Below are 139,656 nucleotides of genomic sequence, written 5' to 3'. Positions count from 1 at the left end.
CAGCCCTTCGGCAGCACGAGGAGGTGATTTCCACCGGTGAGAGAAGCTCCAGAGCCAAGTCTGAGCATCCTTTTGTTAACTTGGCAGAGGGGAAAGACACAATAGAAGAGAGCCCTACAGTTTGCAGCCATCTGTGATACCAAAAACAGCAATGAACTTGGAAAGTGCTGTTGGAACACAAGTTAGCACTCCCAGCAAGCCAATGTCTTCAAACATTCATGCCTTTCACATCCAAATTAATGCCTGGCTGGTTCTGGATGAAGAATGAGCTTTCAAGGATTTGGAGATGCTGAAGGGACAAATATAATCAGCTACCTAAAGTGACCTGGGTCCAGTTCTGGGCTGCTCACTTCAAGGGTGACAGGGAACTACTTGGAGAGAGTCCAGGGGAGGCTCCAAAGCTGCTGAGGGGGCTGCAGCAGCTGTGAGGAGTAAAGGCTGAGAGCTCTGGGGCTGTTGAGCCTGCAGAAGAGCAGCCCCAGAGGGCATCTGAGCAATGCTCAGCAAGAGCTAAAGGAGTTTTGGGGGACAAGAGGCTGGAGGCAGACTTTTGTCAGTGGTTCCTATGGACAGGACAATGGGCACAAACTGGCAGCCAGGAGGTTCCACCTGAGCAGGAGGAGAAAGTTGTTTGGTGTGAAGGTGCTGGAGGCCTGGAGCAGGCTGCCCAGAGAGGTTGTGGAGTCTCCTTATCTGAAGAGATCTCAACCCTGGGCATTATGATGTTGTGCAAACTGGTGTGGGTGCTCTGCTTTAGCAGGGGAGTTGGACTGGATGAGCTTTAGAGGTCTCTTCCAACTCCACCATGCTGAGGTGGTGCGAGTTCTCTCCCTACTAGGTGACCATCCATCTTGCCCACCGGTGCCAGCTCCCCTAGCAGAACACAACTCCCCCTGTCAGAGCCCTGTGGCTAAGCCAACCCAATTAGAAATGTAAGATGCTAAATGACTTCATGCTGTTATTTTTAGGCTGGTGACAGGCACAACCAGCCCTCAGTGTCTTAGACCACTTCATCTTCACACGGAGAAGCAGCTCTCCCAGCCTGCTGGGGCCCATCCATCACCCAAGCCCTCACTTTGCTTATGAAGCCAGCATCAAGTTCCCCAGCAGACAATTAAACCAATATTTTAAATTAAAATTTGCATTAGGAATATTCATGGGGCTGCTGGTAGTGACAGCTCTCCATGTAATTGCTTCCCCCCTCCCTCTCCTTGAATATGTTTGCTGTCCTGGTGATGAATCTCCCATCTACCTTCTGCTGGGGAGGGGGGGTAAAAAATATACATCTCTATCTATGTTACACAGGCTTCTCAGCAGGTGAGCACCAGGGGTCACATCCATCAGCTGCAGACCTCTGTTTTACTTTTAATTACAACACTTCACCGGGGAACATAGCTCCAAATCACCAAGCTAAGGAGAAAGGAGCTTTTAATTTGCGGAGCAGCCCTTAAACTCCCTGCTGCGGTGGCATTCAGCTGCTGGCACGCTCAGCATGGGGCAGGACTGATGGTGTGCCTGTGCTGGGGCAGAGCTGATGGTGCCAGCAGTAAGGGAGAGCTGACAGTGCCTGTGCTGGGGCAGAGCTGATGGTGCCAGCAGTAAGGGAGAGCTGACAGTGCCTGTGCTGGGGCAGAGCTGATGGTGCCAGCAGTAAGGGAGAGCTGACAGTGCCTGTGCTGGGGCAGAGCTGATGGTGCCAGCAGTAAGGGAGAGCTGACAGTGCCTGTGCTGGGGCAGAGCTGATGGTGCCAGCAGTAAGGCAGAGCTGACAGTGCCTGTGCTGGGGCAGAGCTGATGGTGCCAGCAGTAAGGCAGAGCTGACAGTGCCTGTGCTGGGGCAGAGCTGATGGTGCCAGCAGTAAGGGAGAGCTGACAGTGCCTGTGCTGGGGCAGAGCTGATGGTGCCAGCAGTAAGGCAGAGCTGACAGTGCCTGTGCTGGGGCAGAGCTGATGGTGCCAGCAGTAAGGGAGAGCTGACAGTGCCTGTGCTGGGGCAGAGCTGATGGTGCCAGCAGTAAGGGAGAGCTGACAGTGCCTGTGCTGGGGCAGAGCTGATGGTGCCAGCAGTAAGGGAGAGCTGACAGTGCCTGTGCTGGGGCAGAGCTGATGGTGCCAGCAGTAAGGCAGAGCTGACAGTGCCTGTGCTGGGGCAGAGCTGATGGTGCCAGCAGTAAGGGAGAGCTGACAGTGCCTGTGCTGGGGCAGAGCTGATGGTGCCAGCAGTAAGGCAGAGCTGACAGTGCCTGTGCTGGGGCAGAGCTGATGGTGCCAGCAGTAAGGGAGAGCTGACAGTGCCTGTGCTGGGGCAGAGCTGATGGTGCCAGCAGTAAGGGAGAGCTGACAGTGCCTGTGCTGGGGCAGAGCTGATGGTGCCAGCAGTAAGGCAGAGCTGACAGTGCCTGTGCTGGGGCAGAGCTGATGGTGCCAGCAGTAAGGGAGAGCTGACAGTGCCTGTGCTGGGGCAGAGCTGATGGTGCCAGCAGTAAGGGAGAGCTGACAGTGCCTGTGCTGGGGCAGAGCTGATGGTGCCAGCAGTAAGGCAGAGCTGACAGTGCCTGTGCTGGGGCAGAGCTGATGGTGCCAGCAGTAAGGGAGAGCTGACAGTGCCTGTGCTGGGGCAGAGCTGATGGTGCCAGCAGTAAGGCAGAGCTGACAGTGCCTGTGCTGGGGCAGAGCTGATGGTGCCAGCAGTAAGGGAGAGCTGACAGTGCCTGTGCTGGGGCAGAGCTGATGGTGCCAGCAGTAAGGGAGAGCTGACAGTGCCTGTGCTGGGGCAGAGCTGATGGTGCCAGCAGTAAGGGAGAGCTGACAGTGCCTGTGCTGGGGCAGAGCTGATGGTACCAGCAGTAAGGGAGAGCTGACAGTGCCCACACTAGGGCACCATCTAGGGCAGAGCTGATGGCACTGGCAGTAAGGCAGAGCTAACAGTGCCCATACTAGGGCAAAGCTGATGGCACTGGCAGTAAGGCAGAGCTAACAGTGCCCATACTAGGGCAAAGCTGATGGCATTGGCAGTAAGGCAGAGCTAACAGTGCCCACACTAGGGCAAAGCTGATACTAGTAGTGAGGTAGAGCTGACAGTGCCCACACTAGATCAGAGTTGGTGGTACTAGTAGTGAGGGAGAGCTGACAGTGCCCACACTAGATCAGAGCTGATGGTACTGGCAGTAAGGGAGAGCTGATGGTGCCTCCCTTACAGCCACCAGGAAAAGAGAAGTTTGCCCTGGATCACCAGAACTTTAAAAATGAGTCTTCACTTCTGGCCACTTCCTTCCTGGAATGCTGCAATTGCAGAGTCATAGAACTGTTCCACTTGGAAAAGCCCTCTAAGATGATCCAGTTCAGCCATCAACCCAACTCCTCCACATTCACTAAGTCACCTCCCCAGGTGCCCTGTCCACAATGTTGCTTGAACACCTCCAGGGATGGTAACTCCATCACCTCCCTGGGCAACCAATTCCAATGCCTATTTCACAGAATTGTCACAGTTGGAAGAGTCTTCAATGATCATCCAGTTCCAACCCCCCTGATATGGGCAGGGACACTTTCCACTAGACCAGGTTGCTCAGAGTCACATCCAGCCTGGCCTTAAGAACTTCCAGGAATGAGGCTACCACCACTCCTTTGAGTATCCTGTTTAACCCAAGTCTCCCCTGAGAAGCATTTTTGGTTAGCAGCAACACTTTGGAGTGGGGAATTTCAGATCAATCATTTGGCCTGGGACATAAGTTTTGGCTAAAACCAAAAAGCTTTACCCACTTTGGGTCTTTATCTTCATGTACAAACAGATCCCAGCTACATGAGGTCACCAGGACGAGGGAGGTCACAGGCACAGATCCCAGCTATGGGAGGTGACCAGGACAAGGGAGGTCACAGGCATGAAGCCTAAAAGCACCAGTACTTCAGCCAGCTTTTCCCTCTGCTCCTTTGTGAGTGGGCATTTTCCATGAAGATGCTGAATGGATCATTCTGCTGCACACATCTGAGATCAGTAACCACCCCCAGAGCACTGCTGTTCCATGGAAAAGACCCCAACAGCTGCTGCTGGTCTCAGCAAGTTGCCTTTTGAATTTCTCATAGAAATAGCTCTTAAAGGTCTTCTCCAATCAAACCAATCCTGGGATTATACAATTCCTAGACTTCCCCAGTGGGAAGGACCTTGATAATCATCCAGTTCCAAACCCCCTGCCATGGGCAGGGACACCTTCCACTAGTCTAGGTTGCTCAAGGCCTCATCCAACCTGGCCTTGAACACCTCCAGGGTGGAGGCACCCACAGCCTCCTCTGGCTTTCTTATCAATAATCACAGGAACCCTACAGAGCTCTGAGCAGCTCTTTTCAAGCTGTGAGTTTTGCTCAGTTTTATCCTAGTGCTCAAGCTGGGAATTCATTTGCATGCTACATGCAGTTTGGATCCCCCTCACCAAGGCCTTTTTGTCCCTGTTTTGGAATATTATTTCCATGTATTAAGGAGCAGTTGAACAATGTTTGCCTAAGTTGGTTTCTTAAGAAAAAACAAATCCAGTGGAAAACAGCTTCACTTGACTTGGGTTTCCTGCTAGTGCTTTAAAAACAGCTTAGTTGGAGCTGTTTAAAGTATTTTGCATGCTCTTGACTAAGTGAGTAGTTCTTAAAGCAAACTTTTGTCAAAGACCATCTCTACAGCTTCTGCATCTCTTCTAGAGACAATTGCAGGTTGAGGGTCATTTTTGGTAGGGCTCTGTGGTAAAAGATGCTAGGAAAAAATTCTTCACCATGAGGGTGCTGAGACACTGGCACAGGTTGCCCAGGGAGGTGTTAGAAGCCTCATCCCTGGAGATCTTTAAGGCCAGGCTGGATGTGGCTCTGGGCAACCTGATCTAGTGTGAGGGGTCCCTGCTCATGGCAGGGGGGGTGGAACTGGATGATCCTTGAGGTCCCTTCCACCCCTAACAGTTCTGTGACTCTATGATTCTAAATAGTCTTGATTATGTTACAAGGTACCTGGAATTTAGGTGGATCTTAACAATTATTTTCCTTGAGCAAAAGCCTGTTGCACAAAGGTAATTTGGGGCCAGCAGTGCTTGTAGAGGGGCAGCTTCTGGTTTGTAAAGAAATAAAAGGGGCAGAGTGATGCCATTTCCAGCCTGGGGGAGAATCTGCCCTGCTGTTCTCTCATCATTCTGAGTTGAGGCCATTCTTGCTGGGTCTCACGGCACTGACTGAAGTGCAGAAGATCTTGGTGTTGCTGGCCCCTACCTGTCTGCATCTGAACAGCAATGTTTGACTTGCCAGAGGTGATGCAGGGGTTTGCTTCATATGGGAAACAGGTGTTGATGTTATTGTGCAGTCATAAAACCACAAAGTTGTTTTGGTTGGAAGAGACCCCTAAGATCATCAAGCCCATCCATTAACCCAACACTACCATGCCCACCACCAAACCATGACCCTCAGCACCATATCTACATGATTTTGAAGCACCCCCATGGATGGGGACTCCACCAGTGCCCTGGTGGAGTCCCCATTCAGGGAAGAAGCTGTTCCTCACATCCAACCTAAAGCTCCCCTAGGGCAACTTAAAGCCATCTCCTCTTGCCTTACCATTAATCCCTTGGGAAAACAGAGCAACATCCACCTGTCTCCAGCCTCCTTTCAGGAAGTTGCAAAGAGCAATAAGATCTGCCCTCAGCCTCCTTTTCTCCAGGCTGAACATCCCCCAAGTTTCTCAGCTGCTCCTTATAAAAGCTGCTCATCAGATTATCACTCACAGCTGTGCAGGGAGAAAGAATAACAGGATGTAAAGGTTATCACAGAAGGCTCTAAGCCCATCTAAGCCCCTGAGCTGCAAGGTAGATCATTTCACTAAGATGATGTCAAACAGAGGAAAATTAAAGGAAAACAAGCACAGAAAGATTATTTTTCCTCCTGGAGACAGCACATGGACAGTACATCGAGTGTCAGGGTTGGGCAGGCCACCAGCTGAGTGCCAGAAGCTCTCCAGAAAGCCCTCTGCCTTCCCAAAGGGGAAAAGGGAGAGAGACAGAGGGACTGGGAAAGAAGCTAACCCAGCTGGGATGGAAAGAACAATGCCATGGGATAGAGGCACAGACCAACATGGAACCCAACCCCTGAGGGCAAGGACGGCACCACTGATGCTGGGGGCAGGCACTGGGCAAGTCCCAGACAGCACTCAGCAGCAGGTGGGAACTGCATTCAGGAGCTGGGTTGAGGAATAGAGGGATGGGGCTGCAAGGCAGAAGAGACAGAGTCTTTCTGGGACAGCAGCCAGGGAAGAAGAGGCTTGAGCCTGGGGATGCCTCAGCTTGCTGCTGAAGATGCCATCCAGGGGCTGCAATCCCTTGCTGGGCAGTTGAGGCTCAACTGTGCTGGCTGCTCCTCCCCACAGGCACCCCCTCTGCCTTCCTGCCCCACAATGTGGGGCAGAGCTGTGGCAGTGCCCTTGATTTGCAGAGGAGCAAGTGTCAGGCAGAGTCTTTGTGCCCTCCAGCCCTTGGCAGGAGCTGTGCTCATCAGCTTCTCCCTGCTAGCAGCAGCCCCTGGCTGTGCAAAGCTGCCCTAAGCTTCAGCAAATGCCTGAGTGAGCAGAGCCTGAGCTGGGAAGCCAAATCTAGATGGGCAATTAATACAGAAACAGTCCCAAAGAAGTCCACCATCTATTTACTTGCACACAAAGGACAAGGAATGCTGTCCCCTGTCCCTGCAGATAAAAAGCAAAGAGAAAGATAAAGAGAGAAAAACAAACATCAGAAAGGTTTCCATTTTACTTTCCATTTCCTCTTTTCCTCAAATCATTTCCAAGCAATTTAGTAGATAGGAAGAAACCTCTAAAACCACAATTCCTAGAATTATCATTTTACATTTGTTTTTTAAAGTCAGAGTTTTCCACGTGGTGGTTGACACCATTTCTGCTTTAACACACATACACACCCCCCTGCCCCAAAATCTGATGCTGTGCTAGCAAGGACTTCAAAAGAGACTTCGAACCTACTTCATTATTATTCAAAATCCACAAAGCCAAGCACCAAATGTTGTGAAACTGAAATTAAAGCTGGAGAACGGCTCTAAAGAGCTCTAAACGCTGGTGCTTTACTTGCCTTAGGGGTTTGGAGCCTTCAGGCTTTGTGTTTGTAAGGAATCCTCTCCAAACACAGAAGGCTAAAAGGAATTGTATTTGTTTGGGTTTTTTTTTTCATTCAAATTCTGAAGCAAGAAAAATTCTGCACTATATTGAGCTAGAAAACAAAGAATCAGAGGATGTTAGGGCTTGGAAGGGTTCTCTGGACATCATCAAGTCCAACCCCACTGTCAAGATAGGTTCACCTAAAGGAGGTCACACAGGAACATAGCCAGGTGGGTTTGGAATGTCTGTGGAGATGGAGACTCCATCATCCCTGTGGGCAGCCTGCTCCAGGGCTCTGCCACCCTAAATTCAAGATCTTCCTCCTCATGTTCAGATGGAACTTCTGATGTTCAAGTTTGTGCCCTCTACCCCTTGTCCTGTCACTGGGCACCACTGAACAAAGCCTGGTCCCATCCTCCTGACAGCCACTCTTGTACTGATCAGCATTGATGAGATTCCCCCTCAGGCTGCTCTCCAGACTAAACAGTCTCAATGCTTTCAGCCTTACCCCATCGGAGATGTTCCAGTCCCCTCAACATCTCTGTAGCCCTTTGCTGTGCTCTCTCCAGCAAGTCTCTGATCTTCTTAATATCAAAGTTTGCCCTTCAAACACCAAATTCTTCTTAGTATTGATGCATCAACACAACCTCAGCTGGTGCTGCCAGCAGAGCTGATGCAAAAAGCTTTGTCAAGCTACAAAGGTTGATTTCAGCCAACCTTCCCTCTTCAGGTTTTGCTCTTCCAGGGCTTTTGGATGGCACAAAGCTACACAACAAACCTGCCTTTGGGATTCATTTGGAGACAACCTGGTAGCTTAAGGAATAGGAGCTGAGGGATGGAGCACCTTTCCTACAGAAACAGAGTTACGGTTGTTCAATCTGGAGAAGAGAAGGCTCCCAGGAGACCTTACTGTGGTCTGACAGTACCTGAAGTGGGCTACAAAAAAGCTGCTGAAGGACTTGCTAGGGTGTTTGGGTAGTGATAGGACCGGGGGGAACGGAGCAAAACTCTCAATGGGTAGATTCAGATTGGTTGTTAGGAAGAAGTTCACCTCAAAGGGGGTGAGATACTGGAACAGGTGGTGGAAGCCTCATCCCTGGAAGTTTTTAAGGCCAGGCTGGATGTGGCTCTGGGCAACCTGATCTAGTGTGAGGTGTCCCTGCCCAGGGCAGGAGGAGTGGGACTGGATGGTGCTTGAAGGCCTTTCCAGCCCTGACAATTCTATGAATAAGAACTGAGGTCACAGTTTTGCCTACAATGCTCCCAAACTCGCTCACTTGCCCTGAATAGAGCTTTATTTTTATTACTAAAGGATGTTCTAACTGAAAGTGACACCAAGGGAAAAAAAAAACATAGGATAAATGGAGAATTTTGCATCTGGCTTTAAAATATCTTAGAAGTCCTTCAACCAGACCTTTGCTGGGCTCTACCGAGGCTGACAAGATGGAGATTTATGCAAGAATTTATCCAGAACAACGTAAGAGCCTCTGGGAACATAATAAAGGAGAAAAAACTAATCATCCATCTTAGAATCACAGAGTTGTTTTGGATAGAAGACACTTTTAACATCCCCTCCAAGCATTAACCCAAGCACTGCCAGCTCACCACTAAACCACAGCTCTCAGCATCACAGCTATGTAGCTTTGAAAGCCCTCCAGGGATGGGGACTGAGCAGCTTGGTCCAGGCCTTGACAATCCTTTTGAGGAAGAAACTCTTCCTCATGTCCAACCTAAACCTCCACTGAGGCAAACTGAGATCACTTCCACTCATTTTATCACTTGCTCCTTGGGAGAAGAGATCAAATCCCCGCTTGGCTCCAGCCTCCTTTCAAGGAGTTGCAGACAGCAATGAGGTTTGTTCTCAGCCTCCTCTTCTCCAGGCTGAACACCCCCAGCTCCCTCAGCTGCTCCTCCCCAGCCCTGTTCTCCAGACCCTTCCCCAGCTTTGTTGCCCTTCTCTAGACCCATCCAGCCCCTCAATGTCTTACTTACAGAAGAAGGAAAACTGCCACAAACCAAACAACTCATAAATCCTAGAAGCTGCTCCACCTAAACATCTCCTCCAGCAGCTACCTACAGCCCAGGCAATGCTCCCAGAGATCTGCTTCTCCACATCTTCAGACTGGGTCCCAAGGACACAAATCCCACTGTTTCACATGAGGCTGAGAAACTGAAGGAGGATGCTTTACCCAGCAGCTCACATGTGGTAACCTCTCTGCAGCTGAGATGATGAAGGGTCTGAAGAAGAAATCTTGGGAGGAGCTGGGTTTGTTTAGTCTGGTGAAGAGGAGACTGAGGGGAGACCTTATATAGTGGTGAGGAGGTTGGTCTCTTCTCCCAAGTACCAAGTGATAGGACAAGAGAAAAAGTAACAGAATCACAAGGAGCCAGGGGCTGGAAGGGATCTCAAAAACTTATCCAGTCCAACCCCCCTGCCAGAGCAGGATCACCCAGAGCAGATAGTACAGGAACACATCCAGGCAGCTCTTGAATATCTCCAGAGAGGGAGACTCCATAACCGCCCTGGGCAGCCCATTCCAGGGTTCTGTCACTCTCACAGGGAAAAAAAATCCTCCTCACATTTCCATGGAACTTCCTATGCCTCAGCTTCCACCATTGCCCCTTGTGCTGGCATTGGGCATCACCCAGTAGAGCCTGGCTCCAGCCTCCTGGCACTCACCCTGCACACATTGATCACCATGGATGAGGGCAGCCCTCAGGCTCCTCCTCTCCAAGCAGCACAGCCCCAGCTGCCTCAGGCTCTCCTCCTAAGGAAGATCTTCCACTGCTTTCAACATCTTTCTGGCTCTGATCTGGAGACCCAAGCAGTTCCCCAAGGTCCTTCTTGAACTGAGGGATCCAGATCTGGGCACAATATTCCAGATGTGGCCTCAGCAGGGCAAAGTAGAGGGGCAGGAGAACCTCTCTCCTGATCCACTCAGCACAGCCCTTCTTATCCACCCCTGAATGGCCTCAAGCTGCAACAGGAGAGGTTTAGGTTGGACATTACTGGAAGAGTAGTCAGAAATTGGAACAGGCTACTCAGAGAGGTAGTGGAGTCACCATCCATGGAGGCAAAGAAATGTGTGGCCATAGCATTTGGGGACATGATGGTGCTGGGTTGAACTCAATGACCTCAGAGGGCTTTTCCATCTGGAACATTTCTAAGAGTCTATGAACTGGAAGCAGGAGGAGCTCACCCTCCCACTACCTCCTCAAGCACTAACTGCTGTCCAGACCTTCTCAGTGAAATGCATGAAGAGTTTTGGAGGAAAGGTCATTGCTCTGCAGCCATTACTCAGCCACACTTAATTGTGCTGTAAGAAGTAGGTTAAGTAAATCATATCCCTCCAAGAGCCTTCACAGTGACTTTGCTCTCACAGCTGTGCTCTCTGCCTTCCTAGAGAGCCCAGGTATGCCATTTGTCAGCAGAGAAAGGCCCATTTGGCAATTAGCTTAAGTGATGCAATTTTCTTCCAAGGATAACAGCACTGACTTGCACCATCTGATGTGTGGTGACCTTTGCAGCTGCATCCTGGAGAGAGGGATGGGAAAGACAAGGAAAGTAGCAGCCCTACAGCTGGTGACAGAGGCACATCCATTGTGACCTGCTCCTCTTGGCAACAGGGCAGTGATGGGAACAGCCCACCAAGAACATCCTTGGCTGCCCTTGAGCGTTGTAGGGGTTGTGATGACCTGTTAATCTCCATATCCCTTGGGCTTTCATTCCAGATATTTTTATCCTTCTGTTTTCATAAGAGTCATTTCTTTCCTGTTTGAATTCTGAAAGCCTGCAATATCTTCAATTATGCAAGATGGGCTGCTGGCAGAGCTGGCTACAGCACACCAGGTCAGCTAGGGAACCAGAAAAGGCTGCCAGGCCTTCAGCTCTTTGTGAAGAGTTGAGGGACTTGGGACTGCTCAGCTTGGAGAGGAGGCAGCTGAGGGCAGACTCCTGGCTTTCTCCAGCCCCCTGAAAGGAGGTTGGTCTCTCCTCCCAAGGAACAAGTGATGGGACAGTGCCAGCTTGCATCATAGAAGGCAAATCACATCCTGGACTGCATCCAAAGCAATACTGCCAGCAGCTCCAGACAGGTGATTCTGCCTCTTCACTCTGATCTGGGGAGACTTCACCTGGAGTTCTGTGCCCCACTCTGGCACCCTCAACACAAGAAGGACATGGACCTGATGGAGCAGGTTCAGAGGAGGCCATGAAAATGATCAGGGGCTTGGAGCAGCTCTGCTGCAAGAATAGGCTGAGGGAGCTGGAGGTGTGCAGCCTGGAGAAGAGAAGGCTCCAGGGAGACCTCAGAGCAGCCTGCCAGTGCCTGAAGGGCCTACAAGGTGGCTGCAGAGAGACTGTTTGCAAAGGGCTGCAGGGACAGGATCTTCAAACTAGAGCAGAGAAGATAGAGATTGGATGTGAGGAACAAGTTCTGCACCATGAGGGTGCCAGAACATTGGAACAGGTTGCCCAGAGAGGTGGTTGAGGGCCCATTCTTGGAGATATTCAAAGTGAGGCTGAACAGGGCTGCAGGCAACCTTATCTAATGGAGGATGTCCCTGCTGGCTGCAGGGCAGGGTTGGATGCCCTTTGGAGGTCCCTCCCAACCCAGACCATTCTATGACAAGACGAAATGGCCTCAGGTTGCACCAGAACAAGTTTAGGTTGGACATTAGAAGACACTTCTTCACTAAGAGGGCTCTCAAAGACTGGCACAGGCTGCCCAGGGGGGTGGTTGAATCCCCATCCTCGGAAAGCTTTTAAAGTCAGAAAAATGTGTTGCTGAGGGACACGGTTTAGCACCAGCTTTGGCAGAGCTGGAGAGCAGTGAGGCTTGGTGAACTGAAAGGTCTTTTCCAAGCAAAATGCTTCATTGTGCAGCACCAGCATCTGGCTGGCACTCAGTCATAGGGTGTTAGGGGATGGAAGAGACTCAAAGAGAACATCGAGTCCAACCCCCCCTGCCAGAGCAGGACAATGCTATCTAACACAGATCACAGAGGAACACATCCAGACAGGCCTTGAAAGGCTCCAGAGAAGGAGACTCCACAACCTCTCTGGGGAGCCTGTTCCAGTGCTCTGGGACCCTTCCAGGAAAGAAGTTCCCCCTTGTGTTGAGGCAGAGCCTCTTTTGCTGCAACTTACACCCATTGCTCCTTGTCCTATCCCAGGGAGCAGGGAGCAGAGCCTGTCCCCCACTCCTGGCAGCCTTCAGATACTGATAAACATTTATCAAATCCCATCTAAGTCTTCTCTTCTCCAGACTAAGCAGCCCCAGGTCCCTCAGCCTCTCCTCATCAGCCATGCCCCTCCACACTCCCCTAGTCATCCTCGTAGCATGTACAGCACAGGCATGGTTGCTTGTTACAAGCCAATCTACCAAGGGAACAGAACATTCAGAAGGCTCTAAACATAGGAGCTGGTGGTGTGCTTTGTCCTCAGGAGTAGCCTGTCTCTAGCCCAGCCCAAATCCAGCTCATTAGGCCATGTGCTGAGGTGTGCCCAGCACCCCTGGCACCGGCCACCTTGGCAAGCAGCTCACCTCATCACCAGCCCTTGCTGCTGAAAGAGTTCCAAACCTCATGTTTCTGGGACTGTGCCCAGTGCTCAGCTGCCTCCGGTGCTGCAGAAGGGGATGGGAGGCTCTGGGCCAAGAGGCAGGAGGAATGCAGGAGATGTTAATATGCCCTAATTTGTTTCCTGCTTAGCAAGAGTCAGCAAGATGCACCCAACGAACACCCCAGTGTTTGGACTCATGAATGTGGCTCAAGGTGGAACTCGTGATGGGGGGGGAGGGAGGAAGTAACTTCAGAAGGATTCGCCTCATTTCTGAGTGGTCTCAGAGGGAGCAAAATTGCAAGAAGGAAGAGACAACATCTTAAAAAGGGGTCCTGGAGCCCAGCCCATGGGGAGGAACAACTCCCTGCAGCAGGACAAGTGAGGGGTGATCTGCTGGAGAGCAGATCCATGGAGAAGGACCTGGGAGTGCTGGGGAACAAGGTCACCACAAGCCATCAATGTACCCCAAGAGCTAATAACAACAAAGATCATTTGGGGTGTATGAAGAGTGTGGCCAGCAGGTCAAGGGGGGTTCTCTCCACCATCTACTTTGCCCTAGAGAGACTACAGACAGAGTTGTGGATCCAGTCCTGGTCTTCCCAATTCAAGAGAGACAGGGAACTGCTTGGATAGAGTCCAGTGGAGAAGGTTACAAAGCTGCTGAGGGGCCTGGAGCAGCTCTGTGAGGAGTAAAGGCTGAGAGCCTGCAGAAGAGCAGCCCCAGAGGGCATCTGAGCAGTGCTCAGCAAGAGAGAAAGGAGCTGTAGCGGGGCAAGCAGCTGGAGTCAGGCTCTGGTCAGTGGTGCCTAGAGAGGAGACAAGGAGCAATAGGCACAAACTGGAACCCAGGAGGTACCATCTGAGCAGGAGAAACTTGTTTGGTGTGAGGGTGCTGGAGGCCGGGAGCAGGCTGCCCAGGGAGGTTGTGGAGTCTCCTTGTCTGGAGAGATTCCAAAGCCCCTGGGCATTATGATGCTGGAAAGCTGCTGTGGGTGCCCCTGTGTTAGCAGCAGGGTTGGACTGGATGATTTCCAGAGGTCCCTAAGTCCAGGTCTCTTCCAACCCCGACTATGCTGGGATTGTGGGATTCTACCATTGTATGAATCTGCTTATGGGACAGGAATGCCTACAAAACAGGTGGTCTTCTTAAGAGGGATTAAAACAAAGAATGTCTCCACCACCTTGTAAGTTGATTTACCTGTTCCTTGGGAGCTTCTCAAACCAGTCTTTTTGGGGTAAAGATCACTGACATTTTCTGGAATCAAAAGCTTCTGTCCTGAGCAGTTGACAGCAGACACAGCTTTCAAGAGGCACACAGTCCTTGCCATTTGCTTTTGAACAAGGAGAAGTTGATTGTGTGCCCCTGAGAATGGATATTGGCTACTTTTCCAGCAGGAGAGCTGGAGCTTGGAAGGGGAGGGACACAGGAGAGGCCTCCAAAGGGTATCCAAAGATTATTAAAAGCAAATATCAGGCTTCACAGCACCAGACCATATCACATCTCACTCCAAAGGTGCTGTGAGAGGGTTTGCAAACAGTGTGCATTTATCTTCAATTAAACTGCCTGCAGGTCACCCCTGAGACCCTTCTGTAAGGTGCAGAAAATTTATTTCCAGTGCAGGAAATGAAAAATATTTTGCCCTGAAACTGCAGAGAACACAAAATCTCCTCTTTCACCTTCCCAATAGATTGGTGGTTTACCATCTTGTGCAAGAGAGCAGCTTTGTGGGCAGAGCTAAAATCCCTTCTTCCACCAGCTGATGCTCCAGGAAACACCAGCCAAGCTCCTGGGCTCAGGAGACACCTTCAGAGCTGAGGCAGCAAAGAGCAGACAGCAACACAGCACAAAAGATGAGAGATACTCCTGATGCACAAGCCAAGACAGCCATGGTCTGGAGCAGTCATTGGGAGATGCTATTAATAAGGACATGAAGGACACCACAATGCTGTCACCACCTGAGATCCTCAGCAAGGAGGCTCTGGTGTGACCAAACTCAGCCACCTGTCACAACCAGGAACTTTCCAGCCCCAGCCTTGATGAGGCTGAAAGATTTGTTAGAATGACAGATGTTGATTCATACATCTCACCCTATCATAGCACCAGATTTCTGACTTCTCCCATGGTTCAGAGACAGCAGTGTCATGGATCTTGCTCTCTAACAGCACCAAACAGCCATCACAACACCTCCAAGGACCAAAACACTACATAGCTCCTGGACAAAGAGGTGGGAGCTTTTTACTCCTTCCCTTGCTGAACTTCTGGTCTTTTCCAAATGGGATCACAGCCCACTCCTGGGGGGGTCTTACTGCATTAGGGACTGTGGTGAGACCCTTCTTGGCCCTTTCAAAAACTAAACCCCTGGTCCTTGTGGAGTGTCCTTCTCTGGAGCTATTTGAAACCCACCTGGACATGTTCCTGTGTGATCTGGTATAGGTGAACCTGCTCTAGCAGGAGGGTTGGACCAGATGAGCTTTTGAGTTCCCTTCCAGCCCTTGACATTATGTGATTTCAGATATCACAACCCATCCTTGGTTGGCCTTACTTCATCAGGGACTGGGGTAAAACTTGCCTTGGTCCCACCTATGCCCAGGAGGCCCTGGCAGCACCCATTTGTGAGCAGAGCAGATGGAGAGCATGGAGCAGAGTAGCATTCCCAGCATCAGCACATGAACAGGGCTGTTTTTCAGGAAGACGTTACCACCTGGGCTGCATCAAGGTCCGCATTTCCTCTTACAAAACCCTGAGTAGCCATCAAATGTGGATGTAGCAACAAAACCAAGGCCAGGTCAGGCCCATCCTACTGACATCTACTCAAGGACACAGACTTGCTTTAGGTCATAGTCATAACATCCAGCACAGGAACTGAAAGCAGCTTTACACCAGCAACCAGGTTGCAACCTACTTGCTCAGAGTGCCCCAGCCCCTCCAGCATCTCTGCAGTCTTCACTGGACTCCCTCCAGTAAGTTCCCTGCCTGTCTTGAACTGGAGAGCCCAGAATTGAGAACCATATCCCAGATGTGGCCTCACTAGGGCAGAATAGAGGGAGAAGAAAATGTCCCTCAACCTGTTGGCCATACTCTTAGAATCTCAGAATCAAGTGGGTTGGAAGAGATCTCCAAGATCATCCAGCCCAACCTAGCACCCAGCCCTGTCCAGTCAACCAGACCATGGCACTAAGTGCCTCAGCCAGGCTTTGCTTCAACACCTCCAGGGATGGTGACTCCACCACCTCCCTGGGCAGCCCATTCCAATGCCAATCACTCTCTCTGCAAACAACTTCCTCCTAACATCCAGCCTAGACCTCCCCTGGCACAACTTGAGACTGTGTCCCCTTGTTCTGTTGCTGCTTGCCTGGCAGAAGAGACCAACCCCACCTGGCTACAGCCTCCCTTCAGGTAGTTGTAGACAGCAATGAGGTCTGCCCTGAGCCTCCTCTTCTGCAGGATGCACACCCCCAGCTCCCTCAGCCTCTCCTCACAGGGTTTGTGCTCCAGGCTCCTCACCAGCTTTGTTGCACTTCTCTGGACACATTCCAGCACCTCAACATCTCTCTTGAATTGAGGAGCCCAGAACTGGACACAGCACTCAAGGTGTGACCTGACCAGTGCTGAGTACAGAAGAATAAACTCCTTTGTTCTACTGGCCACACTGTTCCTGATCCAGGATGCAATTGGCTCTCCTGGGCACACTGCTGGCTCATCTTCAGCCTGCTCTCTACCAGTACCCCCAGTTCCCTCTCTGCCTGGCTGCTCTCCAGCCACTCTGTCCCCAGCCTGCCATGCTGCTTGGGGTTGTTGTGGCCAAAGTGCAGAACCCTGCACTTGGCCTTGTTAAATCTCATCCCATTGGCCTCTGCCCACCCATCCAGCCTGGCAAGGTCTCTCTTACCCTCCAACAGCTCCACACCTGCTCCAAGCTTGGTGCCATCTGCAAACTTACTGCTGCTGGACTCAATCCCCTGGTCTAGATCATCAGTAAATATTGAACAGGACTGGGCCCAGCACTGATCCTTGGGGGGACACTGCTAGTGACAGCTGCCAGCTTGATGTGGCACCATTCACCTACACTCTCTGGGCCCAGCCCTCCAGCCAGTTCATGACCCATATCAGAGTGAATCCATCCAAGCCACCCTTCTTCATGCACCCCAGGGCACCATTGCCCTTCTTGGGCCTAAGGACACATTGCTGGCTTACTGTGAACTTGTTGGCCCCCAAACACTCCCAGGTCCTTCCTGCTTCCCAGTAGGACACCCCTGACTTGTCTGGGTGAAGAAGTTTTTCCTCCTCAGGTGCAGAACCCTACACCTTCCCTTGTTGAACTTCATGAGGTTCTTCTCTCCCAAATCTCCAGGTCTACCTGAAGGTAGCACAGCCTGATGGGTACCAGCCACTCCTCCCAGCTCTGTATCATCAGCAAAATGGCTGAGGCTCTGCCCTGTCCCTTCATCCAAGTCACTGATAAAGATGTGGAAAGCTCAGCAAACTCTCTTGCTGGAGGGAGCACTGGGTTTGTGCTGCTGCAAGTGGTCCTGGCGCTCCAAAGTGATTTTAGAAGGCTTTTTGGGTAATTCCATCAAGAAAGTGCCAACCCTGCTGCCACCCCTCTGGAAGGCAAAGGGGCTCAGGAGCACTTGCCTACAAATGCCTTTGCTTTTAAGTAGCTTAACCATTTTCAGCTATGTCAGTTGAAATTGGGCATGGTGTAGGTTGATTGCCCCAGTCTTCACATCCAGCTGGCTCACACAGAACATCAGACAATATTCTCAGGCCTGGGCAAGGATTTTATCCTGTTCTCCTGGTTTTATTGTCCTAGTTTCATAGAATCATAGAGTGATAGGGGTTGGAAAGGACCTCCAGAGATGGAGGCCAACACCCGTGCTAAAGCAGGATCACTTAGGACAGGTCACATAGGAATGCACCCAGATGGGTCTTGAAAGTCTCCACAACCTCTCTGGGCAGCCTGCTCCAAGGTTCTAGCACTCTCACACTACAGGGGGTTTTCCTCATGCTAAGGTGCAATTTTCTGGGTTCCAGTTTCTATCTTCTGTCCCTTGTCCTACTACAGGACACCACTGAGAAGGAATTGTGCCTTTCTCCTTGACATCCACCCTTTAGACACTTATACACATTAAGATCTCCTCTCAGTTTTCTCCAGGCTTAACAGCCCCAGGGATCCCAGCCTTTCTTCCTCACAAAGATGCTCCAGGTCCACTCAGCATCTTTGCAGCTTCCACTGGACTCTCTTCAATAGTTCCCTGTCTCTATTGTACTGGGGAGCCCAGAACTGGACCCAGGACTGCAGCTTTGTCCTTGCTATTACAAAGTAGAAGGGGAGGAGAACCTCCTTTGACCTGCTGGCCACACTCTTCTTCATGCACCCCATGAGATCATTTGCCTTCTTGGCCACAAGGGCACAGTTTCTTGTCAGGAGGTTGAGGAGCACCGCTGATGTTGAAATGCCCCTCAGTTATGCTTTGCATTGGTCCATTGGTCCTGTCAAACACCTCCACTTTATAGGTGTTTGAAACACTGATAATCTAAATAGTTCCACTTAACCACTTCTGAAAACAACTTTGAATCTCACTAGGAATTGCTTTGGCCACACAATGGTCATAAAGACCACTTTGATCCCATGTGTGCCCTACTCCTTTGAGAACATCCTATCACAACTCCTTTTGGGTGCTTAAGTGAAAAAATTTCATTTGACTCCCTGTAGAATTTATTTTACACCATAAAAATGTTCCCCCAACAGGAAAAAATTCTATCCTCAGCATAACTTTGTCTTATAGGTTCTTATTCATAGAATAGTTTTGGTTGGAAAAGGCCTTTAAGATCATCAAGTCCAGTCTCTAACTCTACTCAACCTGATGCTAAACTAGATGGAGTCACCATCCTTGGAGGGTGCTCAAAGATGTGACACTTTGGGACACGGTTTAATGGCTGTGTGGGTCAATGCTTGGACTCAATGATCTTGGAGGTCTTTCCCAACTGAAGCAATTCCATAATTCAGGCTGGGAAAGCCCTTTAAGATCACAGAATTATTTGGGTTGGAAAAGCCCTCTAAGGTCACCCAGTTCAACTGTCAATCCAACACCACCATGGCCACTAACCCACAACCAATTGCCATGGCCACAGGTTTTTTGAGTACCTCCAGGGATGGAGACTCCACCACCTCCTTAGGCAGCCTGTTCTAATCCTTGACCACTCTTGCAGCAAACACATTGTTCCTAATGTCCAACCTAAGCCTCCCTGGCACAATTTCAAGCCATTTCCTCTCCTTCTAACAACTGATACTAGGGAGAAGAGACCAATCCCACCTCATTCCACAGAGTCGTAGAGAGCAACAGAGCCTCCCCTCAGCCAAAGTGTCCAAGGAGATGACACAAATTGCAAGAGGAAGAACCTTCAGGATCCTTAAAGAACCCAAGTCAGAGTTTTTTAGAGGGCAGAGACTGAAAGCAAACAAAGGTCTCTCTTAGAATCTTTAAGATGTATCATAAAAGCAGGTGAAGAAAGGATTTGACACGATGCAAGAGTGCTGCACTGGCAACACTGAGTGCATCCCAGCATCTTACCACTAAGATTAATTATTTGTGTATTTATTTTACCTCTAAGAGTACCCACAGAGCCCACTCAACCTGCTGGAAAGCGGCAAAACTTGAAACAGACAACAAAGGGAACTCAACTACATTCAGCTTAGGGTAAATTAGATATTCCTAAGGCTTTTTTGTTTGTTTGATTCTACTCCCCTTCCCCCCACCCCCAATTTAGCAAATCAGTTTACATTGTCTGACAAGTCACCCTGGAAAAACCATAAAAGCTCAGATTAATTTTAGCTTTGCACAAATGATAATTCAATATTTGCTTATTTCCATCCACCCACGCTGGAACTAAGAGCCATATCATCTCTGCCATGTCAGATACATCAATACCAACATCTTCAGCCTCCTCCTCCTTCTCTCCCACTGATTTAAGGGGAGTAGGGAGGAACTGCCTGGGCAGAGATGTTGTGGAGAGTTTCTCTAGAGTCTGGTTGGGTTCCTGGGCAACCTGATTTAGGTGACCCTGCTCTAGCAGGGGAGATTGGATGATGTCCAGAGGTCCTTTCCCATCCTTACCCACTTTTGAATCTGTGAATCCTCACCTGCTGCTTCAGAAACCTCTGTGCAACGTCTGAGCTACCATTCACAGTTAGCTCTAACTCCTAGGAGCATCCTCCTCTCCAGAGTTAATAGCACCCAGGCTGATTTTTGCACCCTGCAGGGGCATTTCCAGACGTAGCCTCCTGATGGATGGCTTCCTGAAGCTGCCATCCGACATGTCAGCAGCTCTGTTTGTCAGCAGGAGGAAAGGAAGAAGCCTCATGGCTTATTTCTGCCTTGCGTGGTGCCCAATGAGGCACAGTTTAGCATCAGGTGTAGAGATAAGACACCGTGCAAGCTACTCTCGAGGGGAGTGCTGCTGAGGGAAGGCAAGACAGACATCATTCTTGAGCAAGCTTTGATGCTAAATACATCCAAACAGCCCCTCCAAACTCAATCTCTGCCTGGTACAACTACTATGTTAGGAAAGCCAAGATAAAAACACCCACAAAAAGGCAGTCTAAGATTAACTGCTTCATGCCTGTGACCATCACCAGAGCCAGGATTGGTCCCTGGAGCATTTCCTGGATGACTTCATAGGAATCCTGCAGCGCACCCGACAAAAGCCCTAGGGTTTTGCATGTTGACAAACAGCTGAACTCCGAGCAACGGGAGCCCTACTCGATCCTGCTTCCTATTCAAAGGCTTGGATTCGGGAGAAGTTGAAATTCCTGCCAAATCCCAGAGCTGAAAAGCTCCCCCGGTGGGGTCACCCCACGAGCCGCAGCCACAAGACGTACGGGGGGTTGTGGCTGCGTGTTAGTTTATTCCACACACCTCCACCCTCCCTGCGAATTGCAAAGCAAACAGAAAAAGGGCAGCTAAAAGCTTGAGAAATTCAGGCACGGCAGCACCACCACTGCTCAGCAGAACCCTCCTCATCTTCAGGCACCTTTAGCCGACAGCGGCGATCCCTTCCCCAGCCTACATCACAACACAGCCTCCAAATTCCTGCTTCCCTGATAAACTTGTAGCAGCTGAGGTATCACATAAAATAAACCCCACATCAGCTCACCTGTTTCCTCCAGCTATCTCCTCCAGCCTCCTCTCTAGAGGGGAAAAAAAACCCACCCAGAAGTGTTGTTGGATTTAAGATTCCTTGAGGGAATCTAGCTGGCGACTAAAACAAACAGCATCCAGGTCCCAGTAGGCATTCACCACCTCCCCCACCGCTTCAGCATCTCCTCTTTTAATTAGTTCTAAGCAAGCTGATAGACCCACAAAAGCTGCACTGGCTGAAGCAGTCAACTATTTACCTAGAAAATAAGCTACCTTACCAGCAGCATGGTGAAGTTTGGGAGTCACCTGCAGGGAAACCAGGCAGCAATCCGACTACTCCTGACAGGAGCAGAAGCTCAAGCTGGCTTTATAGAGAAGAGCAGGCGAGAGCTGCGCTGCAAAGCTTTGAGTTGAGCTCACTCTATAGGCATCAGGAAAAAAAACCTCAAAGGGGAGAGGGGAAAAAAAAAGAAACAGCCAGAGAAGGGAGAGAGCGAGCAGCCCACAGACAACGAGATGAGAAACTTCTGGCAAGTCTCCAGCTCAGGAATGAATTTGCTGTCATTCAAGAGACGTATAGGGATGGAAATGAAGGGAAACTTGGATTTACAGGCGGCGGCAGCGGCGGCGGCAGCGTGGAGCAGAGCGCTGCTGGAATCGTGCTGCAAAGGATGGGCAGGGTGCTGCTGGGCTCGGGCAGGGAGGATGCTGGACCAAAAATGAAAGAGCTAAGATAATAGTTGTACACACACATGCATGTAGATGTGTGTGGTGGTTGGATTTGGTGATCCACAGAATGCTTGGGATTGGAAGGCACCTTGAAAGATCGTCTGGTTTCAAGCCCCACTGCCACGGGCAGGGACAGCTTCTGCCAAAGCAGATCTTTGAGGTCTTTTCAAATTGAAACGATTCTTAAGCAGTGAGAACACAGCTCGGGTACCCAGTCCAGTTCTGGGCTTCCCACTTCGAGGGGGGCAGGAATATAGCAGAGATTGTCCCCCAAAGGCTATGAGGATCATTATTGGACTGGAGCATTTCTCATAAGGAAGACAGACCTGGGACTGTTGAGCCTGGAGAAGACAAGACTGAAAGGGGATCTTATTAATGTTAATAAATATCTGAAGGGTGAGTGCCAGGAAGAAGGTGCCAGGCTCTGTTCTATAGTGTCTTGTGATAGCACAAGGGGCAGTGGGCACAAACTGGACCTCAAGAGGGACTTTTCAGGATGTCAGGTAGTGAAAGGACCGGGAGGAATGGAACAAAGCTAGAAATGGGTAGATTCAGACTGGATATTAGGAAGTTCTTCACCACGAGGGTGGCAAGACCCTGGAACAGGTTGCCCAGGGAGGTGGTGGAAGCCTCATCCCTGGAGGTGCTTAGGGACAGGCTGGATGAGGCTCTAGACAGCCTGATCTAGTGTGATGTGTCCCTGCCCATGGCAGGAGGGTTGGGACTAAATGATCCTCGTGGTCCCTTCCAACCCTGACTGATCACTCTATGTGATTCTATGAGAGGCTTGTTTGGTATGAGGGAGTTGGAATCCTGGAGCAGGCTGCCCAGAGAGGTGGGAGTCTCTTTCTCTTTCAAGACCCATCTGGATGTACTGCTGTGTGACCTGCATTGGCTTTGAATGCCTCCAGGGAGAGGACATCCACAGCCTCCCAGGGCAAGCTGTTCCAGTGGCTCCCCAGCCTTGCAGCTCGGTGTGCAAAACTAATGTCAACTGAGGAAAAAATTGTCAGTAAACCAAGTTCTTGGCATGAAAAGGGAGAAGAGGCTTCAGGCAGGGTGGGTTAAACAGCATCACTGCATTCAGCTGCTTTCATTCCCTGCCCTGATAAAATACTCATTTAAAAGCTGGCTGCAAGTTCAGGCAGTGTTTTGGTAAAAAGAGCTCCCAAATAATTACAGCTCTCCAAATTGGAAGTGAGGTTCCTGTAGCTTTGGGTTGCTTTTAATTTATCTGACAGAAAATAAGAAAATAAGGAGTAAAGCTAAGCTAAATAACTGGAGGGATTCATTACTGCTTCTTTACTCCCTATTAATAAATCAGGCCTCTGTGGGAAGAAAATCAAACACTAACAAACAAACAGGAATTCATTAATGGCACAGGAGGTGATGCTGAGGAAGGCAGAAGAGCTCCACGACACAGAGCAAAATGTTTGCTGCCTATTTGAGGATAGAAAGGAGCAGAAATGTCCTTGGTGTCAGCAATGTGGCAACATTTGCTTCATCTCCAGCTTGCAGTTCCAGCCCCTCATGCCATAGAAACACAGAATCATCTAAGCTTGCTAAAGGCCTTCAAGATCATCAAGTTCAACCATCAACCCTACTCTACCAAGTCCAGATTCCCAAGCAGCACACAGCTGTTAAATACATCCAGCAGCCAAGAGGCACCAGCTGTGCCCACAGCAAGTTCAACAAGGCACTGGGTGGCTGCTGGGGCTGGAAGGGGCCTTGAAAGCTTATCCAGTACAACTCCTCTGCAGAGCAAGATCACTTAGAGCAGATCACACAGGAACTCATCTAGGCAGGTCTTGATTATTACCAGAGAGGGAGACTCCACAACCCCCCTGGGCAGCCTGTTCCAGTCTTCTGTCACTCTCACAGTGAAGAACTCCCTCCTCATATTTCCATGGAACTTCCTATGCCTCAACTTCCACCCATCCTTGTTCTGTCATTGAAGCCCAGGCTGGACCAAGCACCCCAGGGCTGAGAGCATGGCTGGCCTTGGGCATGATCAGTAACATCCATGTGCCTGCCAGGTCAGCACAAAGGTGTTTGTAGTGGAATCATCTCCTCTGGAGAGATCCCAACCTCCCCTGGCCACTGTGATGCTGGGCAAGCTGCTGTGAGTGCCCTGCTTCAGCACAGGGGGTTGGACTGGATGATCTCCAGAGGACCTTTCCAGTCCCCCCATGCTGAGATTCTGTGGAATCTCAGACCAGATATCCATAATCCTTTCAAAGATGAAGACTGAGAGGAAAACAGCACTGTGGGGAAAACCTCACAGGTTTAGTGCAGGAGTCCCTCAGTTTTAAAGCATCCCCCAAAACAACAGCTCCACACCTTGGGAACAGATGGGTTAAAAAGCTGTCTCAGTAGAGACAACTCTGGATTTCACTAACTCATTACTCCCTTGTACCCCAAGCCTGGTCATGACATCCCAGATTCAGCCAAGCAAAACCAGCATCATCCCATGACGAATACAAATGACTACATGGGAAGTGCCCCCTCCTCAGGGACATTTATGACAAGTTCTAGAATCTCAGCATGGTGAGGGCTGGAAGACACCTCCAGAGATCACCCAGTCCAACCCCTCTGCTAAAGCAGGGCACCCACAGCAGCACAATGCCATGGGAGATTGGAAGCTCTCCACAGAAGGAGACTCCACAACCTCTCTGGGCAGCCTGCTCCAGGCCTCCAGCACCCTCACAACAAACAGCTTTCTCCTCCTGCTCAGATGGAACCTCCTGGCTGTCAGTTTGTGCTCACTGCCCCTTGTGCTGTCCCCGGGCACTGCTGACAAGAGCCTGGCTCCAGCCTCTTGCCCCCCACAGCTCCTTTAGCTCTTGCTGAGCATTGCTCAGATGCTCTGAGGCTGCTCTTCTGCAGGCTCTCAGCCTTTGCTTCTCACAGAGCTGCTCCAGGCCCTTCAGCAGCTTTGCAGCCTCCACTGGACTCTCTCCAGTAGTTCTGTCTCTCTTGAACTGGGGAGCCTAGAACTAGACTCAGGACTCGCTAGGGCAGAGTAGAGGAACAAGGGAAACCACCCTCAGCCTGTTGGCTACATTTCTTCTTCATGCTCCTCGAGAAGCTATTTGTCTTCTTGGCCCCAAGAAGAGGTTGCTGGCTCATGTGGATCTGGTTTTCCTCCAGCACTCTCAGCTCTGTGGAGCTGCTCTCCAGCAGGCCCTCTCTCACCTGTACTGGTGCAGGAGAGGCTGTTCCTCCCGAGGCACAGGACCCTACCCTTACCCTCATAGCTGCAGTTAGCAAAGCCCTTTCTGCTGGACATTTTGGCACAGAAGAAAGAGGCACTTTTCTGGCTGGGAAAAAGCTGAGGCTGTCAGAACCTGTTGCAGTAATAGGTGCCAAAGGGCTAGGCAGAGCAAAGAGCTTGAGCAGAAGAGCCAGTGTGTGAATATCAGCTGCAGGGGGGATTTTCCCAGCTGGATTCTGTCTGAATTCCATATTGCACTGAGAGGCTGCAATGTAGAACGTGCTCAGCAGGGCTTTTTTTGTTTCATTTGTCCTCTGTCTGCCTGTGACTGAAGAGAGAGGCAATGAAAGCTGCCGAGCTGATGAAGCATGTTCTGCTCAGAGTCATTTGAAGCGGGGGGAGTTGGTGGGTGTCAGTTTGCTGGCTGACAGCTGGCTCTGCACAGCACTTCTAGCCACTGAGACCCACTGAACACCCAGCACAGCTGGAGCTCCCAGCTCCAAAACTCCTTCATTTAGCTTGGCATGGAATCAGAGAAGTATTTAGGTGGGAAGAGATTCCCAAGATCCGTGAGCCTGTACCCAGGTCACCACTAAACCACATCACTCAGCACCACATTTCCATGGTTCTGATATCCCTGTTAGGGATGGGGATTCCACCACTGCCCTGGATTGCTTGGGTCAGAGCCTGAAAATTCTTTTTGGGAAGAAGTTGTTCCTCATGTCCAACCCAAACCTCTCCTGGTTCAACCTGAGGCCATATGCTTATCCCATTGTGTGTTACTCAGGACAACAATAGTTCTCATAGTAAAGCTAGAGCTCAAAACACCTTGGCCTGAAACAGGTTTTTGATCTCTGCTACACAACCTCTATGTGCACCCAAGGTTTGCCTCTCAGATCACTGCATTCCTGCCTCTGGACACAAAGGTCCCTTCAGTTTGTAACAGCAGACTATTAACGGAGAAATTCTTCTCTCCCTTCTGTGAGCAGCCCTGCAGAGAACATCATCATTGGTATCAGTTTGTATCAAATGTAAGAGTCACAGAATCCCCATCTGTGAGGGATGGTGGAGGTTGGAAGGAACCTCTGGACACCATCCAGTCCAACCTCCCTCTGTACACCATCTAGTTTGACCTCCCCTGCTAAAGCAGGGCATCAACAGCAGCTTGCCCAGAAGCACAATGCCCAGGTGGGATTGGAAGTGCTCCACAGGAGAGGAGTCCACAACCTCTCTGGGCAGCCTGCTCCAAGCCTCCAGCACCCTCACACCAAACAACTTTCTCCTCTTGCTCAGATGGAACCTCCTGAGTTCCAGTTTGTGCCCATTGCCCCTTGTGCTGTCCCTGGGCACCAGTGACAAGAACCTGGTCCCAGCCTCTTGCCCCCCACAGGTCCTGTATCTCTTCCCAAGCATTGCTCAGCTGCCCTCTAGGGCTGCTCTTCTGCAGGCTCTCAGCCTTTGCTCCTCACAGAGCTGCTCCAGGCCCCTTCAGCAGCTTTGCAGCCTCCCCTGGACTCTCTCCAGTAGTTCCCTATGCCTTAAACTGCAGAGTCCAGAGCATTTCGGGTAGCTTCTTCCTTCAGACACAGGACCTGAACTGGGTGCACTAGCATCCATCCACCTGAGGCTGAGGGACTGTTGGGTCTTCTCTGTCCCTGTGGCGGGCTCTTATGACTTCAACATCTTCCTGGCATACCCTGCACGTCCCATGGCCACCAAGCTGTTGTTTTCCTCCAAGAGAGGGATCCCAAAGCAGGCTTTGAACCAACATAATACAGTTACACAAGACCTAGGGTGACGACAACTGCTAATCTTAGACAAGATTATGGAGAAAAAGAAACATGGATTTTCTTCTTCTTAAAGAAAGGAAGCCCTGGGTGCCTTGGAATAATTAAGAAGCTGAATTACTCTATCTGTGAGATAATAATGTGCCATTAGAAAAAGATCCAATTTTTATTATCCAATTTTGATCAGAAATTAAAATGAACTGCAGTTTAATGGAACTCCAAGTCAGATAATTATAGCTCAGGCAAGGAGTAGCTATTTGCTGTGAACATGCCAGCTCCAGCAGATGCAGAGCCAAGTGCCTGCCCTCCCCATGCCCTACCTGCATTGCTCAGGGACTTTTCATAGAATGGCTCAGATTAGAAGGGACCTCAGTGATCATCTGCTCTAACCTCCCCACTATGCCCAGAGACACCTCTCAACTAAACTCAGCCGCTCAAGGTCTCATCCAGTGTGGTATTGAATATCTCCAGGCAGGAGGCATCCACAGCCTCCCTGGGCAGTCCATTCCAGAGTCACACTGAAGAACTTCTTCCTCATCTCCAGTCTAATCCTCCTCGGTCTCAGTTTCAAACCATTCCCCCTTGTCCTATCTCTAGACATCCTCAGCAAAAGTCCCTCTGCAGCCTTCCTGCAGGATGCCCTCAGCTATTGTCAGGCAGCTCTACGGTCCTCCTGGAGTGTTCTCCAGGCTGCACACCCCCAGCTCCCTCAGCCTGTCCTTTCAGCAGAGCTGCTCCAACCTTTGGAACATCTCTGTGGGCTCCTCTGGCCTCTTTCCAGCAGCTCTGTGTCCTCCTTGTACTGGGAACACCAGAGCTGCAGGCAGGATTGGAGATGAGGTATCAGCAGAGCAGAGCCAAAGGGCAGAATCCCCTCTTGCCCTGCTGCCCACACTCCTCTGGCTGCAGCCCAGCACACAGCTGCCTGCTGGGCTGCAGAAAGGACTGTTGGCTCCTGGGGAGCTGCTCAGCAACCAACACCTCCAAGTCTCTTTTGCACCCTCATAGGCAAGGTTACTACCTCCTTTCCATCTACAGCAAAGCCTAGCTTTTAACAACACCTTGAATTTCAGAGAACTGTTTTGGTTGGAAAAGAGCTCTAAGACCATTGAGTCCAATCACCAACCCAAGACCACCATGGCCATTAAACCACCTCGTAATCAACTGCCAATTAATAACTCAAAGTTTCTGCACAAGAGGTCTGGTTCCCCACTGCAAAGATGGTGATTTTTGTAACCCTCAGTCTCTTTAATGGAGAAACAAGCAGAATTACTGAGAACTTTTGCTTCACCCTGCAGCTTCCACAGGGGTAAGGCATTGACCAGATGCTGCAGATGTTGCTTTGTAAGAATTAAGCTTGCCACAGTGTACCCTGAGCAAAGAAAGAGAAAATCCAACTCACATATTACATCTTTAAGCCTTTTATCAGGAGCCACAGCAAGGCACCACGGAACTCCTCAGCAGGCTCCGTGATTGCCTCTCACCATGCCACACAAAAGCTACCCAAGCATCTGCTCTCAGGCAGAACCCCTCATTTTTGAGCCCAAAATGAAGCTGGGAAGATTGACAGCTCATGCATTGGGGAGCACATTCCTTGGTTCACTCCCAAAAGGAGAAAAACCAACCCTTGGTGCTTCTCCACACCTCCAAGCCCCAAGTGATGTTAGGAACAGGTTCTTTACTATGAGGGAGCACTGGAACAGGTTGCCCAGGGAGGTGGTTTGGGCCTCATCCCTGGAAATATTCAAGCTGAGGCTGGATAGGGCTTTGAGCAACTTGATCTAGTGTAGGATGCCCCTGCTGGCTGCAGGGGAGTTGGACTTGATGTCCAACCCAGACATTCTATGATTCTCTGAAGATTCCACAAAGTCATTTGGTCTCATAGATGGCATTGTGGGTTGGAAGAGACCTCAAAGGTCACCTTGGCCAACCTCCCTGCAGTTAGCAGGGATGACACCAACTAGATCAGGTCTCCTGGGCTTCAGCCCCTGTTTCTCATCTCTCCATACATGAAAGCCCTCTTTGCTCTCCCTAGGACCCATGGTTGTCCTTCCCCTCAACTCCCAAGAGCCAATGGCTCAGCAGCATGACTACAGTGGATGCTGTTGGGCCAGCAGAAGAAAAGCAAGAGCTGGTTCCTACTCAATGCCTAGTAGAGCAGGAAGGACACAGAGCTTTAGCTGTGAAACTGATAGGCTCCATAATTAAGCTCATCTGCTTAATTCCTCTTTGCTTCTTTAAGTGAGGGCTCTCTGCCCAGCTACCAGACTGGAAGACAACCAGGCAACCAAAACCTAGAGGACCTGCATTCAGCACCCACAGCTGCCCATAAGCCCCCTGGTTCAGCCTTAAACCCAGGAATTGCATCAGAGCCAATAGGAGCATTTTTCTCACCCAACCAGCCAGAGAGGAGCTGCACAATGTGGTCTGCAGAGCTAGCACTAAAATCCATACCCAGGTGGTAGTCATCACCCATGGGGGTGTTCAAAAAAAACATAGAGTCATGGCACTGTGGGACATGGTTTAGTGGCCATGGCAGTGTTGAGCTGATGGTAGGACTTGATCTTGGAGGGCTTTTCCAACCCAACCAGTTCTTTGCTTCTCTGGACAGAGGCACCATGCAATGAAGGACAGTATGGTTTGAGCAGCTTTTTCTGGAGCACTTCCCATTTCCTGAGGTTAATACATTTCTGCCATGCTCTAAGAGTCATGGTGCTTGGTCCCCACAGCCCAAGCAAGGCTGGAGAAGGGTGGTCTAGCTCCTCAGCATTCCCAGCTCCTGAGGAACAGCTCACATCCTTTACCTCAACGCGAGGAGAAACTTCTTTAGAGTGAGTGTGACAGCCCTGGAGCAGGCTGCCCAGAGAGGTTGTGGAGTCTCCTCTGGAGACTTTCAAAACCCACCTGGATGCATTCCTGTGCAAACTACCCTGGGTGATTCTGCCTTAGCAGGGAGGTTGGACTTGATCTCTGGAGCTCCCTTCCAACCTCTAAAGTTGTGTAATTCTCTTGGTCATTTAACTCCTGAGCCACAGCTGGGGCAATTGCAAAGGGACAGGCCAAGAGGGGATGGTTTGAACTAAAAGAGGGAGATTCAGGCTGGAGAGAAGGGAGAAATGTTTTACCATGAGGGTGGTGAGACCCTGGCCCAGATTGCCCAGAGAGGTAGATGATGTCCCATCCCTGGAACCACTCCAGGTCAATTTGTGTGGGGATCTGAGCAACCTGTCCTAGCTGCAGCTGTCCCTGCTGACTGCAGGGGGGTTGCACTAGAAGACCTTTAAAAGTTCCTTCCAGCCTGAACCAGTCTCGGATTCTAAGCACCCCCTCAACCAAGCACTCTGAAATCTCCCTGCTGATTTGGATTGCTTCCAATACTTGAAAAACAGCCCCAAGCCAGCAGCTTCACAGCAACTATCTTTGCTTGGACAATGTACCTACAGGGTTCAGCTCCAGGGCACTTTGCTCTCTGAATGCAATGCAAAACCCACCCTTGGCCAGGCTAGGCATCCCCAGCGAGGCCAGAAGCAAGGCAGGAGGATGAGGCAGCCTTTAAAGTCCCCTCCAACTCAAATTGGCATTACATGATTCTGTCTGGTGCCCATCAAAGAAAGATTTCTAAGGTCTGTCCTTGACATCACAGAATTGGTTTGGTTAGAAAAGCCCTCTAAGATTATCAAGTTCAACCATCAACCCAACACCACTGTGGCTGTTAAATCACATCCACATGTTTAGACTGGACATTAGGAAGAATCTTCTCCCAGCAGGAGTGGTCAGGCACTGGAATGAGCTGCTTAGGGAGGTGGTGGAGTCACCCAGCCTGGATGTACTTAAAAGTTGTTTGGATGTGGTGCTTGGGGGTATGGTTTAAGGTGCACCTTGTACAGTAGGGTTGGGCTTGGTGATCCTCAGAGACTTAGCTAACCTGAATGTTTCTGTGATTGTCTCTTGAACACCTTCAAGGGTGGTGACTCCACTACCTCTCTGGGCAGCCTGCTCCCATTCCTGACCACTCTTGCAGCCATGAATTGTTTCCTAATCTCCAGCCTAAGCCTCTCCTGGTGCAGCTTGAGGCCATTTCATCTTGCTCTATCACCTGATAGACAGGAGAAGAGATGGACCATGCCACAGGACAGTTGTCCTGTATGCTGTGTGAATCCAACCTCAAAGTACCACGAGCCTACATATTGAGTTGTTGGGAAGTTTTTGACCAGTGCTGGCCCCAGGAAGCAGGTTTTTCCATGGCAATCTGGTCTTGAAAGCCTTCATGAAACATGCTCATGGTACACCAAATATCTGCTATCCCATAAATAGCAAATTAATCATTGATGGCAATCAGCTGTGGCTTGAGATTTTAAGCTCTACACTCCCTGACTGCCAATGGAGGAGGAGAGCAAAGCTGTCTCTCTCTGCTTAAATCTCCTTCCTCTGGGGAGCTAATTAGTGTGGAAAGACTTGCTGGAAATTCAGCCATCCCTTCATACTGCATCCAGCTGGGATTTCACCTCTTCCATCCTACAGTCAAACAAAAGCTCCTGGACAGCTCTAGCAGCCTTCACCCAGTTTCCAGGAGATGAAAATTAACAGGTTTAAAGAATGCAATTACTGAAGTAATTCAAATGTTGTACTAAACAGAGGTTGTCTCAACTCACCAGCATTCAGCTGCCTCCAGGAATGTTTACCCAAGAGAAAAATGAGTTCTGGATGCACCTTGCTGTGGTGTTAACACATGGAAGGACATCTACCAGCCTCTGACTCCTTTTACAACAGCCAGGTTCCATTTGAGCCTGGGAAATGCATTTTCCTTGCCCCCATGCAGAAGTTGGTGCCACCTCACATTGTGCCAAGTGAAGGGGAAGGAGGGAGCTAAGTGGCAGAGGCCAAAGCAGCACCCATTTCTGATAGAGTCAAGGGTCAGGGTTGGGCAGGCCACCAGCTGAGTACCAGAGGCTCTCCAGGAAGCCCTCTGCCTTCCCAAAGGGAAGAGAAAGGGAAGAAGAGAGAAAGAGACTGGATGGGTGGGAAAGAAACTAACTCAGCTGAGATGGAAAGAAGAACAATACCATGGGATAGAGGCACAGACCAACATGGAACCCAACCCCTGAGGGAAAGGGTGGCACCACTAATGCTGAAAGCAGGCACTGGGCAAGTCCCAGACTGTGCTCAGCAGCGGATGGGAACCACATTCAGGAGCTGGATTGAGGAACAGAGGGATGGGGCTGGAAAGCAGAAGGGGCAGTGTCTTTCTGGGACAGCAGCCAGGGAAGAAGAGGCTTGAGCCTGGGGATGCCTCAGATTGCTGCTGAAGATGCCATCCAGGGGCTGCAATCCCTTGCTGAGCAGTTGAGGCTCACCTGTGCTGGCTGCTCCTCCCCACAGGTGCCCCCTCTGCCTTCCTGCCTCCCAAGGTGGGGCAGAGCTGTGGTAGTGCCCTTGGTGTGCAGAGGAGCAAGTGTCAGGCAGAGCCTTTGTGCCCCAGGCCCAGCTCCTCCAGGGCTCAGCTTTCAGAGCTCTGACTTAAATCCAGATTTCCTTGTCTAGATGAGAACAGAGCTCACCTATTTTATGCAAGAGACAGAAGCATTTCTGCATTTCAATAAGACTACAATTAAAATGAATATAAAACTTGAAAATAAAACTATTCCACACAAACATCTGGCAAATACTGGATTGAAGCATGAGAGCACTGGGAAATAGAATCATAGAAAGATTTTGGTAGGAAATAATTTTTAAGATCAAGTCCAACCACCAATCCAACACATTCATGCCCATTAAATCATCTGATGACAACATTCACATCGTTTGAACACCCCCAGTCCAACATTCTCCACTCTACCAAGGCTGCTGCTAAACCCTGTCCCTCAGCACCACAGCTCTGAGTCTTAAACACCTTCAGAGTTGGGGATTCAACCTGATACTTGGGCAGCCTCTGCCTGTGTTTGAGTGCCATCTCAGTGACGAATTTTCTTCTAATAGCCAACCTAAACCTCTCCTGTAGCAACCTGAGGCCATTCCCTCTTGTTCCGTCACTTGTTTCTTGGGAGAAGAGACCAACCCCTACCTGGCTTCAGCCTCCTGTCAGGGAGCTGTAAGCAAGCCAGAAGGTCTCCCCTCAGCCTCCTGTCCCCAGAAGAGACTGTGTGTCATAGAATCAACCAGGTTGGAAGAGACCTCCAACATCATCCAGTCCAACCTAGCACCCAGCTCTATCCAGTCAACCAGACCATGGCACTAAGTGCCTCAGCCAGGCTTTGCTTCAACACCTCCAGGGATGGTGACTCCACCACCTCCCTGGGCAGCTCATTCCAATGCCAATCACTGTCTCTGGCACAACGTCCTCCTAACATCCAGACTGTGCTTCCCCCAGCACAACTTGAGACTGTGTCCCCTTCTTCTGTCCTGTCTACATCAGGAGTGCTGCCTTCTGAGTGTGTGAAACTCTCCCTTTCAGTCCCACCTGGTAGATGGCTAAATCCCAGTGTTCAAAAACCCAATTGAAAAGGTTCCATTTGGAACTGTTGGCTTTTTTTTTATCATTTCTCAAAAGGCAGAGAGCTGGAGCAGGCTGGGCAAGATCAGAGGAGCTTTGGCCACCATCTGCAGCTCCCCATGTTGAGAGCTCAGACTGATTGATGTGTGTGGAAAGATTTACAACGCCAGGGGAAGGAGAAGTGATTAAAAGCCAGATCCGCAGCGCTTCAGGACCTTAATGAGTTGTTGGGGGAAAATTAATTTCCATGTTTAATATATACAGAGACTAGGAGGGACTCTCAGAATTTAATTAATCACAGCATTAAAATAAAACAGGAAAAAAAAACTTATTGGATATAACTGTAGGTAAATACTGCTTAATTATTCTTCTAATACCACAGCTAATTTAGGAGTTGTTTCCCCCCGATGCTCTTCCTGCTTCAGCCTGCTGTGGATTGATTTGTCCAACCATAGGCTCAACTAGACCAAAAAACCGCATCATTGTTTGAAACTGTGGCACATTTTCAGCAGCTCTGGTTTAAAACCAACACATTTGTTGGTTTTACAGCAAATCACAAGCCCAGAGCAGAGCTGCCTCTTGCAAAGCCCAGCCTGGCCAGGAAGAGCAGCAGAAACACATAGATTTACATCACTTTCTATTTCATCTCAGTGCTGCCATTCTCATGGAATGCCAGCGTGGTGAGGGCTGGAAGGGACCTCTGGAGATCATCCAGTCCAGCCCCCCTGCTAAAGCAGGGCATCAACAGCAGCTTGCCCAGCAGCACAATGTCCAGGTGGGATTGGAAGTGCTCCACAGGAGAGGACTCTGCAACCTCTCTGGGCAGCCTGCTCCAGGCTCCAGCACTCTCACAACAAACAGCTTTCTCCTCCTGCTCAGATGGAACCTCCTGGCTGCCAGTTTGTGCCCATTGCCCCTTGTCCTGTCCCTGGGCATCACTGACAAGAGCCTGGCCCCAGCCTCTTGCCCCCCACAGCTCCTTTAGCTCTTGCTGAGCATTTCTCAGATGGCCTCTGGGGCTGTTCTTCTCCAGGCTCACCAGCCCCAGGGTTCTCAGCCTTTGCTCCTCACAGAGCTGCTCCAATCCCTCAGTAGCTTTGCAGCCTCCCCTGGACTCTCCTCAGGAGTTCCCTGTCTCTCTAGAACTGGGGAGCCCAGAACTGGACTCAGAACTCCAACTGTGGCCTCACTAGGGCAGAGCAGAGAGCAAGAACCTCCCTCAACCTGTTGTGTTGGCCACACTTCTGGCAAACAGTCAATAAGAGGTTCTTTTTGTGACCTCCAACTCAGGCCAGCCCTCAGGGTGGAAGTGAAAGGGAAATGCTCTTCCACCAGCTGGGAGCTGCGTATCTGCTGCCTTGCACTATCTGATGGTTGTGCTCCAGTTAATTATGGATTTTAATTAGTCATTAGTGGTGCCCAGGGGAACAAGATAAATAGTCTCTTCTGATTAATAAAATTCCAAAGAGTGCATCAGTCCAAAAGTCAAAACCATGGATTGTCACTAATTGTGCCTCAACCCAGCTGGTGTAGCTGGAAGCCATCAACAAAGAACCTCCTCTAAAAGGCAAGACATGGAGCTCCACTGCTAGCATGGTATTGAAGACATGAAAGAACCCCCAAAAACAAGGAGAGAAGGAGACTTCTCTGGCTTCCCCAGAGCAGACACCATGGGAGGGAGCTTCTGTCCTGCAAGCAGGACTCATTGAGATTCCTAGAGCAGTTTGGGGTGGAAGGGACCTGAAAGATCACCCAGTTCCAATCTCCCTGCTATGGGCAGGGACATCTCCCACTAGCCCAGGTTGCTCAAGGCTTCATCAGACCTGGCCTTGAACATCTCCAGGGAAGGGACATCCACAACCTCCCTGAGCAACCTGTTCCAGTGTCTCATCACCCTCACTGGAAAGATTTTTTTCCTGATCTCCAGTCTCAATCTGCTCTCCTCAAGCTTCCATCCATTCCCCCTCATCCTATCACTACAAGTCCCTGCCCAGCATTCCTGTAGCCTCCTTCAGGTACTGGAAGCCTGCTCTAAGGTTGCCCCAGAGCCTTCTCTTCTCCAGGCTGAACAATCCCAGCTCTCTCAGCCTGTCCCCATAAGGGACCATCCACTCCAGCCCTCTGATCAAAGATCTCAACAAGCAGGTACCAGCTCAGCAAGCAGATTGTCCTGATGGTAACCAACAAGTAAACCATAAAGGCTTTAAAGCATGGAAGTGGTCACAGAAATCCAGTGGGCAGGAAAGGCAAGGCCAGCAAAGTCTCTCTTTGTAGCAAGATACTGCTGCATTTTCTTTTCTCTAGTATATGGATGTCAGCATCTGCCAAAGCAAATTTGCCATGGTTCACCAGAGCTCCATGGCCAATACTACCAGTTCATATATGAGCATGGTTACACCAGGAACACAACCAGTTGGAATGGGAAACAAAATCAATCAGTATTTTTCCTCTGAAATATGAAAACCATGGAATTGTTTTGCTTGGAAGAGACCTTTAAGATCATCAAGCTCAACCATTAACCCAGCAGTGTCAGGTTACCATTAAATCATGGCCCTCAGCACTGCAGCTTTGAAACCTCTCCAGGCACAGGGACTTCACCACTGCTCTGGGTAGTGTGGGAGAGGCCTTGACAATCCTTTTGGGGCAGAAATTGCTCTTCATGGCTCATGACAACCTGAATTTTTGGCAACCAGAATTCAGAAGAATTCATCAAATCTATCTCTGGGCAAGGAATGGCAGACAAAGAATTCACTGAAGTTCTGCTGGCTGCCCAAGAGGCCTTTTTCAGAGACTGCTGAGATGACACCAACGTCCAAGGGGACCTGAGATGGCCAATCCATGTGAAATGTGGCATTTCTGTTAGAAATAAAATTCACCTCAACAGAAATGCACCATTTGTACTCATGGTTTGCAAGTGATGAAGGACTCGGGTGCTGCTTCCCACAGCTGAGGTAGTGTAGGTCAAGGACAGAACCAGAAATGGGACCTTTGGGTTCTTACTGTGGTCATTGTACTGAACTCACAGAACATGAAGCTACAAGTTGCAGTCCTCAGCACAGCACAGACAGGGACCTTTTGGAGCAGGGCCAGGAGGCCACAGCAATGCTGGCAGGGCTGGAAGCCCTCTGTGGTGAGGCCAGGCTGAAAGAATTGGGCTTGGTCAGCCTGGAGAAGAAAAGGCTCAAGGGAGACCTTCTGGTGGCCTTGTAGTGCCTAAAGGAGCCAAGCAGAAAGCTGGGCACAGACTTTTGAGCAGAGCTTGTTGGAACAGGACAAGTGGAGATAAACTGAACAGGAAGAGGGAGATTCAGGATGGGGAGAAGGAAGAAATCATAGAATCAACCAGGTTGGAAGAGACCTCCAACATCATCCACTCCAACCTAGCACCCAGCCCTAGCCAGTCATCTAGACCATGGCACTAAGTGCCTCAGCCAGGCTTTGCTTCAACACCTCCAGGGGTGGTGACTCCACCACCTCCCTGGGCAGCCCATTCCAATGCCAATCACTCTCTCTGGCAACAACTTCCTCCTAACATCCAGCCTAGACCTCCCCTGGCACAACCTGAGACTGTGTCCCTTTGTTCTGTTGCTGGTTGCCCGGCAGAAGAGCCCAACCCCACCTGGCTACAGCCTCCCTTCAGGTAGTTGTAGACAGCAATGAGGTCTGCCCTGAGCCTCCTCTTCTGCAGGATGCACACCCCCAGCTCCCTCAGCCTCTCCTCACAGGGCTGTGCTCCAGGCCCCTCACCAGCTTCATTGCCCTTCTCTGGACACATTCCAGCACCTCAACATCTCTCTTGAATTGAGGAGCCCAGAACTGGACACAGCACTCAAGGTGTGGCCTGACCAGTGCTGAGTACAGGGGCAGAATAACCTCCCTTGTGCTGCTGGCCACACTGTTCCTGATGCAGGCCAGGATGCCATTGGCTCTGTTGGCCACCTGGGCACACTGCTGGCTCATATTCAGTCTACTATCTATCAGTACCCTCAGGTCCCCTTCCTCCTGGCTGCTTTCCAGCCACCCAGTCCCCAGCCTGTAGCACTGCTTGGGGTTGTCATAAGCTGCAACATTAAACCAATTTTTGCTTTCTTTCAAAGCCTTCACCCTGAATAAAACCAGCATCTTATTTGCCTTGAATTCCTTGAGGTTTGGAAATTAACTTGGTTGAAAGAAACTCTCCCCCCCCCACCTTTTTTTTTAAGCAAGCCTCCTTTGATAAAGGACACCCAAGCACTATATAAATATAAATGATCCCATTTCAAAAGCCTGCCTTTCAGCTCAAAGCCATGCCAAGACAACTGGGTAATTCCCCAAGGTGAGGCTGGGAATAGAATGCCCTGGTTGATAGATAATAGCTGTCTGCTGTCTGAAGAGTAAAAGAGGCACTGATGGCATTTTAGCATGCAGGAAGACTAACGTGGCTATTAAAAGGGGGAGGGTGAAAAAAGTGAACTCTGAGTCTCTCATCTGGGACTCATTTAAATGTGATTTTGCTAAATTAGCTGCTGGAAGGAGCCAATGGAGGTAGGCTTAGTCTTTCTTTGGTAACAGCAGTTCTTATTAAAGGACTCGGGTGGATAAGGAGGCGTTAAGAGGTAAACAGGTTTTTAATCCAACATAGCCTAAAAGAAGCACCAGAATCACAGATCTTTAAAGGTTGGAAGGGAACTCCAGAGATCATCCAGTCCAACCCCCCCTGCCAAGGCAGGATCCACTAGGGTAGTCCACACAGGAATATATCCAGGTAGGTTTGAAAGTCTCCAGAGGAGGAGACTCCACAACCTCTTTGGGCAGCCTGCTCCAGGGCTCTGGCACCCTCACTCTAAAGAAGTTTCTCCTCGTGTTGAGCTGAAATCTCCTCTGCTCCAGTTTGTATCCATTGCTCCTTGGCTTACTGCTGTGCACCACCAAAAGGAGACTGGCCCCCTCCACTTGACACCCACCCCTCAGATATTTGTAGACATTGCTCAGATCCCCTCTCAGCCTCTGCCCACCCAGACTAAGCAGCTCCAGGGCTCTCATTCTTCACAGCACAGATGTTCCAGTCCCTTCATCACCCTCACAGCCTCCATTGGACTATCAAGAGACTCCTGTCTCTTGAACTTGGGAGCCCCAGACTGGACACAGTATCCCAGGTGTGGTCTCACCAGAGCAGAGGGGAAGAATAACCTCTCTAGTCCTGCTGGCCACACTTTCCTTGCTGCCCTCCAAGATACCATTGGCTCTCTTGGCCACGAGGGCACACTGCTGCCCAGGCAGAACTTGCTGCCCACCAGCACTCCAAGGGCTTTCTCCAGAGAGCTGCTTTTCATCAGGGCAGCCCCAACCTGTACTGGTGTCTGCTGTTATTCCTCCCCAGCTGCAGGACCTTGCACTTCTACTTATTGAACTTCATGATGATCTGCTAAAGCAGGGCACACACACCACCTTGCCTTCCCCCAGTTCTGTGTCATCAGTGAACCTGCTGAGGGTGCACTCAGCATCTCACATTGCTGTCTGGTAAACTGAGGTTTCATGCAACTCAGATAATTCCAAAAGCATCATCACCATATTTAAGCCTTGAAAGGAAAGAGACTGAGGGCTCTTAGGGTGTGACACTTCAAAAGAGGTTTTAAAAAGGCAAGAACAGATGGAAAATGGGATAGAAAGCAATGAACAGGCTCCTGGGGAGGTGGATGAAAGCCTACCTCTGGAGGGGTTTAAAAGAGGCAGAGATGTGGTGCAGAGGGACACAAGTTAGTAACAGACTTGGTAGAGGCAGAAAATGGTTGGACTGGATGATCTTGGGAGGTCCTTTCTAGACCAAAATGATGTTGTGGTTCTATGATTTGACCTCTGTACTGGGTACTGGTGAGGCCATACCTCAACTCCTGGGTTTAGTTTTGGCCTCCTCATTACGAGAATGATTTTGAGGGGCTGGAGTGAATCCAGAGAAGAGCAAAGAAGCTGGGGAAAGGTCAAGAGAACAGGGCTGGTGAAGAGCAGCTGAGGGAACTGGGACTGCTCAGCATGGGGAAAAGGAGGCTGAGAGGAGACCTCCTGGTTGTCTGCAGTTCCCTGAAAGGAGCTTGGAGCCAGGTAGGGGTTGGTCTTTTCTCGCTAGTAACAAAAGACAGGACAAGAGGAAAGAGGTTTAGGTTGGAGATAAGGAACAAATTCCTTCCTCTCAAGAATTCTCAAGGCCTGGAACAGACTGCATTGATTAAGTCTTTAACCATGTAGAGACAAAGGCTGTGTAGACATGGTGTTGAAGGACATGGTTTAGTGGTGACCTGGCAATGTTGGGATAATGCTTGGATTTCAGCTTAAGCATCCAGGGTTGGGTTGGACAGAGCTCTAAGCAGTTTGATCTAGTTGGAGAACCTGGTCACTGCAGCAGGCCTGGACTCCAAGCCAAAGCATTCTATGATCCCATGACAAAGCACATGGAAGGACACAGGACATCCCCTTCTGTTAGGGCACAGAAAGTATCGACTCTAAATCCTGTGGTCTCATGATGTTGTCATCCATATTCAAGCTCTTTCACATGGTTGCTGAACCAGGGCTCTAAACCAAAGCTTCCAGTTCCTCACTGCTTTGCCTTTCAACTACACTGGTAATATATTGGAGTTCACTCTTCAGAGAGCATTTCCTCTGCTGCTACTAAAACACTGCCCTCATTGCCTTCTGAAATGTAAAGATGGCAACAATTGGAGACAAGCAAGATTTTGTTTTCAAAGCAATGGGCAGCAACTCATTCTAATCAGAAAAGATTACCTTTTCAACAGAATTAGCCAGTGACAGGTCAATAAAATCCCCTAGGCCAGGTGGCTTCTTAATTGAGTTTTCAAAGACATTGGGTAATTAAGTAGAGGAATCACCCTCAGATAGGCTCAAGCTCTTTGGAAGGAGGTTGCATAAAACCAGACGATGCAAGAAGGTGCATCCTGAGCTGTGGCAACCTGAGCAATTGACAATGCCAGCTTCTGTAGGTTCTTTCATGCCCATCATCCCTGCAAGGAGTTCTAACAACATCCAAGGCTGAAATCAATACCTGAATCCATACAGCTCAGCTGGATTAACGTGAGAGGCAGCTTGCACATCACCACACAGCCAGCTTCTCCTCCAGGCTATCAGTTACTGCTTGCTATGTGCTGGGTTGGAAAACATCACAGCAGTGCAGGTGGCTGTAAAGAGAGCATTTTGATTACTATATAAACCTCTGTCTTGCTCTGAGCTGGGCCAGCACCAGTTCTGCTCAGGGCTGGCACTGCCCAGCTCAGGCTCTGCTCACTCAGACACTTGCCGAAGCTCAGGGCAGTGTTGCACAGCCAGGGGCTGCTGCTAGCAGGGAGAAGCTGATGGCACAGCTCCTGCAAAGGGCTGGAGGGCACAAAGGCTCTGCCTGACACTTGCTCCTCTGCACACCAAGGGCACTGCCACAGCTTGAGAGGCAGGAAGGCAGAGGGGGCACCTGTGGGAAGGAGCAGCCAGCACAGGTGAGCCTCAACTGCCCAGCAAGGGATTGCAGCCCCTGGATGGCATCTTCAGCAGCAAGCTGAGGCATCCCCAGGCTCAAGCCTCTTCTTCCCTGGCTGCTGTCCCAGAAAGACACTGCCCCTTCTGCTTTCCAGCCCCATCCCTCTGTTCCTCAATCCAGCTCCTGAATGTGGTTCCCATCCGCTGCTGAGCACAGTCTGGGACTTGCCCAGTGCCTGTCCCCAGCATCAGTGGTGCCATCCTTGCCCTCAGAGTTTGGGTTCCATGTTGGTCTGTGTCTCTATCCCATGGCATTGTTCTTTCCATCCCAGCTGGGTTAGTTTCTTTCCCAGCCCACCAGCCTCTTTCCCTTCTTCCCTTTGGGAAGGCAGAGGGCTTCCTGGAGAGCTTCTGGCACTCAGCTGGTGGCCTGCCCAACCCTGACCCTTGACAACCTGTAGAACCACAGCATTTCTCTGCGAAAGTTCAACCTTTTAGCTATAAACATCTAATTTTGAATTCCCCCCCCCCAAGAAAGTCTCCTGTCCCAGGACTGAGGTAGAAAGGTTCAAGACCACTCCTGAAGGTGTTTACACTACAAAGGTAATGAGCTCCTTAAAATCAGAGCAGAGCCTTCCACTGCACCTTATTTTATGGAACAATAGCTGAGTAAACACTGAATTTATTATTTCTTATGTAAATTAAAAGGCACCTGGGGAAAATCTGTAATTTCTGCTCTCATTTAGAACACTGATAAGGCCTTTTTCAAGTGGTGGTAACCTCTTTTTTAACTCCAGTCTTGCTCCATGTTCAACAGCATGTAATCATCCCACATTAGGACATCCCCTGGAGCCTCTTCTCATTTGCTGAACTAAAATTCAGGTCTCAAGTTGGAACCTCCTGCTAAGTGGCTCCCACCAAGAAGAGCAGTGGAGCTGCCCAACGGATGGCTCAGTGCTGTGCTGCTGGAACCACCTCCTTTCATCACATCACATCTGCTAGGCATTAGTACAGTCACTGACCGTGCCAAGGTTTCCTCATGCCAACACAGAATTGGTTCAGTTGCAAGACACAGATCACTGAGCCCAACCACCAACCCAACACCACCATGCCCATTAAGCCACATCCCAAAGTACCATGAACACAGCTTTCTTGAACACCTCTGGTGACTCCATCACCTCCCCAGGCAGCCTGTTCCAATGCCTGACCACTCTTGCAGCAAAGAAATTGTTCTGCATGTCCAATCTAAACCTCCCCTGGGGCAACTTGAGGCCATTTCTTCTCATTCTATCACCTGATAACAGGGAGAAGAGACCAATTCTCAGATGGTTCCAAACTCCTTTCAGGAACTTGTAGAGAACCAGAAGGTTTCCTCTCAGCCTCCTTCTCTCCAGGCTAAACACCCCCAGTTCCCTCAGCAGCTCCTCACCACCCACGTCCTCCAGACTTCTTCAGATCCTTCACTATTCTTCCCTAGACCTGCTCCAGCCCCTCAATGTCCTTCCTGTAGTAAGGGTCTCAACACTGAACACAGTACAAGGTGTGGCCTCCCCAGTGCCCAGTACAGGGAGGACAATCCCTGCCCTGGTCCTGCTGGTCACACCACTGCTGATCCAAGCTGGAATACTGGTGGCCTTCTTAGCCACTTCAGCACACACTGGCTCACCTACAGCTGCTTCTGACCAAACATCACAACAGTTGTTGGTGAATAATAGGGATTCATAGCCAAACCTAGGAGTCTTAGGAAGAAAGCAGAGGCACTGTGGCTGGAACAGCAAGTCTGTAGCTGACTGATGGCATTTTGACTGCTGGATGTCAAACAGATTTCTGAACAGCAAAGCAGAAGACCTGTCCCAACAGCATGTAGCACTAATCAACTGAGCTATAATCACATTTGTTTAAATGGAAATGATTCATAAGCCAGCAGGGAAGATCAAAAGAGACTCATGTTCCTACTACTCCATCCTGTCACATCATTTATTAACTTCTTCCTCTGAGCAGACACAACCTGTCCCCAGCCTCCTAATTCCACTCTCACTGCCACTTACTATCTCCCAGTAAATGCTCTGCTTTCCAGCCACAGAAACACAAGAAAGAAGAGCAAAGCATGCAACTCTGGATGGGGTCACTGGGTCTTCTCACAGATTCATAGGTTGCTTCTGGTTGGAAGATTGCCTCAAAGGTCATCTTGTCCAGTTAGCAGGAACACCTCCAACTAGAGCAGACTGCCCAGGGTCACATCAAGCCACAGAACTGGAGGAGTGGCTGACAGCTCACCATGCTGTGATGCCCCTCTGAGACCTGGGCAGGCTGGAGAGCTGGGGGAGAGGAACCTCATGAAGCTCAACAAGGGCAAGTGTATGGTCTGAACCTGGGCAGGGACAACCTCTTGCACCAGCACAGATGAGAGCAGCTCTGTGGAGAAAGACCTGGGAGTGCTGGGAGACAAGGCCACCACCAGCCAGCAGTGTGCCCTTGTGGCCTCAATCATGTGCCTGGGTAGCCTGTTCCAGTGCTTCACCACCCTCATTGTGCACAACTTCCTCCTGATGTCCCACCTAAACTTACCCTGCTCCAGTTTCACACCATTGCCTCTCACTGCATAGATGTGGTGCTGAGTGCCTCAATTTAGCACCAGAGTCAGAGAATGGTGGGACTGGATGACCTTGGAGGTCTTTTCCAACCAAAATGATTCTACAACTGGACAATTTTCCCTTATTAATTACTTTTTCTGAAGCCTCTCCATAATTCCTCCCACTGTTCTAAGTCAAGCACTGGTGTCAACTCTTTTTGATCTTCCTCCTCAATTATAGTGAGCAATTACCCCCTTCACCAAGCTCCTCAGCCACCTCATCATTCTTATCTCTTCTGGAGGATTAGATTGAGGAAGAAAGCTTTTTTTCCCCCTGGAAGCCAACTGTTAAGACAATGCTACACGTTTCCCAGGACCTCAGCATCCACATGTTACCCCAAGGACTTGCCCAGACATCAGCCTTCCTCCTTACTGCAGTTCATTTAGAGGTGAAGTGCACCTATCATGACTTGGATCTCTCACCTCTCAGGGTCTTAAAGCCTCTCTGTCAGCCAAAATGCGTTTGCTCTGTTATCTTTATTTCTCATATCCCCTCCCAACTGAAGAACATTCAATCTTCCCTCCTGCAGTGAGGATCTCTGTGCTGCAAAGCCTTCATTCCATGCACCCTCTGATGGTTTTGACAGGAAGTAAACCCATCCCTCCCCTCCCCCAGAGCAGCTGACAAGGTGATGAAGCAGGAATCTCAGAAGTGCACATCTTTAATGCACATAAAAGCTTTTGGTCTCCTACAGAGTCTCAAAAGGAAACTCAGGTCCCTGCTAGAGGGAGAGAGAATCATAGAATTGGTTGCACTGGAAGGGTCTTTAAAGGTCATCCAGTTTCAACCTCCCTGCCCTGAGCAGGGACATCTCCTACTAGACCAGGCTGCTCAAAGCCCCATCCAACCTGCCTTTGAACACTTCCAGACAGAGCCTCCACAACTTCTCTGGGCAGCCTGTTCCAGTGTCTCACCACCCTCACAGTAAAGAGCATCTTCCTCAAGTCCAAGCCAAATCTACCCTGTTCTAGTTTAAAACCACTGCCCCCATCCCAACCCTCTCCAGCTCTCTTCTAAACTACTTCAGGTATTGGAAACCTTGCTTTGAGGTCTCCCTAGAACCATCCTTTCTCCAGGCTGAACAGACCCAAATCCTTCAGCCTGTCTTTCTAGGAGGGGTCTCAAAAAACAGTTTGCACAAGCCTCCTAAAAGCGATTCTGAACTGCATAGATGGTTCTTCATGAGAGCATCACCTCAACTACGGCGTCAAACAGTGGTGTCCAGCAAAAGAACAAGAGGCAACAGGCAAACAAGAACACAGGAGGTCCACAGTCACTCACAGCAGCTTGGCCAGGAAGCTCTCCACACAAAGAGGCTACACAACCTCTCTGGGCAGCCTGCTCCAGGCCTCCAGCACGCTCACAACAAACAAGTTTCTCCTCCTGTTCAGGTAGAGCCTCCTGGTTGCCAGTTTGTGCCCCTTGCCCTGTCCTTGGACACCACTGACAAGAGCCTGGCCCCAGCCTCTTGCCCCCCACAGCTCCTTTAGCTCTTACTGGGCCTTGATCAGACCCCCTCTGGGGCTGCTCTTCAGACCTCCACCTCCAAAGGCAACTCCTCATGTGCATATTAATTCCAGGGCAGTAAATGGGTTTCAGGCACTTCCCAAAAGTCTTTTGAAGTCTGAAGTTCCCAAAAGCCTCAAGAAACTTATTGAAGCAAGGTCTGAGGAGGACACTTCACCAAATACCAGATCACTGAGTGCAGCCCCCATATGCTATGGGTAAACCCTAGAGTTTCCTTCATGCAAGTCAAAAGCAAATTGAACTGCAACAAATTAACTTCTGCTGCAACCTCTCCTCTTGCAGCCACCAAACAACCCCACAGTTGCACCCTGAAGGAGGTCCTGTCCTCAAGCTACTCACCTAGCACAGGAACAGAGCTTCTGAGGAGGAGGAGAAGCGAGGCAAGGTTGTGGTTACAGTTTTCCTCAGCATGGGAACAACTCCTGTTGCTCAGAGCTTCCCATCATCACACTAATTAAATGCTTCCAAACCCTTGCAGGGAAATAACACAGGGCCTGAAGGAAAGTGTAGCAGGCAGCTATCATCAGAGGCAGCTCAGCAGTAACACCACCTAATTTTAATGTCATCTTTCAATCACAGTTCCCTTAATGCATCCTTGAAAAACAAGGACCACATCAGTCATGACAGATTTAGTAGCCAGGTGGATTTATGCTGGAACAAAGCCAGAGGCACCTTCACATATAAAAGAGCAAGCCTTGAATTGTTTTAAGATCCAATCACCCAGCTCAGCTTTGGGTGATTCTGCAGTATCACAGCATCCCAGCACAGTGAGAGCTGGGAAGGACCTCAGGGATCATCCAGTACAAGCACCCTGATAAAGCAGGGCACCCACAGCAGCTTGCCCAGCAGCACAGTGCCCAGGGAGGGCTGGAACCTCTCCACACAAGGAGACTCCACAACCTCTCTGGGCAGCCTGCTCCAGGCCTCCAGCACCCTCACAACAAACAGCTTTCTCCTCCTGCTCAGATGGAACCTCCTGGCTGCCAGTTTGTGCTCATTGCCCCTTGTCCTGTCCCTGGGCATCACTGACAAGAGCCTGGCCCCAGCCTCTTGCCCCCCACAGCTCCTTTAGCTCTTGCTGAGCATTGCTCAGATACCCTCTAGGGCTGCTCTTCTGCAGGCTCTCAGCCTTTGCTCCTCCCAGAGCTGCTCCAGGCCCCTCGGCATCTCCGTAGCCTCCACTGGACTCTCTCTAGCAGTTCCCTGACTCTTGAACTGGGGAGCCAAGAACCAGACACAATACTCCAGATGTGGCCTCACCAGGGCAGCATAGAGTGGGAGGAGAACCTCCTTCGACCCACTGGCCACACTCTTCATACATCCCAGGAGACGACCTGCCTTGTTGGCCAAGAGGCCACATGGCTACTTCAGCCTGAAGTTTCCCACAGCCTCCAGCAGCTTCCAATCGCAATAAGGGCTGGGGAGGACACTTCCCCATTTCACTGGTGACATGAAAATTAGCACACATTCACCACAGGTCCCTGAAGCCACTCAGATGAGCACAGTTCAGCTGAATTTCACCACCTACATAGAAGAAAGCCAATATTTTCCTTCTCACCCATTGTTTGTAGGATTTATGTCAGAGTTTTAGCTGGGTTGGGTGTTTGCAGCTCTGGTGCTGGCACCAGTGTAGAGAAGAGCAAGGAAGCTGTGAAGGGCCTGGAGAATAAATCTGATGAGGAGTGACTGAGGGAGCTGGGGATGGTTAGTGTGAAAGAGAGGTGGCTGAGGGCTGTCCTCATTGCTGTCTACAGCTACCTGTCCTTCTCTGGTAGGTAGAGACTCTTCACCAGCTTCATTGTCCAAAGTATTTCAGCTCAAACCACAAACTGCTCACACAGATATTTCCTCTGACAGATGCACCTGCCCCTGAAGAAATCACCTTCTGTGCTCCTAATCCTTCAACCAATCATGCCAGTGCCTTAAAGCTTTTTGAGTTGCCTTTGCACTTCTGTACTCAGCCTTATCACTTCCACCTCTACAACCAGTGTTGGACAACAAGCAGAGGGCCCACCAGCCTAGACAGTTTCCTATGACATCTGTGACCCAGGCCTCAGGGACGCAGCAGACTTCCCCGTGGGATGGATCCGGCTGGCATATCCTGGCCCAAGGAATCACCTACACCAGTTTCTCCCCTTTTTCCCTTGACAGATGTAGTCCTGATGTGTGGGGCTGGCTGCACCAGCCCAAGCAGCCCACTCTATGGACCTGCTTCCTCTGTACCCTGGCCCTACAGTTCCAGAGGCCAAAGCTGCTGTAAGGGCAGCTAGAAAGGTAAGGGAGGCCAGGAGGGTGACCATGGCAAGACCTGTGCTAGAGGTTGCCTCACACCCACATCCCCATTAGCCTGGCTGCCTCCAGCAAGGCATCACATATGTTGCTCAGAGTCAGCTGGGGAGGAAAAGCAGGCAACAGGGGGCCTCACCTGCCACAGCCATCAACTTGTCTCCATTTACCCCTTTCATTAGGGTGCTGTCTTGCACCTGACAGGGCCAGGGCACAGGGGCCCCTTGCTCCTGGCACTCTCTGGCAGCTGCTCCCATTTTGGATGCAGTGCCTGGCTCCACCAATCCATCTCCTCCTCACTTTCCCTTGTAGTCCTCAGCTTTTCCAGTTCCAGACCACTTCCCTGCTCCCAGACAACGCAGAAGCTGTCTGCAATCTGCCACTGTGAGCGCAAGGCTCTGGCGCTCCCTGCCAGCCTCACACACTGCACCCGACACCGCTCCCGCCCCGTGCCAGCCCCGCGCACTGCACCCGACACCGCTCCCGCCCCGTGCCAGCCCCGCACACTGCACCCGACACCGCTCCCGCCCCGTGCCAGCCCCGCGCACTGCACCCGACGCCGCTCCCGCCCCGTGCCAGCCTCACACACTGCACCCGACACCGCTCCCGCCCCGTGCCAGCCCCGCGCACTGCACCCGACGCCGCTCCCGCCCCGTGCCAGCCTCTTACACTGCACCCGACGCCGCTCCCGCCCCGTGCCAGCCTCACACACTGCACCCGACGCCGCTCTCGCTCCCGTGCCAGCCTCACGCACTGCACCCGACGCCGCTCCCGCCCCGTGCCAGCCTCTTACACTGCACCCGACGCCGCTCCCGCCCCGTGCCAGCCTCTTACACTGCACCCGACGCCGCTCCCGCCCCGTGCCAGCCTCACACACTGCACCCGACGCCGCTCTCGCTCCCTGCCAGCCTCGCGCACTGCACCCGACACCGCTCCCGCCCCGTGCCAGCCTCGCGCACTGCACCCGACACCGCTCCCGCCCCGTGCCAGCCTCGCGCACTGCACCCGACACCGCTCCCGCCCCGTGCCAGCCTCGCGCACTGCACCCGACACCGCTCCCGCCCCGTGCCAGCCTCGCGCACTGCACCCGACACCGCTCCCGCCCCTGCCAGCCTCGCGCACTGCACCCGACACCGCTCCCGCCCCGTGCCAGCCCCGCACTTTGCACACACAGAGTCGCTCCCGTCCGCGTACCAGCCCCGCACACTGCACCCGACGCCTCTCCCGTCCGCGCACCAGCTCCGCACATTGCACCCACCGCAGCTCCCGCCCCGTGCCAGCCCCGCACACTGCACCCAGCGCCTCTCCTGTCCCCGTACCAGCCCCGCACACCGCACCCAGCGCCGCTCCCGCCCCGTACCAGCCCCGCACACTGCACCCAGCGCCTCTCCTGTCCCCGTACCAGCCCCGCACACCGCACCCAGCGCCGCTCCCGCCCCGTGCCAGCCCCGCACACTGCACCCAGCGCCTCTCCTGTCCCCGTACCCGCCCCGCACATTGCACTCACCGCCGCTCCCGCCCCGTGCCAGCCCCGCACACTGCACCCAGCGCCTCTCCTGTCCCCGTACCAGCCCCGCACATTGCACTCACCGCCGCTCCCGCCCCGTGCCAGCCCCGCACACTGCACCCAGCGCCGCTCCCGCCCCGCAAAGGGCCGCAGAACCCCGGACCGACTCACCACGGCCCGTCCGGTTCTCCTCCGGTTCGCCGCCGGTGCCGCCTCGCTCCGCGCACAGGACTCACAGCCGCCTGCGCCCCTGGGGCGCTTAAGTAGCTCGCGGAGGCTGCACCTGCGCCTGGGCCTCGCCCGCCGGCTGGGTGCGGGGTTCCTCCGCCCTCCGCGTGTGCGCTGGCTTCGGGGAGCTCCTAACGCCCAGCAGCCAAACCCTATAGCCTTTGCTGCGAGGCTCCATGCAGGGGATCGCACTACTTTGAGGGGCCTGAAGCAAAGGCACCCCTGTTTTAGGGCTTCTCCTGAAGCCTGCTCCGTGTTCTCCAGCGTTTGAAGGGACTGCTGGGATTGTTCTGCAAATCTTTTCTTCAGGAGCTTCACGCCAGGTGGCAGAGACACTCTGATGGCATTCACCAGGTGCCTTAGGGCAGGGTGATCGCCTGCATGCACACTCACAGCGGCTCTCGTGTTCAGGCAGCGCCTCCACGTGTGTCTTGCGAGGCAGCTTTTGAGAGAGGACACCTGGGCAGCTTTCCCACCTGCGCCCAGGGAAAGCCTTCCTGCTGTGTGTTTGGGACAATTCGGGTCTGGTCTGCTCTTTGAAACTCACATAATAGATCTGCTGCCCACATGAAGGCTGAGAAACAACTTCTTCCCGTTGCAAGCTGGTAGTAGAATTGGGTCTTTCAAGAGGTTCCCTCTCTTGAAGATCACCAAAGCCATTCCCATCACCAGGCTTGCCCTCAAGACCTGGGATATTTTTATTCCTTCTCCACGATGCTGGAAGCTTCTGGCCTGATGTTGGCTGAGCAAAGGAGAAGCAAGAGAACACTGAAGCTCAGGAGCTTATGGACCTGATGCCCTTGTCCTGGGGACACAGAAGGCTCTGTCTGACACCCACACAATCTTGGGGGGATTTCTTGGTTTGTTCCTGCAGAAATATGCACCAATGGCTGGATGGAAAAGAGACTTAGGAGTGTTGGTTGATGGGAAGCTACCGAGGAGCCAGCAGTGCCCTCCTGCAGCCCAGCAGGCTGCAGCCAGAAGAGTGTGGGCAGCAGGGCAAGAGAGGCAATTCTGCTGCTTGACTCTGCTCTGCTCATACCTCACTTCCAATCCTGCCTCCAGCTCTGATGTCCCCAGCACAGGAAGGACATAGAGTTGCTGGAGAGAGGCCAGAGGAGGCCACAAAGATGATCCAGGGCTGGAGCTGTGAGGACAGGCTGAGGGAGCTGGGGGTGTTCAGCTTAGAGAGAAGAAGACTCCAGGAGGGCCTTAGGGTTGCCTGCCAATAGCTGAAGGCATCCTGCAGGAAGGCTGCAGAGGGACTTTTGCTGAGGAAGTCTAGAGACAGGCCAAGGGGGAACAGTTTGAAGCTGAGGCAGAGAAGCTTTAGACTGGAGCTGAGGAAGAATTTCTTCAGTATAAGGATAGTGAGACTCTGGAATGGGCTGCCCAGACAAACCATGGATGCCTCTTCCTTGGAGGTGTCCAAGGCCAGGTTGGATAAGACCTTGGGCAACCAAGTCTAGTTGAGAGGTGTCCGTACCCATGGTGGGGAGGCTGGAGTGGACAGTCTCTGAGGTCTCTTCTAACCTGAGCCACTCTATGACTGCCTAAAAGCCAGCAGAGCTCAGCTCAGCTCACACAGCAGCTGGGGCTCTCCTAAATGTCATTTTTAATATTTAATCACCCTGGATGGCCTCAATATTTACAGCAGCAGCCATTTCATCGGGAAGTTAAATATATAGCCCAGCTATTTAAGGAAACTGATTCAGAGGCACAGAAATGTAATTGCACTTAACGTGACCTGGGAATGAAATCACATCCCAGCCTTTCCTTTTTTCCCCCCCTCCTCCTGCAGGATGTTTAAATCCCATTTTGAATACATTATGCAAAAGGAAAACTCTTTTCGGGTGGTTGCCTGGATAGATTCCTCGTAATGCTGAGTTGTGCAAGTGATCTAAGGCACCCTGAAGAGAGGAATTAATTAAAAAGCATGTATTTATACTTTACTAGAGTGTGGAGAGTGGAGCTTTTGTAAAGTGGCAACTCTCTGCTGCAGCAACCTATTAAAAATCAAAGAATCAAAGCACTGTGTCGATTGGAAAAGACCTGCAAGATGATCAAGTCCAACTCTCAACCCCACATCACCATGGCCAATGAACCATGTGCCCATGTGCCATGGCCTCGCATTTCTTGAACACCTCCAGGCACGGAGACTCCACCACCTCCCTGGGCAGCCTGTGCCAATCTCTGACTGCTCTTGCAGCAAAGAGTTTTTTCTTCTAATGTCCAACCTAACCATCTCCTGGCATAATTTCAAGCCACTTCCTCTCCTTCTATCACTAAAAACTAAGGAGACTGACACCCATCTCATTCCAACCTCCTTTCAGAGGTTGTAAAGAGCCAGAAGGTTTTCCCTCAACCTCCTGAAACCCCTCCGAGGACGAGGACTCCACCACTGTCATGGGCAGCCTGGACGAGGCTTTGGCAACCCTTCTGGGGAAGAAATTGTTCCTCGTGTCCAACCTAAACCTCCTCTGGGGCAACTTGGGGCTATTCCCTCTTGTCCCATTGCTTGTTCATTGGGAGAAGAGACCAACCCTCAGCTGGCTCAGCCTCATTTCAGGGAGTTGTAGAGAGCCAGAATGTCTCTACTCAACGTTCTTTTCCCCAGTTGCCTCAGCTGCTCCTCACCAGCCCTGTTCACCAGCTTCAATGCCCTTCTCTGTACATGCTCCTGTACCAAACTGTTTCAACTCAGATCACAAGGTCCTCACACAGGTACTTACTCTGACAGGAGCTGCTCCTCCCTGCTTCTGCAGCTTATGGCATTCATCTATCCCACATTCACAGTCTTGACCTTGAGGACATCACCAAGCCAGCTGCTCCAGAAGGAGAGGAGGGTTTGTTTCCAGCACCAAAACAAGCCTTACAGCTCTCCATGGAACAGTTTGTCTCAATAATGAGCAGGAAAAGCCACACTTTTATCTTCCATTAATCAAGAAGTGAAGCAAAACTCCCATCTGTGCCAAGGTACGGTCAGCAGATGGCTTGCTTAATGATTCCATACCTTCCAGTAGAGCTTTTCTGCAGAGGACAGGAAAAAATTGAGCCAAAGTTAGCCCAGAGTGGCCCATGGGGTTTTTTCCCCCTCTCAAACCAACACCCCAGATGATTTCCTAGGTATGGGTTCCATTTTCTCCCATAAATCCCCCCCAAAATGACAAATTTGCAGCTGGAAGAGGCCAGGTTTCATATCACAATATCACAGTATCACAGTATCACCAAGGTTGGAAGAGACCTCACAGATCATCAAGTCCAACCCTTCACCACAGAGCTCAAGGCTAGACCATGGCACCAAGTGCCACGTCCAGTCCTGCCTTGAACAGCTCCAGGGACGGCGACTCCACCACCTCCCCGGGCAGCCCATTCCAGTGGCCAATGACTCTCTCAGTGAAGAACTTTCTCCTCACCTCGAGCCTAAATCTCCCCTGGTGTAGCTTGAGGCTGTGTCCTCTTGTTCTGGTGCTGGCCACCTGAGAGAAGAGAGCAACCTGCTCCTGGCAACCTCCTCATCTGCCCTTTTGCTACCAGTGAAACTGTAACTTTCAGATGTATTGGTAAGGCACTGGAACAGGTTGTCCAGGGAGGCTGTGGATGCCCCCTCTCCCTGGAGGTGTTCAAAGCCAAGCTGGGTGAGGCCTTGAGCAACCTGGGCTAGTGGAAGGCATCCCTGCCCATGGCAGGGGAGTTTTAACAGGATGATTTTTAAGGTCCCTTGCAGCCCAAATTGTTCTATGATTTAGGAGGGGAACAGAGCCCACAGCATGCAGCCAGCCCGCTGGGGTCACTCGTGGTGATGAATCAAAACAAGAGCAGGGAGAGCGAGGGGGGGGGGGCCTTTTGCAGGGCATGACAAATGAAAGCAGAGGGGCATTCCCTCTTTCAACTTGACAACCCAATAATGCAGCAACACAGCCACAAATCACCCCACCAAAGGGAGATTTCTAACCCCTGCCAGAGCTCTGCTCTGATTGTGGAAGCTGTGTGTGTGAGATGCCTCTCAGCACGCATTGCAGAGAGTCATTCTGTAACAGGTCCAAACCAGAAATACCATCTCGGGTTTGAATCTGGAGCAGGGCAGATTTAGGTGGGAGGAAGTTCTGCACGATGAGAGTGGTGAATACCAGAACACGCTGCCCAAGGATGTGGTTGAGGGCACAAGGGCATGCTGCTGGCTGATGGTGACCTTGTCCCCCAGCACTCCCCGGGTCCTTCTCCAGAGAGGTGCAGTAGTGTGGGGGGCAGGTTGTTTTCCTTTCACAGCCTATAATCTAGTTCTTCTCCCCAAAACATTCTAGCTAGCTTCGAACTAGCACACAGGTGCACTTAAGAAAACCACAGGGACAAAGTGTCATCCCAGAGGACGGCTCTGGTCATCCCAGGATGTTGGAACACTGTTACTCTGTTCTCCTTTCCAGTACCATAGCAGCTTATAAGGCAGTGCCTGGCTGATACCTCTTCTCTTCCCCTTCCTGCCTTTCCTCCCTTCCCTTCTCTGCGTGTCCCTCCTGATCTCATGGTGTGTGTGTGTGTGAGATGGCTCCTCGCTGGCAGGGCAGTTCTGACCTACTCTCAGGTGTGCTGAGGGTGGAAGAAGTGGAAGATTCTAGAAGGTTTTAGTCCAATAGACTTGGCTTAGCTTGTGGAAGACACCAAACTGCGTGGTGGTGTCAACAAAGTGGAGGGACAGGAGGTCATGCAGAGAGACCTGGACAGGCTGGAGAGGTGAGCCCAGGTGAACCTCCTGAAGTTCAACAGGAGCAAGTGAAGGGTCCTGCACCTGGGACGGAACAATCCTCACTGTCAGTACAGGCTGGGGGAGGTGTTAGAGAGCAGCCCTGAGAAAAGGACTTGGGGATGCTGGTGGAGGAGAAGCTGAACATGAGCAGGCAGTGTGAGCTTGCAGCACAGAAGGCAAATCACAGCCCAGGCTGCATGCAGAGGAGTGTGGCAACTCGTCCGCAGCGGGGCTGTGGCTGCGCTGCTGAGGCAGCGTCGCTCCAGCAGAGCTGCCTGCTGGAAGCTGTGCCTGCAGACGCTTTGACTTCGGCGGTCCCGTTCCCATTGGATTTGTGCCGTTTATCATCCACAGCTGGATCACAAAGCGCAGTTTCCGGAGGCTGCCGCAAAGGAGACCCAGGAAGCGCCTCCGAGTTCCGACTGCGCCCCGGTGAACAAAGTGCTGCTCGCTCGGACCTTGCGCCAGGGCTCTGCCCTGCCTCTAGCTGCCGTGAAGCTGTTTTGTGGCTTAGCCTATGCCATTTTCTGACTTTCCCAGGTTATCAAAAATTGCCCAGAAGCAGCCTTGTGAAAACTCCCTGTCGAATTAGAGCCTGTAAATGAAATGTAGCTGGGTTTTTAAGGAGTTTTGGGCTTCTCAGGAGAAGAAAAAATAGCTGTATTTTGGTAATTCCTGCCACGCCAGATTATTCCCAGTTAAATCAGACAGGAAAGGGGCAATGCATATAAAACACAGCACAGGAAGCTCCATGGAGAAAGCACTGGCTGGACCACAGAGTGGTGGTCAATGGAGCTAAATCCAGCTGGTGGCCAGGCACTAGTGGTGCTCCTCAGGGATCTCTGCTGGGACCACTTCTTTTCAACACCTTTAGTGATGACCTTGATTCAGGCATAGAAAGTGTCAGCAGTAAGTTTGCAGATGACATCAAGTTAGGGTCAGTGTCGATCTGAATGAGGGTAGAGAGGCTCTGCAGAAGGACTTAGAGAGGCTTAGATATATGGACCAACATTAATGGGATGAGTTGAAACCTGGCCAAATGTCAAGTCCTGCACTTGGGTCACAACAACCCCAAGCAACTCTATAGGCTTGGGGCAGTGTGGCTGGAGAGCTGCTGGCAGAAAGGGATCTGGGGGCTGTAATACACAGGAGCTGAATATGAGCCAGCAGTGTGCCCAGGTGGCCAAGAAGGCCAATGGCATCCTGGCTGGGATTAAAAATGCTGTGTCCAGCAGGAGCAGGAAGGTGATTGTCCCCTTGAATTTGGCTTTGGTGAGGCCACACTTTGAGTGTTGTGTTCAGTTTTGGGCACCACAATACAAGAGAGATGTGGAGGTGCTGGAGTGGGTCTAGAGGAGGGGAAGGAAGCTGTGAAGGGCCTGGAGAATAAACCTGATGAGGAGTGACTGAGGGAGCTGGGGATGGTTAGTGTGAAACAGAGGAGGCTGAGGGGAGACCTTGTTGCTGTCTACAGTCACCTGAAGGGACACTGTGGAGAGGCTGCTGCTGGTCTCTACTCACAGGTAATTGGGAGACAGAAAAAGAGGGAATGGCCTCAAACTGCCACTGAGTAGATTTAGACTGGACACTTGGAAAGTTTTTTTCCCAGCAAGAGTAGTCAGGCACTGGAATGCGCTGCCCAGGGAGGTGGAGTCACCCACCCTGGATGTATTTAAGGGTAGTTTAAATGTGGTACTTAGGGATATGGTTTAAGGTGAATCTTGCAGAGTAGGGATGTAAGTTGGACTTGATGATCCTGAGGGGCTTTGCCAACCTGGATGTCTCTGTGATTTGGTGATTCTGTGATCTCAGCATGAGGAAGAACTTCTTTACTGTAAGGGTCCCAGAACGCTGGAACAGTCTACCCTGGGAGGTTGTGGAGTCTCCTTCTCTGGAGCCTTTCCAGTCCTCTCTGGATGGGTTCCTGCGTGACCTGAGCTAGATTCTATGTTCCTGTTCTGACAGGGAGGTTGAGCTGGAAGCTCTCTCAGGGTCCTTTCCAACCCCTAACATCCTGTGGTCCTGTAATTGTTTTTAGAGAGTCAGATGTAGACCATAGATTTCTTCCCCCCACCCCTCACCCCTCCGTTTGCATAGGAAGATTTTTGTCTTTCTCCTTTTTCTCCTGCATTTTTTTTTCCACTCTTACTTTGCCCAGGCTGCCTCTCAGAAGGGTTTATTCATGAGGTTAACCTAATTACTGTCTTCAGAAACAAAGCCTGCTTCTACAGTGAATATCCTTTTGATATCCATCATCTGAATCTTGCCTAATAAAGTTAGCAAATGGTCTCCAAATGAACCAAAATGATGCAGGGGCTCATCTAGCAAGGAACATCTTCTGCTTTCACCACTGCTGACAAAAGTGTTTAATGTTCTCCATGCCTTTCTTTGCCCCTGGATTACCATTGCTTCCCCCCTGCCCCCAACTCCTTGTGTCTGGAGATGAAAAACACCGCCTGGATTTAATGCAACACTCAGAAAACTGCTGATCTGAGGTTTTGCTCCAGCTATTTTATCTACACACTGGAGACTATACCCAGAGACAGCTGGAAAGTTCGCTTTGAGTAGCTACACCACTTGTAATCAGTAAGGAAAATGGATTCCTGGAGCTGCAAGAGTAAAAGGCACGAATGGAACTGCCTCCATATGTTTAGTTTCTCCCTCTGCTTGGAACAAAGGTGATACATTTTTCGTGGAAGCAAAGCTCCCTGGAGTGGAGCTTGCTCTGGGCAGGTAATTAAGGCCAGTCAATGTAAGCTGATTGATTGAGTTTTCACAGAATCCATAGAATTGTTTTGGTGGGAAATGACCTCTAAGATGAAGTCCAGCTGTAAACATAAGACCACCATGGCCACTAAGTGCCAAAGTGCCATGGCCACACATGTCTTAGAATCATAGAATCCTAGAATTGGTTTGGTTGGAAAAGGCTTCCTAGATCATGAAATTCAACCACCAACCCAGCATCACCATGGCCTTTAAACCATAGAATCAACCAGGTTGGAAGAGACCTCCAACATCATCCAGTCCAACCTAGCACCCAGCCCTAGCCAGTCAACTAGACCATAGCACTAAGTGCCTCAGCCAGGCTTTGCTTCAACACCTCCAGGGACAGTGACTCCACCACCTCCCTGGGCAGCCCATTCCAATGCTAATCACTCTCTCTGCCAACAACTTCCTCCTAACATCCAGCCTAGACCTCCCCTGGCACAACTTCACACTATGTCCCCTTGTTCTGTTGCTGGTTGCCTGGCAGAAGAGACCAACCCCACCTGGCTACAGCCTCCCTTCAGGTAGTTGTAGACAGCAATGAGGTCTGCCCTGAGCCTCCTCTTCTCCAGCTTTGTCTCCCTTCTCTGGATATGTTCCAGTATCTCAACACCTCTCTTGAACTGAGGGGCCCAGAACTGGACACAGTACTCAAGGTGTGGCCTGACCAGTGCTGAGTACAGGGGAAGAATAACCTCCCTCATCCTACTAGCCAGACTATTCCTGATCCAGGCCAGGATACCATTGACCATTAAATCATGTCCCAAAGTGCCATGGCCATACTGCTTAGACACCTCCACACTAAGTGCCTCGTCCAGGCTTTTCTTGAACACCTCCAGGGATGGCGACTCCACCACCTCCTGGGCAGCCTGTGCCAAACTCTGACCACCCTTTCCAGAAAAAAATTTTTCCTATTCTCCAAACTAAACCTCCCCTGGAGCAATTTCAGGTAATTTCCTCTCATTATATCACCTGATAGAGAAGAGACCAACTCCAACCTCACTCCCACCTCCTTTCAGGAAGTTGTGGAGAACAAAGAGGTTTCCCCTAAGCCTCATCCAGCAACTGCAGCAACCTCTCTGCCCACTTACTGTGATGGGCAAGCAGCAGAGGGCATGGCAGATGTTTGAGTTCCTGGGCTGGCCTAGCTGGAGACATCTCCTAAGTTCTTGGTGCTGGAGATGTCAGACTTCACACTTAGTTAGATTTCTTTGGTTTTTGTGGGAATGCTGATTCAGGAACCCAACATAAAACCCATCTCTGCCCTTCCTGGTGCTTGTCTCATGACAAATATTCCTTGCTTGGTTCTTTCATTTGTGTTTTGGGACAGAAATAAAAGTGGCAAGTGAAGACCAAAATGACCTTGTTTTTGACCCTGATGATTATCATTCTATCCAATGAATTCTTGGACAACACAACTTTGATGTTGCTTGTCTTCTCTGAAGCAGAAGTGCAGCTGATTCTGTCCCAAAGGGATCTGCAGATTTCAATGTTCTTTCTGCTGCCTGCTTGGTTCTTGCAGGTATATGTAGAAATTAGTGAAGCTGAAGGTCTGGGTCCAGTTCTGGACTGTCCAATTCAAGGGAGAAAAGAAACTACTGGAGAGAGTCCAGGGGAAACTCTGCTGAGGGGCTTGGAGCAGATGTGTGAGGAGCAAAAACTGAGAGCCCTGGGTTGTTGAGCCTGAAGAAGAGTAGCCCCAGAAAGCATCTGAGCAATGCTCAGCAAGAGCTAAAGGACCTGTGGGGGACAAGAGGCTGGGGCCAGGCTCTTGTCAGCAGTGCCTAGGGACAGGACAATGGACACAAACTGGAATCCAGGAGGTTCCATTTGAGCAGGCGGAGAAACTTGTTTGGTGTGAGGGTGCTGGAGGAGGCTGCCCAGAGAGGTTGTGGAATCTTCTTGTCTGAAGAGATCTCAATCCCTCTGGGCATTGTGCTGCTGGGCAAGCTGCTGTGGGGGGGTTGGACTGGATGATCTCCAGAGGTCCTTCCATCCCTCACCATGGTGGCGTTCACAGAATCACAGAGTAGTAGGAGTTAGAAGAGACCTCTGAACATCATCCAGTCCAACCCCCGTAGGACTTGTCTGAAGAAAACTGGAGTTGTTTTATGTTATTAATCTTTCATATTTACCTGGCCTGGAGCTTTTATACATAATTTAACTAAATGAGAATCTCTCTTGATTGGAAAAGATTCCTCTCCAGGAGAACATTTCACTCTGACGATCTGCCACGTTTCACCGAGCGCAAAAAAACCCAGCGCCGAGCCGCGGCGATGATGATGTTTGATGTGTCCAAAGGCAAATCATTATTTCAGTTCCTTCTTGAAGAGCTCCCTGCCTCGGCAAGAGCAGCTGAATTAATGGCAGGTTGGCATCATTAGGCGTTAACGGGCTCCATCTGATTTATTCTGCCTGGCACTTCTCCACCCGCGCGATGTACTGCGCTTGGCCCTTCCACCTCCCCTGCTATCGAGTGGTTGATGGTGGATTAGCTAATGAGAGAAGCCGTGTGGGAGCAGGATGGCATCACAGCTCATTCTGTAACGGTGAGTTATGGATGGCAGCACACAAATATCTGGCCACACTTAATAACTTGCTGATGGCAAGCAGGAGGGACGTCCAGGTCCGTGTTGGTGTGCTGAGCTAGCGGAGAGGAGCTGCTGCTCACCCAGGGATGGGCTCAGTTGTCTTTGGAGGTGTTTTTTTCTAATTGCAAACTTCATCCTACCTGCAGCAGTGCTCAAATACAGGCAAAAACCAACCAAGCAAACTATGGATCCTGTAGATTGATATTGATAAATGTTTAAGGCTGTGTAGAACAAGAGGACACAGTCTCAAGTTGTGCCAGGGGAGGTCTAGGCTGGATGTTAGGAGGAAGTTGTTGGCAGAGAGAGTGATTTGCCATTGGAATGGGCTGCCCAGGGAGGTGATGCAGTCACTGTCCCTGGAGGTGTTCAAGAAAAGTGTGGATGAGGCACTTAGTGCCATGGTCTGGTTGACTGGCTAGGGCTGGGTGCTAGGTTGGACTGGATGATGTTGGAGGTCTCTTCCAGCCTGGTTGATTCTATGATTCTAAGGGTCACTTTGAGGTGCCTCTTTTCACAGAATCACAGAAATACTCCAGTTGGAAAAGCCCTTCAGGATCACCCAAGTCCAACTCTACTCTGCAGGGTGCACCCTAAACCCCAAGCACCACATCCAAATGACATTTAAACACAGCCAGGGTTGGTGACCACACCACCTCCCTGGGCAGCTCATTCCACTGCCTGACTTCTTCTGCTGGGAAGCATTTTTTTCTTAATATCCAGTCTAAGCCTACCCAGTGGCAGCTTGAGGCCATTCCTTCTTGTTCTGTCATTAATTACCCATGAGAAGAGACCAGCACCAACCTCTCTTCAGGTAGCTGTGCGCAGTGATGAGGTCTCCCCTCAGCCTCCTCTTTTCCAAACCCATTAGTTGTTGTGAGGCTAGGTTTTGTTTGGGTTTTTTCCTTTTCATGCTCAGGCAGCACAACTGTGCAATAGAAGTGGGGTGATTGATGTTTATGATCAGATTAAATGGTTTAGCTGTGGGGATCAGAGTTATAAATTAAAGCCCTCCCCATGCTGGGGTTGGCCACCCGAGCTCTTGCCAAGTGCCAGTGGTGCTTAATGAGCTCGTTCATTTCCAGGCCTCTAACAGCAGCAGCTTCTGGAGTTCTTTGGAACTGTGTTTAATGTAACAGCTTGGGGCAGGGGCAGGCAGGAATGTGGGATGTGGTTTGTCTCTGCTTGGTCAAACAAAGGATCACAGAACAGCTGGAAAGTGCCTTAAAGATCATCCAATTCCAAACCCCCTGTGCTAGTTTGAAGCAGGCTAGAATGTTTTGTTGAGAGAAAGTAGATAATTGGCTATGAAAGGAAAACATTGCTTGTGTCTCCTTCCCTCACAGTCTCACTGAGAGGTATGGGAACAAGAAGGGTAAACATCAGATAACATTCGCCATTTTCTCACTCTGCTTTTGGTTTCAGACTGAGCTACATCTTCCTAACCTCACTGCCACTAACCTTGCTCCTTAACCTCTTGGCTGCACCTCTTTTCTTCCTGAGAACTGGGGTAAGGTTGAGAGGGGCAGGGGTGGTTGAGAGCCCCTCCTGGGGACTCAGGTTTCTGGGAGGGGAGTTGTGCTTCTGTATTGTTTTTACCTTGTATATTTTTTGTATATTTCTGTATATATTGTAAATAGCTGCTTGTATATTGTGCTGCTGTAAATAAATAGCTTCATTTATATTCCCAGAGCCCGTCTGAGTTAGCTGGGGGACCTTCTAAAGTGTGGGGGGGGCGGATAACAGCCAAACCACCACACACCCTGCCCTGCACAGGGACATTTCCTACTAGCCCAGGTTGCTCAAGGCCTCATCCAGCCTGGCTTTGAACATTTCCAGGCATGGAGCCCCCACAGCTTCTCTGGGCAACCTATTCCACTGCCTCACCACCCTCGTGGGAAAGAATTTCCTGCTCATGTTACTCTTTCTCTGTACTCAGCACTGGTCAGGCCACACCTTAACTACTGAGTCCAGTTCTGGGCTCCTCAATTCAAGAGAGATGTTGAGGTGCTGGAACGTGTCCAGAGAAGGGCAACCAAGCTGGTGAGGGGCCTGGAGCACAGCCCTTTGAGGAGAGGCTGAGGGAGCTGGGGGTGTGCAGCCTGCAGAAGAGGAGGCACAGGGCAGACCTCATTGCTGTCTATGGCTACCTGAAGGGAGGCTGTAGCCAGGTGGGGTTGGTCTCTTCTGCCAGGCAACCAGCAACAGAACAAGGGGACACAGTGTGAAGTTGTGCCAGGGGAGGTCTAGGCTGGATGTTAGGAGGAAGTTGTTGTAAGAGAGAGTGATTGGCATTGGAATGGGCTGCCCAGGGAGGTGGTGGAGTCACCGTCCCTGGAGGTGTTCAAGAAAAGCCTGGCTGAGGCACTTAGTGCCATGGTCTGGTTGACTGTCTAGGGCTGGGTGATAGGTTGGACTGGATGATGTTGGAGGTCTCTTCCAGCCTGGTTGATTCTATGATTCTATGTCTCATCTCAATTCAGTTTCTCCTAGTCTGATGCCATCACCTCTGGTCCTGTCACTCCCTGCCTTTGTACTAAGCTTGTTCTCATGAAACCCCATCTGGAGTAGTATGTCCAGCTCTGAGGCCATCAACACAAGAAGGGCATGGACCTGATGGGGAGCATCCACAGGAGGGGCCACAAAGGTGCTCAGAGGGCTGCAGCACCTCTTCTATGAAGACAGGCTGAGGGAGCTGGGGCTATTCAGTCTTCAGGGGAGAAGGCTCCAGGTATACCTTAGAGCAGCCTTCCAGTACCTGTATGGGACTACAGGGGAGCAACTTTGGGCAAAGGCATGGACTCACAGGACAAGGGGTGATGGTTTCACATAGGAAGAAGCTGGATTTAGATGGGACATTAGTAAGACATTCTTTCCCATGAGGGTAGTGATGCACTGGAACAGGTTGCCCAGAGAAGCTGTGGAGGCTCCAAGCTTGCAAGTGTTCAAGGCCAGGTTGGATGAGGCTGTGAGGAAGCTGCGGTAGTAGCAGGTGCTCTTGTCCACTGCAGGAGGGTTGGAACCAGATGATCTTTAAGGTCCCTTTCAACCCAAACCATTCTGTGATTCTTCTTTCAATTAGAACACACCTTTAAGCTCACCCAGTCCAACCATTCTCTAACTCTACCAAGCCTGGTGCTAGCCCATGTCCCTCAGCACCACCCTGGAACCATTGAAAGTCGAACTCGAGGGGGCCCTGACCAACCTGATCAAATTGGAGGTTGTCCCTGCTCACTGCAAGGCGCTTGGACAAGATGACCTTTGAGTGTCCTTTCCAACTCAATGCATTCTGAAATTCTGTGACACAAGGAAATGGCCTCAAGTTGCACCAGGAGAGGTTTGGGTTGGACATGAGGAAAAGTTTCTTCCTCAAAAGGGCTGTCAAGCCCTTGCCCAGGCTACCCAGGGCAGTGCTGGAGTCCCCATCCCTGGAGGGGGTTTCAAAGCTGTAGAGATGTGGTGCTGAGGGACATGATTTAGTGATGCTCTGGCAGGGTGGAGTTAATGGTTGGATCTGAGGATCTTAAGGGTCTTTCCCAACCAAAACAACTCTCTGATTCACAACATCACAGAATGGCAGGGGCTGGAAGGGACTTCCAAAGATCATCCAGTCCAATCTCCCTGCTAGAACAGGATCACCCAGAGCAGATCACACAGGAACACATCCAGGCAGCTCTTGAATATCTCCAGAGAGGGAGACTCCACAGCTCCCTGGGCAGCCTGTGCCAGGGTTCTGGCACACTCACAGGGGAAAATTCCTCCTCATGTTTCCATGGAACTTCTTATGCCTCAGCTTCCACCATTGCCCCTTGTGCTGGCATTGGGCATCACCCAGCAGAGCCTGGCTCCAGCCTCCTGGCACTCACCCTGCACACATTGATCACCATGGATGAGGGCAGCCCTCAGGCTCCTCCTCTCCAAGCAGCACAGCCCCAACTGCCTCAGGCTCTCCTCCTAAGGATGATCTTCCACTGCCTCCTGCATGTTTGTGGCTCTGTGCTGGACTCTCAAGCAGTTCTCTGAGGTCCCTCTTGAACTGGGGGCCCAGAACTGCACACAGTACTTCAGATGTGGCCTCACCAGGGCAGAGCAGAGGAGCAGGAGAGCTCCTCTTGACCTGCTTACCACAGCCCTTGTAATCCTCCCCAGGACACCATTGGCCTTCTTGACCACCAGAGCACATTGGTGGCCCATGGTCACCCTCCTGTCCAGCAGGACTCCCAGGTCCTTTTCTCCTTATTCTGTTGATTCTGTAATTCCTCTTCAGCAGAGACCAACCTTGAGGTGTATCAAAGCTCCGTGCTGGCGTGGGTCTGCCGGGGGAGCTGAGCCTCCCTCGGTGGAAGGAGCAGCCCTTGCTGCTGTAATTGCACCTTTACCATGCAAGCTTTGGTGGAGAATAATTAACTTTCACAAAAGGCTGCCTGCTTCTGAGCCCCTGAGGGTATCAATTACCTGTAACAACGGCAACTGCGGCTTTTAAGCAAATATGTTGGGTTTTGGAGAGGTGAGGGGAAGCCTTTTGCACAGTGTGGAGCTGAAGCCTTCATGGCCATGTTCCTGCCCACTGGCTGTTAAGTACCAGCGCTGTAAAATCTGTTTGTGCCTGGGAAAGAGAAGCAGGAAGATCTTCAGAGAGGTGGGTTTTTTGCTGATCAAATGTAGATTCTCCAGGCACCATCAGTTTGTGTTAGTTGGGATGTTAATCTTCACCTTCCTCAGCCAGCCATTGCCATCCATCTTCTGGTGTTTTCAGGAATGAGTCCCCAGGGATTTTCCTCCCCCTCTGCTCTGCCCTGGTGAGGCCACAGCTGGAGTTGTGGGTTCATTTCTAGGCTGCCCAGTTCAAGAGAGAGAGAGAAGTACTGGAGAGAGTCCAGGGGAGGCTCCAAAGCTGCTGAAGGAGCAAAGGCTGAGAGCCCTGTGGTTGTTGAGCCTGGAGAAGAGCAGCCCCAGAGTGCATCTGAGTAATGCTCAGCAAGAGCTAAAGGAGCTGTGAGGGGCAAGAGGCTGGGGCCAGGTTCTTGTCAGTGGTGCCCAGGGACAGGACAAGGGGCAGTGGGCACAAACTGGAGCCCAGGAGGTTCTGTCTGAAGAGGAGGAGAAAGTAGTTTGTTGTGAGGGTGCTGGAGGCCTGGAGTAGGCTGCCCAGAGAGCTTGTGGGGTCTCCTTGTCTGGAGAGATTCCAAGTCCCCCGGGGCACTGTGCTGCTGGGCAAGCTGCTGTGGGTGCCCTGCTTTAGCAGGGGGGTTGGACTGGATGATCTCCAGTGGTCCCCTCCAATTCCACCATGCTGGGATTCTGGGATTTGTTTATTTCCCCTGCTGTCTTGCTGTAAATGGAGACACCTCTCACCCTACACTCTTAGAATCCTAAAATCAGCTGCTGAGGTTGAAGAGACCTTTGACATCACCAAGTCCAGCTGCTCACCCAGAGCTCACAGTCCCACCACTACTGCTAAGTCACTACCACTAAACCATGCCCCTCAGCACCACATCCTTTTAAATACCTGCAAGGATGGGGACTCCACCACTTTGCTGTGCTTGCAGTGATGTGAGGATTTCCTGACCCTGGGATATCTGCTTGCAAAACAAACCACAAAATCATACAATGGTTTGGGTTAGAAGAGATGTCCAAGATCATCCAGTTCCAACCCCCTGCCATGAGCAGGGACACCTCCTGCTAGAACAGGTTGCTCACAGCCACATCCAGCTTGGCTTTGAACACCTCCAGGGAGGGGGCATCCACAACCTCCCTGGGCAACCTGTGCCAGTGTGCCCCATCCTTATTGTAAAGAAGACAGAATCATAGAATGGTTCAGCTTGGAAGGAGCCTCAAAGATCATCTAGTTCCAAGCCCAAGTGGCAGGGGCACCTCCTAGAGCAGCTTCCACAAGGTTGGATGGGACCTTAAAGATCATTTAGGTCCAAGCCCAAGTGGCAGTGACACCACCTAGCAGACCAGCCTGTTCAAGGTTGGAAGGGTCTTGAGGGTCATCTAGTTCCATGCCCAAGTGGCAGGGATGCCTTTTGCTAGACCAGTTTGGTCAAGGTTGATCCTAGCAGACCAGTCTGTTCAAGGTTGGAAGGGTCTTTAGGATCATCTAGTTCCATGCCCAAGTGGCAGGGATGCCTTTTGCTAGATCAGTTTACTCAAGGTTGATCCTAGCAGACCAGCCTGTTCAAGGTTGGAAGGGTCTTTAGGATCATCTAGTTCCATGCCCAAGTGGCAGGGATGCCTTTTGCTAGATCAGTTTACTCAAGGTTGATCCTAGCAGACCAGCCTGTTCAAGGTTGGAAGGGTCTTTAGGATCATCTAGTTCCATGCCCAAGTGGCAGGGATGCCTTTTGCTAGATCAGTTTACTCAAGGTTGATCCTAGCAGACCAGCCTGTTCAAGGTTGGAAGGGTCTTTAGGATCATCTAGTTCCATGCCCAAGTGGCAGAGATGCCTTTTGGTAGACCAGTTTGCTCAAGGTTGGAAGGGACCTCAAAGATGATCTCAATGAGTATGGTCTACACGCTAAGGTTGGACCCTTTAGAGAAGAAGGTGCTTGTCCCTGGGCTGTAGCTCCAGCAGCAGCAGCACGAGCACTGCCTGGGAGCCTTGGAGAAGGACCCTTCTGCATCAGAGGGCAATAAAGCACCCAAATGATCCTAATAAATTCCCCTAATTGTGCCTGGCAGCACGTGGTAATTTAGAAGAGATTAATCTAACGAGCCTGAACTATGAATAAATAATAAACAGCTCCATGCAGCGGGGGAGCTGCTGCCGACGCTCCTGCTGCTGCTGCTGCTCCTGCTGCTGCTGCTGGAGTCTCAATGAATATTAATTCCCCCTCATAAAGCCCAACACACCAGAATCGACCCATGTGGAGAAAGCACAAGGCATTAAGTCAACCAGCTTGGACAGGACCCAGATGAATGTCCTCATCGTCAATTAAAGTCGCGTTACGCTGCCGCTCGCCTCTGGCACTGGCTGCCTGCTGGCCAGGAGCAGGCTGGAAGTCAGGCTTGGGGCTCTGGTGGCTGCTTCTTGGTGAGGAAGCAAGCACAGAAGGGCTTTTCATGAAATCAGAGAATGGCTCAGGTTGGGAGGGATTGTTTAGCCTGGAGAAGAGGAGGCTCAGGGGTGACCTTATTGCTGTCTACAACTACCTGAGGGGTGGTTGTGGCCAGGAGGAGGTTGCTCTCTTCTCTCAGGTGCCCAGCACCAGAACGAGAGGACACAGCCTCAAGCTGTGCCAGGGGAGATTTAGGCTGGAGGTGAGGAGAAAGTTCTTCACTGAGAGAGTCATTGGACACTGGAATGGGCTGCCCAGGGAGGTGGTGGAGTCGCCGTCCCTGGAGCTGTTCAAGGCAGGACTGGACGTGGCACTTGGTGCCATGGTCTAGCCTTGAGCTCTGTGGTAAAGGGTTGGACTTGATGATCTGTGAGGTCTCTTCCAACCCTGATGATACTATTATACTACTATGATACTATGATCTCAGAGATCATCTGCTCCAACCTCCCCACCATACCCAGGGACACCTCTCAGCTAGACTCAGCTGCTCAAGGCCTCATCCAGCCTGGCCTTCAACACCCCCAAGGCAGGAGGCAGCTGCAACCTCCCTGGGTAGCCTGTTCCAGAGTCTCAGCACCTTCACATTGAAGAACTTCTTCCTCAGCTCCAGTCTAACCCTGCTCTGGCTCAGCTCCAAACCATTCTCCCTTGGCCTGTCTCTAGACACCCTCAGCAAAAGTTTCTCTGCAGCCTGCTCAGCACTAAACCATGGCCCTCAGCACCACATCTACAGTGCTTTGAAACCCCTCCAGGCATGGGGACTCCACCACTGCCCTGGGCAGCCCGGGCCAGAGTCAGACAATCATTTTGGGGCAGAAATTATTCCTTGTGGCCAAGCTAAACCTTCCCTGGTGCAACTTGAGGCCATTTCCTCTCATCCTGTCACTTGTCCCTTGGGGCTGCTGGCTGTGGTGTGGAAGGCATGGGCAAGCAGGAATTCTACTGCTGTGGGAAGTCACTGGGTTAAAGTGGGTTTGTGTGCTGGTGTGCTTGCAGGGTGGTGGCTTGCACCTTTGGTTTCAAGCGTAAAGCCTGGCAGAAGGTGCATCAGGAAATTAAGTGTAGCCTAGAGAAAACTCCTGATGGTATCATCTGCAGGCTCTGGCCTCCATCTCAAAGCTGCCTTCACCTCTTTACATGGGAACAACTCACTGCAGTTGAACCACACCTGAGATCTGCACTTGTAAGTGTTCAGAGGCTGCTGCTGGCCTCAGGCTTTGGAGATCACAGAATGCTAGGGGTTGGGAGGGACACAAAGATATCGAGTCCAGCCCCCCTGCCAGAACAGGACCATACAATCTAGCTCAGGTCACACAGGAACACATCCAGACAGGGCTGGAAAGTATCACACAGTATCACAGTATCACAGTATCATTAGGGTTGGAAGAGACCTCACAGATCATCAAGTCTCCAGAGAAAGACTCCACAACCTCTCTGGGGAGCCTGTTCCAGTGCTCTGTGACCCTTACAGTAAAGAAGTGCCCTCTTGAGTTGAGGTGGAACCTTCTGTGGTACAGCTTATATCCATTGTTCCTTGTCCTACCATAGGGAGAGATAAAGGGCAAGAGGAGAGTGAAAAGAGAAAAACATCCTCCTGCCCTCCTGAGCTGGGCTAGGGGCTTGCTTCTTCAGCTGCTCAAGGACTGAAGTGTGTGAGTGAAGAGGATCCAGGAGGGCACAGGGAAAGGTAAGGGATAAAGGAGCACCAGGGGATGTTGGCTGTCTGGAGATGAGCTACTGTGTGCTCAGGTAGCCAGGAAGGCCAACAGCATCCTGGTCTGGATGAAGAATTATTGTGGCCAGCAGGACCAGAGAAGAGATTGTCTACCTGTACTCAGCACAGGTGAGGCTGCAGATCTTAAAGGTCTGTTCCAACCAAAATGGTTCTCTGGTTCTGTTCTCTGTGGACATCACAGCATCTGCACCCCTTGGGCAGGTGAGGGAAACCAGCTGAGGCACATCCAGAGCACAGTGAATTGTAAAGGTCACTGCAGTGGAGTCTGCTTTCCTCCAAGCTTTTCTGGAAATCTGACAGTTCTCATTCAAAAAAACTCCAACCAAGAACCCAATGATTGATTATTGTCCTCTGTGCAATGGCCTGAAACTGCAGCAAGGTAGATTTGGGTTGGACATGAGGAAGAAGTTCTACACAGCCAGAGTGGAACACTGCAACAGGTTGCCCAAACGTGTGGCAGAGGCCCTATCCCTGGAGCCAGTCAGTGTCAAACTTGATATGGCCTTGTGCAGCCTGACCTGGTTGCAGATGTCCCTGCTGCCTGCAGAGGGGTTGGACAAGATGACCTCTGAGGGTCCCTTCCAACCTGATGCATTCTGTGATTCCATGTGTGCAGTGCAGGGACACAGCTCGATGCCGTGGGGACAGAAATCACTCATGGACATTGCTTCCAGCCAGTGTGTGGTGGTGGTGGGAAGGCTGAGGAGCACATTCTGCAGCAGGTGAACTTGGTATTTATGGGTCATCCTCCTAAAAGCTGTGAGGAACCTGTGCTGTGATTCCAAGAAGACTTTAAGTAGTAGCAAGATGGTCTGGCTGGGAGGCTTTAAAAGCTTTTCTTTATAGAGATCCATTATCAAGGACATCAAAGAGATTGTGCTTTGGTCTTTGCTGCCACAGGAACAAAGTGTTATGGGTTTGACCTGTCTGGAGAAGCTGTTCCTTTGCCTGGCTGTTTGGCAAGATTGAAGCTCTGCTGCTGGACTGCATTGATCCTCAGTAATTGCTTTAATAGCAGCCTCGGTGTAAACAGGGAGTAGGTTTTTCTCACTCACCTAATGAAACCACTTCTGCTTTTTTGCTGGGAAGGGATTTATCTGGCAGCTCTCTCTTGTCTCCCTGGGCTGGGGAAGTGCCTTGCTTGGAGCCTGGGCAGCACAAGCCCAGATTTCCTAGGAGGGAGGAATCTAGGGGAGGGCAGAGGTGTGAGGAGAGAAATTCTTTCAGGTATCAGAGCATTTACTTCTGTGAGACAAGAAAATAGCAGGTTCCTGCTTCTGTTGTAGGCTGATTCCAACAACATGTCTCAAGTTGCTCTTTCTTTGAACTCTATTGGCCACACCTCCTCTGATTTTCCCCTGTTGAGCTGCTCTCCAGTTTCAGGTGATGCTCTTCAGTTGATCAGATGTAAGATGAGGGCTGATTTAAAAAAGTCAGCATCTTCTTCTTCACTCCTCATCCCATCCTACTTTGAGACCAAGTGCAGCCTCCTCCTTGCTGCTCCCATGACAATCTCTGTAGCGACAATGGTTCAATAATAGAGTTCAGAGGCTTGTGGACAGCAGGGCAGAGCCTAGTTAAAGGCCTGTGGCCAGTGGTGTTCCCCAGAGACCAGCACTGGGTCCAGTTTTGTCCAATATCTTCATCAGTGAGAGGGCTGAGTGGACCTTCAGCAAGTCTGCTGATGACACCACATTGGTGCTGGGGGGTGAGGGGGTGCATGTGGCAGCTTGTGTCTTTTCCAAGCAAAACAAACAATTCTCTGCTCCTATGAAAATGTGGACATTTGGTCCATAAATTCTTGGTCATGTGGAGCTCTAAGCAGTTGGCAAACCCCAGCAAATCTTCACCAAGCGTGGAAAGCCTCCTTAAAGTTCATCTCTGCCTTTCCCACAGCGCCCTGCTTTCAGCTGCTTCCATCTCCTGCATCGCAGGCAATTTGCAGCTGATTTAGTGCCCTGCTGGTGCCAGCCAGGCCTCTCTCGTGTTGGTCTGAGGAAGTGGAGCAGCCCTGGCAACCCTTTTCATTAGGAGCACAGCTCGAAGTAATCATTTTGGAGCCAGGAGCTGCAGGTTTGCAGCCAGCAGCCCCCTCGTTAGTGTAATGTGCTTGACCTTCACGCTTAGCAGGGTGAGCTCTGATCGTCTCTTGGTGAGCTAATTGCCTTTTGATTATTCTTCTACCAACCCTGCTATTGTTTAATGGGCAGATTAGTGTCTTGCTCTTCAGCTTTGGTTCCAAAGGGTGGCTCTACTAAACATCCTGCTGGTTTGTCCTCAATCACCATAGTAACATCTCAGGGAAAAGAAGCCTGCTCTGTATTTTTACCCTCTGCTGAAATATCAGGGCTGGTTAATACGCTTCTTACTCTGGCCCACCTCTCATCTTTTCACACTGGTGGAGGTTGCAGGAAGCCTTTGGCTTCAAGATGACAGTGGTGTCTCCTGAGGATGAGGATGTCACCATGATGAAGCACTGAAAGCAGCCTAGCAGAAAAGAACTTGGAGGGTGCTGGTGGGTGAGAAGTTGGACAGGAGTCAGCTATGGGCACTGGCAGACCAGAAGGCAAATGGCAGCCTGGAATGCATCCAAAGCAGCATGGGCAGAGATGCAGAGAGGGGATCCTGCCCCCCTGCTCTGCTGACACCTCAACCTGCAGTACTGACTCCAGGTCTGGGGCCCCCAACATGAGAGACAGGGACCTGATGGAGAGGGTCCAGAGAATGCCACAAAGATGATCAGAGGGCTGGAGAACCTCTGCTGTGGGGACAGGCTGGGAGAGTTGAGGTTGTGCTACTCCACCTTGGTGAAGCCACAGGTGGAGTTCTGGGTCCAGTTCTGGGCTCTCCAGTTCAAGAGTGAAAAGAAACTACTAGAGAAAGTCCAGGGGAGGCTGCAAAGCTGCTGAGGGGCCTGGAGCAGCTCTGTGAGGAGAAAAGGCTGAGAGCCCTGGAGCTGTTGAGTCTAGAGAAGAGCAGCCCTAGAGGGCATCTGAGCAATACTCAGCAAGAGATAAAGGAGCTGTGGGGAGCAAGAGGCTGGGGCTAAGCTCTTGTCATTGGTGCCCAGGGACAGCACAAGGGGCAAGAGGCACAAACTGGAAGCCAGGAGGTGCCATCTGAGCAGGAGGAGAAACTTGTTTGGTGTGAGGGTGCTGAAGGCCTGGAGCAGGCTGCCCAGACAGGTTGTGGAGTCTCTTGTTTGGAGAGATGCCAAGTCCCCGTGGGCACTGTGCTGCTGGGCAAGCTGCTGTGGGTGCCCTGCTTTAGCAGGGGATTGGACTGGATGATCTCCAGAGGTACCTTCCCATCCCCACCCTGCTGGGATTCTGTGAACGTTGTGAAGGCATTCTGTGCCCTGATTTTGACCATCACATCTCAGCTAGTTTGTTCCTGCTGCTATCTTTAACAATAACCCCCCCACAAAGGATGGACCTAAAAATACAGAACATTGTTTGTAGAGTCACAGAATCACCTGCTTGGAAAAGACCTACAGATCATTGAGTCCATAACCTACATTCTCCCAGTACACAACTCTTAGAGCAGCACATTACACACACCAAGATCAGCTGCAGGCATTCTGTGGCTCTCTGAATGATGCAGAATTGCAAAGACAAGTCTTCAAATTGTCAGTCTGAAGCAGCTTGCCCAAAGCCCCACAAGCATTTTGGTGCCACCTGAGATGTTTCCATCCATTTGCAGAGCCATCAGTGAACCATTTCACCCCAGCTGCTCTGCAGCTCCTACCTTGCTTGCCTTCGTTCCAAGTGGCCAGTTGTGTTCCATCATCATTTCAGCTGACAGGAGCCATGCAGGCTGCCAGCTCCACCGTTCTGCAGTTGCTGAGGTGAGCAGCTGTTGTGTGGCTGCAGGCAGAGCTCAGGAGCAGCTCAACAAGTTGGTTCATTAAGCTATGAAGAGGAGCATGGATTTTAATTATTGAACAGCCTGAGGTTTAGAGATCCATAGATATAATCACCCCAAAAGAGTGCAATGTGCTTGTTTCACAGGACCACAGGATGTCAGGAGTTGGAAGGGACCTCTGGAGACCTTCCAGTCCACCCTTCCTGCCAGAGCAGGACCAGAGAATCTGGCACAGGTCACACAGGAATGCATCTGGACAGGGTTGGAAAGGCTCCAGAGGAGACTCCACAACCTCTCTGGGCAGCCTGTGCCAGTGCTCTGGGACCCTTACAGTCAAGAAGTTCTTCCTCATGCTGAGGTGGAGCTTCTTCTCCTGCAGTTTCCATCCATTTCCCCTGTCCTATTCCAGGGCACAAGTGAGCAGAGGCTGTCCCTGTCCCTTCCTTCCCGACCCCCAGCCCTCAGATATTGACAGACGTTGCTCAGATCCCCTCACAAGACCAAAGGCAGTTGTGGCAGCAAAGCAGGGCAGCCTTCAACAAGTGACACAGATGGGACAGAGTCCCTCAGGCAGGAGTAGGAGATCAGGTCTCAGAGGAGCAGCTGAGGGACCGGGGGCTGTTCAGCCTGGAGAAGAGAAGGCTGAGGGGAGACCTCACTGCTCTCCACAGCTCCCTGAAAGGAGACTGGAGCCAGGTGGGGTTGGGTTCTTCTCTCTAGCATCAGGTAATAGACCATGGCTTAATGACCATGGTGGTGTTACCTCAGCAGCTGGACTTGATAATCTTGGAGGTCTTTTCCAACTGCCACAATTCCAAGATCCTGTGATCTCCACAGGTCCCTTCCAACCTTCTGCCAATCAGCTTTAAAAAGACCTAAATTTGGTCACTTTTTCACCTTCCTTTGTGTTATTGACATAAGAAGGAGCAAGAGAAAGTTTCTCCTGCTGAAGGCTCTTGGCATAGACATTTCTCTTCTACAACCAACCTCCAGAGGCACAGAAACAATTGACAGCAGTGACTGACAGCAGGCACAGCCTTGAAAGAAGACTTTTTGGCCCACCACAGAAGACATTTCTGGTGTATCAATGCTGTAGTGCTGACCTCTAGTGACAGAGAGCCCAGGAAACAGAATCTGACAATCGTCTGGCTTGGAAAAGGCATCTGAGATCATCCAGTCTGCAACTCAACCCCACCATGGCCATGAAACCATGGCCCCAAGTGCCACGGCTTTCCCTTCTCGAATGCCTCCAGGGATGGAGACTCCACCACCTCCTTGGGCAGCCTGTGTCAATCCTTGACCACTGCAATACAGACCTCCCCTAGGAAGCCTTCTTCTCCCACACAGACCTCCCCTAGGAAGCCTTCTTCTTCCCCAAAGAAGCCTTCTTCTTCCCCAGCAGACACCTCCCCTAGGAAGCCTTCTTCTTCCCCAGCAGACTCCTCCCCTAGGAAGCCTTCTTCTCCCACACAGACCTCCCCTAGGAAGCCTTCTTCTTCCCCAAAGAAGCCTCCTTCTTCTCCAGCAGACACCTCCCATAGGAAGCCTTCTTCCCCAACAGAGAATTCCCTTAGGAAGTCTTCTTCTCTCACACAGACTTCCTCCAAGATAGATTTCCCCAAGGAGGTCTTCTCCCAGACAGACCTCCCCAAGAAACTCTCCATGCTTCTCAGGAGAAAGAAGCCCTGCTTGCTTCAGAACCTAAGGTGCATCCAGATGTCAACCCCCAAGAGCAACACCACCTCACTGAGCAGTCAGACAAGAGAAATACAGCTGCCAGAAGCCATTATTTTAGACTAGTCTAGAAGACCCAGAATTCCCAAGTCTGGAAGGAAATCTAGACCAGATTCCAGCCACCAGTCTCAGAAGGAATTTGGATCTCAAAGGGAGCAATGAAAGCAGCAGTAAAAAATCATCACAGGTCAGTGTATTGCTCTCCTGATCTTCTCAGATGGTTCTTCAAAACACAGAATTCATAACCAAAATGTCTCAGGCCTTCTGGAAGATGACCTCAGACCTCCTGGGAGATCCCTGGTCTTCTCTCCTACCTGCCATTGCTCTTCTGTAGGTGCTTGGCATGCTTGAAGACTCCTCCCTAAGTTGCACTGATTATATCTGGACCACCAGGAGTCAAAAAATCCTCTGGACCGTGTCAAGGTCTGTCCCAAGCTATCCAGAGAGTGGTGAAGTCCCCAGTCCTGGAAAGGTTTCAAAGCTGTGAAGATGTGGTCCTGGAGAACATGGTTTAGTGGTGGACTTGGTGGTGCTGGGTTGATGGTTGGACTCAATCACCTTCAAGGTCTCTTCCAAACAGGCAGTGCTGGGTTGATGGTTGGACTCAATCACCTTCAAGGTCTCTTCCAAACAGGCAGTGCTGGGTTGATGGTTGGACTCAATCACCTTTAAGGTCTCTTCCAACCAGGCAGTGCTGAGTTGATGGTTGGACTCAATCACCTTTAAGGTCTCTTCCAAACAGGCAGTGCTGGGTTAATGGTTGGACTCAATCACCTTTAAGGTCTCTTCCAACCAGGCAGTGCTGAGTTGATGGTTGGACTCAATCACCTTTAAGGTCTCTTCCAAACAGGCAGTGCTGGGTTAATGGTTGGACTCAATCACCTTCAAGGTCTCTTCCAACCAGGCAGTGCTGGACTTGATGATCTTCAAGGTCTCTTCCAACCAGGCAGTGCTGGGTTGATGGCTGGACTTGATGATCTCAAAGCTCTCTTCCAACCAAAATGAGTGGTCAGGCATTGGAAGAGGCTACTTAGGGAGGTGGTGGAGTCTCCATCCCTGCAGATCTTCAAACAAGGCACACAGAGACATGCTTTAGTGGCCATGGTGGTGTTGAACTAGATAATCTTAGAGGTCTTTCCCACCAAAACAATTCTATGACCTTACTCTTCCAGGAAGAGTACAGAAACCTCCACTGAGAAGTACCTTCAAGAAAACCCCTTAAGGCCAGGAGTGCCAGGGCTGCTTAAATCCCCAGAGGCCAAACAGTAATTAGTAACATCACAGCTCTAATGGAACATCTTTATTGCAGTTAGCCACTTTTCCCCACAGCAAAGTCACTTCTCAAAGTCCTTTATGGGACACAAGGACTCCTTCAGCCAACCAAGCAAAGCTCACTCACCCTCTCCTCCACCTACAGCTCCAAAAAAGCCTCTTGACTTTAGAATTCAGGTTAATTCTAGGTCGAATTACCTAATTGACCCTTTCTCATTAATGAAAACAAAGGAAACTGCAGCCTGGAGGGGTTAAGCAGCTACTCAGCACCAAGGCTTCCACTCAAACAAGGGGAAAGAAACCAGGAAGTTTCAGCATGGAGTTGAACATTCCTCCAGGTGAAAGCCAAAACTTCAGTGCTTGTCCTCAATCCTTGCCTGCCCTCAGCTCTCCCTTTTCCTTGCACTCAATTCCCTTTTTGCCTGTACTCCTTGTAATTTTCAGTCACCACTTGCCTACCCTCAACTCTTCTCATAATTTTATTCACCACCTCTTCAACTCCCTTTTTCCCCTGAATGAAGACTTCATTGCTAAGTCCTGACAGTAAAATTCCAAGGCTAGGACTTTTTGAAGTGGTAACACTGAAATTACAGAACCTGAGTTGCCTCTGAAGCATTTGCTTGGACCAAAAGAAAAGAGAATTTTTACTTCACATTTTTAAAAAAGATGAACAACTCTCTGGTAGGTGCAAAAAACCCAACCCCATCAAATGAAACAACCATGCATCATAAGCAGCTTGCTCCTCAGCTGATTTGGCTCAGCAGCCTTCAAGGCAGATTCACCTTCCTCATAAGGTTTTGGAATTCCCACTGCTGAAAACCATTTCTGAGCCCAAGCAAACATTCAGCAGTTTAAGCAGAGGTTGTGATGCTGTTTGAAGCAAGGAACCAAGTAAAACCAACATCTCATGGCTCTATTAAGTTACTAACCACCCCCCCCAAAACACACACACACACTCACTCACCCACCCCTAACTTTGTTACCAATACCTGAGCTCCTAGTTTGGAGAGGTATTTATTCCTGTAACCAAAGTCATCAGCTTTTGGCTGTAATTTAGCTAAATCATCTTCATTTTGACGTCTGAGCCTCTCTTGCTCTTCTGCTCTGGAAAAGAAAATGAGTTTAAGATAGATGTGCCCCAAGGTGTGCAAACTCAAACAACTTCAACTGGTGCCCTTGGGGTTATCTTTTTAACAACTAAGAAGATGCTGCTTGAGGTTGAGAAGGGAGCCTGTGGGCATCAGGGGAGGGAGGGGAGCCTGTGAGCACCAGGGGAGGGAGGGGAGCCTCTGGGCATCAGATTAAGAGAGATTTGTATGAAAGGAAGAAAAATGAGGCTGTTTTCTGCAGTTTCCTTTTATTTAGGTGGGGTAGGAAGAGAAACCTCACAGATTACAATGTGCTCAGTCAGCTCTTGTTACAGGTTTGTTTTGGTTTTTTACCATCCCTTTATTTTCACTCCTTCAAAGGAGAAAGGTTACAATAGCAACAAAAAAAAAGACTCAAAAATGCAAATAAAAAAAGACTGCTCAGCAGCCTCGGGGTTAAGTCTCTTGCAAGAGAGGCAATACTTGTCCAGAGCATCTGTGGCTCTTGCTCTGAAGACAGACCCAAACAAAGCTCTCAATCACAGAACGGTTTAGGTTGAAAGGGACCTCAAAGCTCATCCAGTTCCAACCCCCTGCCATAGGCAGGGACACCTCACACTGGATCAGGATGCTCAGAGCCACATCCAGCCTGGCTTAAAACACCTCCAGGGATGAGGCTTCCACCACCTCCCTGGGCAACCTGTGCCAGTGTCTCAGCACCCTCATGCTGCAGAACTTCTTCCTAATGTCTAATCTCAATCTCCCCTCTAGCTTGGATCCATTCCCCCTGGTCCAATCACTACCTGACACCCTAAAAAGTCCTTCCCCAGCTTTCTTTTAGCCCACTTCAGATACTGGAAGGCCACAATATGGTCTCCTGGAAACCCTCTCTTCTCCAAACTGAACAGCTCCAACTGTCTCAGCCTGGCCTCACAGCAGAGCAGCTCCAGCCCTCTGAGCATCCTCGTGAACACTTTCGGCTGAGGCTGCAGTGCCCTCTGCAGCGACAGAGCTTCAACACCATGCGCCTCAATGAAGTGGCTGCGGGTCTGAAGGGAAAGAGCTGGAGAGGGGAAGCAGGTGGACGGTCCAGTGGAGCCAGAGAGCCCTCCCCAGCCCTGAGCTGTGGCAGTGGTTCGCATGTGAGCTCATTTATTCACGGCAGGGGCTTTTTCTTCACATGTTCTGTGCATCGATCAGCCCAAAGTGCTAGGGACAGCACTGCCCCAGTTCTCAGAGCTGTGTTGCAGGTTCCAAGCCTGGAGGCCAGTTTAGAAGAGTCCTTCAGCAACCTGAATTAGTAGGAGGTGTCCCTGTCCGTGGCAGAGGGTTGGAACTGGATGATCTTGAAGATCCCTTCCAACCCAAACTGTCCTGTGATTCTAGACCCCACTGTGTGTAAATGAGAAGATGATTTAGCAGTAGTTAAAATCGGGTTACAACAGCATCAGATTGAACTTGTCACTCCCCCTAGGGTGTTAGCTTCTTTTCCCAAGGGCTAGAGCACAGAGTGACCAAACTCCCACCACACACTCTCATTCTTCAAGCTGCTCCTGCTGCTGATCAAGTGCTGCCCCACTTCTGGATGATATTTTCCTATTCAAATTTCTTTTCTGAAAAACACATTGCAGTGAAAAAAATTAATGAGTAAAATGACTGAAGACAGCATTCTGTGACCCCCCACAGCACACAGCAACAGGGCAAGGAGCAACAGGCACAAACTGGCAGCCAGGAGGTTCTATCTGAAGAGGAGGAGAAAGTTGTTTGGTGTGAGGGTGCTGGAGGCCTGGAGCAGGCTGCCCAGAGAGGTTGTGGAGTCTCCTTGTCTGGAGAGCTTCCAAACCCACCTGGGCATTGTACTGCTGGGCAAGCTGCTGTGGGTGCCCTGCTTTAGAATGATCTGGGCTGGAAGGGACCTCAAAACCCCCTCTGCAGCCAGCAGAGACATCCTCCACTAGATCAGGTTGCCCACAGCCCTGTCCAGCCTTACCTTGAGCGATTCCAGGGGTGGGACTTCGACCACCTCTCTGGGCAATCTGTTGCAGTGTTCCAGCAGCCTCATGGTGCAGAACTTGTTCCTAACATCCAATCTCAATCTGCTCTGCTCCAGTTTGAAGCCAAGCCATTTCCTTCATCCTGTCCCTGCAGGCCTTTGCAAACAGTCCCTCTGCAGCCTTCTTCTAACCCCTTCAGGCACTGTCAGGCTGCTATGAGGTCTCCCTGGGGTCTTCTTCAGGCTGCACACCCCCAGCTCCCTCAGCCTGTCCTTGTAGCAGAGCTGCTCCAAGCCCCTGATCACTTTCATCCTCTGGACCTGCTCCATCAGGTCCATGTCCTTCTTGTGTTGAAAGCTCCAGAGCTGGACACAGCACTCCAGGTGAGGTCTCAGAGCAAAGTGGTAGAATCCCCTCTCTGGACCTGCTGGCAACGCTGGTTTGGATGCAGCCTGGGCTGTGATTTGCCTCTGTGCTGCAAGCTCACACTGCCTGCTCATGTCCAGCTTCTCCTCCACCAGCAGCCCCAAGTCCTTTTCCTCCTCCCCCAGCCTGTATTGACAGTGAGGACTGGTCCTGCCCAGGTGCAGAACTCTGCAGTGGTTGGACTGGATGATCTCCAGAGGTCCCTTCCAATCCCTATCATGCTGAGACTCTGAGACTGACACTTCACCAATGTTTTGTCAAGGCCACAGAAGACAATTTAAATTGTTCTGAAGAGCATCACTGTCCTTATTTTCCAGAGAGAAGAAAGGAGGACACCCAAGCCTCCCACAGGATGAAGTTAGCTTAGTCAGATAAACTGCCCAAAGTTGCTTACCATGTTTCTGCCTTTCACCCAGCTCAAATGCTCCATTCCCTTCAGAAGAAAGTTAGTTCCACTACACTGAAATATCCCTGCCCCCATTCCTAATAATGGAAGCTTTTCACTGTAATCAACATTTGGGGATACTCAGAGTGAAGATCAGGAAGAAATTCTTGACAGTGAGGGTGGGGAGACACAGACACAGGTTGCCCAGAGAGATTGTGAATGTTCTCTCCCTGGAGGTGTTCAAGGCCAGGCTGGATGAGGCCCTGAGCAACCTGGGCTGGTGAGAGGTGTCCCTGCCCAGGGCAGGGGGTGGAAATGGACGAGCTCTGAGGTCACTTCAAGCCAAACCATTGTGAGATTTTTGACACAGTTTTGACCACAAACCAAGCTTCAATTGGTGCTACAGTTTAGAATGAAGCCACAGTTTGCAGAGACAAATTGAACTGAGACTTCAGGTTGGTCTCTTCTCCCAAGGAACGAAGAACAGGACAAGAGGAAATGGTCTCAACTTGTTCCTCATGTCCAACACAGGGACAAGTTCTTCCCCAAAAGGGCTGTCAAGCCCTGGATCAAGCTGCCCAGGGCAGTGGTGGAGTCCCCATCCCTGGAGGCTCAAAAGAGGTGGAGATGTGGTGCTGAGGGCTGTGACCTGGCTGTGTTGGGTTCATGGCTGGACTCAACCATGTTTGCCAACCAAACCGGTTCTGTGATTCTAAGAGGAGCAAGGTCAAAGTGAGGGGGGCAGGACTGGAGTGTAGCCTCTTCTGAAAGGAGATGCAGCTTTCAAGGACACAGAATTCAGTCCATGCAGCACCTGACATCACAGCCAGCAAACCTTTGCTGCAAGTACCCAGGCTGGCACTTGCCAGAGAAATGCACAAAATGCACATCTGAAGCACAGTTCAGTTCCACTCGCTTGGAAGCCAAGAGAAATAAGGAAAAACAGGATGGAAGAGTGCCAGGAGAAGACACCTGGTTAACTGCTGCTTCATCTCATTGTTCACTCACAGGAGGCAGCAAAAGGAAATCCTACCACTGACTGGGAAGAAGGAAAATAAAAGCCAACCCCAAGTGCAGCCCTACAAGAGACTGACTGCAGGCAGGCATCTACTTGATCCCATCAGCTTCACAAGGACACCACTCTCTGGTTTGCTTTGTACTTACTCAGTTGCAGCTACCTGTTGCATTTTTTCCCTTTTCTTTGCAGACCAGTTGAGCTCACCACCTGCAACAGAAGGAACAGGCACTGTGAACCTCAACAGTGGCTCTTTTGTGGTTTGATTGCTTTGGCATAGCTCACTGCAGAAGTTCTCAGAGCAGCTGACAACTGAAGGTTGCATGGGTTGAAGCTTAAGAAAAGGCAGATGGAGACTGGAGGTTAGGAAGAAAATCTTTAGAGGGAGGGTGGGGAGGCTCTGGAACAGGTTGCCCAGGCAGGCTGTGGATGTCCCCTCTCTGGAGGTGAAGGCCAGGTTGGATGAGGCCTTGAGCAATCTGTTCTAGTGGGAGGTGTCCCTGCCTGTGTCAGGGGGTTGGAACTGGATGAGCTTGAAAGTCCCTGCAAACCCAAACTATTCTCTGAATCTTAAGGCTGGGAATTCACAGAATCCAGTTTGCTGAAGAGGGTGAGAAGCTTAATAGCATTCAGCTTACACCACCTCCACCCTCCCTCTGGGGCTGGACTGTGTGGAGTGGGATGAAAGGGGAAAAAGATACCACAGAAGGGCCAGAGCTACACACAGCTCATTCTGCTGAACTTGGGTATTTCCTGGGTGCATAAATGGGTTGGAAGAAATCTTCAAGACCATCAAATCCCAACCCCCTGCCATGGGCAGGGACACCTCCCTCTAGAGCCCAGGTTGCTCAAGGCCTCATCCAACCTGGTCTTGCATACTTAGTGAAGTAGAAAGTCAGGTTAAAAAGGAGGAGCAAAGGTGCCCATAATCACCTGAGCAAGGAAAATCAGGATCCAAAGTAAGCTCTCAAGCCTGATGCACTTTCCTGGTCAAGAGCTGCTTCTGGTACCATAAGCTACCTTCATAACCACTCCCAATCCATTCAGTTTCAACAGTGACGATTAAAAGCTGTGAAGAGGAGCTGAAAACCCTTACCTGTGAGGTGATTCACAAAGTACAGCATGACCACAGCTGTTAGTGACACTGGGGAAAGGGAAAAAAGAAGAAGCAACAATTTTAGCTGAGAGTAAATTTACAGGGACAGGGGAACAGCCTGAGCACAGCCAACAGCTAAACTCCTTCACAGAGGTCATTCCTGAGGGGAGGTTTGGGCCTGAAGCAAGTCTTCATTGCTCTGCAAGGTTCCACTCTGAACTGCAAAAGGCTACTTTAGTTTTAGTTCTCATCCCTCCAGGGATGGGCACTCCAGCACTGCCCTGAGCAGCCTGTCCCAGGCCTTGACAACCCTTTTGGGGCAGAATTTGTTCCTCATGTCCAAGCTAAACCTCCCCTGGAACAACTTGAGGCTGTGCCCTCTCAGCCTGTCGCTCATTCCTTGTAATGAAAGAGAAGGAACCAGCCCCTACCTGGCTCCAGCCTCCTCTCAGGGAGCTGCAGAGAGACAGAAGGTCCTCCCTCAGACTCCTCCAGGCTGAACACCCCCAGCTCCCTCAGCTGCTCTTTACCAACCCTGCTCTCCAGACCCTTCCCCAGCTTTCTTGCCCACTCCAGCCCCTCCACGTCCTTCTTGGAGAGGCACAAATTGAACCCAGGATTCAAGGTGTGGCCTCACCTCTGCCCAGCACATGGGGATCATCCCTGCCCCACTCCTGCTGGCCACACTGTGGCTGAACCAGGCCAGGCTACTGGGGGGCTGGGCACATTCTGGGTCATCTCTACTTGCTCCTGACCAACCCTCCCAAGGCCTTTCCCACCAGGCAGTTTGCAGCCACTCTGCCCCAAGCCTGGAGTTTTCATGAAGCTGTTGTCACTCAAGTGCAGGACACAGCCCTTGGCCTTGTTAAACCTCAGCCCATCACTCCAGCCTGTGCAGATCCCTCTGGACCTCCTCCCTACCCTCAAGGAGCTCAACACTGCCACCCAGCTTGGTGTCATCTGCAGACTCACTGAGGGTGCCTCAATCCCCTCACTGATGAAGGTATTGAAGAGAACTGGCTCCAGTGCTGAGCCCTCGGGAACACCACTGGTGAGCAGCCACCAACTGCAGTTAACTCCATCCACCACCACTCTTTGGGTCCAGCCATCCAGGCAGTTCTTCACCCAGCAAAGCATCCACCCTCTAGATGTAAGTTTACCAAGCCTGGGTGACTTTGAGTATTGCCCCAGCTCAAGCCTCTACCTGTAAGCAAGCAATTACTACCAGCTGGCAGGAAACAGGGAGGAAAAGAAAAGCCCAAGAAAGCTTCCTGAGCAGCCAGAAGCCATCTTTAGTGGTTTGCATACTTACAGCAAACACAGGCACTGAAGAAGACTTCAAGGAACAGGTATCCCTTGGTGTCCAGGATCATCCCAGCTGCTATGGCAATGATGGCCAGGCCAAGGTTCTGGATGGACTGCATGCTGCCAGAGACACCAGAGGTGACCAGGAGAGAAAAGGGGTTGCAAAGCAAACAGCAGCAGCAGTGGCACTCAGCAACCACTGAAGTAGACTTCTCCCTGGTTCTCCTGACCTACCACTGAGTGCTGACTCTATCATACTGCACAAGTTTCTGTGCATGTGCCACAAGCAGGTGTTTGACCATACACACTCATCCTGGAACTGCACCAGGCCTCCTGATCAGCCTGGAGCAAGCATTCACCTGGCACAATCACGGAGTCAGGCTGGAGAGACCTTTAAGGTCATGGAGTGCACTGCCAGCTCACCACTGAACCCTGGCCCTCAGCACCACAGCTACACAGCTTTGAAACCCCTCCAGGGGTAGAACTTCACCACTGCCCTGGCCAGCCTGGGCCAGGCCTTGACAACTCTTTAGAGGAAGAAATCATTATTCATGTCCAGGCTAAACTTCCCCTGGAGCAACCTGAGACCATTTCCTCTCCTCCTGTTGCTTGTTCCTTGGGAGAAGAGACCAATACTCAGCTGGCTCCAGCCTCCTTTCAGAGAGTTGCAGAGAGCAATGAGGTCTCAGCCTCCTCCAGGTTGAACACCCTCAGCTCCCTCAGCTGCTCCTTCCCAGCCCTGTTCTCCAGCCCCTTCCCCAGCTTTGTTGCCCTTCTCTGACCTGCTCCAGCCCCTCAGTGTACTTCTTGGAGTGAGAAGGCCAAACTGAAGGCAGGATTCAAGCTGTGGCCTCACCAGTGCCCAGCACATGGGGACCATCCCCGCCCCACTCCTGCTGCCCACAGTTGCTGAACTAGGCCAGGCTGCTGGTGGCCTTCTTGGCCACCTGGGCACACCTTGGCTCATCTCCACTTGCTGCTGACTGACCCTCCCAAGGCCATTCCCACCAGGCAGTTCCCAGCCACTGTGCCCCAAGGCTGGTGCTGTCATGAGGCTGTTGTGCCCCAAGTGCAGGATGCAGCACTTGGCCTTGTTGCACCTTGCCCCATCAATCTAAGTTGGAAGTGCTTCAGCAGCTCAGTGGTACCACACGTGGACACTGCAGAGCAGCACAGACAAATCTCAGTACTCACAAGCCATAAGCAGTTCCCAGCTGGTGTTCTGGAACAACAAAGGCCACCATGGGCCACAGGGCACAGGCAAGCAAGGAGTAAGCCACTCCTAGCAAACACTAGAAGTAAGAACAAGGAAAGAGATGTTAGGTGAGGTTTATTAGGGCTTCACAGCCAAGATACTGAACATGCTGAGTCTCCCTTTATCCAAAAGAGTAAAAAGAGAGTTCCACTCTTATCACTCTGGCTAAATTCTCACATTTAGGAGAGAGAACTTCTCCAGGAGCAACCCACAAACTGAACCCTACCTAATCAGCACTGAGTAAAGAGCTCAGAGGCAGCAGCACAAGGGACCTCTGCAGATCATCCTGTCCAACCCCCTCCCACAGCAGCTTGCCCAGCATCACAGTAAGCAGGGTGGGTTGGAGCTCTCCAGATAAGAAGACTCCTTCTCTGGAGCCTTTCTATCCCTGTCTTGATGTCCTCCTATCTGACCTGTGCTAGATTTTGTGATCCTGCTCCAGCAGGAGGGTTGGACTGGAAGGTCTCCAGAGGTCCCTTCCAACCCCTAACATCCTGAGATCTGTGATTTTGTCATCTTCAAGCTGTCAGTCTCAGAGAATTCATTACCATTGCTATCCAGGGGTTCCAGAAAGTGAAGGCCAACATCATATGAGAAGCAAGTGTGGTGACAACAGCACACAAAACCCAGATGATATTCTTGCCAAGTTTATCCACCAGCAATCCAAAGACTGGGGACATGGGTGCTGAGATGATGTAGACAATGCTGCAAAAGAACCAAACCAAAGAACTGAACAGCAGCCAGCCAGGGTCAGCTCAAGATGCTACACAAGACAAGGGTCACCACATTGTGAGCACTGCCACCCTTCTTACTGTGAGACCATAAGAACACCAAACACTCCCCAGGTTCCAGAAACTGAAATTCCCAAAAGGTCTGAGGACATGAGAACAAGGGCTTGGAGTGACTGGACAAGGGGCAATGGCTTTGAGCTGGAAGAGGGTGGATTGAGACCAGAGGTTAGGAAGAAATTGTTGACAGTGAGGGTGGGGAGACACTGGCAGAGGTTTCCCAGGGAGGGCTGTGGATGTTCCCTCCTTGAAGGGTGTTCAAGGCCAGCCTGGATGAGGCCTTGAGCATCCTGGGCTCTAGAGGGAGGTGTCCCTGCCCATGGCAGAAGGTTGGAACTGGATGATACTGAAGTTCCCTTCCAACCCAACCCATCCTATGCACCCAGGAAGTATCTCAGTTCAGCAGCATGAGCTGTGTGTAGCTCTGGCCTTTGTATGGTATCTTTTCACCCTTTCATCCCACTTCACACAGTCCAGCCCCAGGGGGAGGGTGGAGGTGGTGCAAGTTAAATGTTATTAAGCTTCTCACCCTCTTCAGCAAACTGAATTCTGTGAATTCCCAGCCTTAAGGTCCACAGATTCATAGAACAGTTTGGGTTTGCAGGGACCTTCAAGCTCACCCAGTTCCAACCCCCTGCCATGGGCAGGGACACCTCCCACTAGAACAGATTGCTCAAGGCCTCATCCAACCTGGCCTTCACCTCCAGGGAGGGGACATCCACAGCCTGCCTGGGCAACCTGTGCCAGAGCCTCCCCACCCTCCCTCTAAAGAACTTCTTCCTAATCTCTGGTCTCCATCTACCCTTTCTCAAGCTTCAACCCATTCAATCTTCAAGCAATGTCAGTGGGTTCTGCTGGCCTGGTTTTATGCCACATCACAAATTCCTCTGCTAAGTAGGAGAATTTTGTTCATTGAACTGCTTCTATCACTTAGGAAAAAAATCAAATAGCAAAATAATACCCTGCCAGGAGAGCTTTGAGTTTCTGATTCCTCAGTAGGAATACCTACAACAGGTATCCACACCTCCCACTCTGTCCTTAGGCCATGTGAAATTTGGCTTCTGGAATTCAAGCCACAGCAGATCCCAAAACCTCCCCCCCCCACATAGAGCCCAAAGACAGAATCTCCCCCTAGGAGGAGAGTCAAGCACAACATACCTGTTAATTGCACTTGCTTCTTGAGGTGAGAAATTGAATTTCTCAATAAAGAAAACCCTAAAGGAGGAAAAAAAACAAAAGATTTGGAGCACTGCAGAAGAAAAACCTGATCCAGACAAAGACAGGAGGAGGATGTGAGCATAAGGACTCCACAGGAAGCTTTTAAATGTAGCTTGGACATAAACAGCCCATCACAAGTCTTCATTTAGGAGGAGTTTAGGAGCTTCTTAGCAGATCTATGCTCTAAGGATTGCTTAAAAATCACACTTTGGGATAAACATCCAAAGTATGGAACCAACCTGTAACCCAACCAGCAGACATTAGCACTGAGCACACTGTAAGAGACCAAAGGGACAACTTTTAGAAGCAAAGCAGAGGTGCCTGCATCACTGACTTGAGGCTCTCTCCAAGTCACCTCAGTGGTTTTCACCTCACTCAGCACAGAACCTGCACTGAGTTCAAGAGATCTGTTTCTAATTCCAAGTACATTCAGCCAGCAGGCACAGGTGCAGCTGGGGCAGGTTGCTCACAGCTCCAAACAACCTCACCTGCAGTGGTGCCAGGGGTGGGGCTTCTGGCACCAATCTGGGCAACCTGGGACAGGCTCTTACCACCCTCAGTGTCAAACATTTCTCCCTTCTCTCCAGCCTGAGTCTCCCTCCCGCAGTTCAAACCATCCCCCCTTGTCCTGTCCCAACAGCCCCAGCTCAAAAGTCTGTCCCCAGCTTTCTGCTCAGCTCCTTTAAGCACTGCAAGGCCACCAGAAGGTCTCCCTGGAGCCTTCTCTTCTCCAGGCTGACCAAGCCAAACTCTCTCAGCCTGGCCTCACAGCAGAGCCCTTCCAGCCTTGCCAGCATTGCTGTGGCCTCTTCTGGCCCTGCTCCAACAGGTCCTTGTCTGTGCTGAGGACTCCAGAGCTGGAGACAATCGTCAGGTTGAGGTTTCACTAGAAGTGAGCAGAGGGAGACAATCATCTCCCCACATACCAGAGGAGACATGGCAAAGCACAGCACAGACCTGCTGGCACAGCAGGGGACCTGTAGCTGTCTGAGGGTCTTCGAATTAGCTTGCACTGATTAGCTTACCCTTGCAAGCAGATAGTTACAACCATTGTTGTCCCCTGCACTGGGCACTGGGGAGGCCACAGCTTGAATCCGGCCTTCAGTTTGGGCTCCTCACTCCAAGAAGAACACTGAGAGGCTTGGGCAGGTCCAGAGAAGGGCAGCAAAGCTGGGGAAGGGTCTGGAGAACAGGGCTGGGGAGGAGCAGCTGAGGGAGCTGGGGGTGTTCAGCCGGGAGGAGAGGCGGCTGAGGGGAGACCTCAATGCGCTCTACAGCTCCCTGAAGGGAGATTGGAGCCAGGTCAGGGTTGGTCTCTGTGGGAAGCTTTCTCCTGCAGCAAAGTATGAAATGTAAACATCAGACCCCGTGATGAGAAGTGTCCTTGGAGCCTTGAGGCTCCCAGGGGCCTAAGCTGGGAACCATGAGCAACCCACGCACAGCTGTCAGGGGGTGGAATCTGCCGGCCCCTGGGGCGGGCACAGCCCAGGGGGCTGACTCTGGCCAGCCCCCCTGGGTGGGAGCCTCAAGGTGTTTACTGTAAGCTAACCTATCTCTGCCTTGCACTTAACTTGGAGCCAATCTGTACCTTCCACTTGTACCAATCTTAAGCTAAGTTAGTTGTCTACACCCCCTTTGGGGGCTATAAAGGTCGTTGCATCGCCCTAATAAATTGCACTGCTGCGCAGAAGCCACAGAGCCGACTCTCAGTGCCCCGATCTCTCGCCGCACCGGTCTCCGTCCTCCCACAGGTCTCTTCTCCACAGTAACAACTGACAGGATGAGAAGAAACGGCCTCAAATCGTGCCAGGGGAGGTTCAGCTTGGAGATTAGGTTCCAGAGCACTCCACGCTCCTTTCCTCTCCCCCGAAGGTTTGCATGGGGAGAAGGTGGCAGCATAAAAACTGCTTTCTCCTCCCCCCTCTGCAGGCTTGAAGGGGGAACAGCAAAAGGCTCCTTTCTACACCTGTGCTCACCTGTGCTAACTGCTCTGGAATCGGGCTGGTGGCTGGCTGGGTTTTCACAGCCAGGACAAAAGGGGATACGGACACTTTGTCTAGGAAAGCATAAGCAGAGCAAGGGAGAAGGCTCCAGGCGCCCACCCTGACACAGCTCCCGACAGGACAGGTGCCTGCCCTGATGGAGCTCCTGTTTTGGACCACCCCTGCTTTTGGACAGCTCCTGCCGTTTTGCACGGCTCTGTTTTACACTGTCCCTGCTTTTGGAGGGCTCTCCCTACTTTTACACCACTTTGCAAGGATTTGCAAGCTTGGCAAGTCCTGGGGTCCTTTGAGAGAGCTGCTGGTGGCACCCAGCCCTGGCTACTTTGAGGCTATATTGCAGCCAATTTCCTGGCTGCTATTCCAAACTGGGCAGACCTGAGCAGTTTGGTTCCCCTCTGCCACTGCTGAGGCAGTGTTGCTTCCATGAGTCCCTGCCTTGTGGCAGCTGTGTCCAGAGACACTTCTGAGTTTGGCAGCTTTGCCACCCACCCTGGACTTCTGCCTCATGGATCCAGACTATTGGACATTGCTTGCAGTGTTGGAAGGCAACTGAGCCACAGAGGAATCCAGCAAGAGGTCACTGCTCAATACCTATTTCACCTCTGTGAGTACTGCCTGCTGTGTCCTTAATTCTCTGCCCAGCCTGATTGGTAGTGGGGTAAAGCTGTGTTTGTAGCTTAGCCTTTTCCATTTCCTGACTTCCTAAATCTCTGCATTTGTCCATAGCACGGTGTGAAGAATTCCTGACTGAATCAGAGCCTGTAAATAAACCTAAACTAGTTCTGTATCTAGTCTGGGAGCAGGGTTTGCAGGGAAATAAAATAATTCTACAATTCCTGACTCAGCCACATTAATTTCCTGCCTCCACAACAATTAGGAACAATTTCTTTGTGGAAAGGGTGGTCAGGGGTTGGCACAGGCTGTCCAGGGAGGTAGTGGAGTCCCCATCCCTGGAGGTGTTCAAGAAACCTATGGCCATGGCACTGTGGAACATGGTTTGGTGGCCATGGTGGTGCTGGGTTGAGGGTTGGACTGGGTGATTGTGGAAGGTCTCTTCCAACCACAACAATTCCATGTTAATCCCAGCCAAGCTCAAGGGGAAGAGCCACAGAAGTGACAGCCACTTACTTTCCAAGTCCAGTGAAAGGAAAGACTGCAGCATAGTAACAGACACAGATGACAAATATAAGCCACAAGGACAGAGAGAAGTCCTTCACATCAGTGAGCTTAATCACTTCACCTGGAGTGGAGCAAGAGATAAAACTGGTTTGAGTCAAGAGAAGCACAGCTGAAATTCATCCACACTGAACAAACAGCCAGGTGATCCCAAAGCACCACTTCCCAGCACTATCTTTACACAAGGAGAGTTGCTGAAGGACATCCAAACCCTAAATCAACACTGCCAAAGCCAACAACAAATTGTCTCACTCCCATGTGAAGCTGAAGTCTCCTAAACAAGAGGGGTGCTTTTAAGCTCTTTAAGTGCTGTGCTGCAGGATTAAATACAACCCACTTTGTGCCAGGAGATGTTTAACCAGCTGGCAAAAAGCATGTCTGAAGCCTTCCTCTTGTAAGCTCTTGGATCTTTAATTTATTCATTTGTGTTTAATTGGTCTAAATATTCCCTCCCCCCAAAAAACTGGAAGCACCAGAAGCTGAGGGAGAAAAGCTGCCTGATTTTGCACACCTATTAAAGGAGATAAAATACTAATTCCAGCCAAAAAAGTACCAGTGGCAGTGGCACAGATCAAACTGGTGTGAACTGGGAGGCTCTCCAGAAGCTTTATACAGCAAGCAGATGGTGACCTGCCTGTATAGTGGTGTTTAAAAGTGTCAAAGCTTCCTACTGATATAAAAATGAACTAAGAAATGATGATCAAAGCTCTGACTGTGGAAAAGATGTTAAGCACCAGCCACCCAATTCCCTCCAGTGCAAAGCCTGCCCAGGGGAACTGGGTCTGTTCCAGAACAAAGCCTAAGACACCCAGCACCCCCACGCCACTCACCTGTTTTGCCTTGCTCTTTACAAAGCAGCTTCTCTGCTCTCCTGTCCAGGTAAGCCAGAATTAATGCACAGCAGAGTGAGAAGAGACATGTGACACTCCCTGCAAGAAGCCAAGGTGGCACAGAATCACAGAATTGTCAGGGCTGGGAAGGGACCTCAAACATCATCTAGTCCCACACACCCTGCCATGGGCAGGGACACCTCACACTAGAGCAGGTTGCTCAGAACCACATCTAGCCTGGCCTTAAACACCTCCCTGGGCAACCTGTGCCAGTGGCTCACCACCCTCATGCTGAAAAACTTCCTAATGTCCAATCTCGATCTCCCCTCCTCTAGCTTGGATCCATTCCCCCAGTCCTATCACGACCTGACAGCCTAAACACTCCCTCCCTGGTTTTCCTGTTGCCCCCTTCAGATATTGGAGAGCCATAATAAGGCCTCCTGGGAGACATCCTGAGCTGGTGACTACAGCAGCAGCTTGGCTTTAAAGCACAGCTGGTGCCACAAACTAAGTTTCACACCACCTTATCTAATGCCTGAGATTCCACAGGTGTGCAGCCTCAAGGTGTGAATGCTGATGCCTGCCACCAGAGACCAGAACTGCAGCACAAACATTTGTTCTACGTAAAGTGTTAGCACTACTCCCACTCAGTTCCTTATCAGTAGTTCCTAAGAAGAGCTACAAAGCCTGGGCCTTGTTAGCAACACCAGGGCCTCAATAACCATACCTCTAAAGGACCCAAAGATGGCTGAAATGTCACCTTTAAATATCAAACAGCCACACACAAGCTTGGACAAGAAACCCCTCGGGGAATCTGCCCCTCAGGGAATCTGCCAAGCCTGTCCTTTATTCAAAGAACAACAAAGATTTCACAGGACCACAGGATGTCAGGGGTTGGAAGGGACCTCTGGAGAGCTTCCAGTCCAACCTCTCTGCCAGAGCAGGACCACAAAATCTAGCACCAGTCACACAGGGACACATCCAGATAGGGCTGGAAAGGCTCCAGAGAAGGAGACTCCACAACCTCTCTGGACAGCCTGTGCCAGTGCACTGAGACCCTTACAGTCAAGAAGTTCTTCCTCATGTTGAGGTGGAACTTCCTCTGCTGCAGTTTCCATCCAGTGCCCCTTGTCCTATGCCAGGGCACAAGTGAGCAGAGGCTGTCCCTGTCACTGTCCCTTCCTTCCTTCCTGACCCACTCAGATATTGATAGATATTGCTCAGATCCCCTCTCAGCCTTCTCCTCTGCAGACTAAGCAGCCCCAGGGCTCTCAGCCTCTCCTCATCAGGCAGTGCTGCAGTCCCTTCAGTATCCTTGTAGCCTTCCCCTGGACTCTCTCCAGTAGATCTCTGTTCCTCTTGAACTGGGAGCCCAGAACTGGATGCAGTATTCCAGATGAGGTCTCACCAGGGCAAAGGGGGAGCAGAACCTCCCTCCATCTGCTGCTCACACTCTTCTTAATGCCCTCCAGAACCCCATTGTCCTTTTTGCCCACCAGGGCACATTGCTGTCCCATGCAGAACTTGCAGTCCAGCATCACTTCCAGCTCCTTCTCCACAGGGCAGCAGATGCAGCAGATCACCTCCCAGCCTGCACTGATGCAGTTTCATCTCCATAAAGTACACACTTGAATTTGGCAGCCACAAAAACCAGAATGGTTTGGGTTGGCAATGGACCTTGGGTTGGAAGGGACTTTAAAGACCATCTTGTTCCAACCTCCCTGCCATCAGCAGGGACATCTTCAACTACCCTGAGTTGCTCAAGGCCCCATCCAACCTGGCTTTCAACACTGCCAGGGAGGAGACATCCACAACTCCCTGGGCAGCCTGTGCCAGTGTCTCATCACCCTTATGAGGCAGAATTTCTTCCTAATGTCCAATCTCAATCCACCTTCTTCCAATTTGAAGCCATCACTCCTTGTCCTGTCACCCCATTCCTTGATCAAAAGTCCCTCTCCAGCTCTCCTGCAGCTCACTGGAAGGCTGCACTAAGGTCTCCCCTCATCAGCTGCAGTAATCACACACCCTGCCCAAGAACATCAGCAGGATGTGAATTTCTCCTCCTCCTCTCAAATATCCTCATCCTACCTTCCCATCAGTAAGAAATGATTAACACTTCAGCAGACTCCTCAGGTTCAGAAGCCTACAGCAGCAAGTGGTATCAGTCCAGTTACTGACCTATCATGAGAGTCAGCCCAAGAGTAGTAGGACCGGTATAGCCCACAAGGTCTTGAACTCTGGAGTATATCCAGGTCATGGTGTTCATGTTGACTGTGCTCCCCTAGGCAGAAGAGAAGCATGTGAGGAATCATTTCACAACTGGGTGAACTGAAAAGCAGTGTGAGGCAGACTGCTGGTTGAAGTGTTTGTAAGAGGCAGGGAAGATGCTACCCAGGGAACGCGAACCACCAGCGGCACCGATAAAACTGGTCCCTGCTGCTTTGGTCAGCACGTGGAAGAAACAAACCACTGCAACAAGAAAACACCAACAAGAACTGAAATCTCCTACACAGAATGGCTCAGGTTGGAAGGGACATCAGAGCTCATCTGCTCCAACCTCCCCTCTGTGCCCAGGGACACTTCTCAACTAGTCTCAGCTGCACTCAAGGTCTCTTCCAGCCTGGCCTTCAACACCCCCAGACAGGAGATACCCACAGCCTGCCTGGGCAGCCTCTTTCAAGAGTCTCACCACCCTCACACTGCAGAACTTCTTCCTCAGCTCCAGTCTAACCCTGCTCTCCTTCAGCTTCGAACTATTCCCCCTTGGCCTGTCTCAGACACCCAAAGCAAAAGTCCCTCTGCAGCCTTCCTGCAGGGTCCCTTCAGGCACTGGCAGGCAGCTCTAAGGTCCCCGTGGAGCTTTCTTCTCCTCTCCAGGCTGAACACCCCCAGCTCCCTCAGACTTTGCTCACAGCAGAGCTGCTCCAGCCCTTGGATAATCTTTGTGGCGTCCTCTGGACTCACTTCAACAGCTGAGTCCTTCTTGTGCTGGAGACACCAGAACTGAACTTAGCGGTGCAGTCTGTTACATTTATACCACACTCAGTCCTTGCAAAAAAGGTGTTTCTGGACCAGATCACCCTTGAGATCTCCAACCTGACATTCTGTAAGTCCAGCAGAACAGCATCCCTCAAGTCTCTGGGGCACCCCTCGAGCATCCCTCAGACAACTCCTGGCACTCCTCAAGGCTGCTCAGCTCTCCTCGGACAACCCTTGGCACCCCTTGACCTCCATCTGGCTCCTGTCACACAACCCTTGGCACCCGTCCGGCTCCCCACAGCACCCCAGGTCGCCCGCACAGCTGCTGTGCACCCAAGGCGCCGCCGGTGGGAGGGCCGAGGGGCAGGGCAGCAGCCGGGAGCGGAGCTCGGCCGAGCGCCGGCCGCGGGCTGCGGCTATTAGTAGCGGCTCTCGGCGGAGCCACCTCAGTGCGGAGCCGCCCGGGGTCCTGTCCGCATCCGCGCAGCACCATGCAGGGGCTCAGCGCCGCGCCGTCCGCCGCCTTCCTCCTCCTCCTCCTCCTCCTCAGCCCGCTGCAGCCGGCGGCCGCGGCGGGCAGCGAGGAGCTGAGCGTCGACAGCAGCCTGGCAGTGGAGGCGGCGCGGGTGGCTCTGCACTACTTCAACTTCCAGAGCGGCTCTCTTGCCGCGCTGCGGGCGCTGGGGCAGCTCCGCAAGGCCGCGGTCGAGGTAAGTGGCGGCCGCCGGGACGGGCGAGTTGGGGGCCGATGTCTTGGAGGGGTCCTGAGACGGCCGCGAAGCCAACAGTGCCACTGGCAGCCGTGCGGCGCTCGCTGCCCTGCGCGAACAGGCACCGGGTGCCAGCCCGGCTTGCCCGGGGGCTGCTGTCCTACCGCCCCGTACAGGGTGCGGGGCATCCGAGTCCTCCCTGCGCGCTGCTGTCCTGCTGCCCCATCCCTCGTGAGGTTCAGGGCACCCAGGCCATCTCCGAAAACTGCTGTCCCACCACTTCTCCCCTTGGAGACCCGAGTGTCACAAGCCCCCTCTGAAAGCTGCTTTCTCACCTCTCCTTTTCTTGGGGACCTGGGTGTCACAAGTACCTTCTGAAAGCTGCTGTCCTTGGACACCTGGGTGTCACAAGTCCCCTCTGAAAGCTGCTTTCTCATCTCTCCTTTTCTTGGGGACCTGGGTGTCACAAGTACCTTCTGAAAGCTGCTGTCCTTGGAGACCTGGGTGTCACAAGTTCCTTCTGAAAGCTGCTTTCTCACCTCTCCTCTTCTTGGGGACCTGGGTGTCACAAGTTCCTTCTGAAAGCTGCTGTCCTTGGAGACCTGGGTGTCACAAGTTCCTTCTGAAAGCTGATGTCCCACCACCCCTTTCCTCAGGGATGTGGGGGACTTGGGTCCTCTCTAAAGGTGCTGGTCCACCGCTTCTTCCCTCATGGAGTTCAGGACCCTCAGGTCCCCTCCGAAGCTGCTGTCCAACCACCTCTTCACTAGGGAGTTTGTGACACCCAGGTCCTCTCAAGGAGCTGCTGTCCAGTCTCAGGGGGCTTGGGACACCAGGCTCTGCTCAAAGGGAAGCAGTGACCCACCTCAAAAAGTCGTTAACTTATTAATGATTTAAATATCCCCCAAATCCGAGCCCAGCATCCCATACAGACGTTGAGGTTGTCCTGGTATCAAAAGAAGCAGAGCACAGATGAGGGGAGGAGGAAACTGAGGCATGTGGCAGGCACATGATGGCAAGGGAACAGTTTGGCAGGGAAATATCTTCAGCAGAATTACTTCTGGCTGACTGTGTGCTTTGTGCAAGCGGGGATGGACAGGACTTGTCTTTCTGCCTCTGGAGACCAAGAGCTTCAAGGAAAGGTGATACAGGTCTCATCAGAAAGCATGACAAAAACGTGTCAAATGGAGGTGACAGAAAGGGGCAAGAGTCTGAAATAGACACAGCTACAGGGGCAGGGTTTTCACATCACAGAGAGGTTGCTAGGGATGCTTAAGGTGGTGCCCAGGGCATGCCTGCTGTACCTGTGCCTGCGAGCGCCATGCCATGCAGCTCTTCTCTTCCTCTAGACATAGTTTTGGGCTTCTTTTACAGCTAACTCAGGTTCTGAAAGTAAGAAAACAGGCAAAAACTTGTGAGGAGCATTTGTGCGAGGCTGTAGATCCTGCAAGAAAAGCACTCTGTTCCTGGAGAGCTGAGGAAAGTCTAAGCTGTCACAGAGGATGGGATTTAAAACTGTCCTCACAGCAGAGCTGCTCCAGCCCTTGGATCATCTCTGTGCCCTCCTCTGGCCTCTCTCCAGCAGCTCTTTGTCCTTCTTGTGCTGGGGACAGCAGAGCTGGAGGCAGGATTGGAGGTGAGGTCTAAGCAGAGCAGAGCCAAGGGGCAGAATCCCCTCTCTTGCCCTGCTGCTCGCACTCCTCCTGATGAAGCCTAGGATATGATTTGCCTTCTCTTGTCTACTAAAGAGACCCCTCAGAAGTAAGGGGCTGCTTGGTGCAGATCCTCTTTCCAACTTCAGAGTATTTGAGAGGTAATTTTGGTTGTGGGGAGGGAAAGAGATTTTTTTCCCCATGAAGTATCATCCATCTGTCTTTTAGTAAAGGGAAGGGAAAATTGGATTAATTATAGAGAAGTGAAATGCTTCATTATTTCCTGACAGCACTCAGAGCTGCAGCTTGCTGTAAGCACTTTCTGCAGTTTATTTCCCCCTCTCCTTTTATTTCCCTCTGCAAGCTCAGTGAAAACAAGAGGAGAAGTGCACTGGACATGGTCACTTCCTTCTTTCCTGTCCTCCACTGTACAAACATGATAACAATTTCCTGGAAGGAACAGGCTGCATTTTGTGAATGAAGGAGACCGAACTGTTGGGGTTTGGGGTGGGGTTTTGTTCTCTTCATTGTAGTAAGAAGGTTGGTTTGGTGTGGGTTGCTGTATTCCTGCAGCTATTAAAGCAGGAGCACTTTTGGATGGGGTTTAATCATGAGCACTGTCTCTCAAAGCTAACATTCTTAGCCTACTGGTCAGTGGAACTGTGGTTGTTAGGAAGAGTACTGAAGAGAGTCACCAGCTGGGTGATTCTGCCAGCTGGGAAGCACTCCTGAAGTTCAGGTAAAATGAGATATCAGTGATTTCCTCTGCTGGCACAGTAAACAATACAGGTACAGAACCACAGGATCTTTTCAGTTGCAGAAGCCTTTTAAGATCATCAGTTCCACCCCTTCTTTAACTCTACCAAGGCTGCTCCTAAGCCGTGACCCTCAGCACCTCATCTCTGCATCTGGGAATAGGGATTCAACCACCTCCCTGGTCAGCCTGTTCCAGTCTTTGAGAACCTTTTCAGTGAAGAAGTTTCTTCTAATGTCCCATCTAAACCTCTTCTAGTGAAACTTGAGGCCATTTTCTCTTGTCCTATCACTTGTAAGTAGAGAGAAGGGACCACCTCTCACCTCACTCCAGCCTCCTTTCAGGGAGCTGTAGAGAACAGTGAGGTTCCCCCCTCAGACTTCTCTTCTCCAGGCTGAACACCCCCAGCTCCCTCAGCTGCTCCTCACCAGCCCTGTACTCTAGACCCTTCACCAACTTCATTGTCCTTCCCTAGACCTGCTCCAGCCCCTCCATGTCCTTCTTGGAGTGAGGAGCCCAAAACTGAAGGCAATACTTAAAGTGTGTCCTCACCAATGCTGAGCACAGGGGGAGGATCACTTCCCTGCTCCTGCTGGCCACACCATCGCTGATCCAAGCCAGGATGCTGGTGGCCTTCTTGGTTGCTGGCTCATCTTCAGCTGGCTGTTAATCAACAGCCCCAAGAGACACACCACACACACAAGGATTGCTGCCTTTCTTCAGGCTGCAGTTCTCTTTTTGCTGTCCCTTCCCGTCGCTGTGGGGTTTTCCTGGAACATTTTCCTGGAAAAAGCAGCAGGTGTCTCATGGAATTCTTGACACTTGCACTTCGAAGCAGATTTCTGAGAAGCCTTTGTGTGTGCCAACTGGAGATCCTGGAAATCAGGAGAGAAACTTTCAATACACTGGTGCTGCACTTTCCCACAGCAAGCTGGCCCAGTTTGTGCCCACTGCCCCTTGTCCTGTCACTGACAGGAGTCTGGCCTCATCCTCTTGCTCCCCAGCCTTTAGCTCTTGCTGAGCATTGGTCAGATCCCTTCTCAGGTTGCTCTCCTCCATCTCCAGGGCTCTCAGCCTTTCCTCCTCACAGAGATGCTCCAGGTCCCTCACCACCTCAGCTTTTCCCTCCTACTTGGGGCAGCTCAAGAGCTCACCTGGCTGCTGGTGAATCCAATACCTCCAGAAGCCACAGGCCATCTGAGCTGGATGGTGGCAGGGCTGGGAGGGGAGAACCCTGGGGGGGCTGGAACACTGAACTCATCCTCCACTTTACCCCCTCCATTCCCTTCATAGGTACATTGGATAGTTTGGGTTGGAAGGGACCTTGAAGATCATCTGTAACTAGTGGAGTCCTCCAGGTATCCGTGCTGGATCTGATGCTGCTCAACATCTTCATCAATGCCAGACAGAGTCTGGCAGAGTCTGCTCAGCAAGTTTGCTGATGGCATCAAAGTGGGAGGCTTGGCTGATACAGCTGAAGGCTGTGTGGCTATCCAACAAGACCTGGACAGACAGAGCTGGGCACAGAGGAACCTGATGAGGTTCAACAAGGACAAGTGCAGAGTCCTGCATCTGGGGATGAATAATACACTGCAGCAGTACAGGCTGGAGAGCAGCCCTGTGGAGAGGGACCTGGAAGTGCTGGTGGATAACAAGTTCTGCATGGGACAGCAATGAGCTCTGGTGGCCAAGAAGGCCAATGGGAGCCTGGGGTGTATTAGGAAGAGTGTGTCCAGCAGATTAAGGCAGGTTCTCCTTCTCCTCCACTCTGCCCTGGTGAGGCCCTATCTTGTGTACTGTGTTCAGTTTTGGGCTCCTCAGTTTAAGAGGGACAGTGATCTGCTAGAGAGGGTCCAGTTTAAAGCTGCAAGGATAATTAGGGGACTAGAGCACTGCCTGAGGAGGAGAGGCTGGGGGACCTGGAGCTTTTTATTCTGGAGAAGAGAAGACTGAGAGGGGATCTAATAAATGTTTATAAATATCTGAGGGCTGGAGGTCAGGAGTGGGGGGACAGGCTCTGCTCACCTGCTCCCTGGGATAGGACAAGGAGCAATGGATGGAAGCTGCAGCACAGGAGATTCCACCTCAACACAAGGGGGAACTTCTTTATTGTGAGGGTCACAGAGCACTGGAACAGGCTCCCCAGGGAGGTTGTGGAGTCTCCTTCTCTGGAGACTTTCAAGGCCTGTCTGGATGTGTTCCTCTGTGATCTGTGCTAGATTGTATGGTCCTGCTCTTTGTCATGGGGGTTTGGACTCGATGATCTCTTTGGTAGAGATCTCTTTGATCTCTACAACCCTGACATCCTGTGATCCTGTTCCAACCACCAGGTCCGTTCTCACCTCATGGTAAAGCATCAAGGAGGGGGTTTATAAAGCAGACCAAGTGTCCAAAGGAGTTTGTCCTCTTACCTGCAGTGTCTAACTCCATGTATGTGCTAAAGGCAGGTGCTGGGCTGGTGGCCTTGCTCTGGGAACGAAATGTGGCTGACATGAGGCAGATAATGGCTTCCTGCAGGGGAACACAAAGGTTCTAGCTGAGATAAAAGAACCCCACATCCATGTTTGCTTTGGGTTCTAATCTTCAGGTTTGTGTCAACAGCCAGAATTGCCTCTGCTCTTTATCTGAAGATACTGTATTTTAAAATCAAATAGGACTAAAGGAGCAGTGCTGAGGCTGGACAGCAGCAGTTGACATTGAGAGCTTAAAAGGCAGCTGGTGTTCATTGAATCACAGACATAGACTGGTCTGAAGCAGAGGGGACGGCGACTCCACCACCTCCCCGGGCAGCCCATTCCAGTGTCCAATGACTCTCTCAGTGAAGAACTTTCTCCTCACCTCCAGCCTAAATCTCCCCTGGCGCAGCCTGAGGCTGTGTCCTCTTGTTCTGGCGCTGGCCACCTGAGAGAAGAGAGCAACCTCCTCCTGGCCACAACCACCCTTCAGGTAGCTGTACACAGCAATAAGGTCACCCCTGAGCCTCCTCTTCTCCAGGCTAACCAATCCCAGCTCCCTCAGCCTCTCCTCGTAGGGCTGTGCTCAAGGCCCCTCCCCAGCCTCGTCGCCCTTCTCTGGACACACTCAAGCATCTCAATGTCCCTCCTAAACTGGGGGCCCAGAACTGAACACAGGACTCAAGGTGTGGTCTAACCAGTGCAGAGTACAGGGGCAGAATGACCTCCCTGCTCCTGCTGACCACACCATTCCTGATGCAGGCCAGGATGCCACTGACTCTCTTGGCCACCTGGGCACACTGCTGGCTCATGTTCAGACAGTTGTAAGGTTGCAGCTGCCTCTGATGGCTGAACCCTTCTCTCTTGCAGAGCATCCCAGACTCCGGGCACAAGTACTACCTGCAGCTGACTGCTAAGGACTACCAGAGTGGGGTGAGTGTCTGCTCCTTCACCTTCCTCTTGCCACTGTGTGGTAAAGGAACTCCAACAGCTCCAAGCCAGCTGATCTGTAAGAGCTGTGCTCAATGAACCTTTTGCAGTGAACTTACCTGAATGTCCAGCATGGGGCATGGCTGCTCTGAGGATCACCTGAGTGTCTTCTGAAGAGCTTCTGGAGCCCTTCACAGCTCATTCGAAGCATCTCATGGAGACATAACTGTGCTCCTCCTGTCCTTCATCAGGGCTTGCTGCCAAAAGCTTCTCTGAGAGTGTTGCTGGTAACTATAATCTTGAGCACTGCTGAGTTTTCCATCCTGCTCTTCCAGGCAGATGATGGCAGCTGCCTTGCTACAGTGCTGTACCCAAAGACAGCAGCTGCACCTGCGGTCACTGTCAAGTGCACACCCACCCAGGACCAGAAACAAATCCAAGAGGAGGACAACAGACTCTACAAAGCCCTGCGAGAGCAAACCAAACCCATCGCTGCAAACAACATTCCAGGTCTGTTTCTCCCAGTGCTCAACTCTGCTTCACCTTCCCTCCGAGCTGCCTGAAGGACATAAACCAACACAGATATGTTTGCAAAGGAGGCACCAACTGACAGCAGCACCCCAAGAGCAAAGAGCCAGCAAAGCAGTTCCACCTCACCAGGGCTTCTTGGGGAGACACAGCCCATGCTGTGATTGCCAGCAGTGGGATTGCAGAGCAGCCTGGGCAGTTCTGCAGGCAGAGTGCCTGGGCAGTTCTGCAGGCAGAGTGCCTGGAAAGAGCCCAGCAGGGAAAGAGACTTGGGGGTGCTGGCTGGTAGTGACTGGAGATGAGTCAGGGTGTGCCCAGGTGGCCCAGAAGGCCACCAGCATCCTGGCCTGGATCAGCCAGCAGGAGTAGGACAGGGATTGTGGCCCTGGACTGGGGACTGGTGAGGCTATACCTTGAGCACTGGTTTCAGTTTTGGGCTCCTTCCAGGAAGAACATTGAGAGGGTGGAGCAGCTCCAGAGGAGGGCAACAAAGCTGGGGAAGGGTCTGGAGAACAGGGCTGGTGAGGAGCAGCTGAGGGAGCTGGGGGTGTTCAGCCTGGAGAAAAGGAGGCTGAGGGGAGACTTTCTAGCACTCTGCAACTCCCTGAAATGAGGTTACAGCCAGGTGGGGGTTAGTCTCTTCCTGCTAGTAAGAAAAGACAAGGCAAGAGGAAATGGCCTCAGGTTGCCCCAGAGGAGGTTTAAGCTGGGCTTGAGGAACAATTTCTGCTCCAAGAGGGCCTGGCCCAGACCTGGCCCATGCTGCCTAGGGCAGTGGTGGAGTCCCCATCCCTGGAGGGGTTTCAAAGCTGTGGAGATGTGCTGAGAGCCATGGTTTAGTGGTGAGCTGGCAGTGCTGGTTTAAGGGTTGGGCTTGATGATCTTCAAGTTCTCTTCCAACCAAAACCATTCCCTGAATCTATGCTTCTGTTACCATAGACGTTAGACTACTTGCAGGGACCACATGGACAGCTCCTCCTGACAGTGTCAGCTCTGTCCCACTTCCATGCCTGCCTTACAACTGCAGGATCCAAGCAGTTTTCCTGGTTCGAGGCTGTACCACACTGGAGGGAAGAGTCACTACCCAGGCAGCAGAGCTCTGTGGTTGATCATCTCTGCTGAAGTGCCAGTCTGAAGCATCTCTGTCCCTTTCTCCCCTGCAGACAGCAATGGCAACATTGACCCTGCCCTGCAGCCCGTGTGGGCACTGGCTGTGGCTGGCAGCAGTTACATCATGTGGGAGAAGTCGAGGGAGAACTTGGGTTACTCCATGGTACAAGTCAAGTCTGCAAAGCAGTGGGTAAGTAGGAACCTCGCAGCTGTGTTACAGGAGCTGCCAGAAAGCAAATCAAGCTCCTGCTGGCTGGAGTGGGCATTATTCCAGACCAGCACCTCCAGTGTTTTGTCCATCAGTGACTGGAGAGAGGCAATGGCCTGAAACCATGCCAGGGACTGGTTTGGTTTGGTATCAGGAACAATTGCTTTGCTGCAGGAGTGGTCAGGGATTGGCACAGGCTGCCCAGGGAGGTGGTGGACTCTCCAACCCTGGAGGTGCTTCAGAAAGGTGTGGCCACGGCACTCTGGGACACGGGTTAGTGGCCATGGAGGTGTGAGGTTGATGATTGGAGTGGATGATCTTAGAGGCCTTTTCCAACCCAAACACATCTCTGAATCTGTGATTCTGTAGCCACTGTTTGGTTTTCACTCCCCAATTCCTCCAGTTTCTCTGAAGGAAAGATTAGGACTCAGGTAAGAGTCTCCAATGTGAGGATTCAACTCAGTTAATCACAGAATTGGGTTGGGAAGGACCTTTAAGATCACTGAGTCCAACCCTGTCTAAGTCTGTTCAGGCTGGTGCTAAGCCATGTCCCCTCCCCTCCAGGGATGAGGATTCAACCACTTCCTTGAGCATCCTGTGCCAGTCTGAGAACACTTCCAGCAAAGAATTTTCTTCTAATGTCCAACGTAAACCTCCCCTGGGGAAACCTGAGGCCATTTCCTCTTGTCCTGTCACTCACAGTGAGAAGAGACCAATCTCACCTGATTCCAGCCTCCTCTCAGGGAGCTGTGCAGAGCCAGGGCTCCCCTCAGTTGACCCCTCCCAGTTTCCTCAGCTGCTTCTCACCAGCCCTGTGCTCCAGACCCTTCCCCAGCTTCATTGCCTTCCCTTAGGGTCTGAGTCAGCCAAGTTTCAGGTCAGAGTCCACTCAGCCCTGCTGCACTTAGCACCTTCCAAGGTGCAGCAATTGCTCCCAGTTCCCTGTCTGTCTATGCACTAACCCTGCAGCCACCCACCAGCCATCCCAGGCTGTCTTCTCCTCACTCCCTGAGCAAGCTAAATCCAGTCAGGAAAATCAGTGCAGACTCCAAACTTCCTCAGTCTTATCTTTTTGCTCACTTCTCTCTTTTCAATCCCTGCCCAGCTAAGGAGTGATGAATTTATTGAGTTTGGCTACATTGTGCTGCTCCGTGAAATCCCAACACAGGTAAGGGCAGGTGCCTGTCCCACCTCCTGGCATCCACAGAGGACTGGGAGCAAAGGGGACAAAAACCATCTGCATTTTCCCATCTCTTCTCTCCTGCAGGAAACGATTTCATGCAACATGCGCCTCACTTGGCTCCCTGATCGCCCTCTGAAAGTGAAATACTCCTGTGCCTCAGAGAAGCAGGGGCTGGATGAAGGCACTGGAGTGGAATCTGGATCAGCTGCTGCCATTTTACAGGACAGGGCAGTGAATTTTTAAGCGAGATTTGTCAGCTCGATGGCAACCTATGAGATGTTTAGAGCCTTCCTGCTAACCAGCCTGGAACACTTCACTCCTTTTGGCCCTGGAATTCATCCCTACAATACCACAGCCTGCAAGATCTTGTGGACTTCTACCTAAACTCTTTGCTGCTACAGCACACCCCAGATGATTTGATGTCACTGCCTTCCTCAGACTAGCACAGTTAGTAAGCAAAGTTAATATATTTGGGTGAAAGAATGGAGGGAAAGTATTAATCTCTCACTAAAACATTGCTCTAGTTGGGCTTTTGCTCCTTTTTAGGATGGGTAAATGCAGATTTTACACCTCCAATAAATCAGATATCATTACATAGGGTTGGAGCTGGGTTTTGTTTCTTGCTGCTGCTGTTTGTCATCACATTTCTACCAGCTCCCAGTGTCAGCATCTCAAAGGCACTGCTTGACCCCAAATTTCCACTGCCTCACAGTATCTGCTTTCTAAAAGGCAGACTTTGACCACAAATTTCTACCTTCCTTGGTGTCTTCACTCTAAAAGGCATTTTTTACCCCAAATTTCCACCTCCTGCAGTATCTGCTCTCTAAAAGACATTTTTTTACCCCAAATTTCCACCTCCTCCAGTATCTGCTCTCTAAAAGACATTTTTTTACCCCAAAATTCCACCTCCTCCAGTATCTGCTCTCTAAAAGGTATTTTTTTACCCCAAAATTCCACCTCCTCCAGTGTTTGTTCTCTAAAAGGTATTTTTTTACCCTAAATGTCCACCTTCCCCACTGTCTGTACTCAAAAAGGCATTTTTTACCCCAAATTTCCACCTCCTCCACTGTCTGCTCTCTAAAAGGTAATTCTTTTACCTCAAGTTTCCACTTCCTCCAGTGTCTGCTCTATCAAAGACAATTTTTTACCCCAAATTTCCACCTTCCTCAGTGTCTGCACTCAAAAAGGCATTTTTTACCCCAAATTTCCACTTTCCCCAGTGTTTGCGCTCTAAAGGGTATTTTTTTACCCCAAATTTCCACCTCCTCCAGTATGTGCTCTCTAATAGGCATTTTCTACCCAAAGTTTCCACCTTCCCCACTGTCTGCTCTCTAAAAGGTAATTTTTTACCTCACGTTTCCACCTTTCCCCGTATCTGCCCTATAAATTCCACCTTCCCCAGTGTCTGCACTCAACAAGGCATTTTTTACCCCAAATTTCCACCTTCCCCAGTGTCTGCTCTCTGAAAGACCCTTTTTTACCCCAAGTTTCTGTCTCCCTCAGTGTCTTCTCTCTAAAAGGCAATTTTTTACCCCAAATTCCCACCTTCCCCAGTGTCTTCTCTCTAAAAGGCAATTTTCTACCCCAAATTCCCACCTTCCCCAGTGTCTTCTCTCTAAAAGGCAATTTTCTACCCCAAATTCCCACCTTCCCCAGTGTCTTCTCTCTAAAAGGCACTTTTTTACCCCAAATTCCCACCTTCCCCAGTGTCTGCTCTCTGAAAGACCCTTTTTCACCCCAAGTTTCTGTCTCCCTCAGTGTCTTCTCTCTGAAAGGCAATTTTTTACCCCAAATTCCCACCTTCCCCAGTGTCTTCTCTCTAAAAGGCAATTTTTTACCCCGAATTCCCACCTTCCCCAGTGTCTTCTCTCTAAAAGGCAATTTTCTACCCCAAATTCCCACCTTCCCCAGTGTCTTCTCTCTAAAAGGCAATTTTCTACCCCAAATTCCCACCTTCCCCAGTGTCTTCTCTCTAAAAGGCAATTTTCTACCCCAAATTTCCACCTTCCCCAGTGTCTGCACTCAACAAGGCACTTTTTACCCCAAATTCCCACCTTCCCCAGTGTCTGCACTCTAAAAGGCAATTTTTCTCCCCATGTTTCCACCTTCTCTGTGTCTGCTCTCTAAGAGGCAGAGTTTGACCTCACATTTCCTCCTCCTCCTCCTCCTCCCTGCGTCTGGCCTGTAACTGCAATGTTTTACCCCAAATTTCCACCTTCCCAGCCTGTAAAAGCAGCGTTTGCCTCAGAGGGTCCTGCAGGATGGAGAAGACCTCTAAGAGCATCAGGCCCAAGCCTTAACAGAGCTCTGCTGAGCCCTGGCCCTCAGCACCACATCTCTGCAGCTCTGAAACCCCTCCAGGGACAGGACTCCAGCACTGCCCTGGGCAGCTGGCACACAGCTGCTGCCACCACAGCCCGGGGGCCACCTGTGCCACAGACACGTCCCTGACCTGTCACACCCAGCCCTGCTCTTGGTCTCCTCACCAGCCCCACACCAACCCCTGGCGGTGCAGACTGCCTCAGGGTCGCCATTGCTCAGCAAGGCCGAGGGCCGCGGCCTGCGCCTGGCCCAGAACAGCCCCAGGGAGGCTCCGGGCTGGGGCAGGGGCTGGGAACTGTCCCGCACAGGAACCCCTGGGGGTGCTGGCTGGCAGGGCTGGAGCTGAGCCACTGTGTGCCCAGGTGGCCAAGGAGGCTACCAGCACCTTGCTGTGGGTGGGCAGCGGTGAGGCCAATGGCGTGCAGCAGGGCAGGGACTGTGCCTCTGTGCTCTGCTGAGGCCACACCTGGAGTCCTGCCTCGCTCCAAGGACACTGAGGGGCTGGGGCAGGGGCTGGAGCACAGCGCTGGAGAGGGGCAGCTGAGGGAGCTGGGGGTGCTCAGCCTGGAGAGGGGCAGCTGAGGGAGCTGGGGGTGCTCAGCCTGGAGAGGAGCAGCTGAGGGAGCTGGGGGTGCTCAGCCTGGAGAGGAGCAGCTGAGGGAGCTGGGGGTGCTCAGCCTGGAGAGGGGCAGCTGAGGGAGCTGAGGGTGCTCAGCCTGGAGAGGAGCAGCTGAGGGAGCTGGGGGTGCTCAGCCTGGAGAGGAGCAGCTGAGGGAGCTGGGGGTGCTCAGCCTGGAGAGGAGCAGCTGAGGGAGCTGGGGGTGCTCAGCCTGGAGAGGAGCAGCTGAGGGAGCTGAGGGTGCTCAGCCTGGAGAGGAGCAGCTGAGGGAGCTGGGGGTGCTCAGCCTGGAGAGGAGCAGCTGAGGGAGCTGGGGGTGCTCAGCCTGGAGAGGAGCAGCTGAGGGAGCTGGGGGTGCTCAGCCTGGAGAGGAGCAGCTGAGGGAGCTGGGGGTGCTCAGCCTGGAGAGGAGCAGCTGAGGGAGCTGAGGGTGCTCAGCCTGGAGAGGGGCAGCTGAGGGAGCTGAGGGTGTTCAGCTTGGAGAAGAGGAGGCTTAGAGAGGTCCCTCAGGGCCTGATGCTGGGGCCCAGCCTGTTCAGTGTCTTCACAGAAGATGAGACCCTGGGGCTGTTCAGTCTGGAGAAGAGCAGCCTGAGAGGAGAGCCTCTGGATGTTCATCATCTGGGTGTCAAGAGAAAGCGGCTGGGTACTTTCCAGTGCTGTCCTGTGACAGGACCAGGGGCAATGGACACAAATTGCAGCACAGCAACTTCCACCTCAGCTTCTTTGGTGTGAGGGTGCTAAAGGCCTGGAGCAGGCTGCCCAGAGAGGTTGTGGAGTCTCCTTCTCTGGAGCCTTTCAAGACCCATCTGGATGTGTTCCTGTATGACCTGCGCTGGGTGACCTTGCTCTGGCAGGGATTGGACTGGGTGATCTGCAGAGGTCTCTTCTAACTTGGGTCCATGGAATGGTCTGGGGGGTGGCACTGAAGCACCTCCCCAAGCGTGCTGATGACAGCAACCTGGGTGGTGACCCAGCTGCCATCAGGGACTTGGGCTCCATGGCTTTCTGTCTGCTTTGCCCACTCCATTCGATTGTTCTGTATTTCCTCACAGCTGTTCTCAGTTTCCCTTCCCAGTCCCTAGGTCTCTCCTTCACTCCTTTGGGAAGGCAGAGGGCTTCACAGAGAGCAACTAGCCCAGGGCTAAGCCCTGGCACTAACATTAAACTGATCCTGCTGGGTCTGCCCAAAGCAGAGGGACAACTGGCACCAGCTTTTCACGTGGCAGAGGAGGAATGCAGCTCTAAGGCCTCCCTGGAGCCTTCTCTTCCCCAGGATGATCAGCCCCAACTCTCCCAGCCTGTCCCCACAGCAGAGGTGCCCCAGCTTTCTGATCATCTTGGTGCCCTTCCTGCATTCAAAGTGCTCTGAGTCTGGGCTAAATGTGCTGGATTTGCTTGTTTAGGAACACCCCCAGGTGGACTTTTCCTCAGGCAACTTCCAGCTGAGTATTACACAGAAAACAAAGCTCTGTGTGTGAGGGAATCGAGGAGGACTTGGCCCAAAGCAACATCCGAGCCACAAACAACCTTGCTGCTGTGCCCAGTTGGCATGAAGTGCCTCCACCACACCTCAGGCCCTGAGTGTGTTGAGAGATGGAATCAAAGGACCTTCAGTGTCTCCCTGGGATGGCTGAGGAGGAGCAGCACAGCTGTCTGCAGCTGGGAAATGTCAGCCCCAGTGCCCTGCCAGCAACGGAGCTGGTTTTGAACTGCAACTTCATGCTGTGTTCTCTAGCAGTCTGCAGGAATGCTGCTAAGGGAGGGGGTCAGGAAGACAGAGCACACAAAAGAAACACAGCCTGGTGTGAAGGAAAGCAGAAAGCAATGATGGCATCTGGGACAGACTCTTGTCAGTGGTTCCCAAAGGCAGGACATGGGCAAATGGGCACAAAATGGAATCCAGGAGCTTGCTTCTGAACAGGAGGGGAAACTTGTTTGGTGTGAGGGTGCTGGAGGCCTGGAGCAGGCTGCCCAGAGAAGTTGCAGAGTCTCCTCTGGAGAGATTCCAACCCCTCCATGGCATTGTGATGCTGGGCAAGCTGCTGTGGGTGCCCTACTTTAGCAGGACTGGATGATCTCCAGAAGTCCCTTCCACCTCCACCATGCTGTGACGTAGGGATTCTTTCTCATCTAACTTTAACAGTCATGTTTTATCCCTCTGCTAAGGTGGAGCAGTTGATTCCCAAGCTAAGCGCCACCAGCACCAGAGCCTCGAGTCTGAGAGTTTGGGAACAGGAACTGGTTTTAGTGTTCTAAGCAACCGCCAAGAGAGCAAACTTAGAAAAGAACTACTCAGTTATGGAGAGGTAACTTCTGCAGAAATGGTGAGAGACACACACACCATCCCCCCACAGTGCTAGGGCCAGCTCTGGAGTCCTCAACACAGCACAGACAGGGGCCTGTTGGAGCAGGGCCAGAGGAGGCCACAGCAATGCTGGCAGGGCTGGAAGCCCTCTGCTGTGAGGCCAGGCTGAGAGTCTTGGGCTTGGTCAGCCTGGAAAAGAGAAGGCTCCAGGGTGATATTCTGGTGGCCTTGCAGTGCTTAAAGGAACTGAGCAGAACGCTGAGGACAGACTTTTGTGCAGGGCCTGTTGGGACAGGACAAGGGGGGATGGTTTGAACTGAAAGAAGCAGATTCAGGAGGGAGAGAAGGGAGAAATGTTTGACACTGAGGGTGGTGAGAGCCTGTTCCAGGTTGCCCAGGGAGGTGGGAGCTGTCCCATCCCTGGGATCATGCAAGGTAAAGTTGTCTGGGGCTGTGAGCAGCCTGCTCCAATTGCATCTGCCCCTGATGGCTGCAGGGGGGTTAGACTGGTTCACCTTGGAAGTGCCTTGCAACCAAGCCAGTCTGTGCTTCTGTATTCATAGAATAGTTTGGCCTGGGAGGGACCTTGAAGGCCATCTTGCTCCCACCCCCTGCCATGGGCAGGGACACTTCCCACTATTACTGTTGACTCTTTGCAAGTACCTTGCAATTGAGCAGATGTGGTGACCAGCAGGTTGCACCGAGGTGACTCTGCCTCATCCATCAGGACTCTGGAGACTCCAGCAGTGTCTTCAAGGGATGCAGAGGAAACACCAACACAGCTTCTCTGGACTGGCTGCTCTAGGTGGAGGAGACAAAGTGCCTGTGCTTAGAGCATGAATGTGGCAGCTGCTCCCTACTGGATAGTAACTTTTCCTCATTCTCCTCCAGCAGTTCAACCTTAGTGCAGCTCCTAAATGAAACCTTCAAACCCAGAAAGTAGTGCCCAGGCTCACTACAAAACCAGCCTGTGACAAGTCCAAATATAAAATGACTTTGATGCAGGTAGATTCAGACAAGTTTCCAGAGCAATGGCCACCAGTGCTGATACCACTGATACATCTCCCTCACGGGTGGCATTTACATGACAACAGTTCTGCTGGCATCTCCTTTGCGGGTCTTTTCCAACCCGATGCAATCTGTGAGCTGTTCCTGGTCCTGAAGGCATAAAGGGAGAGCAGTGACCGAACAGCTTCTCCTGTGCTCCTTGCTGGAGCAGCTTTCAAGGAGCACTCCTGGGTTCATTTCACAGCCCCGGCCTGTCCCCACACTTCTCAGCATATTATCTCGGAACACTGAGGCGGTGTCAAAAGCAGCAGAGGTGCCCAAACCAGAGTCACTGGTGTCCACCACAGGCACCCTTCACTTCTCAGCATTTTCCATGGTCGCAAAAGCTCCTCCAGCTGCAAACATCATGGAATTGATCTGGTTGGAAAACACCTTTAAGGGCTAGGAGTCCAAACATCAACCCAACACCACCGTGGTCATTAGACCATGTCCCAGAGTGCCATGCCCACACGTTTTTGAACAGCTGCAGGGGAGGGGAGGCAGTTCTGCCCTTCCCCTGTAGCCTAGAAACTGCCCCAGAGAGATGAGGTTTACACTCCAGCAGCCATCTGTCAAAGCAGATGAGGGCTGTGCCAGCGTGGACTGTTTGCATGGCAGCCACAGAGCTGGGTGCACAATGGGTGCTAGGGCTGGTGAGAGCTTGCTTGGGGTTTGGATAGGGTTTGGAGGCTGCCAAAGGAAACTCCACTCAGACCTGCCAAAGCCTCCAGACTCTGTTCAGGCTTCAGCAGCAACAGAAAGCCAAGAAATCTCCTGGTCTCCTTGGCCTGAGAGGTGAATTGGGCCAAGCAGTGATGGGGAGAGTCAAGCAGGGCAGGAAGCCCAGCAGGGCTTTGCTTCAGCAGTCCTCCAGTGAGGTATCCTCAACACTGCTCCACTCTACACCAAGGATGGAAGTTTACAGCCTGTAGCTCCACCAGTTCATCTCCAGAAAGCTATAATGAAGGAGAGCAGATTAAAGCCACAAAATGTCATGGTAGCATGGATGGAAATGTTCCTCAGGAGTCTTTAAGGAGGATGTGATTAATTCCCCTCACACTGCTGTGTGAGGTGCTTGAGGCCAATCAGGTGGAGGGGGAAGGTGTGGCAAAGTCATTCTACAGTGAGAGAGGGGTTGTCTGAATCACAGAATCAGCCAGGTTGGAAGAGACCTCCAGGATCATCCAGTCCAACCTAGCACCCAGCCCTGTCCAGTCAACCAGACCATGGCACTAAGTGCCTCAGCCAGGCTTTTCTTGAACACCTCCAGGGACAGTGTCTCTACCACCTCCCTGGGCAGCCCATTCCAATGCCAATCACTCTCTTGTTCAAGAACTTCCTCCTAACATCCAGCCTAGACCTCCCCTGGCACAACTCGAGACTGTGTCCCCTCATTCTGTTGCTGGCTGCCTGGGAGCAGAGCCCAACCCCACCTGGCTACAGCCTCCCTTCAGGTAGTTGCAGACTGCAGTGAGGTTTGGGGTGCTCCTTCCCATGTCTTGGGTGTTGTGGATGGCCTAGAGCAAGGACCTGCCTGAAACCTGGCCTCAGTTTGTGGAAAGAGGTGATGGCATCACTTTGTGCTTCCTCATCAGAGAGTTGGAGGTATTTGTGTGTACTCAGCAGCAGATCCTGATAGAACACATCAGTACTTAGAAAGCTGTTACTGAGCCAGCTCCTGGTGAATGCTTGGTCCTCTCCTCTCTCGATTCCTTCTCCCAACTGCTTTTTAGTATTCGGTTGTGCTTGTGTGCTCTGCCCTCTAGTGCCTGGAGTCTCTCTGGGTCACGCAGTCTCTGTGAACTGCAAGCTGAACTTGTGGTGCTATAGAAGTGTTTTGTAGAGCTAATAATTGTGGCTACTCACACGGTGTGTTCTCTAAGCTCTGATCACTCTGAATGTCAAGCTCCCAGGGCTACAGGCACTGTGGTGTCTCTGGTGGTGGCAGCCAAGAACCGTGTGTACCTCTGTAGGGTCACCCATAGCTTGCTCTGAAGAGCAGCTTTACTACACACACAGAGAGTGGAAGGAGGACTTTTGCTCCTCCTTGGGGGCAGTTAAAGTAGTTGTGGGCTTGGTGTGGTCCTGGAGGTAAGTTTTAAATGGATGCTAGAGCTTATAGAGTCACTAAGGTGGGAAAACACCTTTAGGACTCCAGCCATAACCCAGCTACTGTGCCCACTAAACTATATCCTGAAGCAACACTTCTACACCTTCTTGAACACCTCCATGGGTGGTCACTCCACCACCTCCCTGGGCAGTCTGCTCCAGTGCTCTCTCAGTATAGAATTCTTTTCCCCTAATATCCATTCTAAACCTCCCCTGGTACAGCTCAAACCCATTTTCTCTTCTCTAGCTTGTTACTAGGGACAAGAAACCGACTTGTCCTGATCTGAGGTAGCCTCTTTCAGAGTCTGAGTTAAAAGGCTGCTGGGTTTCTCCAGATGAGCTTCACTTGTTTCTATTTTTATCCCAATCAAAGCAGAGCTGCAACTTTTATGCTAAAACCACAGCCCCTGTGCTTTAAACTTTGCTCTGTGTGGAGCCTCCTCCCAGGGCACAGGGTGTTCTACCTGAGTGGAAATAAGCTGGGGTTTATTCCTTTGGGCTTCTGTCAGTTATCACTTGTGGTTTGGATCCGAATCTCTTCACAGTCTGTCTGAGCATTACAATAAAAACTCCCAGTCCCTGGAGATCTGTGTTAACTGTGAATCTTCCAACACCTGGGACACTCCTACCCCAGCAGATTTGCAAGTACAGAGAGCCTTTATTTCACTGGCTAATATTACAGTGAAGAATAAACCATGCAAACCAATGAGACACTAAACCAAACCCCTTAACCCTGATTACTGTCAATTTGTGCCTCCTACCTGCGGCTTGCAGCAAGTTCTCACCTGTGGTTAACTGGCAGTTGCTGTTGTTTATGTGTTTATTGGCTTGTGCCCAACGGATGCTCAAAGGTTCTTCTGCTTATTGTTTTAGCTGGGGGTTTCATCCCTGTTTTTATAAGGCATTGTGGCCACAGCAGTTGCAAACTTGCCCTGCAAGACTTACTGCCCCTTTGTTGTAAGAGGTTCCTTTTGTGACAGGGTTTGGACTTTTGTCCTCTCTAGCATTGCTTTTGGCTGATGAACTGCAAGGAGAATATAATGATGAGGAACATGCCTATGGCAAGAAGTCCTAGCTCTGGGCTGGTCAAGGCCAGGCAGGTAGTTCCTAGCCTGGTCTGGGAAACAGGAGACAGTATTCTGAATGCTCCAGTCAGTTGAGAGGTTGCTGTTCTTCCTATGGGAGAAAACATTTTTGGGGCTGTTCTTTCAACTGGATCTTTTAGCACCTGAAATTATCTGTGTGATTACTCTGCTCTCCAGTTTCAGGTGATGCTCTTCAGTTGATCAGATGTAAGATGAGGGCTGCATGTGGCAGCTTGTGTCTTTTCCAAGCAAAACAAACAATTCTCTGCTCCTATGAAAATGTGGACATTTGGTCCATAAATTCTTGGTCATGTGGAGCTCTAAGCAGTTGGCAAACCCCAGCAAATCTTCACCAAGCGTGGAAAGCTTCCTTAAAGTTCATCTCTGCCTTTCCCCCAGCACCCTGCTTTCAGCTGCTTCCATCTCCTGCATCGCAGGCAATTTGCAGCTGATTTAGTGCCCTGCTGGTGCCAGCCAGGCCTCTCTCGTGTTGGTCTGAGGAAGTGGAGCAGCCCTGGCAACCCTTTTCATTAGGAGCACAGCTCGAAGTAATCATTTTGGAGCCAGGAGCTGCAGGTTTGCAGCCAGCAGCCCCCTCGTTAGTGTAATGTGCTTGACCTTCACGCTTAGCAGGGTGAGCTCTGATCGTCTCTTGGTGAGCTAATTGCCTTTTGATTATTCTTCTACCAACCCTGCTATTGTTTAATGGGCAGATTAGTGTCTTGCTCTTCAGCTTTGGTTCCAAAGGGTGGCTCTACTAAACATCCTGCTGGTTTGTCCTCAATCACCATAGTAACATCTCAGGGAAAAGAAGCCTGCTCTGTATTTTTACCCTCTGCTGAAATATCAGGGCTGGTTAATACGCTTCTTACTCTGGCCCACCTCTCATCTTTTCACACTGGTGGAGGTTGCAGGAAGCCTTTGGCTTCAAGATGACAGTGGTGTCTCCTGAGGATGAGGATGTCACCATGATGGAGCACTGAAAGCAGCCTAGCAGAAAAGAACTTGGAGGGTGCTGGTGGGTGAGAAGTTGGACAGGAGTCTGCTATGGGCACTGGCAGACCAGAAGGCCAATGGCAGCCTGGAATGCATCCAAAGCAGCATGGGCAGAGATGCAGAGAGGGGATCCTGCCCCCCTGCTCTGCTGACACCTCAACCTGCAGTACTGACTCCAGGTCTGGGGCCCCCAACATGAGAGACAGGGACCTGATGGAGAGGGTCCAGAGAATGCCACAAAGATGATCAGAGGGCTGGAGAACCTCTGCTGTGGGGACAGGCTGGGAGAGTTGAGGTTGTGCTACTCCACCTTGGTGAAGCCACAGGTGGAGTTCTGGGTCCAGTTCTGGGCTCTCCAGTTCAAGAGTGAAAAGAAACTACTAGAGAAAGTCCAGGGGAGGCTGCAAAGCTGCTGAGGGGCCTGGAGCAGCTCTGTGAGGAGAAAAGGCTGAGAGCCCTGGGGCTGTTGAGTCTAGAGAAGAGCAGCCCTAGAGGGCATCTGAGCAATACTCAGTAAGAGATAAAGGAACTGTGAGGAGCAAGAGGCTGGGGCCAAGCTCTTGTCATTGGTGCCCAGGGACAGCACAAGGGGCAAGAGGCACAAACTGGAAGCCAGGAGGTGCCATCTGAGCAGGAGGAGAAACTGGTTTGGTGTGAGGGTGCTGAAGGCCTGGAGCAGGCTGCCCAGAGAGGTTGTGGAGTCTCTTGTTTGGAGAGATGCCAAGTCCCCGTGGGCACTGTGCTGCTGGGCAAGCTGCTGTGGGTGCCCTGCTTTAGCAGGGGATTGGACTGGATGATCTCCAGAGGTACCTTCCCATCCCCACCCTGCTGGGATTCTGTGAACGTTGTGAAGGCATTCTGTGCCCTGATTTTGACCATCACATCTCAGCTAGTTTGTTCCTGCTGCTATCTTTAACAATAACCCCCCCACAAAGGATGGACCTAAAAATACAGAACATTGTTTGTAGAGTCACAGAATCACCTGCTTGGAAAAGACCTACAGATCATTGAGTCCATAACCTACATTCTCCCAGTACACAACTCTTAGAGCAGCACATTACACACACCAAGATCAGCTGCAGGCATTCTGTGGCTCTCTGAATGATGCAGAATTGCAAAGACAAGTCTTCAAATTGTCAGTCTGAAGCAGCTTGCCCAAAGCCCCACAAGCATTTTGGTGCCACCTGAGATGTTTCCATCCATTTGCAGAGCCATCAGTGAACCATTTCACCCCAGCTGCTCTGCAGCTCCTACCTTGCTTGCCTTCGTTCCAAGTGGCCAGTTGTGTTCCATCATCATTTCAGCTGACAGGAGCCATGCAGGCTGCCAGCTCCACCGTTCTGCAGTTGCTGAGGTGAGCAGCTGTTGTGTGGCTGCAGGCAGAGCTCAGGAGCAGCTCAACAAGTTGGTTCATTAAGCTATGAGAGGAGCATGGATTTTAATTATTGAACAGCCTGAGGTTTAGAGATCCATAGATATAATCACCCCAAAAGAGTGCAATGTGCTTGTTTCACAGGACCACAGGATGTCAGGAGTTGGAAGGGACCTCTGGAGACCTTCCAGTCCACCCTTCCTGCCAGAGCAGGACCAGAGAATCTGGCACAGGTCACACAGGAATGCATCTGGACAGGGTTGGAAAGGCTCCAGAGGAGACTTCACAACCTCTCTGGGCAGCCTGTGCCAGTGCTCTGGGACCCTTACAGTCAAGAAGTTCTTCCTCATGCTGAGGTGGAGCTTCTTCTCCTGCAGTTTCCATCCATTTCCCCTGTCCTATCCCAGGGTACAAGTGAGCAGAGGCTGTCCCTGTCCCTTCCTTCCCGACCCCCAGCCCTCAGATATTGACAGACATTGCTCAGATCCCCTCACAAGACCAAAGGCAGTTGTGGCAGCAAAGCAGGGCAGCCTTCAACAAGTGACACAGATGGGACAGAGTCCCTCAGGCAGGAGTAGGAGATCAGGTCTCAGAGGAGCAGCTGAGGGACCGGGGGCTGTTCAGCCTGGAGAAGAGAAGGCTGAGGGGAGACCTCACTGCTCTCCACAACTCCCTGAAAGGAGACTGGAGCCAGGTGGGGTTGGGTTCTTCTCTCTAGCATCAGGTAATAGACCATGGCTTAATGACCATGGTGGTGTTACCTCAGCAGCTGGACTTGATAATCTTGGAGGTCTTTTCCAACTGCCACAATTCCAAGATCCTGTGATCTCCACAGGTCCCTTCCAACCTTCTGCCAATCAGCTTTAAAAAGACCTAAATTTGGTCACTTTTTCACCTTCCTTTGTGTTATTGACATAAGAAGGAGCAAGAGCAAGTTTCTCCTGCTGAAGGCTCTTGGCATAGACATTTCTCTTCTACAACCAACCTCCAGAGGCACAGAAACAATTGACAGCAGTGACTGACAGCAGGCACAGCCTTGAAAGAAGACTTTTTGGCCCACCACAGAAGACATTTCTGGTGTATCAATGCTGTAGTGCTGACCTCTAGTGACAGAGAGCCCAGGAAACAGAATCTGACAATCGTCTGGCTTGGAAAAGGCATCTGAGATCATCCAGTCTGCAACTCAACCCCACCATGGCCATGAAACCATGGCCCCAAGTCCCACGGCTTTCCTTTCTCGAATGCCTCCAGGGATGGAGACTCCACCACCTCCTTGGGCAGCCTGTGTCAATCCTTGACCACTGCAATACAGACCTCCCCTAGGAAGCCTTCTTCTCCCACACAGACCTCCCCTAGGAAGCCTTCTTCTTCCCCAGCAGACTCCTCCCCTAGGAAGCCTCCTTCTTCCCCAGCAGACACCTCCCCTAGGAAGCCTTCTTCTTCCCCAGCAGACACCTCCCCTAGGAAGCCTTCTTCTTCCCCAGCAGACACCTCCCCTAGGAAGCCTTCTTCTTCCCCAGCAGACACCTCCCCTAGGAAGCCTTCTTCTTCCCCAGCAGACACCTCCCCTAGGAAGCCTTCTTCTCCAGCAGACACCTCCCCTGGGAAGCCTTCTTCTTCCCCAACAGACACCTCCCCTAGGAAGCCTTCTTCTTCCCCAGCAGACACCTCCCCTAGGAAGCCTTCTTCTTCTTCTCCAGCAGACACCCCCCCTAGGAAGCCTTCTTCTTCCCCAACAGAGACCTCCCCTAGGAAGCCTTCTTCTTCCCCAAAAGAGACCTCCCCTAGGAAGCCTTCTTCTTCCCCAAAAGAGACCTCCCCTAGGAAGCCTTCTTCTTCCCCAACAGAGACCTCTCCTAGGAAGCCTTCTTCTTCCCCAGCAGACTCCTCCCCTAGGAAGCCTCCTTCTTCTCCAACAGAGACCTCCCCCAGGAAGCCTTCTTCCCCAACAGAGAATTCCCTTAGGAAGTCTTCTTCTCTCACACAGACTTCCTCCAAGATAGACTTCCCCAAGGAGGTCTTCTCCCAGACAGACCTCCCCAAGAAACTCTCCATGCTTCTCAGGAGAAAGAAGCCCTGCTTGCTTCAGAACCTTGGTCAACCCCCAAGAGCAACACCACCTCACTGAGCAGTCAGGCAAGAGAAATACAGCTGCCAGAAGCCATTATTTTAGACTAGTCTAGAAGACCCAGAATTCCCAAGTCTGGAAGGAAATCTAGACCAGATTCCAGCCACCAGTCTCAGAAGGAATTTGGATCTCAAAGGGAGCAATGAAAGCAGCAGTAAAAAATCATCACAGGTCAGTGTATTGCTCTCCTGATCTTCTCAGATGGTTCTTCAAAACACAGAATTCATAACCAAAATGTCTCAGGCCTTCTGGAAGATGACCTCAGACCTCCTGGGAGATCCCTGGTCTTCTCTCCTACCTGCCATTGCTCTTCTGTAGGTGCTTGGCATGCTTGAAGACTCCTCCCTAAGTTGCACTGATCATATCTGGACCACCAGGAGTCAAAAAATCCTCTGGACCGTGTCAAGGTCTGTCCCAAGCTGTCCAGAGAGTGGTGAAGTCCCCAGTCCTGGAAAGGTTTCAAAGCTGTGAAGATGTGGTCCTGGAGAACATGGTTTAGTGGTGGACTTGGTGGTGCTGGGTTGATGGTTGGACTCAATCACCTTCAAGGTCTCTTCCAAACAGGCAGTGCTGGGTTAATGGTTGGACTCAATCACCTTCAAGGTCTCTTCCAAACAGGCAGTGCTGGGTTGATGGTTGGACTCAATCACCTTCAAGGTCTCTTCCAAACAGGCAGTGCTGGGTTGATGGTTGGACTCAATCACCTTCAAAGTCTCTTCCAAACAGACAGTGCTGGGTTGATGGTTGGACTCAATCACCTTTAAGGTCTCTTCCAAACAGGCAGTGCTGAGTTGATGGTTGGACTCAATCACCTTTAAGGTCTCTTCCAAACAGGCAGTGCTGGGTTAATGGTTGGACTCAATCACCTTCAAGGTCTCTTCCAACCAGGCAGTGCTGGACTTGATATCTTCAAGGTCTCTTCCAACCAGGCAGTGCTGGACTTGATGACCTCAAAGCTCTCTTCCAACCAAAATGAGTGGTCAGGCATTGGAAGAGGCTACTTAGGGAGGTGGTGGAGTCTCCATCCCTGCAGATCTTCAAACAAGGCACACAGAGACATGCTTTAGTGGCCATGGTGGTGTTGAACTAGATAATCTTAGAGGTCTTTACCAACCAAAACAATTCTATGACCTTACTCTTCCAGGAAGAGTACAGAAACCTCCACTGAGAAGTACCTTCAAGAAAACCCCTTAAGGCCAGGAGTGCCAGGGCTGCTTAAATCCCCAGAGGCCAAACAGTAATTAGTAACATCACAGCTCTAATGGAACATCTTTATTGCAGTTAGCCACTTTTCCCCACAGCAAAGTCACTTCTCAAAGTCCTTTATGGGACACAAGGACTCCTTCAGCCAACCAAGCAAAGCTCACTCACCCTCTCCTCCACCTACAGCTCCACAAAAGCCTCTTGACTTTAGAATTCAGGTTAATTCTAGGTCGAATTACCTAATTGACCCTTTCTCATTAATGAAAACAAAGGAAACTGCAGCCTGGAGGGGTTAAGCAGCTACTCAGCACCAAGGCTTCCACTCAAACAAGGGGAAAGAAACCAGGAAGTTTCAGCATGGAGTTGAACATTCCTCCAGGTGAAAGCCAAAACTTCAGTGCTTGTCCTCAATCCTTGCCTGCCCTCAGCTCTCCCTTTTCCTTGCACTCAATTCCCTTTTTGCCTGTACTCCTTATAATTTTCAGTCACCACTTACCTACCCTCAACTCTTCTCATAATTTTATTCACCACCTCTTCAACTCCCTTTTTCCCCTGAATGAAGACTTCATTGCTAAGTCCTGACAGTAAAATTCCAAGGCTAGGACTTTTTGAAGTGGTAACACTGAAATTACAGAACCTGAGTTGCCTCTGAAGCATTTGCTTGGACCAAAAGAAAAGAGAATTTTTACCTCACATTTTTCTATAAGAAAAGAGAAAGTTAAACCAACTTCCCAACTTCCAACATGGCAACAAAGTTGGGCAACTTCGGAGGCTGCATAACCCAAAGCTCCATCCAGGCTCATTTCACAGTGATTTGAATCCTGCAATGAAGCTTTCAGGCCTCGTTGTGCAGTCAGAAAGGATCATTTTCAGCTCTCAAGCTACTGAAGTCCTTTTGACCACAGGAGGATGCAGCATGTAGAACTCATGGGTCCAAACAAACAGCCAGAAGGTCCTTCATCAGGATCTCTGTTATTTACCCATGGTGTGGAGGGGGAATTGAAGCCAAGTGCTGTAAAAAAAGTGCAGTGCATGCTTCTGGTGTAGTTGGCAATACTGGAAACAAAGTTTTTGTGGCTCAGGAACTTCCACCATGCTACTTCAACACGCTTCTGTGTGCCATTGTTGATAAATAGGATGAGTAATTATCTGGTAGCTGCAAACAAAGCAGAAGATTGAACAATCATGCACCATAACAGGGCTCTGCTCTTCAACTCATTTTGCATTCTTGGACAGCAAACAAAAAGCCCCAAATCCACATTCTGCTGTGCAGAGGGAACAGAGTCAATGCCTAGAAGCTGGGGGATTCCCAGCAGCAGGAGGCATCATGTTTGATCAAACTACACTCAAAAAGCAAGAGAACTCAGTTGCAGCTCCTAGGGACACAGCAACAGACTTCACTGGGGCCAGACTCTTGTCAGTGGTGCCCAGGGACAGGACAAAGGGCAATGGGCACAAGCTAGGAGTTGGGAGGTTCCATCTGAAGAGGAGGAGAAACTCGTTTGGTGTGAGGGTGCTGGAGGCCTGGAGCAGGCTGCCCAGAGAGGTTGTGGTGTCTCCTTGTCTGGAGAGCTTCCAAACCCACCTGGCCACTGTCACCCTGGGGAAGCCACTGTAGGTGCCCTACTTCAGCAGATCACCACAGAGTGATCTTCCAGAGGTCACTTCCAAAGCCCCACCACACTGGGATTCTGGGATTCAGTCCAACATGCTGCTGTGTGCCATTGCTGATTAAAAAAGATGAACAACTCTCTGGTAGGTGCAAAAAACCCAACCCCATCAAATGAAACAACCATGCATCATAAGCAGCTTGCTCCTCAGCTGATTTGGCTCAGCAGCCTTCAAGGCAGATTCACCTTCCTCATAAGGTTTTGGAATTCCCACTGCTGAAAGCCATTTCTGAGCCCAAGCAAACATTCAGCAGTTTAAGCAGAGGTTGTGATGCTGTCTGAAGCAAGGAACCAAGTAAAACCAACATCTCATGGCTCTATTAAGTTACTAACCACCCCCCCCAAAACACACACACACACTCACTCACCCACCCCTAACTTTGTTACCAATACCTGAGCTCCTAGTTTGGAGAGGTATTTATTCCTGTAACTAAAGTCATCAGCTTTTGGCTGTAATTTAGCTAAATCATCTTCATTTTGACGTCTGAGCCTCTCTTGCTCTTCTGCTCTGGAAAAGAAAATGAGTTTAAGATAGATGTGCCCCAAGGTGTGCAAACTCAAACAACTTCACCTGGTGCCCTTGGGGTTATCTTTTTAACAACTAAGAAGATGCTGCTTGAGGTTGAGAAGGGAGCCTGTGGGCATCAGGGGAGGGAGGGGAGCCTGTGAGCATCAGGAGAGGGAGGGGAGCCTCTGGGCATCAGATTAAGAGAGATTTGTATGAAAGGAAGAAAAATGAGGCTGTTTTCTGCAGTTTCCTTTTATTTAGGTGGGGTAGGAAGAGAAACCTCACAGATTACAATGTGCTCAGTCAGCTCTTGTTACAGGTTTGTTTTGGTTTTTCACCATCCCTTTATTTTCACTCCTTCAAAGGAGAAAGGTTACAATAGCAACAAAAAAAAAAGACTCAAAAATGCAAATAAAAAAAGACTGCTCAGCAGCCTCAGGGTTAAGTCTCTTGCAAGAGCGGCAATACTTGACCAGAGCATCTGTGGCTCTTGCTCTGAAGACAGACCCAAACAAAGCTCTCAATCACAGAATGGTTTAGTTTGAAAGGGACCTCAAAGCTCATCCAGTTCCAACCCCCTGCCATAGGCAGGGACACCTCACACTGGATCAGGATGCTCAGAGCCACATCCAGCCTGGCTTAAAACACCTCCAGGGATGAGGCTTCCACCACCTCCCTGGGCAACCTGTGCCAGTGTCTCAGCACCCTCATGCTGCAGAACTTCTTCCTAATGTCTAATCTCAATCTCCCCTCTAGCTTGGATCCATTCCCCCTGGTCCTATCACTACCTGACACCCTAAAAAGTCCTTCCCCAGCTTTCTTTTAGCCCACTTCAGATACTGGAAGGCCACAATAAGGTCTCCTGGAAACCTTCTCTTCTCCAGACGGCAGGGGCTTTTTCTTCACATGCTGCTGTGCATCAATCAGCCCAAAGTGCTAGGGACAGCACTGCCCCAGTTCTCAGAGCTGTGTTGCAGGTTCCAAGCCTGGAGGCCAGTTTAGAAGAGTCCTTCAGCAACCTGAATTAGTAGGAGGTGTCCCTGTCCATGGAAGAGGGTTGGAACTGGATGATCTTGAAGATCTCTTCCAACCCAAACTGTTCTGTGATTCTAGACCCCACTGTGTGTAAATGAGATGATTTAGCAGTAGTTAAAATCAGATTACAACAGCATCAGACTGAACTTGTCACTCCCCCTAGGGTGTTAGCTTCTTTTCCCAAGGGCTAGAGCACAGAGTGACCAAACTCCCACCACACACTCTCATTCTTCAAGCTGCTCCTGCTGCTGATCAAGTGCTGCCCCACTTCTGGATGATATTTTCCTATTCAAATTTCTTTTCTGAAAAACACATTGCAGTGAAAAAAATTAATGAGTAAAATGACTGAAGACAGCATTCTGTGACCCCCCACAGCACACAGCAACAGGGCAAGGAGCAACAGGCACAAACTGGCAGCCAGGAGGTTCCATCTGAAGAAGAGGAGAAAGTTGTTTAGTGTGAGGGTGCTGGAGGCCTGGAGCAGGCTGCCCAGAGAGGTTGTGGAGTCTCCTTGCCCGGAGAGATTCCAAACCCACTGGGCATTGTACTGCTGGGCAAGCTGCTGTGGGTGCCCTGCTTTAGAATGATCTGGGCTGGAAGGGACCTCAAAACCCCCTCTGCAGCCAGCAGAGACATCCTCCACTAGATCAGGTTGCCCACAGCCCTGTCCAGCCTTACCTTGAGCGTTTCCAGGGGTGGGACTTCGACCACCTCTCTGGGCAATCTGTTGCAGTGTTCCAGCAGCCTCATGGTGCAGAACTTGTTCCTAACATCCAATCTGCTCTGCTCCAGTTTGAAGCCATTTCCTTCATCCTGTCCCTGCAGGCCTTTGCAAACAGTCCCTCTGCAGCCTTCTTCTAACCCCTTCAGGCACTGACAGGCTGCTATGAGGTCTCCCTGGAGTCTTCTTCAGGCTGCACACCCCCAGCTCCCTCAGCCTGTCCTTGTAGCAGAGCTGCTCCAAGCCCCTGATCACTTTCATCCTCTGGACCTGCTCCATCAGGTCCATGTCCTTCTTGTGTTGAAAGCTCCAGAGCTGGACACAGCACTCCAGGTGAGGTCTCAGAGCAAAGTGGCAGAATCCCCTCTCTGGACCTGCTGGCAACGCTGGTTTGGATGCAGCCTGGGCTGTGATTTGCCTCTGTGCTGCAAGCTCACACTGCCTGCTCATGTCCAGCTTCTCCTCCACCAGCAGCCCCAAGTCCTTTTCCTCCTCCCCCAGCCTGTATTGACAGTGAGGATTGGTCCTGCCCAGGTGCAGAACTCTGCAGTGGTTGGACTGGATGATCTCCAGAGGTCCCTTCCAATCCCTACCGTGCTGAGACTCTGAGACTGACACTTCACCAATGTTTTGTCAAGGCCACAGAAGACAATTTAAATTGTTCTGAAGAGCATCACTGTCCTTATTTTCCAGAGAGAAGAAAGGAGGACACCCAAGCCTCCCACAGGATGAAGTTAGCTTAGTCAGATAAACTGCCCAAAGTTGCTTACCATGTTTCTGCCTTTCACCCAGCTCAAATGCTCCATTCCCTTCAGAAGAAAGTTAGTTCCACTACACTGAAATATCCCTGCCCCCATTCCTAATAATGGAAGCTTTTCACTGTAATCAACATTTGGGGATACTCAGAGTGAAGATCAGGAAGAAATTCTTGACAGTGAGGGTGGGGAGACACAGACACAGGTTGCCCAGAGAGATTGTGAATGTTCTCTCCCTGGAGGTGTTCAAGGCCAGGCTGGATGAGGCCCTGAGCAACCTGGGCTGGTGAGAGGTGTCCCTGCCCATGGCAGGGGGTGGAAATGGACGAGCTTTGAGGTCACTTCAAGCCAAACCATTGTATGATTTTTGACACAGATTTGACCACAAACCAAGCTTCAATTGGTGCTACAGTTTAGAATGAAGCCACAGTCTGCAGAGACAAACTGAACTGAGACTTCAGGTTGGTCTCTTCTCCCAAGGAACGAAGAACAGGACAAGAGGAAATGGCCTCAAGTTGTTCCTCATGTCCAACACAGGGACAAGTTCTTCCCCAAAAGAGCTGTTAAGCCCTGGATCAAGCTGCCCAGGGCAGTGGTGGAGTCCCCATCCCTGGAGGCTCAAAAGAGGTGGAGATGTGGTGCTGAGGGCTGTGACGGGTTCATGGCTGGACTCAACCATGTTTGCCAACCAAACCGGTTCTGTGATTCTAAGAGGAGCAAGGTCAAAGTGAGGGGGGCAGGACTGGAGTGTAGCCTCTTCTGAAAGGAGATGCAGCTTTCAAGGACACAGAATTCAGTCCATGCAGCACCTGACATCACAGCCAGCAAACCTTTGCTGCAAGTACCCAGGCTGGCACTTGCCAGAGAAATGCACAAAATGCACATCTGAAGCACAGTTCAGTTCCACTCGCTTGGAAGCCAAGAGAAATAAGGAAAAACAGGATGGAAGAGTGCCAGGAGAAGACACCTGGTTAACTGCTGCTTCATCTCATTGTTCACTCACAGGAGGCAGCAAAAGGAAATCCTACCACTGACTGGGAAGAAGGAAAATAAAAGCCAACCCCAAGTGCAGCCCTACAAGAGACTGACTGCAGGCAGGCATCTACTTGATCCCATCAGCTTCACAAGGACACCACTCTCTGGTTTGCTTTGTACTTACTCAGTTGCAGCTACCTGTTGCATTTTTTCCCTTTTCTTTGCAGACCAGTTGAGCTCACCACCTGCAACAGAAGGAACAGGCACTGTGAACCTCAACAGTGGCTCTTTTATGGTTTGATTGCTTTGGCATAGCTCACTGCAGAAGTTCTCAGAGCAGCTGACAACTGAAGGTTGCATGGGTTGAAGCTTAAGAAAAGGCAGATGGAGACTGGAGGTTAGGAAGAAAATCTTTAGAGGGAGGGTGGGGAGGCTCTGGAACAGGTTGCCCAGGCAGGCTGTGGATGTCCCCTCTCTGGAGGTGAAGGCCAGGTTGGATGAGGCCTTGAGCAACCTGTTCTAGTGGGAGGTGTCCCTGCCTGTGGCAGGGGTTTGGAACTGGATGAGCTTGAAGGTCCCTGCAAACCCAAACTATTCTCTGAATCTTAAGGCTGGGAATTCACAGAATCCAGTTTGCTGAAGAGGGTGAGAAGCTTAATAGCATTCAGCTTACACCACCTCCACCCTCCCTCTGGGGCTGGACTGTGTGAAGTGGGATGAAAGGGGAAAAAGATACCACAGAAGGGCCAGAGCTACACACAGCTCATTCTGCTGAACTTGGGTATTTCCTGGGTGCATAAATGGGTTGGGTTGGAAGAAATCTTCAAGACCATCAAATCCCAACCCCCTGCCATGGGCAGGGACACCTCCCTCTAGAGCCCAGGTTGCTCAAGGCCTCATCCAACCTGGTCTTGCATACTTAGTGAAGTAGAAAGTCAGGTTAAAAAGGAGGAGCAAAGGTGCCCATAATCACCTGAGCAAGGAAAATCAGGATCCAAAGTAAGCTCTCAAGCCTGATGCACTTTCCTGGTCAAGAGCTGCTTCTGGTACCATAAGCTACCTTCATAACCACTCCCAATCCATTCAGTTTCAACAGTGACGATTAAAAGCTGTGAAGAGGAGCTGAAAACCCTTACCTGTGAGGTGATTCACAAAGTACAGCATGACCACAGCTGTGAGTGACACTGGGGAAAGGGAAAAAAGAAGAAGCAACAATTTTAGCTGAGAGTAAATTTACAGGGACAGGGGAACAGCCTGAGCACAGCCAACAGCTAAACTCCTTCACAGAGGTCATTCCTGAGGGGAGGTTTGGGCCTGAAGCAAGTCTTCATTGCTCTGCAAGGTTCCACTCTGAACTGCAAAAGGCTACTTTAGTTTTAGTTCTCATTCCTCCAGGGATGGGCACTCCAGCACTGCCCTGAGCAGCCTGTCCCAGGCCTTGACAACCCTTTTGGGGCAGAATTTGTTCCTCATGTCCAAGCTAAACCTCCCCTGGAACAACTTGAGGCTGTGCCCTCTCAGCCTGTCGCTCATTCCTTGTAATGAAAGAGAAGGAACCAGCCCCTACCTGGCTCCAGCCTCCTCTCAGGGAGCTGCAGAGAGACAGAAGGTCCTCCCTCAGACTCCTCCAGGCTGAACACCCCCAGCTCCCTCAGCTGCTCTTTACCAACCCTGCTCTCCAGACCCTTCATCAGCTTTCTTGCCCACTCCAGCCCCTCCACGTCCTTCTTGGAGTGAGAGGCACAAATTGAACCCAGGATTCAAGGTGTGGCCTTGCCTCTGCCCAGCACATGGGGATCATCCCTGCCCCACTCCTGCTGGCCACACTGTGGCTGAACCAGGCCAGGCTACTGGGGGGCTGGGCACATTCTGGGTCATCTCTACTTGCTCCTGACCAACCCTCCCAAGGCCTTTCCCACCAGGCAGTTTGCAGCCACTCTGCCCCAAGCCTGGAGTTTTCATGAAGCTGTTGTCACTCAAGTGCAGGACCCAGCCCTTGGCCTTATTAAACCTCAGCCCATCACTCCAGCCTGTGCAGATCCCTCTGGACCTCCTCCCTACCCTCAAGGAGCTCAACACTGCCACCCAGCTTGGTGTCATCTGCAGACTCACTGAGGGTGCCTCAATCCCCTCACTGATGAAGGTATTGAAGAGAACTGGCTCCAGTGCTGAGCCCTCAGGAACACCACTGGTGAGCAGCCACCAACTGCAGTTAACTCCATCCACCACCACCACCACTCTTTGGGCCCAGCCATCCAGGCAGTTCTTCACCCAGCAAAGCATCCACCCTCTAGATGTAACTTTACCAAGCCTGGGTGACTTTGAGTATTGCCCCAGCTCAAGCCTCTACCTGTAAGCAAGCAATTACTACCAGCTGGCAGGAAACAGGGAGGAAAAGAAAAGCCCAAGAAAGCTTCCTGAGCAGCCAGAAGCCATCTTTAGTGGTTTGCATACTTACAGCAAACACAGGCACTGAAGAAGACTTCAAGGAACAGGTATCCCTTGGTGTCCAGGATCATCCCAGCTGCTATGGCAATGATGGCCAGGCCAAGGTTCTGGATGGACTGCATGCTGCCAGAGACACCAGAGGTGACCAGGAGAGAAAAGGGGTTGCAAAGCAAACAGCAGCAGCAGTGGCACTCAGCAACCACTGAAGTGGACTTCTCCCTGGTTCTCCTGACCTACCACTGAGTGCTGACTCTATCATACTGCACAAGTTTCTGTGCATCTGACACAAGCAGGTGTTTGACCATACACACTCATCCTGGAACTGCACCAGGCCTCCTGATCAGCCTGGAGCAAGCATTCACCTGGCACAATCACGGAGTCAGGCTGGAGAGACCTTTAAGGTCATGGAGTGCACTGCCAGCTCACCACTGAACCCTGGCCCTCAGCACCACAGCTACACAGCTTTGAAACCCCTCCAGGGATAGAACTTCACCACTAACCTGGCCAGCCTGGGCCAGGCCTTGACAACTCTTTAGAGGAAGAAATCATTATTCATGTCCAGGCTAAACTTCCCCTGGAGCAACCTGAGACCATTTCCTCTCCTCCTGTTGCTTGTTCCTTGGGAGAAGAGACCAATACTCAGCTGGCTCCAGCCTCCTTTCAGAGAGTTGCAGAGAGAAATGAGGTCTCAGCCTCCTCCAGGCTGAACACCCTCAGCTCCCTCAGCTGCTCCTTCCCAGCCCTGTTCTCCAGCCCCTTCCCCAGCTTTGTTGCCCTTCTCTGACCTGCTCCAGCCCCTCAGTGTTCTTCCTGGAATGAGGAGCCCAAACTGAAAGCAGGATTCAAGCTGTGGCCTCACCAGTGCCCAGCACATGGGGACCATCCCCGCCCCACTCCTGCTGCCCACAGTTGCTGAACTAGGCCAGGCTGCTGGTGGCCTTCTTGGCTACCTGAGCACACCTTGGCTCATCTCCACTTGCTGCTGACTGACCCTCCCAAGGCCATTCCCACCAGGCAGTTCCCAGCCACTGTGCCCCAAGCCTGGAGCTGTCATGAGGCTGTTGTGCCCCAAGTGCAGGATGCAGCACTTGGCCTTGTTGCACCTTGCCCCATCAATCTAAGTTGGAAGTGCTTCAGCAGCTCAGTGGTACCACACGTGGACACTGCAGAGCAGCACAGACAAATCTCAGTACTCACAAGCCATAAGCAGTTCCCAGCTGGTGTTCTGGAACAACAAAGGCCACCATGGGCCACAGGGCACAGGCAAGCAAGGAGTAAGCCACTCCTAGCAAACACTAGAAGTAAGAACAAGGAAAGAGATGTTAGGTGAGGTTTATTAGGGCTTCACAGCCAAGATACTGAACATGCTGAGTCTCCCTTTATCCAAAAGAGTAAAAAGAGAGTTCCACTCTTATCACTCTGGCTAAATTCTCACATTTAGGAGAGAGAACTTCTCCAGGAGCAACCCACAAACTGAACCCTACCTAATCAGTAAAGAGCTCAGAGGCAGCAGCACAAGGGACCTCTGCAGATCATCCAGTCCAACCCCCTCCCACAGCAGCTTGCCCAGCATCACAATACACAGGGTGGGTTGGAAGCTCTCCAGATAAGGAGACTCCTTCTCTGGAGCCTTTCTATCCCTGTCCTGATGTGTTCCTATCTGACCTGTGCTAGATTTTGTGATCCTGCTCTAGCAGGGGAGTTGGACTGGAAGGTCTCCAGAGGTCCCTTCCAACCCCTAACATCCTGAGATCTGTGATTTTGTCATCTTCAAGCTGTCAGTCTCAGAGAATTCATTACCATTGCTATCCAGGGGTTCCAGAAAGTGAAGGCCAACATCATATGAGAAGCAAGTGTGGTGACAACAGCACACAAAACCCAGATGATATTCTTGCCAAGTTTATCCACCAGCAATCCAAAGACTGGGGACATGGGTGCTGAGATGATGTAGACAATGCTGCAAAAGAACCAAACCAAAGAACTGAACAGCAGCCAGCCAGGGTCAGCTCGAGATGCTACACAAGACAAGGGTCACCACATTGTGAGCACTGCCACCCTTCTTACTGTGAGACCATAAGAACACCAAACACTCCCCAGGTTCCAGAAACTGAAATTCCCAAAAGGTCTGAGGACATGAGAACAAGGGCTTGGAGTGACTGGACAAGGGGCAATGGCTTTGAGCTGGAAGAGGGTGGATTGAGACCAAAGTTTAGGAAGAAATTGTTGACAGTGAGGGTGGGGAGACACTGGCAGAGTTTTCCCAGGGAGGGCTGTGGATGTTCCATCCTTGGAGGGTGTTCAAGGCCAGCCTGGATGAGGCCTTAAGCAACCTGGGCTCTAGAGGGAGGTGTCCCTGCCCATGGCAGGGGGTTGGGATTTGATGATCTTGAAGATTTCTTCCAACCCATTTATGCACCCAGGAAATACCCAAGTTCAGCAGAATGAGCTGTGTGTAGCTCTAGCCCTTCTGTGCTATCTTTTTCCCCTTTCATCCCACTTCACACAGTCCAGCCCCAGGGGGAGGGTGGAGGTGGTGTAAGCTGAATGTCATTAAGCTTCTCACCCTCTTCAGCAAACTGAATTCTGTGAATTCCCAGCCTTAAGGTCCACAGATTCATAGAACAGTTTGGGTTTGCAGGGACCTTCAAGCTCACCCAGTTCCAACCCCCTGCCATGGGCAGGGACACCTCCCACTAGAACAGGTTGCTCAAGGCCTCATCCAACCTGGCCTTCACCTCCAGGGAGGGGACATCCACAGCCTGCCTGGGCAACCTGTGCCAGTGTCTCACCACCCTCCCTCTAAAGAACTTCTTCCTAATCTCTGGTCTCCATCTACCCTTTCTCAAGCTTCAACCCATTCAATCTTCAAGCAATGTCAGTGGGTTCTGCTGGCCTGGTTTTATGCCACATCACAAATTCCTCTGCTAAGTAGGAGAATTTTGTTCATTGAACTGCTTCTATCACTTAGAAAAAAAATCAAATAGCAAAATAATACCCTGCCAGGAGAGCTTTGAGTTTCTGATTCCTCAGTAGGAATACCTACAACAGGCATCCACACCTCCCACTCTGTCCTTAGGCCATGTGAAATTTGGCTTCTGGAATTCAAGCCACAGCAGATCCCAAAACCTCCCCCCCCACATAGAGCCCAAAGACAGAATCTCCCCCTAGGAGGGGAGTCAAGCACAACATACCTGTTAATTGCACTTGCTTCTTGAGGTGAGAAATTGAATTTCTCAATAAAGAAAACCCTAAAGGAGGAAAAAAAACAAAAGATTTGGAGCACTGCAGAAGAAAAACCTGATCCAGACAAAGACAGGAGGAGGATGTGAGCATAAGGACTCCACAGGAAGCTTTTAAATGTAGCTTGGACATAAACAGCCCATCACAGGTCTTCATTTAGGAGGTGTTTAGGAGCTTCTTAGCAGATCTATGCTCTAAGGATTGCTTAAAAATCACACTTTGGGATAAACATCCAAAGTATGGAACCAACCTGTAACCCAACCAGCAGACATTAGCACTGAGCACACTGTAAGAGACCAAAGGGACAACTTTTAGAAGCAAAGCAGAGGTGCCTGCATCACTGACTTGAGGCTCTCTCCAAGTCACCTCAGTGGTTTTCACCTCACTCAGCACAGAACCTGCACTGAGCTCAAGAGATCTGTTTCTAATTCCAAGTACATTCAGCCAGCAGGCACAGGTGCAGCTGGAGCAGGTTGCTCACAGCTCCAAACAACCTCACCTGCAATGGTGACAGGGACAGGGCTTCTGGCACCTCTCTGGGCAACCTGGGACAGGCTCTTACCACCCTCAGTGTCAAACATTTGTCCCCTCTCTCCAGCCTGAGTCTCCCTCCTTCAGTTCAAACCATCCCCCCTTGTCCTGTCCCAACAGCCCCAGCTCAAAAGTCTGTCCCCAGCTTTCTGCTCAGCTCCTTTAAGCACTGCAAGGCCACCAGAAGGTCTCCCTGGAGCCTTCTCTTCTCCAGGCTGACCAAGCCAAACTCCCTCAGCCTGGCCTGGCAGCAGAGCCCTTCCAGCCTTGCCAGCATTGCTGTGGCCTCTTCTGGCCCTGCTCCAACAGGTCCCTGTCTGCTGTGCTGAGGACTCCAGAGCTGGAGACAATCGTCAGGTTGAGGTCTCACTAAAAGTGAGCAGAGGGAGACAATCATCTCCCCACATACCAGAGGAGACATGGCAAAGCACAGCACAGACCTGCTGGCACAGCAGGGGACCTGTAACTGTCTGAGGGTCTTCGAATTAGCTTGCACTGATTAGCTTACCCTTGCAAGCAGATAGTTACAACCATTGTTGTCCCCTGCACTGGGCACTGGGGAGGCCACAGCTTGAATCCGGCCTTCAGTTTGGGCTCCTCACTCCAAGAAGAACACTGAGGGGCTTGGGCAGGTCCAGAGAAGGGCAGCAAAGCTGGGGAAGGGTCTGGAGAACAGGGCTGGGGAGGAGCAGCTGAGGGAGCTGGGGGTGTTCAGCCGGGAGGAGAGGAGGCTGAGGGGAGACCTCAATGCGCTCTACAGCTCCCTGAAGGGAGGTTGGAGCCAGGTCAGGGTTGGTCTCTTCTCCCTAGTAACAACTGACAGGATGAGAAGAAATGGCCTCAAATCATGCCAGGGCCATAGATTTGGTGGCCATGGTGGTGCTGGGTTGAGGGTTGGACTGGGTGATCGTGGAAGGTCTCTTCCAACCACAACAATTCCATGTTAATCCCAGCCAAGCTCAAGGGGAAGAGCCACAGAAGTGACAGCCACTTACTTTCCAAGTCCAATGAAAGGAAAGACTGCAGCATAGTAACAGACACAGATGACAAATATAAGCCACAGGGACAGAGAGAAGTCCTTCACATCAGTGAGCTTAATCACTTCACCTGGAGTGGAGCAAGAGACAAAACTGGTTTGAGTCAAGAGAAGCACAGCTGAAATTCATCCACACTGAACAAACAGCCAGGTGATCCCAAGTCTCCACCAAAGCACCACTTCCAGCCACTATCTTCTTTGAACTTTACACAAGGAGAGTTGCTTAAGAACATCCAAACCCTAAATCAACACTGCCAAAGCCAACAACAAATTGTCTCACTCCCATGTGAAGCTGAAGTCTCCTAAAAGAGAGGAGTGCTTTTAAGCTCTTTAAGTGCTGTGCAGCAGGATTAAATACAACCCACTGTGTGCCAGGAGATGTTTAACCAGCTGGCAAAAAGCAGGTCTGAAGCCTTCCTCTTGTAAGCTCTTGGATCTTTGATTTATTCATTTGTGTTTAATTGGTCTAAATATTCCCTCCCCCCAAAAAACTGGAAGCACCAGAAGCTGAGGGAGAAAAGCTGCCTGATTTTACACACCTATTAAAGGAGATAAAATACCAATTCCAGCCAAAAAAGTACCAGTGGCAGTGGCACAGATCAAACTGGTGTGAACTGGGAGGCTCTCCAGAAGCTTTATACAGCAAGCAGATGGTGACCTGCCTGTATAGTGGTGTTTAAAAGTGTCAAAGCTTCCTACTGATATAAAAATGAACTAAGAAATGATGATCAAAGCTCTGACTGTGGAAAAGATGTTAAGCACCAGCCACCCAATTCCCTCCAGTGCAAAGCCTGCCCAGGGGAACTGGGTCTGTTCCAGAACAAAGCCTAAGGCACCCAGCACCCCCACGCCACTCACCTGTTTTGCCTTGCTCTTTACAAAGCAGCTTCTCTGCTCTCCTGTCCAGGTAAGCCAGGACTAATGCACAGCAGAGTGAGAAGAGACATGTGACACTCCCTGCAAGAAGCCAAGGTGACACAGAATTGTCAGGGCTGGGAAGGGACCTCAAACATCATCTAGTCCCACACCCCCTGCCGTGGACAGGGACACCTCACACTAGAGCAGGTTGCTCAGAACCACATCTAGCCTGGCCTTAAACACCTCCAGGGATAAGGCTTCCACCACCTCCCTGGGCAACCTCAACCACTGTCTCACCACCCTCATGCTGAAGAACTTCCTAATGTCTAATCTCAATCTCCCCTTCTCTAGCTTGGATCCATTCCCCCAGTCCTATCACGACCTGATAGCCTAAACACTCCCTCCCTGGCTTTCCTGTCGCCCCCTTCAGATATTGGAGAGCCATAATAAGGCCTCCTGGGAGACATCCTGAGCTGGTGACTACAGCAGCGGCTTGGCTTTAAAGCACAGCTGGTACAGCCTAACTTGGCATATCTACCACAAACTAAGTTTCACACCACCTTATCTAATGCCTGAGATTCCACAGGTGTGCAGCCTCAAGGTGTGAATGCTGATGCCTGCCACCAGAGACCAGAACTGCAGCACAAACATTTGTTCTACGTAAAGTGTTAGCACTACTCCCACTCAGTTCCTTATCAGTAGTTCCTAAGAAGAGCTACAAAGCCTGGGCCTTGTTAGCAACACCAGGGCCTCAATAACCATACCTCTAAAGGACCCAAAGATGGCTGAAATGTCACCTTTAAATATCAAACAGCCACACACAAGCTTGGACAAGAAACCCCTCAGGGAATCTGCCAAGCCTGTCCTTTATTCAAGGAACAACAAAGATTTCACAGGACCACAGGATGTCAGGGGTTGGAAGGGACCTCTGGAGAGCTTCCAGTCCAACCTCTCTGCCAGAGCAGGACCAAAGAATCTAGCACAGGTTACACAGGGACACATCCAGATAGGGCTGGAATGGCTCCAGAGAAGAATACTCCACAACCTCTGGACAGACTGTGACCCTTACAGTCAAGAAGTTCTTCCTCATGTTGAGGTGGAACTTCCTCTGCTGCAGTTTCCATCCAGTGCCCCTTGTCCTATGCCAGGGCACAAGTGAGCAGAGGCTGTCCCTGTCACTGTCCCTTCCTTCCTTCCTGACCCACTCAGATATTGATAGATATTGCTCAGATCCCCTCTCAGCCTTCTCCTCTGCAGACTAAGCAGCCCCAGGGCTCTCAGCCTCTCCTCATCAGGCAGTGCTGCAGTCCCTTCAGTGTCCTTGTAGCCCTCCATGGGACTCTCTCCAGCTGTCCCTCTTGAACTGGGAGGCCAGAACTGGATGCAATATTCCAGGTGAGGTCTCACCAGGGCAAAAGGGGAGCAGAACATCCCTCCATCTGGTGCCCACACTCTTCTTAATGCCCTCCAGAACCTCATTGTCCTTTTTGCCCACCAGGGCACGTTGCTGTCCCAAGCAGAATTTGCAGTCCAGCATCACTTCCAGCTCCTTCTCCACAGGGCAGCAGATCCAGCAGATCACCTCCCAGCCTGTACTGATGCAGTTTCATCTCCATAAAGTACACACTTGAATTTGGCAGCCACAAAAAACAGAATGGTTTGGGTTGGCAATGGACCTTGGGTTGGAAGGGACTTTAAAGACCATCTTGTTCCAACCTCCCTGCCATCAGCAGGGACATCTTCAACTACCCTGAGTTGCTCAAGGCCTCATCCAACCTGGCTTTCAACACTGCCAGGGAGGAGACATCCACAACTCCCTGGGCAGCCTGTGCCAGTGTCTCATCACCCTTATGAGGCAGAATTTCTTCCTAATGTCCAATCTCAATCCACCTTCTTCCAATCTGAAGCCATCACTCCTTGTCCTGTCACCCCATTCCTTGATCAAAAGTCCCTCTCCAGCTCTCCTGCAGCTCACTGGAAGGCTGCACTATGGTCTCCCCTCATCAGCTGCAGTAATCACACACCCTGCCCAAGAACATCAGCAGGATGTGAATTTCTCCTCCTCCTCTCAAATATCCTCATCCTACCTTCCCATCAGTAAGAAATGATTAACACTTCAGCAGACTCCTCAGGTTCAGAAGCCTACAGCAGCAAGTGGTATCAGTCCAGTTACTGACCTATCATGAGAGTCAGCCCAAGAGTAGTAGGACCGGTATAGCCCACAAGGTCTTGAACTCTGGAGTATATCCAGGTCATGGTGTTCATGTTGACTGTGCTCCCCTAGGCAGAAGAGAAGCATGTGAGGAATCATTTCACAACTGGGTGAACTGAAAAGCAGTGTGAGGCAGACTGCTGGTTGAAGTGTTTGTAAGAGGCAGGGAAGATGCTACCCAGGGAACGCGAACCACCAGCGGCACCGATAAAACTGGTCCCTGCTGCTTTGGTCAGCACGTGGAAGAAACAAACCACTGCAACAAGAAAACACCAACAAGAACTGAAATCTCCTACACAGAATGGCTCAGGTTGGAAGGGACATCAGAGCTCATCTGCTCCAACCTCCCCTCTGTGCCCAGGGACACTTCTCAACTAGTCTCAGTTGCGCTCAAGGTCTCATCCAGCCAAGGTCTCTTCAACACCCCCAGACAGGAGACATCCACAGCCTCCCTGTACAGCCTGTTCCAGAGTCTCACCACCCTCACACTGCAGAACTTCTTCCTCAGCTCCAGTCTAACCCTGCTCTCCTTCAGCTTCAAACTATTTCCCCTTGGCCTGTCTCAGACACCCTCAGCAAAAGTCCCTCTGCAGCCTTCCTGCAGTATCCCTTCAGGCACTGGCAGGCAGCTCTAAGGTCCCCCTGCAGTCTTCTCTTCTCCAAGCTGCACATACCCATTTTCCTCAACCTGTCCTCACAGCAGTGGTGCTCCAGGTCTTGGCTCATCAGCCAAGTCTAGCTGAGAAGTGTCTCTGCCTATGGCAGGGAGGCTGGAATCACAGAATTAACTGGGTTGGAAAAGACCTCCAGGATCATCGAGTCCAACCTATCACCTACCACCTTCTAATTTACTAAACCCTGGCACTAAGTGCCTCATCCAGCTTCCTTTTAAACACCTCCAGGGATGGTGACTCCACCACCTCCCTGGGCAGCCCATTCCAATGCCAATCACTCTTTCCACGAAGAATAGATTAGAGTTATCTCTGAGGTCTCTTCAACCTAAGCTATTCTATGACATTTCACAGCCATTTTTAACCAAGAGTCCCAAAGGAGCATTAGAAATGCTGCTTCCCACCTGTCTCACTGCCAAGACAAGCCAAACACCTTCACACTGATGAGTGAAAGCTACAAGAGCTTTACAAACACTTTTCCAATGAGTTTTACTTACAATCCTGGCCATGCTCAGCTGTAATCCAAACACTAGATTTAGCTCCTTGCCTTTAAACCAGCTGACTGCATAAGTGTTTTGTGCCACTGCCAAGGACTCTCCACCTATTCTGCAAAGAAAAACATGACACAAAGAAATATAAATAGGTTAATTACACCAGGAGAAGCCAGGAATTATATCAAATACACCAGGAAGCAGCCCAGGAGTTGCTGGCAATACCAAGATGAGAGCATTTCAGAGAAATTCATCTGCCTGTTGGTGGACCTAGTGCATATATAACAGGGAATGTATGTTTTAAAGACAATTTAGTAGAGAATTGCAGTGTCCTAATAATAATTAGGAGTACAAAGTGTCCTAAGTAGGTCTAGGAACGATTGTAATGTGCCCAGAGAAAGGCCACAAGGATGCTCAGAGGGCTGGAGCTCTTCTAATATGGAGACAGGCTGAGAGAGTTGGGGTTGTTCAGTCTGGAGAAGAGAAGGCTCCCAGGAGACCTTGTTGTGGCCTTCCACTGTCTGAAGTGGGCTGCAAGAAAGCTGGGGAGGGACTTTTCAGGGTGTGAGGTAGTGATAGGACTGGGGGGAAAGGATCCAAACCAGAGGAGGGGAGATTGAGACTAGACATTAGGAAAAAGTTCTTCAGCATGAGGCTGATGAGAGACTGGCACAGGTTGCCCAGGGAGGTGGTGGAAGCTTCACCTTGGTGTTTATGGTCAGGCTGTATGTGGCTCTGAGCAACCTGATCTAGTGTGAGATGTCCCTGCCCATGGCAGTGGGGGCTTGGAAATGGATGACCCTTATAGCCCCTTTCAGCTTTGGGTCATTTACAGACATTAAAACATGGGCAGCAGCTTCTCACTTCTCTTCTAAAAAGCTGAGGGGCAGACCCAAACAGAAAACAAAAGCAGGCATCTCCCCTGGAACCAGGTAGATTAGGAAGAAACATCAGCTAGATACAAGGAAGAAATGCTTTCCAGCGAGGGTGGGGAGACACTGGAACAGGGAGGCTGTGGATGTCGCCTCCCTGGCGGTGTTTGAGGCCAGGCTGGATGAGGCCTCAAGCAAGCTGGGCTGGTGGGAGGTGTCCCTGCCCATGGCAGGGGGTTGGAACTGGATGAGCTTTAAGGTCCCTCCCAACCTAAATGATTCTATGAATGCCTTTGCAGTCAGGCTGATTTTCTACCATTTTTATGCTGGAGCACACTCAGAATTTGCTATTTCAGCTGCCATCTGCTCTCGTTTCTTGCCACCCTCGTCTGTGTGCTGGTGCCAAGAGTTCTTTTGACTCAGGAAGTGAGAACTGGGAGGAAATGAGGAAGTAGTGCAGTTTCATTACATTATTATTTGGACAGTTCCATCATTTCTGAGTTGAGCAAGAGCTGCAGAGTGCTGTGGGTTTTTCTGTTTGCTAACTAAATTGGACTGAGAACGTGACTGCCTCAGCTTAGGAGGGCTCAAACTCCAACAATTTTATCTCAGAGTGCAAACGTGGCAGCAGGTTTCTAGGACACAGAAAGCCCTTCTTGACTTACCCAAATATGAATCTACCTGCATCCATCAGCCAGAAAGCATTAAGCAGTGCTCCCAAAGCAAAAATCACCTGCCAGAGAAACATGCAAGGCAAATATATGATATTGAAAATGTGGAATGAACCAGAACCATCTCCAAACTGAATCAGAAGTACTTCTCCCATCCCAGACCTGCAGAAATACTTCACACCTGCTTCCTACTCAGAGCATTCTGCCTTATCCATCACCCTTTGGGCTACACAACACTCAGGTCACCCTGAATCTGCACTCATCAAACACCTCTAGAGGCTCAAGTCATGCTTCACCTTTATCATCAGCCCCTACCCAAACACACCTACATCAAACAGATGAAAGACTCTGGTTCCTTTGCATATGTCAGAATTCCCAGCATGGTGGCAGCTAGAAGAGGCCTCTGCAGATCATCCAGTCCAACTCCCCTGATAATGCAGGGCACCCACAGCAGCTTGCACAGCAGCACAGTGCTCAGGGCAGGTTGGAAGCTCTCTAGACAAGGAGACTCCATAACCTCTCCGGGCAGCCTGCTCCAGGCCTCCAGCACCCTCACAACAAACAACTCTCTCCTCCTGCACATGTGGAAACTCCCAGATGCCACTTTATGCCCAGTGCCCCTTGTGCTGTCCCTGGGCACCACTGACAAGAGCCTGGCCCCAGTCTATTGCCCCCCACAGCTCCTTTAGCTCTTGCTGAGCACTGCTCAGATGCCCTCTGGGGCTGCCCTTCTGCAGACTCTCAGCCTTTGCTCCTCCCAAAGCTTCTCCAGCCCCCTCAGCAGCTTTGCAGCCTTTGCTAGACTCTCTTCAGCAGTTCCTTGTCCTTCTTGAACTGTGGAGCCCAGAACTAGACCCAGTACTCCAGAGGTAGCCTCCCTAGATCAGAGCAGGGCAAAGCTCCTCTGCTCCCACTTGCCTCATCTGTTCCAAACTACCCCAATCCAACTCTCATTTCTCCCACTTGAGTTCCCTTCCCCTGCCCACTCCCACCTGAAACAATCACTGCAATGTGAGAAGCCATCTGAGCTTCTCTCCCCACCTCAAGCAGAGAAGCCTCAGACACATCAACCTTCACCCTCTCACTTGCACTTACCTGGCCAACACAAACAAAGATGCTAAATATTATTGTGCCCAGCCTGCAAGACAAATAAAATCATTTAAGGCAGAGACAAAATCTGTTCTAAGAGACTGTTTTAGAGGCACAGCAAGGAAACAAGGGGAGACTAAGACTCAATAAAAGAGCTCTGAAGTAAATACTACAGCTTGAAAACTTCCTTATTAAAAGGTAGTAAAGGCAGCCAACTCTGAGATCATTTTATTGAGGCTCTACAGGGAAAAAAGCTCATTCATTCAACTGGAAATTCCTAGACCATGTTAAAAAACAAAAGTAATGAAAAAGCTCCTTCTAATGGGAAGAAACTTTCTGTTACACAGCCTACGCTTCAGATGCACTTTAAGTCTGTCTTGAGGGACATTAACAGAACATTAAGTCCACCACAGGTTGGAAAGGAGTGATACCAACATTACACCTAAGTCTGTCTTGAGGGACACTAACAGAACATTAAGTCCATCATGGGTTGGAGAGCAGTGACACCAACATCACACCTAAGTCTGTCTTGAGGGACACCAACAGAAGTGCATCACAGGTTGGAGAGCAGTGACACCAACATTACACCTAAGTCTGTCTTGAGGGACACTAACAAAACAGTAAGTCCACCACAGGTTGGAAAAGAGTGACACCAACACCACACCTACCGTATCCCAAAGACTCTGTCTATCAGAAAGCCTCCAAAGAAGCAAAGAACCACATTAGGCCAGGAATACCAGGCATAGAGTGCCATGAACTGGGCTGTGTTCATCTTCATATCCTGTGCAACAAGAAGGATGGATTAAGAAGAGTAACTGGTTCTCAGGTAATTAGAGTGACCTCTTTAACATAAGGATGCTTTGTGACCTGAAAACTGCCCGCACCTCCCTAACCTCTGCTCTGGTGAGGCCTCACCTGCAGTGCTGTGGCCAGTTCTGGGGCCCCCAAACAGAAGAACACGGACCTGCTGGAGCAGGTCCAGAGGAAGCCACAAAGAGGATCAGAGGGCTGGAGAACCTCTGCCACGAAGGCAGGCTGAAAGAATCGGAGCTGTTCAGCCTGGAGAAGGCTGCAGGGTGACCTTTTAACTACATTCCAGTATCTGAAGGGGCTCTAAGGGCAGGCTGAGGAGGGACTGTTCAAAAGGGCCTGCGGGGATTGGACGAGAAGCAGTGGTTTGGAGCAGGGCAGATTTAGGTTGGACATCAGGAAACGTGGTGAAATAACAGGACAGGCTGCCCACAGATGTGGTTGAGGCCCCGTCCCTGGAGACATTAAAGATCAAACTCGCTGTGCCCCTGGGCAGCCTTCTCTAGCTGGAGGCGTCCCTGCTGCCCGCAGGGGAATTGGCCGCAGTGCCCTCTTAAGCTCCCTTCCAAACCACCGCACTCTGTGAATCTCCCTAGGTGCGCTCCCACCGCAGGACCAGGGAGCAGCTACTCACCCGCTGCACCTGCGTCTGGAGGGCTGCAGGGTTGTCGTAGCAGAAGTAGCTGCCTGCAAGGAGAAAGGGAAGCCTCAGAGCTCTGCCCGCGGCGCCCGCCAGAGCCCAGAGCCCAGCGCGCCGCCGGCGCCTACCGAAGCCCAGGAAGCACATGAGGGTGAGGACGAGAAGGCGGTGCGGCAGGCGGCGCGGGTGGCAGGCGGCGGGCAGGGCGCGGCGGGGCCGCGGGTCGCTGCCGCCCGGGGGGTCGCTGCCGCCCGGGGGGTCGCTGCCGCCCGGGGGGTCGCTGCCGCCCGGGGGGTCGCTGCCGCCCGGGGGGTCCCCGGCGCCGAGCAGCGCGCGCCGCTCCTCCGCCATCGCCGGCCCGTCACGTGAGCTGCGCCACGTGAGCTGCGCGCGCGTCACGTGGCGCCGGGCTCGGGCTCCGCCCCGCGGGCAGCCCCGCGCCGGGGAAAGGCCTTTCGGGAGCGACCTCCGCGCCCGGTACAGCGCCCGGCCCCGCGCCCGGTACAGCGCCCGGTACAGCGCCCGGTACAGCGCCCGGCCCCGCGCCCGGTACAGCGCCCGGTACAGCGCCCGGCACCGCGCCCGGCCCTGGCCAGCGCTGCCGCTCGCCGCCGGAACGCGGCTCTAAAACCAGCCCCGGCGTGCGGATCCGCCGCTGCCCTGGGCAGCCTGGGCCAGGGCTTCACAATTCAGTTAGCCTGAGCCTCCTCGGGGGCGATCTAAGGGCGTCCAGTTCTGCCCTGTCACCTAAAGTCATACAATCAGTCAGGGTTGGAAGGGACCACAAGGACCGTCTAGTTCCAACCCCCTGCCACGGGCCGGGACACCTCACACTACATCAGGCTCTCCAGAGCCTCATCCAGCCCGGACTAAAATGCCTCCAGGAATGAGGCTTCCACCACCTCCCTGGGCAGCCTGTTCCAGGGTCTCGCCACCCTCATGGTGAAGAGCTTCTTCCTAACATCCAGTTAGGAATCTGAACTTCACCCATTTCTAGGGTAAATTCCCGGTTAGGAATCTGGAATCTACTCACTTCTAGCTTTGTTCTGTTCCCCCCCAGTCCTATCGCTGGCTGACATCTAAAGAATCCCTCCCCAGCTTTCTTGTAGACCCATTAAGATACTGAAAGGCCACAATATGGTCGCCCTGGAGCCTTCTCCAGACTGCACAGCCCCAACTCCCTCAGTTGCTCCTCATAGCAGAGCAGCTCCAGCCCTATGAGCATCCTCTTGGCCCTTCTCTGGACACCTTCCAGCACATCCATAGCCCCTCTTGTAATAGCAGCTCCAGAACTGGATGCAGTTGTTCACTCGGGAGAAGAGAACAACTCCCACTTGGCTTCAGCCTCCTTATAGGGTGCTGCAGAGAGACAGGTATCCCCTCAGCCTCCTTCTCTCCAGGCTGAACATCCCCAGCTCCCTCAGCTGCTCCTTCCCAGCCCTGTTCTCCAGACCCTTCATCTGCTTCGCTGAACATCTCTGGACATGCTCCAACCCCTCAATGTCTTTTTTGCAGTTAGGATCCCTAAGCTGAACCCAGGAATCAAGGTGTGTGGCAGGACACAATTCCTGCCCTGTTCCTGCTGGCCACACTGCTGCTGATCCAAGCCAGGGTGCTGGTAGCCTTGGCCACCTGTTCATACACTGGCTCATCTTCAGCTGGTTGTCGAGCAACACCCTCAGCTCCTTTTCCTCCAGAC

The 139,656-nt window shown here is 51.2% G+C and overlaps 3 protein-coding genes and 2 long non-coding RNA genes across 11 annotated transcripts in view; 1 reads left to right on the top strand and 4 right to left on the bottom strand.

Moving 5' to 3' along the window:
- The window catches only part of LOC135180484 (uncharacterized), a 50,702-nt gene extending 2,017 nt beyond the window's left edge, over nt 1–48,685 (bottom strand). The window contains exons 1-3 of one of the 2 annotated variants that reach the window (XR_010304444.1): nt 48,628–48,685; nt 40,079–40,211; nt 5,927–6,697 (exon numbers count right to left, since the gene is read on the bottom strand). This is a non-coding gene — a long non-coding RNA (uncharacterized LOC135180484). Of the gene's footprint in view, nt 1–5,926; nt 6,698–40,078; nt 40,212–48,627 lie in introns of those variants that run through there. The other variant, XR_010304443.1, reaches the window with a different exon arrangement.
- Nucleotides 48,686–71,082: 22,397 nt separating this feature from the next.
- Nucleotides 71,083–91,328, bottom strand: LOC135180481 (major facilitator superfamily domain-containing protein 1-like). Of its 4 annotated transcripts, XR_010304442.1 has the most exons (13): nt 91,207–91,328; nt 89,029–89,127; nt 88,151–88,262; nt 85,259–85,294; nt 84,960–85,016; nt 83,562–83,718; nt 82,953–83,050; nt 81,766–81,878; nt 80,454–80,501; nt 79,507–79,567; nt 75,439–75,553; nt 73,492–74,241; nt 71,083–71,490 (listed from the first exon to the last, which is right to left on the bottom strand). XR_010304442.1 is itself a non-coding variant. In XM_064152936.1 (12 exons), exons 1-12 carry the CDS (start codon nt 91,292–91,294, stop codon nt 74,104–74,106), a joined length of 1,122 nt encoding a protein of 373 aa, XP_064009006.1. In that variant the 5' UTR covers nt 91,295–91,328; the 3' UTR covers nt 73,356–74,103. The 4 variants fall into 4 exon arrangements, 3 of the variants coding, with proteins under 3 accessions (XP_064009006.1, XP_064009007.1, XP_064009008.1); XM_064152936.1 differs by lacking the exon at nt 71,083–71,490 and having other exon boundaries at nt 73,356–74,241; XM_064152937.1 differs by lacking the exons at nt 71,083–71,490; nt 85,259–85,294 and having other exon boundaries at nt 73,356–74,241; nt 91,207–91,327.
- Nucleotides 91,329–92,385: 1,057 nt separating this feature from the next.
- On the top strand, nt 92,386–101,778 carry LOC135180260 (ovocalyxin-32-like). The gene is made up of 6 exons (XM_064152635.1): nt 92,386–92,717; nt 98,447–98,549; nt 98,660–99,016; nt 100,198–100,334; nt 101,458–101,520; nt 101,620–101,778. The coding sequence occupies exons 1-6, from the start codon at nt 92,499–92,501 to the stop codon at nt 101,776–101,778; spliced, it is 1,038 nt and encodes a 345-aa protein (XP_064008705.1). The 5' UTR covers nt 92,386–92,498.
- Nucleotides 101,779–108,737: 6,959 nt separating this feature from the next.
- LOC135180306 (uncharacterized) lies at nt 108,738–116,413 on the bottom strand. The gene is made up of 3 exons (XR_010304375.1): nt 115,820–116,413; nt 113,276–113,439; nt 108,738–108,787 (listed from the first exon to the last, which is right to left on the bottom strand). It is a non-coding gene; the product is annotated as an uncharacterized LOC135180306 (long non-coding RNA).
- Nucleotides 116,414–116,778: 365 nt separating this feature from the next.
- MFSD1 (major facilitator superfamily domain containing 1) lies at nt 116,779–138,180 on the bottom strand. 3 transcript variants are annotated; one of them, XM_064152932.1, is made up of 17 exons: nt 138,086–138,180; nt 137,952–138,004; nt 137,176–137,288; nt 136,514–136,556; nt 135,413–135,480; nt 133,882–133,990; nt 132,679–132,781; nt 130,502–130,600; nt 129,603–129,714; nt 128,028–128,084; nt 126,637–126,793; nt 126,034–126,131; nt 124,847–124,959; nt 123,525–123,572; nt 122,573–122,633; nt 118,788–118,902; nt 116,779–117,880 (listed from the first exon to the last, which is right to left on the bottom strand). In XM_064152932.1, the coding sequence occupies exons 1-17, from the start codon at nt 138,102–138,104 to the stop codon at nt 117,821–117,823; spliced, it is 1,428 nt and encodes a 475-aa protein (XP_064009002.1). In that variant the 5' UTR covers nt 138,105–138,180; the 3' UTR covers nt 116,779–117,820. The 3 variants fall into 3 exon arrangements, with proteins under 3 accessions (XP_064009002.1, XP_064009003.1, XP_064009004.1); XM_064152933.1 differs by lacking the exons at nt 116,779–117,880; nt 118,788–118,902 and adding an exon at nt 119,139–120,239; XM_064152934.1 differs by lacking the exons at nt 116,779–117,880; nt 118,788–118,902 and having other exon boundaries at nt 122,569–122,633.
- Between the last annotated feature and the right edge of the window lie 1,476 nt (nt 138,181–139,656).

The sequence above is a fragment of the Pogoniulus pusillus genome, chromosome 13, assembly GCF_015220805.1.
Source record: "Pogoniulus pusillus isolate bPogPus1 chromosome 13, bPogPus1.pri, whole genome shotgun sequence".
NCBI lineage: Eukaryota > Metazoa > Chordata > Aves > Piciformes > Lybiidae > Pogoniulus > Pogoniulus pusillus.
This window is presented reverse-complemented; position numbering and strand designations above follow the sequence as displayed.

What these genes read in the sequence shown, in the direction of transcription:
- LOC135180260 (XM_064152635.1), top strand. Translation starts at nt 92,499, where the DNA reads ATGCAGGGGCTCAGCGCCGCGCCGTCCGCCGCCTTCCTCCTCCTCCTC. An exon ending in TCCGCAAGGCCGCGGTCGAG is followed by an intron (nt 92,718 to 98,446) that starts GTAAGTGGCGGC and finishes TCTCTCTTGCAG; the next exon opens with AGCATCCCAGACTCCGGGCA. An exon ending in TCAAGTCTGCAAAGCAGTGG is followed by an intron (nt 100,335 to 101,457) that starts GTAAGTAGGAAC and finishes ATCCCTGCCCAG; the next exon opens with CTAAGGAGTGATGAATTTAT.
- MFSD1 (XM_064152932.1), bottom strand. An exon ending in AGCTGAGCATGGCCAGGATT is followed by an intron (nt 132,782 to 133,881) that starts GTAAGTAAAACT and finishes TCTTCTGCCTAG; the next exon opens with GGGAGCACAGTCAACATGAA. An exon ending in GAAGCAAGTGCAATTAACAG is followed by an intron (nt 126,794 to 128,027) that starts GTATGTTGTGCT and finishes GTTCTTTTGCAG; the next exon opens with CATTGTCTACATCATCTCAG.
- LOC135180481 (XM_064152936.1), bottom strand. Translation starts at nt 91,294, where the DNA reads ATGAACACCATGACCTGGATATACTCCAGAGTTCAAGACCTTGTGGGC. An exon ending in CCTTTCACTGGACTTGGAAA is followed by an intron (nt 85,295 to 88,150) that starts GTAAGTGGCTGT and finishes GGTCTCTTACAG; the next exon opens with TGTGCTCAGTGCTAATGTCT. An exon ending in CTGGGAACTGCTTATGGCTT is followed by an intron (nt 81,879 to 82,952) that starts GTGAGTACTGAG and finishes TGTCTCTGGCAG; the next exon opens with CATGCAGTCCATCCAGAACC.